The sequence below is a fragment of the Phodopus roborovskii genome, unplaced genomic scaffold, assembly GCF_943737965.1.
Source record: "Phodopus roborovskii unplaced genomic scaffold, PHOROB, whole genome shotgun sequence".
NCBI classification, from domain to species: Eukaryota; Metazoa; Chordata; class Mammalia; order Rodentia; family Cricetidae; genus Phodopus; species Phodopus roborovskii.
In genome coordinates, this window is record NW_026126447.1 from 33711187 (window position 1) to 33855365 (window position 144179).

Sequence of the window (144179 nt, forward strand, 5' to 3'; positions counted from 1 at the left end):
TGATAATGAGATTGATGATTAACACATCTACCATCATGGAGCCCTCATCTAGTAGCTGATGGAAACAGAAGTAGACACCCACAGCTAAACACTGAGTGGAGCTGGAATCCAGATTCAGAGAGGGAGGAGTGATAAGAAAATGGGTACAAGGCCAGGCTACAGAAACCCACAGAGACAGATGACCTGAACAAGGAGGAGCTAATGGGCCTCCAGACTGATAGCTGGGAAACCAGCATTGGACCGACTCAGACCCCCTGAACATGGGTCTCAGTTAGAAGGCCTGGGCAGTCTAAGGGACCTCTGACAGTGGAACCAGGATGTATCCCTGGTGCACAAAAAGACTTTGGGAGCACATTCCCCATGGAGGGATGCTACCTTAACCTAGAGGCAGGAGGGAGGACCTAGTACCTATTCCATATGACTTGACAGATTTTGTTGACTCTTCCTGGAAGGCATCATCCTCCTTGTGGAGTGGGGGTGGGTGGGATGGGAGGGTAGTTGGGGGACATGGGAGAGAGAGAGGAAGGGAAGGAGGGAGAGGGAACTGGAATCAATATGTAAAATAAGAAAAAAAAAAAAAAAACCGTACCCGTTCCTGTCAGGGTGGCAGGTTTGAAAGTTTCTATTGCTTGACCACGTGGTGAGTTAATTCCCTTCTGCAGGTGTCATGTCTGTGATTGGTACACTTTAGAGTGGAGAGGGTGGATCTGCTCTGGTAATTTAACAACCACAGAGGTAGCCAGTCCAGGCTTACCAGCCCCTCCCCTCAACTGTGTTCTGAGGCTGCTTTCACAGTAGTCTTTGGAATGTACCAGGCCTTTTCTTTTGGGGCCACCGACCAGCTCCCAAATCATGACACAATGACACAGAGACTTTTTATTGTTATAAATGCTTGGCTTGGCCTTGTTTAGGCTCATTTCTGGATATATATATTTAACTTAAATTAACCCGTTTCTCTTCATTTACATTTTGCCTCAGAGCTTTTTACCCCCTTCTCTCTCTCTTTCTCTCTCTCTTCCTCCCTCCATTCCTCCTTTCCTCCTTCCCTCCCTCCCTCCCTCTCTCCTTCCTTCCTTTCTGAATAACTGTTTCATGTATGGCTAGCAGCTGCCTGTCCTATGGCCCCAGGTGTTTCTATCTCTCTCTCTCTCTTCTTCTTCTTCTCCTCAAACCTTGATTCCTCTTCCTATTTATTCTCTCTGCCTTCCTCTCCTGTCTAGATATTGGCCATTTGGTGTTTTATTAGACCAGTCAGATGCCTTAGGCAGGCAAGTTGAAATAGAAACACATCTTTTCGTAATTAAATAAATGCAGCATAAACAAATGTAACACATCTTTGTCCAGTTAAAATAATATTCCACAACATCCAGTCCCTGAAAATATGCAATATAGAGAATTTCAGGGGTTGGAAGACTTTGTATCTGTTGGCTATCTTGGTACATAGGTCTGGATGCCTATTTTTAATTCCCTCTAGATTGGACATCGTTGTGATGGTTGACTTCTGAAACAAGCTCTGGGATGGCCATTGATCTGACAAGCTCTGGGATGGCCATTGATCTGACAAGCTCTGGGATGGCCATTGATCTGACAAGCTCTGGGATGGCCATTGATCTGACAAGCTCTGGGATGGCCATTGATCTGACAAGCTCTGGGATGGCCATTGATCTGACAAGCTCTGGGATGGCCATTGATCTGACAAGCTCTGGGATGGCCATTGATCTGACAAGCTCTGGGATGGCCATTGATCTGAGCATTTTAGATGCGAGCACACTTGAGGGCAGGGGAAACCAGTGCTTCTGTTCCTGGTTGTCATGGATTTGTTTGGTCTATGAGACCTGATTCTAGCTGCAGTGTGAGGAGCAGGATTGTATATTTCTGAACAGCCAGTTGGGGATTCTGAACAGTGGGAAATGTGGACTCCATCCATGGTGCCACTCAGAGACACAGTCTCTGAGCCAGACACTTCCAGCCTGGTCTGCTGCTGCTGTCATCAGGAGGGAGCGGTTCCTGCTTTGTTCTGTGGGCTTTTCTGCACCCACTGGTACTTTATGGCCATTTCCTAGTGAACTCACGGTTGGCTCTGCACACTTTTAAGTGTCTTTAAGCCAGATCTCACTTTATTGTTCCAGGCTTTGGTTCCTGCCTGTTTGAATTCATTGACCCTTTGCCTGAACAGTTATTTCAGACACTTCTACCTACAGGATAGGCATCCAGGGGGTAATTTCCCTATTCACTTGTGACCAAGGAAAGCAAAATCAAGACAAAAGCAAAACCCATGAAGCTGGTCCATATGTGTTCATTCACAGCCTACACTGGCAGTGTGAACTGGCCAAGGAAGCTGGCTGTCAAAGTGTGCAGTCCATGGGGCGGTGGTGGGGCATGCTCTGTCCCAGGCATGTGGCAGAAACTTCCAATGTGACTCTGTGAATCTGGGTGGTAAAGAGCTCATGTCTGCTCAACGCTATTTTGCAGAGAATAATGTTTTGGGGAGCTAACTGATGTGTAAGGTTTTTAATGTAAAATAGAGATAAAAATTAAATGCCACTTTTTCAGAGATGATCAATAAAGGAACGTAAAGATTTAAAAAGAAAAGATTGTCGGACGGTGGTGGCACACGCCTTTAATCCTAGCACTTGGGAGGCAGAGGCAGGTGGATCTCTGTGAGTTTGAGACCATCCTGGTCTACAAGAGCAAGTTCTAGAACAGCCTCCAAAGCTGTTTTGATAAACCCCCCCAAAAAGATTTTTGATTGAATTTTATTAAGTCAAAGTTTTACTGTTTGAACAGGTGGTTGTTTTTTTTTTTTTTTGTTTGTTTGTTTGTTTGTTTTTTGAGACAGAGTCTCTCTGTAGCTTTCACATCTGTCTTGGAATTCCATCTGCAGACCAAGCTGGCCTTGAACTCACCAAAATCCACCTGCCTCTGCCTCCTGAGTGCTGGGATTAAAGGTGTGCTCTGCTACCAGCATCCGGTGGCCTTTACTCTTGTAGATGGGTTGTGAAAATAAAAAGATATCTCAAAGCAGTCAACATCATCCTTCCAAGGCATCTAACTGGGATTCCTGGTGGTCTATTGCGAAGGACCTGAGTTCACCTGGTGTGACCTGAGTTTGACCTCAGTTGGGGAACCATGACAAGAGTGGATGACCTAGACTGAGAGATGAGTGAGGCTTCTCCCTTCTAGCTTTGGTTTTTGGCTTTTCCCTTATAACCTCAGGTTTTAAATTAACTTTATCATGACAATGGCTCTAATCCCAACCCACAGAGCCCTCTTCCTGGCTTTCACTGCTTTATGCTGTCCCCTCCATTCAGATATATCTAGGTAAGGCAAACAGGGTGGGGGAGGAGCTTAAGTACATCTGTGTAACCTCTCTCTATGATACTTTTATGGGCTTGTAAGCTTACAACACCTGTGATGATGATGGCTTGCCTTTGACCTGAGACCTATGCTCTGAGTTCAAAACATGCCAAACTACTGGGCAAAACCAATTTTTTTTTTTTTTTTTTTTTTTTTTTTTTTTGTGCAAAGTCAGAAAAGATAATGAGAAGTAGATACTAGACTGGGCTTAGCATCCTGAATGCCCTTTAGAAGAACTGTCTGCTTCCATAGGTAAGTGAGTCCGGTTGTAGCTTCCCTACCATGAGCTTTCATCTCTCCCTAAGGCAGGCAAGGTAGGGAAGAGCTTAGCCATCTGGGACTCTACTTGAATGCACACACTCTTCTTATAATAATGTACTTGGCAGCCTTCATGTGTACGTACAGTATACACTCTCCATCCTCTTCCTAACAATGCACCTAGCAACCTGTTAGCAGTGTAGGAAACCACCTCCCTCCATCAAACTGCATGCATACCCTCTCGTAACAGTGGAATACTTAGTTAAGGTTTCAATTGCTCTGAAGAGACACCATGACCATAGCATTTTTTTTTTTTAAAAGTAAAACATTTCATTGAGGCTAGCTTGCAGCTTCAAAGGTTTAGTCCATTATCACAAGATTGTGGAAGACATCATGTCATGCAGCAGGTCTGGTGCTGGAGAAGGAGTTGACTGCTCTACATTTTCATCCACATGCCCACCGGCACAGTGACACACTTCCTCCAGCAAAGCCACACCTCCTAACAGTGCCACTCCCTTTGGGGGCCATTTTCTTTCAAACCAGCGCAAATAAGTTGCTCTTTCATTTAATGAGCAGGTCTGAACTGATTTTGGGTGCATGCACAACAAAGGTAATTATGTCCTCAAAGTGAACTTTTTGGGAAAAAAAAAAATCTCCTTCCTGTCATCTTACACCTACATATAATTGAGCATGCACATGATTTTAAAAAATCAGATACACTTTGGGAAGGGGCACAAGCTATAGAGAAATAGTTATATAATTTAATCTATCAATCAAAGCAAGAACTTCATTTGCTATTCTGCTTAGCAAGCAAACTTCCCTTTCTCTTGAATCCATAAAGGAAGCCTCAGACACCAGTTCCGTCCTTGAACGCCTTCACTCCTGTGGCCTGCTATTGGTCTTGACAGTGTATTCCTTTCCAATCTGTGCTCTTGCTCCTTTGAATAAAATATTCCTGCTACTCTGCAAACCCACCAGTCTTTATTTCATTCTTGAATAAAAGCCCAGAAACACCTGGTCCAGACTTTTAACACTGGTGACAACCGCACTCAGAGTTTTGGTGTCACTGAAGTCCCCACAGCTCATCAGTTTCTGAGTCCCAAATCAACCCCTCTCCCGTTCTTCTCAGCACCTGCCTCAGCACAGCTGGACATACAGAGGCCTTGCATTTCACCTGGGAAAAGAGCATGCTGCTATTTGTACACACGGAAGAGATTTTTGTCTTTAATCCTGCTCGCTCAGGCATCACCTATTCTAGGTCACTTCTAAAGCTGAAAGCTCATCGGCTTTTCCAGAGCTTATGAAAATGCTTAAGGCCTGGAGAGAAAAAAAATTATATTTGCTTTACACAAATAAAACTGCAAGGCTGAAAAGAACCAATGTGAAATTAAATGTTTCCAAAAGAAAAGTCTTGAATGGTCACTTGACTGAAAAAGTACACATACACTAAATTCAAAAATGGAAGCGTGGGTAGGTTCATTCTGTTCAACACACTGTAGGGTGGAACCTTTCAATGTTAGGGCCCAGGTTAGAAAGCAGTCCCAAGGTTTGCAGAAGTGTTTAGAGCCGGGAATGGGCATAGGTCACACCATGACCATCAGGCTAACTCCTCCATTTTCATCCTCATCTTTCTGGGTATGTGTTTTTCTACTCAAGGAAGTAAGCTGCTTTCAGATGGAGGATGAGGTTCCTGAAGGGTCACCTAACACTCACTCTGTGCATGTCCTTGGTTGATGGTACTTGGCCTTTGTAGTGGGGACTTCTCTCTCGGTCCTTAGTCTGTTGTCACATCTTTGTTTCAATGCACCAGTTCAGGCTGCCCTCAAAATAAGCTTGTATGGGGTTCACACTCTCCATTTCCCACAGAGGTAGAATCCATACTCTGCTGCTTATTTGGCTGCATGTTAAGTCCTTAACTCTTATGAATGGTGGTTATAACTATTGTGACAGCTACTGCAGGTTAGCTGATAAACACATGGGAATCAGCAGCCATCGGTAGTTACATGAAACTACTGGATTCTCCTCAAATCTCCAATACTTCAACCTGAAGTGAAGTATTGTCTTCACTTCAGAGTCAACATGAAAATTTGTGGTGCTAAATGAATCATACATTTAGATTCTGTATATTTCCTTGAACTTGGGGGTATTTTCACTGTGATTGCACTAATTTTCTGTGTCTTCGATTTGTATATCAGCTCTTTCTTCAACATCAAAGATTCACAGGTTTGGTCTTAAATGTGTTTGAGAATTTTTGAAAGCTGTCTTCCTAACTGCTTTTTTCTTTATTGGTATCTTGATACAATAATTTTTGAGATTATCTTGAACTCCAATGTTTTCTCTTTTTTCTTTCTCTCTCTCTCTTTCTCTCTCTCTCTTTCTTTCTTTTTTTCTTTCTGGGTTTTGCTTTGTAGCCAAAGCTAACTCTAGAACCCATAACCACCCTTCCTCTACCTGAGTGTTGGGATTATAGGTATAAACCACAACATCTTACTCAAATATTCTCTCTTTTGGTTGATTTAGTTTATTGGTGATGTATTTAATGAGTTTTTAATTTATTGAATTTCTCATTTTTCCAAAATTTTGTTTTCTCCTTGAATCCCTACCTCTTTGGTGAATTTCTTATCCAATTCTTTAAGTGTCATCTTTAATGTTCTCATATTTTTGTCTTTCATTTGGCATCATTTATAAGTTTTAAAGTTAGAATTGAAATCATTGTTATCAGAGAGCTATGAACTTTTGGAGAAGTCATTATCTATTTTTTCATATTTATTCTACTATGTTACAATTTATGCTTTTGAATGTTTAGAATGCTGGTTCTTCTTTCTGGAACATCACACTTTCCATCTTGTCTGTTAGAGATGATTATCTGATCGTTATACACAGTTCACTTAGACATTTCTAATTTTCAAGGCCCTTTACTGCGTGTACTAGGAGAGCTTTGAAAAGTTATTTACTTATTAAAATTGTGTGTGCATGCGTGTGGGGGGTGGTGTTTGTGCTATGGTTTGCATTTGGATGTCAGAGAACAATTCTGGGGACTTAATTTTTTTTTATTTCCACCTTTATGTGGATTCTGGGGGTTGAACTCAAAACATCAGGTGTACACAGCAAGTATCTTTTCGCCCTTAGTTATTTCTCTGTGTTTATAAAAAGATTCCATTTAAAGTGCACAAAACACACTCATTGAACACTTACCACAGACTAAACAAACAGTGATCTAAGTTTTCTGTACATATTAGCTCATTTACTTTTCCCCACAGCCAAATGAAGGAGAGAACGATATGTTTTCCACCATGAAACACGGTACAGCTGAAGCTCACAAGCTTGCAAAGCTACTGAGTGGTCAGGAGAGAATGTTAGAGACTTGGGTAATTGGTCTCTAGAACAGATGCTGCAATGTTTGATGGGCCTCTGTTTTCTACTAACGCCTTTTACTCACCACAACCTGCCACTGGTTTGTTTTTCTGCTGGTTGCCTCTTCCTGAACCATGATATTGAGAATCTTGCCAGGGACTATGTCCCCTGCAAGAGACATTTGCAGAGACGAACACTTGTTGAATGCATAGATAGTGCTCTGAAGAGTGAAATGTTTTACCGAGGCAGAGAAATGGAAGGCAGGGGATAAGGAGAAATGAGAAAATTAGCAAAAGAAGATTAAAAGAACAGGAAATGGTTATGCAGAACAATGTCTGATGCTTTGGGGACACAGAACTGACAGGACACTCCCACCATTTTGCAGAATCACAGTTCATTTTCAGGAACTTTGAAGAAACAACAGACATTTTTGTTTTTTTGTTTTTTCAATCAAGTGAAGCTTTAAACCAAAGGCTGACAGATAGAGTACAGTAAGATGTGGGTGGGTGCAGTGTTCAGCATGTACTCAGGGAATTCCCACCTTCTCACCTCCATGGCAACCCACGAGATAGCTACCTCTGAGAAACTAGTAAGATTCTGAGAGTCTGGGCAGTGGTAGCCACACCTTTAATCCTGGCACTTGGGAGGCAACAGCAGGTGGATCTCTGAGTTTGAGGCCAGAGTAAACCTACAGCACTAGTTAGTTCTAGGACAGCCAGTGCTACATAGAAAACTCCTGCCTTGAGAAACCAAGAAGGAGTCTGATAATAGTATGAAAGCCACTGGTTTAGTTTGCATTTGGATGTTGGTCACAAGTGTGCCTTTGTGAATAGAAATCTTACACAGGATCAGTGTGAAAAATCTGTGATCCATTGTTTACTTCAAACCACACTAACTCAAAAGTCAATCACTAAAATAAAATAAAACACTTTTGGAAGTGATTGAGAATTTTATAGCTCATACTTCAGATGTCTTTTCTGATAATGTTTAAAGATTTATTTTAGTTTTAATTACACACACATTGTGTGTGTGTGTGTGTGTGTGTGTGTGTGTGTGTGTGTGTAGACCAATGCTATGTACAGTCCTCTTTCTGAAGCATTCATTGCTTTGGGTAAACTCAATTGATACAGTAGATACTGTATATCTGGCCTGATGGTCTGGAAGCCTCTGTCTGCTTGTCCCTGACCCCTCTCTCCACATACACCTGCATTGTCAAACTAGAGCACAGAAGGGCAGACTATGCATTCTCTTCTAGACCACATTATTACAAAGCATGGTTTCTCATTAAAAGGGAACATTTCTGCACTAGCATAAAGAAAGTTTATTTTCTGAGATATTTTTGTACTTGCTCTACAGAAAAGAAATTTTTTTATAATTTTTTAATTTAATTTTATATAACAAAGTCCGATTAAATGAAAACAAACATTTATATACAATATTTGGGAATTTGGGCGTCGTTCTTTCCAAACTACTTCCTGCTGGTAAGGGGCGCTGTCTTGGGGGATTTGAAGAAGATTCAGATATCCTAGCTGTAGTCTGTAGGGCTGTTTTGTCCAGCTGTTTTGAATGTAGGATCAGCTTGTACTCTGCAGAAAAGAAATTTTGATATGTAGCTATGTTCCGAAGGGGAAATGCAAAGTTCTACACTAGGTGTTTCTGTTCACATTTTGCTCAGCATATTTGTCCTATTTTGCTAGCATATCAAGGAAGTGAAAAAAACTAATGATTCATCATTACACTCATAGGTTAATATATCTCTGAACCCACATTAGGAAAACATACATATGCAGAAGATGGAGATTAACTCATAGACCCACAACCAGTAAAGATACAGAGAATCGGAGAATGTTTATCGCTACATGGGATATCTGTATCACACACCCTCTTCCCAAGGCTCAGGGATCCACATAGAAGAAGGGATAAAAAGAGCCCGAGTTGGTGGGTTGACTATAAGCAAACAGTGTTTTCTGGGCACAATGGGGCAGATGCACACGTGAACTCACAGACCTTTAGACAGCACATACAGGACCTGCACAAGCTCATATCAGATGAAGTCCCAGCATGGAGAGTGGAGGGAGGCACAAAATCCCACTGTTAGTTGAGGACCTATTGGCACCTGAGAGCTGCAGGGACAGAGAGGACCCATTTTCTTCAAAATTTTATCTAGTATGACCACCTCCAAGGAGAGGCCACACATCCAAGAGTATTTGGGCAGCACAAACTGGAATCATTTGTTTTTAAAGAAGGGTGAGAGTCTGAAATAGGAGTCCCAAATGGAGACCTAGGGGTAGAACTGCCTGTCTATTGTGAGGGGGACTAGAGTATGGTGGGGTGGAATGATCCATTTATCTCAAGAAGGGAATGCACTCAAGGATGTGACTAGATTTTGGATGTGAGGGAGATCTGGCTGCATCTTCTGTCACCCCATTGATCACCAGGGTTGATTCGGCTGATCTGGCTGGCTAGTCAGGTGTCTCCTTCCTCCCTCATGCTCCATGTGCGTCCCTCGCTGAATAGAGGAGGGCCGGGTCTTCAGTCAAGGGTATTCGAGTAGTTGTGCTCCCCTGCTAGAATCTCCAAATAAGCTCTCAGGGTAACTAGATTTCACATCCATTTTTTTTTTTCATCCTTTGCTGGAACCTCCAGATGTTACTTAAACACCCAAAATCCTAGCTTACTTTCTCCATGAGGCTATACAGAGTTTGAGCTTGCGGGTTTTCTTATAGATTTCCTGGGTTCAAATATCTACTCTTTCAAGGCTTAGGCGCACACTATTTTGGAAGTGTTTATCCTCTTAGTGCTTTGATTTTTCATCTGTAAAGTGGGATAAACAATTAATGAGATTACCTATTGCTGAGATGATTGAATTTCATTCAAAAATTAAAATAGTCCCTGGGATAAGACAACTTTTCAGTGAGTGTTAGTTATTATTAAAATTTGCCAGATGAAGCTAAAGACAATTAGCAGTAAACTACAATGAAATCATGTGGCACACAACAGGTTGTCCATTTATGCAAAAAAAAAGACTGAAAAAAAAAGAGGCCTAGTTTTGCCTTGAAGACAGTTGCAGCTTCAGGGCCAGTGAACTGGCTCAGGGAGGCTGAATGAAGTCTGTTCCATGCCCCGACCCCACATGGAGGGAGGGAGGGAGGAGAGAACTTGTTACTGTGGGCTGGTTGTCCTTTGTGTCCTTTGATCTTTATATGAGTGCTCCCCTCTGACAACAGACCAAAGTCATTAAAAAAAGGAAAACAAAACACTATTCTTAAAAAGAACTTTACAATTTCAATTTGGAAGACATGATTTTAAAAAATTATCTATTTTTATTTCCTGTGTATGAACACTTGGCCTGTCTGCATGTATGTGTACCATGTGCACACCAGGTGCCCACAGAGGCCAGAAGAGAGTGAAAGGTCCTCTGAAACTTGAGTGACTGATGACCTTGAGCCACCATGAAGGTGCTGGGAACATCGCAAGCACAAGTATTCTCTCTCTCTCTCTTTTAAAAGTTATCTTCCTTTTCCATCCCAGGATCCCCTCCTCTCCTCCTGTTCCTCCCACCTTCCCCCCACTCCACTCCTCAGCTGCTCCTCAGAGAGGGTAAGTCCTCCCGTGAGGAGTCAATGAAATCTGTCCCCTCACCACATTGAGGTAGGACCCCCCCACATCTAGGATGTGCAAGGTATCTCTCCATAGGGAATGGGCTCCACAATGCCAGTTCCTGTAATAGGCTTAAAACCTGGTCCCGCTGTCAGTGGCCCCACAGTCTGCCCAAGCCACACCACTGTTATCTGAATTCAGGGGGCCTAGTTCAGTCCTATGCAGGTTCCCCAGTTGTCAGTCTGGAGACAGTAAGCTCCCACTAGCTCAGGTCAGCTATTTCTGTGAGTTTCCCCATCATGGTCTTGACCCCTTTGCTCATATCATTGTTCTTCCTTCTCTTTGACTGGACTTGAGGAGCTTGGCCCAGTGGTTTGTTGGAGATCTCTGCATCTGCTTCCATCAGTTACTGGATGAAGGGTTCTATAGTGACAATTAAGGTAGTCATCAATCTGATTACAGGGCAAGGTCATTTCAGGTATGTTCACCACTATTGCTTAGTGTCTTATCTGGGTTGTCACTTGTGTGTGTTTCTGGGAATTTCCCTAGTGCTGATCTCATAATGGCTCCCTCTATCAAGATATTTCTTGCCTTGCTCTCCCTCTCTGTCCTTTCCCAAACTCAACCATCCCATTTCCTCATTTTCTCCTCCTCACTCCTCTTTCCTCCTCCCCTCTCCCTTTCCATCCTCTGGGCTAACCGGCCCCATGCTCCCAAATTACTCGGGAGATCTTGTCCATTTCTCTTTCCTAGGTGGATCCATGTATGTCTCTCTTAGGATCCTCTTTGTTACCTAGCTTCTTTGGAGTTGTGGTCTGTAGACTTGGTATCCTTAGCACAAGTGTTCTTAACCACCAAGTTATCTCTGAAGCTACAGAGAGATACAATTTTTATCTCCTAAACCAAGTATTACTGTAAAGCAAGGTCCTTAGACATTGCTAATGCTATTATTCTATGTACCAGCAGAGAAGGACATAGAGACACCTCCTCCTTGATGCCCATGAGGAGATCCAGATATGTTTTCACTCACTATATATTTTTGAGTGACTGCAATTAACTTTGGAGTTTGGGAAATCTTAACTCCACTGCTCAGTTATAATCTCTATTAAAGTACTTCAGCTTCTTGTGCTTCAGCATCTTTGGGTATAAAATAGGAAGGAAAAAAATACCTTCTAGAGCATGGTTAAAGATTACAGGAGTTTGGTTGATTTTGATTCATGCAAGTGCATTATTCGTTAAGAAACATCAGAATTTTAGACAACTGTATGCAATATGATAACTGTCACTGTCATGAAAACAGCTATTGTTTCCCTTCTTAAAATTTCAATGAGGAGGTGATGGGAGATGTCATTCTGTATATGTTTCTCATACTGGTTTAATGAATAAAGCACTGTTGACCAATAGGAAAGCAAGAGAGGCGGGACTAGGAGACAAGAAGGAAAGAGGAAATAGTAAGGGGAGTCAGCATGGAGAGCCTGGAGAGAAGAGAACCGCCATTCCTCCGCTCTTGGTAAGACCACGTGGAAATACATAGAAATGGGTTAATAATTAAGACAGAGCTAGCCGATTAGAAACTAGCACCTGGCCAATAGCATTGTATCAAATATAGAGTCTCTGTGTGTTATTTGGGGCTGGCGTGGTGGCGGGACAAGACCAGCGACGGCAGGCAGAAAAAACCATATGCCTTACAAGGAGGGGCTGGAAAGATGCCTTGGTGGTTAGGAGCTGTTCATGCTGGTGCAGAGGACCACAGTTCAGTTTTCAGTGCCCACATGGTTTGAAAACACTGGCAACTCTAGTTCCAGGGTTCTAACACCCTCTTTCAGCCTCCAAGGGTAACACACACACACACACACACACACACACACACACACACACACAGGCAAAACACTTGTACCTATACAATAAAATTTACACATACAATAAATTGTATAATACAATAAATTTCAAGCTGGGTAGTGGTGTCTTATGTTTTTAATCCCAGCACGCAGGAGGTAGAGGCAGGTGGATCTCTGGTCTACACAGCAAGTTCCAGAACAGCCAAGGCTACACAGAGAAACCCTGTCTTAAAAAACCCAAATAAATAAATAGATACTAAAATTTTAGTAAGGAAATACTTTACATGTTCTAGATAAAACTGTTAAAACTCATGCTTCAAGAGTCTCTTTTCAAAAGTTCAAGTAAGCCTTAATTCATACTGTACAACTAAACTACACGACTAGAAGATTCCAGCTTTTCTTTCTGTGTGGATTGAAGCATAGGCAGAAGTGTGCTTCTATTTTCCTGTCACCTCCTCCCAAGTAGGCTTCCTACTGCTTCTGACTCCTGTCACATGGCCTTGTAACCTTGGTGCTGCCTCTCCATTGTCTCCCTGGCAGTGGGCAGCATCTGGGGGACAGCTCACCACCTTCCCACTCACTGCCCGGGGTTCCCAGCTCTCTGTCCAGTAGATTCTCACTCATTGCTGTTCCCACCTCAATAGATGATCTTCTTGTCAGCATGCTCTGAGTTAATATGGCTTTCTTTCCCCTGTGGTTCATGTCAAGACCACAGGGGACAGACACTCGTCCCTTGCCCTGACCAACTCCAGGAGTGCTGGTCCACTACAGTGAGACAACTTTAATTCTTCACTCTATCTTCCTCTCATGAGGATGGCCAGGTTCATTGTCCCCACTCTGGAAAACAACTTAAAGTTTTCAACAAGGCCAAGGGATGACCTGTCTGCAGATTCAAGAGACCAAGGCAATCATCCTGTTGCCGTGGATACCACTGGATGGAATTGAATAGCAAAGCCATTCTCTCACCAGAGAAATCTTTACGAATTCTTGTGTCTCTATCTCTCAACTTTTTATATATTTTGGCTGTAGTTTCATTCTGCTCTGTACCATATTCGTCAAAACAGAGGTGGAAAAGAGAGCTTTTTGGAAAAGAGAGCTTTTTAAGATCATGATTCTTTTTTTTTTTTTTTTTTTTTTTTTTTTTTTTTTAAAGCACAACCGGGAACAATAAGCCCACAGATTCCAATTTCTCTGTTTTGGTTCCCTTCTTTCTATCTTACCCTACCAGCAAAAGAAGAAAAATTTCTGTCAATCTCCCTGCTCAAAATGCTTGGAAGAATGCCAGAGAAGACTCACCTACACAGAAGTAATCAGAAACTATTAAATGATAGCTGGGTCTTGTAACGAGTACGGTTTTTCTGCCTGCCGCATCCCGGTCTTGTCCCGCAGCCGCGCCAGCCCCAAATAACACACAGAGACTCTATATTTGATACAATACTGTTGGCCCGGTTACTTGTTTCTTATCTGCTAGCTCTGCCTTAATTATTAACCCATTTCTGCTGATCTATGTATTTCTCTTACCGGGGAGCCGGCGGCATACTGCTTTCTCCAGACTCTCCATCTTGACTCCTCCTTACTACTTCCTATTTCCTCCTTGTCTCCTAGTCCCTCCTATCTTCCTTTCCTATTGGCCAACAGTGCTTTATTATTAACCAGTATGAGAAACGTATATACATAATGGCATCTCCCATCATCTCCTCTTTTCTGTTTAAATAAAAACATAGCAAAATATATCACATAACAGTTATCAAATAAGAATCACAGTTAACATTATTTAGTCCATTAACATTTAGCAAGATTTAAGAAAACATTCCATCATCTATCCCATCTTTGTGTCTAAAGTCTAACTTATCTTTAATACTAAGAAAACTATAACCTTAACTATCTGTCTTCAACTCCCTCAAAGACCACAGAAGGATAATATTTAAACTCTAGAAATGACAGAGACAACTCACTGCCTGGTCACCCAAAGTTCTTTTGTAATCTTCCATCTTCAGCCCATAGGCCATAGTGTGTCTGGCAGACTCTTCAGCAATGCAGGAAACTTTAAACTGTCTTCTTGTATTGGCAGTTTATCAGTCATTTTTCTCTATATCCTGCAGACTGTCTGGCAGATTCTTCCATGAAGCAGGAACTCTGTAGCAATGTCCATCTTGAGTCAGCAGTCAATTTTCTGTGGGTCCTGCATGTCCAGTTTATACAGCACAAAGTCAAACAGTCCAGACAAGAGCAGTATCTTGTCCACATGGCTAGTCTTGCCATATTGAAACTCCAAAACGAGTTTCTTCAATGTCCATCTTCTTTTCTGGTGCAGGTGGTATTGCCAAGAGCAATTATGTCTCACTGTCACGAAAACCCTAAACCATTTTAAATGCCATATTCTGTAGGTCTTTGAAAGGTTTGAAGAATGCCTATCTATCTCAAATACATCTCTGTGTATCTTGAAAACCTAACTAACTTAACTCTAAGCTTTGACTATCATAGGTAATTATCTATAATCTGTACTACATTATACAATATGTTTCTGAATGAACTATATAAACACAATGCCTAAACAAAAGGAGAAATATACACATCACAAAATTGACCTTAAATTGTATCAATAAATGAAAATCCATTCCAAAACAAAATAATCATATCAATACCATAATTCCCTTTTTACCTTTAAAAATAATCGGCTGTGATCATTACCCATTTATAACCAAGTCCATTTAAATGAAAACAAACATTCATAAACAATATTTGGGAATTTGGGCGTCGTTCTTTCTAAACTACTTCCTGCTGGTAGGGGGCGCTGTCATGGGGGATCCTAAGAAGACGCAGTAATCCTGGCTGTAGTCTGCAAGACTGCCTTGTCCAAGCTGTTTTGAATGTTGGATCATCAGGAACTCTGTTTCAGGGGGTCTGGCTTGCTCAAACCACATAAGTCTGGAAGGAATCCACAGCTTTTTATTTTCTGTGGAAACAAAAATAGAAATCCTTTTCCCCAGTAACTTGTCCTTGAACTTAAATGTTTGAGTCAAAGCATTTTTAAAATATATAAATTGAATTAATCCAGCAGCATTTCCTTTATCAGTTGTTGTTATTTTCTCAGCAGTCAAACAATGTAGAGACAACACAATAGCATACAGTAACCAGATTCTCTCTGAGCTTTTCATCTTTACGTGGCTTTATTATTACTCTGTTTATTTTAATTTTATTTTTTTTATTTTTTGACATAGGGTTTCACTGTGTAACTCTTATCTGTCCTGGAATTTACTCTGCATTCCAGGTTTACTTTGCAAATCACAAGAGATCTGCTTGCCTCTGTCTCCCAATTGCTGGGATTAAAGGCGTGTGCTACAACACCCAGTTCCTCTTTGTCTCTTTAAAACCATTTTTTTTTCATGTCTACGTATATTTTAAAACACACTGTAAACCTTTAGAGGTTTTTCTTAATATGAATCTGTCTTTACTGTAAATCTTTATCTTCGTCTGGCCACAAGTCTTTTATCTGGTAAACAACAACATTGCTAAAATGAAAGTCATAGCTGTGTCAGCCGCGGTTTACCAAAGATGGTGGCGGGTACTTTTAGCGCCAGCACGGAAAGCTGTGCTCACCGCCTTGGTCTGCGCTGCCACCCAGAAAGCATGCTGCCGGCTTGGAGATGTGGTCACTGCCATTGCCATCTCTCATACACACCAATAAATTGTTAGCAGAGTTATTTAAAAGCTGTGCGGTTTTTTGCCACTTAAGCTGAGTCAGGAACCTTCCCTTAAAGGAGCCGCGCGAATATCTGCTTGTCTCTAGCAAGTCAGAGTCCAACCGAGAAAAATGCTGTTACCAAGAAACCCTGCTTATTTCTGTTCTTTTGTTTCTACAACCCTTTTTTAACCTTTTGTTAAATTTTAAGTGGAAGTTCTTACTAGCCACGTGGGCGCCATTTGTAAGAGATCAGAAAACCCTACACAGTTTAAACCTATTTTCTTCGATGATTGTTTCCATTAACTGCTGGGAAAGGCTGCCCACATCTAGCCTTAGAGGCTTGCTTTAAGTTTTTTAAAATGGATAGTTACAGGATCTCAAAACGAACATTTGAAGGTTTAATAGCAGCTTTGCTGAAAGCAAGCAAGTCTTAATACTTTTAAAAAGAAGAGTAATTAAGAGTATGGATGCATATTAACGGGAGCCATAGGTTTGCTGAGGGGCTGTATAATGTCTCCGTCTCCTTCAACAAGAAAGACTCAGTCAGAAGCCCTTGAGATGCACTGGAGTGACTTGGTTTTCCTTCTGCCTCTTCCACCTTTAAAATCAGTGCCAACCACCAGTTAACTTTAAAAGATTCGAAGAAGGATATTTGCATATGTGACTATTTGGTGTTGATGAAGTGTGGGAAAGCAGGTGCTGTCTACAAAATGGAGGTAGATTTGTGATCCTTATATCCCTTCTGAAGAATAGCTCAATGAGATACATCATGGACTTAAATTATATGCTCTTCTGCTCATGCACTGTTTTTCAGAACTCTGCCCTAAGAAACAACCAGCACTCCCGATGTCCCACAATGCAGTCTTAGTTTAGTCATCATTTGCATGTCTGGTAGAACCTCATGAAATTCCTTAAAGTTAGGATATGATTTTACATTTAGTGATATAGAAAGCATCTAAAGGAACACAGGCATGGAAGATGAGGTACAGTTAAATTCCCTGTTGGTTTTAAACTTTATGGAAGAAGGGGGTTTTGAATTTTACTTATTTATTTATTTTCTGTGTGTGAGTGCATGTAGTACATGTGCACATGTGTGTGTGGTGTGGGTGTGGAGCCAAGAGGAGTTTGTTGGGTGACTTGCTCTACCATTCTCAGCCTTATTACTTTCTGACTGGGTTTCTCACTTAACCTGGGGCTAGACTGGTGGCCACTGACCAAGCCTGGCCAATTCCCCGTTTCTGCCCACTGGACAGAACTGTGACAATACTGTGACAATACTATGACAATACTGGAGTCACAGGCACATATGCGACTATGTCAAGGTTTTGCATGGGTTCTGGGGATTTGAAATCATGTCTTCATGCTTATGCAGCAAGCAATCTTACCAGCTGAGCTGTCTCCGCATCCCATTTTAACAGTGATTGATTAATGCTGAGTAGTCAAAGTTTGATTAAGTTATCCAATTCTGCCTTATTTCCTACTTTGACACCATGGATATGAATTCGGAGCATTTGAAAAGAAAATAATAAGTAGGTTTTATGTGATCTAAGGTCAATAAACATCAAAAATAAGAGTGCTACAATCCAACATTAAGTAAGAGAAGTGAAAAAAAAAACCTATAGCTTAGTGTTGGTGAAAAAAGATCTGAAATCCTTTCTTCTGATAATGTCACTGATTGTGTGTTAATTGCATGAACCTACATAGCAGAGAACTTCAGAAGGATAGAAAAGAAAATATACACTCAATAAATGTCTGCCCTTAATAAAATGTTCTCCTACAGTCAACAGAATTTGAATGATAGAACAATTGTCACTGAGTTGGGGGAGTTGGGCAGAGCTGGTTTGTAGTGTTGTTTGTGTTCCTTCCTCCTCAGAAGAGACTGGATGTGTAGAATTAACACAGGGCACAGAATTATTTTTCAGGTTAGATGCTTGTGAGGAAACTATGGGAATGGAAAAGCTTGATATGTACAATTTCTCAGCCAGAGGTGAAAATTACACATTTACAAACAATGCACATGATTGCCTAGGACCCGATGAAATTAATTTGGTTGTGTCGCCCTGGATGGCTGCCAGCAGTTAAACACGATGCCTTTAGCTCTGTTGTCTGTGTCAAAGAGAGAACTATCTTCACACCATCTCTTCACTGACAGACATGGAGAAAGTTTCATAGGGGTAAACAGAAAATAATGGGTCTGTATTAAGAGGGAAAGGGAGAAAGTTAATGCATTGAGGTCAAATTGCCTTCTCAGATTGTGATGATCAAACCTACCATCTTCCTTCCACTGTCTCATTCTCTCTGTGATTTCTTTGCAGTTGACCTGAGGACTTGACCTAAGAGAAAGAACTGAGAGATACGTAACTCTGGAGATAAGTAGCTGAGTCACACAGTGGCTACCATGGCATGTAATTAAGGCAGGGAAGGAAAGGAACATACTCTTTCTGAAGGATTCCATCCAAAGTAGTGAGCTCTGCTTGCAAGCTGAGGAGCCTGACCTAGAATGTACATTGTAAAAACAAACACTAGGAAAGTGGCATTCTAGTACAAGTACATGCAGTTTTGCTAAAAACTTGAGATACATTTAAGTTGGTCAGCACTGCATTTTGCTTCAACATGGGAAGTTAATTATTATAAAGAGGCTAAGCCTATATTGATGTTTTTACTTGATAGAATTTCAACAAAAACCTAACAACAAAATTATTTCAATGTTCACCTAGAGCAGGGGCCTACAAGTTGAAACTCGTGGGTTAAATCTACTTTTTGTCCTGTTTTTATAAAGTTTTATTGACATGCAGTCATTTGTTCATGTGTTGTCAAGAGACACCTTATGCTATACCATGACAACATTCAGTAGTTGAGATACACAAGTCCTGAACTCTCACTATTTATGGAAGATTGTCAGCCACGGGTTTAAAGGGAAGAAGGGGAAACTAGGAACAAGAATATGCCAACGTGGAAAATGAGAGGAGATATATATATATATATCTCCTCTCATATATTTCTACATAGAACTGTTACTAGCAGTTTCCCACCAGCCTGGTCCCAGAGCCGTGTCAGCCCCAAATAACACACAGAGACTCTGTATTAATTATGAAACTGTTGGCCAGTTACTAGCATTTCTTATTGGCTACCTCTGGCTTAAACACTAACCCATTTATATTAATTTAAATATTTCCACGTGGTCTTGGCTTACCAGGGATGCCACACCTGCATCTCCTTTGCCTGCTACATCCTAGCAGAGAAGATAGTGATTTCCTGTTTGTCCTTGATTATATTCTGATTCTGCCCAGCTATGTCACTTCCTGCCTGTTTGTGCAGACCTCCAGACCTCTATGGTTAGCTAGTGCAGTATCTGCCACTCTATATCACTTCCTGCCTGGTCAATCAGTGTTGTATTCATCAAGCATATGCAGCATAAACAGAAAACAATCATATATAGAAGAACATTCCCCATCATAGAACCCCAAGGTCCAAGATTCTCTCTTTCCTTTCTCTCTCCCTCTCTTTCTCTCGTTTGATTTTTTCGAGACAGAGTTTCTCTGTGTAGCTCTGGCTGTCCTGGAACTCCCGCTGTAGACCAGACTTGACTTGAACTCACAGAGATCCACTTGTCTCTGCCTTCAGAGTACTGGAATTAAAGGCATATGTCATCACTGCCTGGCCAAAATGCATTTTTTTTATTCTTTGAATTATTATTTTAGTTATTTATTTTGTGTATGAATATCTTCTCTGTATACATTTTATGCACTATGTACATGCCTGCTGCCTGTGGATAACAGAAGTAGGAATCAGATCCCTTGGAACTGGAGTTATGGGGGTGGTTATGAGCTGCCATGTGGGTGCTGGGAACAGAACTCAGATCTTTTGCAAGAGACACAAGTGCTCTTAACTGATGAGGGATCTTTCCAGTCTTCCCTTTACATTGAAAAAGTATATAAGTTATAATAGATATAAACAGAAACTTACTTTTCACCAGACTGAATTGGTGTTCCCAAGTTGTAATTGCTTATACTTGTACAAATATAACTGTCTATTTAAAATACTTCTCATTTGTGGAATATTAAGGCAAGACCACCCCCCAGGAAGACAGATCTACTACAAGTTGTCATAATTACTACTTTATCACTTTAATGAATTACTTTTCCCTCCCAGGATTCCTGTCTCCTAGTGTCCTTGGCACCGGCCAGCATGAAGTCCTACCAAGTTTCTTAAACTTTCTGAGTCCTAAATTAGAAAGGCATAACTTTCCTGTTGTCTTTCTTTCCTCCCCCCCCACCTTTTTAAAATTTAAATTTGAAACAAGGTTGTTTTACATGTTAATCCCAGTTCCTCTCTCTCCCTTCCTCCCTTGCCACCCCCCAACTCCCTATCCCATCCCCTTTCTGCTACCCAGAGAGAGTGAGGCCTTCCATGGGGGATCTTCAAAGTCTGTCATATCATTTGGACCAGGGCCTAGGCCCTTCCCCATGTGTCTATGTGTCTATATTCCTCTATGTGGAATGGGCTCCCAAAGTTCATTCATATACTAGGGATGAATACTGATTCGCTTCCAGAGGCTGCATAGATTGGCCAGACCTCTTAACTGACACCCACATTCAGGGGGTCTGGGTGGGTCCTATACTGGTTTCCTAGCTATCATTCTGGGGTCCATGAGTTCCTCCTTGTTTCTTTGGGTTTCTCCAATCTGATCTTAACCCATTTGCTCATCACTCCTCCCTCTCTGCAACTGGATTCCAGGAGTTTTGCTCAGTGTTTAGCTATGGGTGTCTGCTTCTGCTTCCATCAGCTACTAGATGAAGGCTCTAGGATGGCATATAAGGTAGTTGTCAATCTCATTGCTGTGGAAAAGCATTAAAGGTAGCCTCTCCACTATTGCTTAGGTTGTTAGTTGGGTTCATCCTTGTAGATCTCTGGGCATTTTCCTAGTGCCAGGTTTCTCCCTAAATCTATAATGGCTCCCTCTATTATGATATCTCTTTTCTTGTTCTTCTCTATTCTGCCCCCCAACTCAATCTTCCTGCTCCCTCATGTCTTCCTTTCCCCTCTTCTTCTCCCCTTCACTTTCTCCTAGTTCCCTCTCATCTCCCCTCATGCTCCCAATTTGCTCAGGAGATCTTGTCCCTTTCCCCTTCTGTGGGGGACCATGTATACCTCTCTTAGGGTCCTCCTTGTTTCCTAGCTTCTCTAGTGGTATGAATTGTAGGATGGTAATCCTTTGCTCTATGTCTAAAATCCATATACAAGTGAGTACATACCATGTTCCTCTTTTTGTGACTGGGGTACCTCACTCAGGATGGTTTCTTCAAGTTCCATCCATTTGACTGCAAATTTCAAGATTCCATTGTTTTTGTTTCTACTGAGTACTACTCCATTCACATTTTATCTATTCATTCTTCAGTTGAGGGGCATCTAGGTTGCTTCCAGGTTCTTGCTGTTACAAACAATGCTGCTATGAACATAGTTGAACAGATGTCCATGTATGAATGTGCATCTTTTGGGTATATGCCTAAGAGTGGAATTGCTGGATCTTGTGGTAGACTGATTCCCATTTTCCTGAGGAACAATCACACTGATTTCCAAAGTGGCTGTACAGTTTGTACTCCCACAAGCAGTGGGGGGGGGTGTTCCCCTTTCTCCACATCCTCTCCAGCATAAACTGTCTTTAGTGTTTTTTATTTTAGCCATTATGATAGTAGTAAGGTGGTATCTTAGAGTTGTTTTGATTTGCATTTCCCTGATGGTTAAGGATGTTGAGTACTTTCTTAAGTGTCTTTCAGCCATTTTAGATCCCTCTATTGAGAATTCTCTATTTAGTTCTGTACCCCACTTTTTAATTGGATTATTTGATGCTTTGGTGACTAGCTTCTTGATTTTTTTTTTGTATATTTTGGAAATCAGCCCTCTGTCACATGTGGGGTTGACTGTAGTGGGATATTCACTTTGTCTCCTTCTGTGGCACTGACCACACCCATTTGGGGGGTGGAGCCAGGGGCAGAAGTGACCTGTGGAACTAGGTCTGAGGAGGAGCCAGGGAATGTGCTCTTGCTTTCTGCATGGGGACAGGAGCACTTCCGGAGGCATCCTTGGGGCCAGGAACCTGCTGGTGTTCATCTGTCTATGTTGTGAGTTATTTCTCCCTGAATAAACATCTATTCGGCCTATTTGTTTCTCCTGATACTTATTAAACATCAATAGTTGACTGTGCTCTTTGCCTTAGAGAAGCTTCTCAGTTTCAGGAGGTCCCATTTATTAATTGTTAATCTCAGTGTCTGTGCTACTGGTGTTATGTTCAGGAAGTGGTCTCCTGTACCAATTTGGTTTGAAAACACTGGCAACTCTAGTTCCAGGGTTCTAACACCCTCTTTCAGCCTCCAAGGGTAACACACACACACACACACACACACACACACACACACACACACACACACACACAGGCAAAACACTTGTACCTATACAATAAAATTTACACATACAATAAATTGTATAATACAATAAATTTCAAGCTGGGTAGTGGTGTCTTATGTTTTTAATCCCAGCACGCAGGAGGTAGAGGCAGGTGGATCTCTGGTCTACACAGCAAGTTCCAGAACAGCCAAGGCTACACAGAGAAACCCTGTCTTAAAAAACCCAAATAAATAAATAGATACTAAAATTTTAGTAAGGAAATACTTTACATGTTCTAGATAAAACTGTTAAAACTCATGCTTCAAGAGTCTCTTTTCAAAAGTTCAAGTAAGCCTTAATTCATACTGTACAACTAAACTACACGACTAGAAGATTCCAGCTTTTCTTTCTGTGTGGATTGAAGCATAGGCAGAAGTGTGCTTCTATTTTCCTGTCACCTCCTCCCAAGTAGGCTTCCTACTGCTTCTGACTCCTGTCACATGGCCTTGTAACCTTGGTGCTGCCTCTCCATTGTCTCCCTGGCAGTGGGCAGCATCTGGGGGACAGCTCACCACCTTCCCACTCACTGCCCGGGGTTCCCAGCTCTCTGTCCAGTAGATTCTCACTCATTGCTGTTCCCACCTCAATAGATGATCTTCTTGTCAGCATGCTCTGAGTTAATATGGCTTTCTTTCCCCTGTGGTTCATGTCAAGACCACAGGGGACAGACACTCGTCCCTTGCCCTGACCAACTCCAGGAGTGCTGGTCCACTACAGTGAGACAACTTTAATTCTTCACTCTATCTTCCTCTCATGAGGATGGCCAGGTTCATTGTCCCCACTCTGGAAAACAACTTAAAGTTTTCAACAAGGCCAAGGGATGACCTGTCTGCAGATTCAAGAGACCAAGGCAAATCATCCTGTTGCCGTGGATACCACTGGATGGAATTGAATAGCAAAGCCATTCTCTCACCAGAGAAATCTTTACGAATTCTTGTGTCTCTATCTCTCAACTTTTTATATATTTTGGCTGTAGTTTCATTCTGCTCTGTACCATATTCGTCAAAACAGAGGTGGAAAAGAGAGCTTTTTGGAAAAGAGAGCTTTTTAAGATCATGATTTTTTTTTTTTTTTTTTTTTTTTTAAAGCACAACCGGGAACAATAAGCCCACAGATTCCAATTTCTCTGTTTTGGTTCCCTTCTTTCTATCTTACCCTACCAGCAAAAGAAGAAAAATTTCTGTCAATCTCCCTGCTCAAAATGCTTGGAAGAATGCCAGAGAAGACTCACCTACACAGAAGTAATCAGAAACTATTAAATGATAGCTGGGTCTGATCTGGGTAAGAAGAGATCAGAAAACCCTACACAGTTTAAACCTATTTTCTTCGATGATTGTTTCCATTAACTGCTGGGAAAGGCTGCCCACATCTAGCCTTAGAGGCTTGCTTTAAGTTTTTTAAAATGGATAGTTACAGGATCTCAAAACGAACATTTGAAGGTTTAATAGCAGCTTTGCTGAAAGCAAGCAAGTCTTAATACTTTTAAAAAGAAGAGTAATTAAGAGTATGGATGCATATTAACGGGAGCCATAGGTTTGCTGAGGGGCTGTATAATGTCTCCGTCTCCTTCAACAAGAAAGACTCAGTCAGAAGCCCTTGAGATGCACTGGAGTGACTTGGTTTTCCTTCTGCCTCTTCCACCTTTAAAATCAGTGCCAACCACCAGTTAACTTTAAAAGATTCGAAGAAGGATATTTGCATATGTGACTATTTGGTGTTGATGAAGTGTGGGAAAGCAGGTGCTGTCTACAAAATGGAGGTAGATTTGTGATCCTTATATCCCTTCTGAAGAATAGCTCAATGAGATACATCATGGACTTAAATTATATGCTCTTCTGCTCATGCACTGTTTTTCAGAACTCTGCCCTAAGAAACAACCAGCACTCCCGATGTCCCACAATGCAGTCTTAGTTTAGTCATCATTTGCATGTCTGGTAGAACCTCATGAAATTCCTTAAAGTTAGGATATGATTTTACATTTAGTGATATAGAAAGCATCTAAAGGAACACAGGCATGGAAGATGAGGTACAGTTAAATTCCCTGTTGGTTTTAAACTTTATGGAAGAAGGGGGTTTTGAATTTTACTTATTTATTTATTTTCTGTGTGTGAGTGCATGTAGTACATGTGCACATGTGTGTGTGGTGTGGGTGTGGAGCCAAGAGGAGTTTGTTGGGTGACTTGCTCTACCATTCTCAGCCTTATTACTTTCTGACTGGGTTTCTCACTTAACCTGGGGCTAGACTGGTGGCCACTGACCAAGCCTGGCCAATTCCCCGTTTCTGCCCACTGGACAGAACTGTGACAATACTGTGACAATACTATGACAATACTGGAGTCACAGGCACATATGCGACTATGTCAAGGTTTTGCATGGGTTCTGGGGATTTGAAATCATGTCTTCATGCTTATGCAGCAAGCAATCTTACCAGCTGAGCTGTCTCCGCATCCCATTTTAACAGTGATTGATTAATGCTGAGTAGTCAAAGTTTGATTAAGTTATCCAATTCTGCCTTATTTCCTACTTTGACACCATGGATATGAATTCGGAGCATTTGAAAAGAAAATAATAAGTAGGTTTTATGTGATCTAAGGTCAATAAACATCAAAAATAAGAGTGCTACAATCCAACATTAAGTAAGAGAAGTGAAAAAAAAAACCTATAGCTTAGTGTTGGTGAAAAAAGATCTGAAATCCTTTCTTCTGATAATGTCACTGATTGTGTGTTAATTGCATGAACCTACATAGCAGAGAACTTCAGAAGGATAGAAAAGAAAATATACACTCAATAAATGTCTGCCCTTAATAAAATGTTCTCCTACAGTCAACAGAATTTGAATGATAGAACAATTGTCACTGAGTTGGGGGAGTTGGGCAGAGCTGGTTTGTAGTGTTGTTTGTGTTCCTTCCTCCTCAGAAGAGACTGGATGTGTAGAATTAACACAGGGCACAGAATTATTTTTCAGGTTAGATGCTTGTGAGGAAACTATGGGAATGGAAAAGCTTGATATGTACAATTTCTCAGCCAGAGGTGAAAATTACACATTTACAAACAATGCACATGATTGCCTAGGACCCGATGAAATTAATTTGGTTGTGTCGCCCTGGATGGCTGCCAGCAGTTAAACACGATGCCTTTAGCTCTGTTGTCTGTGTCAAAGAGAGAACTATCTTCACACCATCTCTTCACTGACAGACATGGAGAAAGTTTCATAGGGGTAAACAGAAAATAATGGGTCTGTATTAAGAGGGAAAGGGAGAAAGTTAATGCATTGAGGTCAAATTGCCTTCTCAGATTGTGATGATCAAACCTACCATCTTCCTTCCACTGTCTCATTCTCTCTGTGATTTCTTTGCAGTTGACCTGAGGACTTGACCTAAGAGAAAGAACTGAGAGATACGTAACTCTGGAGATAAGTAGCTGAGTCACACAGTGGCTACCATGGCATGTAATTAAGGCAGGGAAGGAAAGGAACATACTCTTTCTGAAGGATTCCATCCAAAGTAGTGAGCTCTGCTTGCAAGCTGAGGAGCCTGACCTAGAATGTACATTGTAAAAACAAACACTAGGAAAGTGGCATTCTAGTACAAGTACATGCAGTTTTGCTAAAAACTTGAGATACATTTAAGTTGGTCAGCACTGCATTTTGCTTCAACATGGGAAGTTAATTATTATAAAGAGGCTAAGCCTATATTGATGTTTTTACTTGATAGAATTTCAACAAAAACCTAACAACAAAATTATTTCAATGTTCACCTAGAGCAGGGGCCTACAAGTTGAAACTCGTGGGTTAAATCTACTTTTTGTCCTGTTTTTATAAAGTTTTATTGACATGCAGTCATTTGTTCATGTGTTGTCAAGAGACACCTTATGCTATACCATGACAACATTCAGTAGTTGAGATACACAAGTCCTGAACTCTCACTATTTATGGAAGATTGTCAGCCACGGGTTTAAAGGGAAGAAGGGGAAACTAGGAACAAGAATATGCCAACGTGGAAAATGAGAGGAGATATATATATATATATCTCCTCTCATATATTTCTACATAGAACTGTTACTAGCAGTTTCCCACCAGCCTGGTCCCAGAGCCGTGTCAGCCCCAAATAACACACAGAGACTCTGTATTAATTATGAAACTGTTGGCCAGTTACTAGCATTTCTTATTGGCTACCTCTGGCTTAAACACTAACCCATTTATATTAATTTAAATATTTCCACGTGGTCTTGGCTTACCAGGGATGCCACACCTGCATCTCCTTTGCCTGCTACATCCTAGCAGAGAAGATAGTGATTTCCTGTTTGTCCTTGATTATATTCTGATTCTGCCCAGCTATGTCACTTCCTGCCTGTTTGTGCAGACCTCCAGACCTCTATGGTTAGCTAGTGCAGTATCTGCCACTCTATATCACTTCCTGCCTGGTCAATCAGTGTTGTATTCATCAAGCATATGCAGCATAAACAGAAAACAATCATATATAGAAGAACATTCCCCATCATAGAACCCCAAGGTCCAAGATTCTCTCTTTCCTTTCTCTCTCCCTCTCTTTCTCTCGTTTGATTTTTTCGAGACAGAGTTTCTCTGTGTAGCTCTGGCTGTCCTGGAACTCCCGCTGTAGACCAGACTTGACTTGAACTCACAGAGATCCACTTGTCTCTGCCTTCAGAGTACTGGAATTAAAGGCATATGTCATCACTGCCTGGCCAAAATGCATTTTTTTTATTCTTTGAATTATTATTTTAGTTATTTATTTTGTGTATGAATATCTTCTCTGTATACATTTTATGCACTATGTACATGCCTGCTGCCTGTGGATAACAGAAGTAGGAATCAGATCCCTTGGAACTGGAGTTATGGGGGTGGTTATGAGCTGCCATGTGGGTGCTGGGAACAGAACTCAGATCTTTTGCAAGAGACACAAGTGCTCTTAACTGATGAGGGATCTTTCCAGTCTTCCCTTTACATTGAAAAAGTATATAAGTTATAATAGATATAAACAGAAACTTACTTTTCACCAGACTGAATTGGTGTTCCCAAGTTGTAATTGCTTATACTTGTACAAATATAACTGTCTATTTAAAATACTTCTCATTTGTGGAATATTAAGGCAAGACCACCCCCCAGGAAGACAGATCTACTACAAGTTGTCATAATTACTACTTTATCACTTTAATGAATTACTTTTCCCTCCCAGGATTCCTGTCTCCTAGTGTCCTTGGCACCGGCCAGCATGAAGTCCTACCAAGTTTCTTAAACTTTCTGAGTCCTAAATTAGAAAGGCATAACTTTCCTGTTGTCTTTCTTTCCTCCCCCCCCCCACCTTTTTAAAATTTAAATTTGAAACAAGGTTGTTTTACATGTTAATCCCAGTTCCTCTCTCTCCCTTCCTCCCTTGCCACCCCCCAACTCCCTATCCCATCCCCTTTCTGCTACCCAGAGAGAGTGAGGCCTTCCATGGGGGATCTTCAAAGTCTGTCATATCATTTGGACCAGGGCCTAGGCCCTTCCCCATGTGTCTATGTGTCTATATTCCTCTATGTGGAATGGGCTCCCAAAGTTCATTCATATACTAGGGATGAATACTGATTCGCTTCCAGAGGCTGCATAGATTGGCCAGACCTCTTAACTGACACCCACATTCAGGGGGTCTGGGTGGGTCCTATACTGGTTTCCTAGCTATCATTCTGGGGTCCATGAGTTCCTCCTTGTTTCTTTGGGTTTCTCCAATCTGATCTTAACCCATTTGCTCATCACTCCCTCCCTCTCTGCAACTGGATTCCAGGAGTTTTGCTCAGTGTTTAGCTATGGGTGTCTGCTTCTGCTTCCATCAGCTACTAGATGAAGGCTCTAGGATGGCATATAAGGTAGTTGTCAATCTCATTGCTGTGGAAAAGCATTAAAGGTAGCCTCTCCACTATTGCTTAGGTTGTTAGTTGGGTTCATCCTTGTAGATCTCTGGGCATTTTCCTAGTGCCAGGTTTCTCCCTAAATCTATAATGGCTCCCTCTATTATGATATCTCTTTTCTTGTTCTTCTCTATTCTGCCCCCCAACTCAATCTTCCTGCTCCCTCATGTCTTCCTTTCCCCTCTTCTTCTCCCCTTCACTTTCTCCTAGTTCCCTCTCATCTCCCCTCATGCTCCCAATTTGCTCAGGAGATCTTGTCCCTTTCCCCTTCTGTGGGGGACCATGTATACCTCTCTTAGGGTCCTCCTTGTTTCCTAGCTTCTCTAGTGGTATGAATTGTAGGATGGTAATCCTTTGCTCTATGTCTAAAATCCATATACAAGTGAGTACATACCATGTTCCTCTTTTTGTGACTGGGGTACCTCACTCAGGATGGTTTCTTCAAGTTCCATCCATTTGACTGCAAATTTCAAGATTCCATTGTTTTTGTTTCTACTGAGTACTACTCCATTCACATTTTATCTATTCATTCTTCAGTTGAGGGGCATCTAGGTTGCTTCCAGGTTCTTGCTGTTACAAACAATGCTGCTATGAACATAGTTGAACAGATGTCCATGTATGAATGTGCATCTTTTGGGTATATGCCTAAGAGTGGAATTGCTGGATCTTGTGGTAGACTGATTCCCATTTTCCTGAGGAACAATCACACTGATTTCCAAAGTGGCTGTACAGTTTGTACTCCCACAAGCAGTGGGGGGGGGTGTTCCCCTTTCTCCACATCCTCTCCAGCATAAACTGTCTTTAGTGTTTTTTATTTTAGCCATTATGATAGTAGTAAGGTGGTATCTTAGAGTTGTTTTGATTTGCATTTCCCTGATGGTTAAGGATGTTGAGTACTTTCTTAAGTGTCTTTCAGCCATTTTAGATCCCTCTATTGAGAATTCTCTATTTAGTTCTGTACCCCACTTTTTAATTGGATTATTTGATGCTTTGGTGACTAGCTTCTTGATTTTTTTTTTGTATATTTTGGAAATCAGCCCTCTGTCACATGTGGGGTTGACTGTAGTGGGATATTCACTTTGTCTCCTTCTGTGGCACTGACCACACCCATTTGGGGGGTGGAGCCAGGGGCAGAAGTGACCTGTGGAACTAGGTCTGAGGAGGAGCCAGGGAATGTGCTCTTGCTTTCTGCATGGGGACAGGAGCACTTCCGGAGGCATCCTTGGGGCCAGGAACCTGCTGGTGTTCATCTGTCTATGTTGTGAGTTATTTCTCCCTGAATAAACATCTATTCGGCCTATTTGTTTCTCCTGATACTTATTAAACATCAATAGTTGACTGTGCTCTTTGCCTTAGAGAAGCTTCTCAGTTTCAGGAGGTCCCATTTATTAATTGTTAATCTCAGTGTCTGTGCTACTGGTGTTATGTTCAGGAAGTGGTCTCCTGTACCAATTTGGTTTGAAAACACTGGCAACTCTAGTTCCAGGGTTCTAACACCCTCTTTCAGCCTCCAAGGGTAACACACACACACACACACACACACACACACACACACACACACACACACACAGGCAAAACACTTGTACCTATACAATAAAATTTACACATACAATAAATTGTATAATACAATAAATTTCAAGCTGGGTAGTGGTGTCTTATGTTTTTAATCCCAGCACGCAGGAGGTAGAGGCAGGTGGATCTCTGGTCTACACAGCAAGTTCCAGAACAGCCAAGGCTACACAGAGAAACCCTGTCTTAAAAAACCCAAATAAATAAATAGATACTAAAATTTTAGTAAGGAAATACTTTACATGTTCTAGATAAAACTGTTAAAACTCATGCTTCAAGAGTCTCTTTTCAAAAGTTCAAGTAAGCCTTAATTCATACTGTACAACTAAACTACACGACTAGAAGATTCCAGCTTTTCTTTCTGTGTGGATTGAAGCATAGGCAGAAGTGTGCTTCTATTTTCCTGTCACCTCCTCCCAAGTAGGCTTCCTACTGCTTCTGACTCCTGTCACATGGCCTTGTAACCTTGGTGCTGCCTCTCCATTGTCTCCCTGGCAGTGGGCAGCATCTGGGGGACAGCTCACCACCTTCCCACTCACTGCCCGGGGTTCCCAGCTCTCTGTCCAGTAGATTCTCACTCATTGCTGTTCCCACCTCAATAGATGATCTTCTTGTCAGCATGCTCTGAGTTAATATGGCTTTCTTTCCCCTGTGGTTCATGTCAAGACCACAGGGGACAGACACTCGTCCCTTGCCCTGACCAACTCCAGGAGTGCTGGTCCACTACAGTGAGACAACTTTAATTCTTCACTCTATCTTCCTCTCATGAGGATGGCCAGGTTCATTGTCCCCACTCTGGAAAACAACTTAAAGTTTTCAACAAGGCCAAGGGATGACCTGTCTGCAGATTCAAGAGACCAAGGCAAATCATCCTGTTGCCGTGGATACCACTGGATGGAATTGAATAGCAAAGCCATTCTCTCACCAGAGAAATCTTTACGAATTCTTGTGTCTCTATCTCTCAACTTTTTATATATTTTGGCTGTAGTTTCATTCTGCTCTGTACCATATTCGTCAAAACAGAGGTGGAAAAGAGAGCTTTTTGGAAAAGAGAGCTTTTTAAGATCATGATTCTTTTTTTTTTTTTTTTTTTAAAGCACAACCGGGAACAATAAGCCCACAGATTCCAATTTCTCTGTTTTGGTTCCCTTCTTTCTATCTTACCCTACCAGCAAAAGAAGAAAAATTTCTGTCAATCTCCCTGCTCAAAATGCTTGGAAGAATGCCAGAGAAGACTCACCTACACAGAAGTAATCAGAAACTATTAAATGATAGCTGGGTCTGATCTGGGTAAGAAGAGATCAGAAAACCCTACACAGTTTAAACCTATTTTCTTCGATGATTGTTTCCATTAACTGCTGGGAAAGGCTGCCCACATCTAGCCTTAGAGGCTTGCTTTAAGTTTTTTAAAATGGATAGTTACAGGATCTCAAAACGAACATTTGAAGGTTTAATAGCAGCTTTGCTGAAAGCAAGCAAGTCTTAATACTTTTAAAAAGAAGAGTAATTAAGAGTATGGATGCATATTAACGGGAGCCATAGGTTTGCTGAGGGGCTGTATAATGTCTCCGTCTCCTTCAACAAGAAAGACTCAGTCAGAAGCCCTTGAGATGCACTGGAGTGACTTGGTTTTCCTTCTGCCTCTTCCACCTTTAAAATCAGTGCCAACCACCAGTTAACTTTAAAAGATTCGAAGAAGGATATTTGCATATGTGACTATTTGGTGTTGATGAAGTGTGGGAAAGCAGGTGCTGTCTACAAAATGGAGGTAGATTTGTGATCCTTATATCCCTTCTGAAGAATAGCTCAATGAGATACATCATGGACTTAAATTATATGCTCTTCTGCTCATGCACTGTTTTTCAGAACTCTGCCCTAAGAAACAACCAGCACTCCCGATGTCCCACAATGCAGTCTTAGTTTAGTCATCATTTGCATGTCTGGTAGAACCTCATGAAATTCCTTAAAGTTAGGATATGATTTTACATTTAGTGATATAGAAAGCATCTAAAGGAACACAGGCATGGAAGATGAGGTACAGTTAAATTCCCTGTTGGTTTTAAACTTTATGGAAGAAGGGGGTTTTGAATTTTACTTATTTATTTATTTTCTGTGTGTGAGTGCATGTAGTACATGTGCACATGTGTGTGTGGTGTGGGTGTGGAGCCAAGAGGAGTTTGTTGGGTGACTTGCTCTACCATTCTCAGCCTTATTACTTTCTGACTGGGTTTCTCACTTAACCTGGGGCTAGACTGGTGGCCACTGACCAAGCCTGGCCAATTCCCCGTTTCTGCCCACTGGACAGAACTGTGACAATACTGTGACAATACTATGACAATACTGGAGTCACAGGCACATATGCGACTATGTCAAGGTTTTGCATGGGTTCTGGGGATTTGAAATCATGTCTTCATGCTTATGCAGCAAGCAATCTTACCAGCTGAGCTGTCTCCGCATCCCATTTTAACAGTGATTGATTAATGCTGAGTAGTCAAAGTTTGATTAAGTTATCCAATTCTGCCTTATTTCCTACTTTGACACCATGGATATGAATTCGGAGCATTTGAAAAGAAAATAATAAGTAGGTTTTATGTGATCTAAGGTCAATAAACATCAAAAATAAGAGTGCTACAATCCAACATTAAGTAAGAGAAGTGAAAAAAAAAACCTATAGCTTAGTGTTGGTGAAAAAAGATCTGAAATCCTTTCTTCTGATAATGTCACTGATTGTGTGTTAATTGCATGAACCTACATAGCAGAGAACTTCAGAAGGATAGAAAAGAAAATATACACTCAATAAATGTCTGCCCTTAATAAAATGTTCTCCTACAGTCAACAGAATTTGAATGATAGAACAATTGTCACTGAGTTGGGGGAGTTGGGCAGAGCTGGTTTGTAGTGTTGTTTGTGTTCCTTCCTCCTCAGAAGAGACTGGATGTGTAGAATTAACACAGGGCACAGAATTATTTTTCAGGTTAGATGCTTGTGAGGAAACTATGGGAATGGAAAAGCTTGATATGTACAATTTCTCAGCCAGAGGTGAAAATTACACATTTACAAACAATGCACATGATTGCCTAGGACCCGATGAAATTAATTTGGTTGTGTCGCCCTGGATGGCTGCCAGCAGTTAAACACGATGCCTTTAGCTCTGTTGTCTGTGTCAAAGAGAGAACTATCTTCACACCATCTCTTCACTGACAGACATGGAGAAAGTTTCATAGGGGTAAACAGAAAATAATGGGTCTGTATTAAGAGGGAAAGGGAGAAAGTTAATGCATTGAGGTCAAATTGCCTTCTCAGATTGTGATGATCAAACCTACCATCTTCCTTCCACTGTCTCATTCTCTCTGTGATTTCTTTGCAGTTGACCTGAGGACTTGACCTAAGAGAAAGAACTGAGAGATACGTAACTCTGGAGATAAGTAGCTGAGTCACACAGTGGCTACCATGGCATGTAATTAAGGCAGGGAAGGAAAGGAACATACTCTTTCTGAAGGATTCCATCCAAAGTAGTGAGCTCTGCTTGCAAGCTGAGGAGCCTGACCTAGAATGTACATTGTAAAAACAAACACTAGGAAAGTGGCATTCTAGTACAAGTACATGCAGTTTTGCTAAAAACTTGAGATACATTTAAGTTGGTCAGCACTGCATTTTGCTTCAACATGGGAAGTTAATTATTATAAAGAGGCTAAGCCTATATTGATGTTTTTACTTGATAGAATTTCAACAAAAACCTAACAACAAAATTATTTCAATGTTCACCTAGAGCAGGGGCCTACAAGTTGAAACTCGTGGGTTAAATCTACTTTTTGTCCTGTTTTTATAAAGTTTTATTGACATGCAGTCATTTGTTCATGTGTTGTCAAGAGACACCTTATGCTATACCATGACAACATTCAGTAGTTGAGATACACAAGTCCTGAACTCTCACTATTTATGGAAGATTGTCAGCCACGGGTTTAAAGGGAAGAAGGGGAAACTAGGAACAAGAATATGCCAACGTGGAAAATGAGAGGAGATATATATATATATATCTCCTCTCATATATTTCTACATAGAACTGTTACTAGCAGTTTCCCACCAGCCTGGTCCCAGAGCCGTGTCAGCCCCAAATAACACACAGAGACTCTGTATTAATTATGAAACTGTTGGCCAGTTACTAGCATTTCTTATTGGCTACCTCTGGCTTAAACACTAACCCATTTATATTAATTTAAATATTTCCACGTGGTCTTGGCTTACCAGGGATGCCACACCTGCATCTCCTTTGCCTGCTACATCCTAGCAGAGAAGATAGTGATTTCCTGTTTGTCCTTGATTATATTCTGATTCTGCCCAGCTATGTCACTTCCTGCCTGTTTGTGCAGACCTCCAGACCTCTATGGTTAGCTAGTGCAGTATCTGCCACTCTATATCACTTCCTGCCTGGTCAATCAGTGTTGTATTCATCAAGCATATGCAGCATAAACAGAAAACAATCATATATAGAAGAACATTCCCCATCATAGAACCCCAAGGTCCAAGATTCTCTCTTTCCTTTCTCTCTCCCTCTCTTTCTCTCGTTTGATTTTTTCGAGACAGAGTTTCTCTGTGTAGCTCTGGCTGTCCTGGAACTCCCGCTGTAGACCAGACTTGACTTGAACTCACAGAGATCCACTTGTCTCTGCCTTCAGAGTACTGGAATTAAAGGCATATGTCATCACTGCCTGGCCAAAATGCATTTTTTTTATTCTTTGAATTATTATTTTAGTTATTTATTTTGTGTATGAATATCTTCTCTGTATACATTTTATGCACTATGTACATGCCTGCTGCCTGTGGATAACAGAAGTAGGAATCAGATCCCTTGGAACTGGAGTTATGGGGGTGGTTATGAGCTGCCATGTGGGTGCTGGGAACAGAACTCAGATCTTTTGCAAGAGACACAAGTGCTCTTAACTGATGAGGGATCTTTCCAGTCTTCCCTTTACATTGAAAAAGTATATAAGTTATAATAGATATAAACAGAAACTTACTTTTCACCAGACTGAATTGGTGTTCCCAAGTTGTAATTGCTTATACTTGTACAAATATAACTGTCTATTTAAAATACTTCTCATTTGTGGAATATTAAGGCAAGACCACCCCCCAGGAAGACAGATCTACTACAAGTTGTCATAATTACTACTTTATCACTTTAATGAATTACTTTTCCCTCCCAGGATTCCTGTCTCCTAGTGTCCTTGGCACCGGCCAGCATGAAGTCCTACCAAGTTTCTTAAACTTTCTGAGTCCTAAATTAGAAAGGCATAACTTTCCTGTTGTCTTTCTTTCCCCCCCCCCCCCCACCTTTTTAAAATTTAAATTTGAAACAAGGTTGTTTTACATGTTAATCCCAGTTCCTCTCTCTCCCTTCCTCCCTTGCCACCCCCCAACTCCCTATCCCATCCCCTTTCTGCTACCCAGAGAGAGTGAGGCCTTCCATGGGGGATCTTCAAAGTCTGTCATATCATTTGGACCAGGGCCTAGGCCCTTCCCCATGTGTCTATGTGTCTATATTCCTCTATGTGGAATGGGCTCCCAAAGTTCATTCATATACTAGGGATGAATACTGATTCGCTTCCAGAGGCTGCATAGATTGGCCAGACCTCTTAACTGACACCCACATTCAGGGGGTCTGGGTGGGTCCTATACTGGTTTCCTAGCTATCATTCTGGGGTCCATGAGTTCCTCCTTGTTTCTTTGGGTTTCTCCAATCTGATCTTAACCCATTTGCTCATCACTCCTCCCTCTCTGCAACTGGATTCCAGGAGTTTTGCTCAGTGTTTAGCTATGGGTGTCTGCTTCTGCTTCCATCAGCTACTAGATGAAGGCTCTAGGATGGCATATAAGGTAGTTGTCAATCTCATTGCTGTGGAAAAGCATTAAAGGTAGCCTCTCCACTATTGCTTAGGTTGTTAGTTGGGTTCATCCTTGTAGATCTCTGGGCATTTTCCTAGTGCCAGGTTTCTCCCTAAATCTATAATGGCTCCCTCTATTATGATATCTCTTTTCTTGTTCTTCTCTATTCTGCCCCCAACTCAATCTTCCTGCTCCCTCATGTCTTCCTTTCCCCTCTTCTTCTCCCCTTCACTTTCTCCTAGTTCCCTCTCATCTCCCCTCATGCTCCCAATTTGCTCAGGAGATCTTGTCCCTTTCCCCTTCTGTGGGGGACCATGTATACCTCTCTTAGGGTCCTCCTTGTTTCCTAGCTTCTCTAGTGGTATGAATTGTAGGATGGTAATCCTTTGCTCTATGTCTAAAATCCATATACAAGTGAGTACATACCATGTTCCTCTTTTTGTGACTGGGGTACCTCACTCAGGATGGTTTCTTCAAGTTCCATCCATTTGACTGCAAATTTCAAGATTCCATTGTTTTTGTTTCTACTGAGTACTACTCCATTCACATTTTATCTATTCATTCTTCAGTTGAGGGGCATCTAGGTTGCTTCCAGGTTCTTGCTGTTACAAACAATGCTGCTATGAACATAGTTGAACAGATGTCCATGTATGAATGTGCATCTTTTGGGTATATGCCTAAGAGTGGAATTGCTGGATCTTGTGGTAGACTGATTCCCATTTTCCTGAGGAACAATCACACTGATTTCCAAAGTGGCTGTACAGTTTGTACTCCCACAAGCAGTGGGGGGGGTGTTCCCCTTTCTCCACATCCTCTCCAGCATAAACTGTCTTTAGTGTTTTTTATTTTAGCCATTATGATAGTAGTAAGGTGGTATCTTAGAGTTGTTTTGATTTGCATTTCCCTGATGGTTAAGGATGTTGAGTACTTTCTTAAGTGTCTTTCAGCCATTTTAGATCCCTCTATTGAGAATTCTCTATTTAGTTCTGTACCCCACTTTTTAATTGGATTATTTGATGCTTTGGTGACTAGCTTCTTGATTTTTTTTGTATATTTTGGAAATCAGCCCTCTGTCACATGTGGGGTTGACTGTAGTGGGATATTCACTTTGTCTCCTTCTGTGGCACTGACCACACCCATTTGGGGGGGTGGAGCCAGGGGCAGAAGTGACCTGTGGAACTAGGTCTGAGGAGGAACCAGGGAATGTGCTCTTGCTTTCTGCATGGGGACAGGAGCACTTCCGGAGGCATCCTTGGGGCCAGGAACCTGCTGGTGTTCATCTGTCTATGTTGTGAATTATTTCTCCCTGAATAAACATCTATTCGGCCTATTTGTTTCTCCTGATACTTATTAAACATCAATAGTTGACTGTGCTCTTTGCCTTAGAGAAGCTTCTCAGTTTCAGGAGGTCCCATTTATTAATTGTTAATCTCAGTGTCTGTGCTACTGGTGTTATGTTCAGGAAGTGGTCTCCTGTACCAATTTGTTCAAGGGTACCTCCTACTTTCTTTTCTAAGAGGTTCAGTGTGGCTGGGTTTATGTTGAGGTCTTTGATCCATTTGGACTTAAGTTTTGTCCACGGTGATAGATATGGATCTATCTGTAGTCTTCTACACTCTAGCATCCAATTATGCCAGCACCATTTGTTGAAGATGCTTTCTTTTTCCATTGTATAAATTTAGCTTCTTTGTCAAAAATCAGGTGATCATAAGTGTGTGGGTTAATATCAGAGTTTTTCAATTAAGTTCCATTGGTCTGCTTGTCTATTTTTGTGCCAATACCAAGCTGTTTTCAGGACTATAGCTCTATAATAGAGCTTGAAGTCAGGGATGGTGATGCCTCCAGAAGTCCCTTTGTTGTACAGGGTTGTTTTGGCTATCCTGGGTCTTTTGTTTTTTCATATAAAGTTGAGTATTGTTCTTTCAAGGTCTATGAAGAATTGTTCTGGGATTTTGATGGGGATTGTATTGAATCTGTAGATTGTTTTTTGGCAAGATTGCCATTTTTACTATGTTGATCCTACTTATCCAAGAGCATGAGAGATCTTTCCATTTTCTGTTATCTTCTTTAATATCTTTCTTTAGAGACTCAAAGTTCTAATTATGGAGGTCTTTCACTTGTTTGGTTAGAGTTACCCCAAGATATTTTATGTTGTTTGTAGCTATTGTAAAAAGTGGTGTTTCTCTGACTTCTTTCTCAGCCCTGCATCATCTGTATATAGTAGGGCTAATGATTTATTTTTTTCGAGTTAATCTTGTATCCTGCCACTTTGCTGAAGGTATTTATCAGCTGTAGGAGTTCCCTGGTAGAGTTTTTTCAGGGTCACTTATGTTAACTATCATATTATCTGCAAATAGTGACAGTTTGACTTTTTCCTTTCCAATTTGTATCCTCTTGATCTCCTTTTGTTGTCTTATTGCTCTAGCTAGAACTTCAAGTACAATGTTGAAGAGATATGGAGAGAGTGGACAACCTTATCTTGTTCCCAATTTCATAGGAATCATGTTGAGTTTCTCTCCATTTACTTTGTTGTTGGCTGTTGGTTTACTGTATATTGCTTTTCACATGTTTAGGTATGTTCCTGTTTTTGTCTGACTTTTTCTTTGGATATTGGACAAATTCAACCCGATCCTCTCCTGTCCGAGTCATGCCAGAAAGAGAGCGCCTTTCCTGGCCCCCTCCGACCTCCTTCCACAGGTTACTCTGCCCATGGCTCCACCCCCAATGGGCGTGGTCAGTGCCACAGAACTATCTCACTACACCTAATGGTTTCTTCATTCTTTCTCCAGATACAGAAAATCATTAACCTTCCATTCCCTGCATTATACGAATCAATAACAAAAAATGAATCTTGAATTTAATACAGTCCAGAGTCATGAAGAAGAGTCACTAAAAAATAAAAATTGTTGAGAATGTTTGGGCTGGTGAAATGGCTCACTGCTTAAGAGAACCAGCTGTTCTTGCAGAGGACCCCAATTTGGTGGCTCACAACTCCAGTTGCAGGGGACCTGGTGCCCTCTTTTGACTTCTGTGGGCACCAGGCACACACATGGTACACAGACATACATGCAGGCAAAACACTCAGATGCATAAAATAAAATAAATAAACCTAAAATTATTTATTTATTTATTTATTTATTTATTTATTTTAGTGTTTTTTGGGGGGAAAGGGTTTCTCTGTGGCTTTGGAGGCTGTCCTGGTACTAACTCTTGTAGACCAGGCTGGTCCCAAACTCACAGAGATTTGTTCACCTATGCCTCCAGAGTGCTGGAATTAAAAACGTGTGCCACCACTGCCCAGCCTAAAATGATTTTTATAAAGTTGAGCCTGCTATAAATCAAAGTAATAAATTAACAGACGCATTTGTCTTTGTCGAGGTAGCCAGAGATTTCATAGACTAATCAGTTCATTGCAGAGTACTGACAAGTGCTTTGGAAGAACCTGTGTTAGCATTTATTCTTTGTTTTACAAACTGATTTTAGTTAGACTTTCTAGACTTCTTTTACCACTTACAACTTTTCGTAGAAGAAAGAATGACATGTGAAGCTTGAGAAAAGCCACTAGCAATATTCATGTAAGCTCTCTCTGTTCTAATCCTGAGCAGACCTGCCAGTCTAATGAAAGCCATCTCCTTTCCTCCATGGAATCTCTTCACTAGGAAGGTTGGTAAGCCAGATAAAGTTTAGTAGGGTCAGGGGTGTCTATGAGCTTGGTTGGTTTAGAAGTTAGTTTATTAACAAGCCAGTTGACCATGAATTTAATTCTTTTTTATAAAACAGTTGTAAAAAATGATCTTTCTATCCTCAGTAACTTTAATTCTGTGTCACTTTCTCTCATACCCCAAGAACAAGCACAAGAAGAGAGACATAGATACCCTATGCCACCAGGGCAGTTTTATGATGGCCTGTAGCCGTTCTGCTTTCTACCCCAGTACATCTTTTTCTGTGAACTCATGGAGAGACAGCAATTAGAAGACCATGCAGATATGCCTGTTTATCATATTTCTTATAGAAAAAAGATCAAAGTAATCTGACTGACTACATAGTGTGGCTAAAAGAAAGATGGTATGCTTGGGCATTATCCATAGTTTCTAAAACTGTGCTGTGAAAGAGTATTTTGGGCATGTAAAATTGTTCTTTATGAGTACTTAAGAAAGATTTGAAAAATGGAATATCTCAATTTTATAACATATTCATAAAACATAAACAAAATACTGGCAGAACACATACCAATATTAGTTACTTTCAGAATACAAAAAATATATCATTCATTCATTTTTCCTTTTCCATGTTTTCTGTATTGCACACTAGTGAAGCAATTAGAGAAACATTGTTAAAGTCCAATTGCACAGTAGTTGTAAATTAGCTGCAATTTGTGATTAAATTCTTAGAAGCCTTTCTGTAGAATTCTGGTTAGCTAATAATTATGTTCATTTTAAATAGCACTTATAAATGCAAGGAAGAAAAGCTTCTAATTAAAATGAATGAATGTACCATGAGTGAAAATAATTGAGTGAGTACGGGGTCAGTATGTTGAATTTGTTATTTGTATGAATTGATATGTTCTTCCTCTCAATGGGTTAGAATGCATGCTTTTCAGAACCATGGAGGAGAAAGGCTATTAATAGATCAAGGAGCCTGAGAGAAAATGTGCCCCAAAGTCAAAAGAAACTTCGTGATGAGTGTCATAAGAAGATCAGTTGCAAAAGGGCCAGTTTGTGAACTCTGCAGCTATCTTACATTTCCTAAGAAAAACTCTGAAACAAGAATTAAAAACACAGATCTCATTGAGTGAGCTCCATTTTATAGCCAACATATGCCTGCAAATTTCATAATGCCATTGCTTTTTCACAGCTGAGTAATACTTCACTGTGTAAATATATCACATTTTCTTTATCCATTCTTTGGTTGGGAGGCATCTAGGTTGTTCCCAGATTCTGGCTGTTACAAGTAACTTTATCATGAACATAGTTGAGCAAGTGTCCTATTGGTATGATTGAGCATCCTTTGGATATATGTGCCCAAGATTGGTATAGCTGGGTCTTAAGGTAGGTTGGTTCTCAATTTTCTGAGAAACTACAACATTGATTTCCAAAGTGGCTGCATAAGTTTGCACTCTGGCCAGCAGTAGAGAAGTGTTCCCCTTACTCCACATCTTCTCCAGCATAATATTTTTGGTCTTAGCCAAATGATGGCTAAGAATGTTGAAAATTTCTTTAAGTTTATATCAGCCATTTGATATTCTTCTGTTGAGAATTCCCTGTTTAAATCTGTACCTCATTTTAAAAATTGGATTATTTGGTATTTTGATGTATAGTACCTTAAGTTCTCTATATATTTTGGAGATCAGCCCTCTGTCAGATGTGGGGCTGGTGAAGATTTTTTTCCCATTCTGTGGGCTGCTGTTTTGTCTTATTGACTGTGTCCTTTACCTTACAGAAGTTTCTCAGTTTCAGGAGGTCCTATTTATTAATTGTCAATCTTAGTGCTTGTGTTACTGGTGCTCTATTCAGGAGTTGTCTCCTGTGCCAATGCATTTAAGGCTTCCCACTTTCTCTTCTATCAGCTTCAGTGTAACTGGACTTATGTTGAGGTATTTGATCCACTTGAACTTGAGTTTTGTGCATGGTGGTAGATATGGATCCATCTTCATTTTTCTACATGCCAAGATCCATTTGTACCAGTACCATTTGTTGAAGATGCTTTTTCTTTTCCATTATATAATTTTGGCTTCCTTTTGTCTTTTTTTTTTTTTTTTTTTTTTTTTTTGTTGTTGTTGTTACCTCCTCTTCTCAACTTGTGGTTCCCTAATTCCTAATTTTGCATTAATGAAGTCTTCCTAAAACCAATACTCTCAAGGATTTCTTTATTTTGTTCCCTGAGATTTTAATATGTAGTATAATCACAGTAAGATTCAGGATCAATAAGGACTTTGCACTTAAATACCACTCTCTCCTCCCTTTTTTTTAAAAGGAGAAGTAAGGTTATTATGGAAAGAGAAATGGTAAAAGACACCTATAGAGCAATTGTTCTCAACCTTCCTAATGCTGTGATCTTTTAACAGAGTTCCTTATGTTGTGGTGACCCCAATTATAGAATTATTTTTACTACTACTATTAATCATAATGTAAATATCTATATTTTCCAGTGGTCTTAGGGGACCACTGTGAAAGAGTCATTCAGCCTCTAGGGGTGTCTTGACCCAGAGTTTGAGAACCACTGCTATAAGGTGATAAGAAGAGGTAAATGGAGAAGTTTGGAACTGGAAAACTTAATCTTTTGCAGCTTTCCTTTACCAATGATCACACAGATTAAGTGTTAGGTACTCTTGGGCAGATACATATCCCTGTTTGAATATCAGCTAGAGAAATGGGATAGCTTTGGTCAGTGGTAAAGTTCTGATGGAAGATATGAAAATTAAGTTAATAAGTATTGTAGGTATATAAAAAACTAATTCATATGGTAAATAGATCAAGTAATGTCTTATTAAGTTTAAGAAGTATATAATCATAAATAATAAGAAAACCACTGATCTTTATCACACTACACTGGAGAAGCTAGGACATTGTCATTTACTTAAAGAGAAGTTAAGAGTCTAGTCTTAAATAGTTTTCCTAGAGTAAAACAAAACAAAAAGGATTGGTTCTAGGTTGGAGAGATGGCTCAGCAATTAAAGGCTAGGCTCAAAACCAAAAAGGATTGGTTCAAACTTACATAGAGATAGAATTATCTCTATGGGTAAAAGAGCATGTAGACTATTTTATTTCATGTGTGTGTGTGTGTTTGCCTGCATGTATGCCTTTGTATCACATGTGTTCAGTGCCCACAGAGAGTAGCAGAGGTCTTCGGATTCCCCAGAACTGGAGTTATGGACTGTGTGAGCCACCAAACCCTGGTCCTCTGGGGATTCTGAAGACCTCTGCTACTCTCTGGGCACTGAACCATCTCTCTAAGCCTTGGATTTATATTTTCCTACCACCCAGATTTATTCTGAATCTACTTCAATATTCTAGTTTTAAAATCAGTATTTTTTCAAGGCATGACAGAGTTCAGAAGATAACCTACAATAAAAAAAAAAAAGGCATTACAACAGTTTCAATGACCATGACTTTTTTGTTCCTTTTAGTTTGGGTTCTGAAGCATTAAGGCTGCCATGAGACTCACTGAACTACAGCTGAATACTTCCAGTTAATTAGAAACCAAAACTGCTCCATGACTTTTTAAATTCTTTCTATGTGCTCTTGTTATATGTACTTCTTCTCATTTAGAAATAATGAGACCAGTTGTCTACTGCTAATTGGGGATTTAGCTACTGTTCTGCAAGGAGATAACAAAGCATTTTGAGATTAAAGATATTTTTACAAACATTATTTTGTGAATCATTTTGTATAAGTGCTACCTTGTAAGTGCACTTAAAGTAGAACTCTTAGGAAATGCTTTCTGCTATTTAGTGACTAAGAGAATTATCAGGTAGAAAGAGTCTCCATGATACATCTCTTTGTTGTGGAGCTGTTTGATTGGAGTTGAAACTTTCTCCTTTGAAAGGAGGAGAGAGGCCCTCTTCTCTCCTGAGGAGAGACTCAGGAAGCTCATAAAGCCTAGAAGACTCATGCGGCCCCTCCCCAAGGTGATAGAAATAATAACTACTTGCTGAGAGGAATGAGTCTTTTTATTGGTGTGGCTGCCCAAAAGTTATTCATGTTCTTGTATGTAACTCCAGTAATGTTCATTGGCTCACCAAGACAGCCTTGGGTAGAATCATTTTTGGAGTCTATTATTGTGGGGACATGGGATCTCATTATATTCCATCACAGATTACTGACAGAGGAACTAAAACATGCATTTTGTCTATGGATACTAGCTATCACAAAGAGGATGGGTTTTCACAAAACCTATTGTGATTCAATATGAAATGTTCCTCCTTATGTATCAAAGTGATGGATTAGGAAGATTGTCAATTACCAATGGGTTTTTCTATTATTATTTCATAGTTTGATGATACTACTGGGAGATGGTGAAGACTATGAAGTGAGGCCTTGGTGGAGGAAGTAGGTCTCTGTCTCCTTCTCTCTCATGTTTTCCACTTTTCAAGTCATAGGCCCAGCATCAACAGCACCAAATGAAAATGACCAAATTCTGAAACTGCACTAAAACAAACTGCTCATTCTTGAAACTTTTCTTGGTCTGGTATTTGCCACAGGGATGAGAAGGGACATCTGAAGAAATAATAATAATAATAATAATAACAACAACAACAATAATAATAATATATAAGGAATCACAGTGACTCCCAAAGACACAGGTATCTAAATGGGAAACGTTCATTCATAAAAAGCATACTCTAGAGAGGAAGTAAGAAGGTGGATTACACATGCACACTGGATGTCTACAGCATGACTTCAGGGGGAGGTGGGCACAGAGAAAAAACAGTGACACAGAACAGGTAAAAGAAGCAAAGAGCTCTAATGTCAGACACTTGGCAACAGGGTAGGTATGGTGGTTTGAATGAGATGCCACCTGTAAGTCTTGGGTGCTTGAAAACTTGATCCTCAGTTGGTGGCTGTTTGGGAGGATTAGGAGCTGGAAGTATGACACCAGGGCTTTGAGATTCCAAAAGACTCCCACTATTTTGAATTAGTTTCCTCTCTGCTTCCTTTTTATGGATCAATATGTGAACTCTCTGCTGCTGCTCCGGTGCCGTGTCTGCCTGCTACCATGCTCCCACTGCGATGGTGATGGACTCTCATCTTTCTGGAACCATAAGATCCAAATAAACCCTTCCCTCTATAAATTATCTGGTCATGATGTTTTATCACAGTGATGGAAAAGTAGCTAAGACAGTACAGAAGGAATAAAGTCTCCAAAGGGGATAGAGGAGAGAGATCACCATGGACACAGATTCTAATAATTAGAAATAGCTGTTTAAGGTGAGAGGACTGTACTGTGATCTATGCAGCAAAAACACATTCCGGGAAAGCCTTTCCAGTATGGAACTTCCGTGCTGGTGCTATGGGGCACATACTACTTAAGAATGATCTTTACCATCTGAGACTTATGCATTTTTTAAACTATATATTTCAATATATTTCAAATTCACGATGCCCTTCCCATGGTTAAGCAAGGAACTTAGTCTAAGAGTAAGTGTGGGCCCAGGGAATTAGCTGTGGTTTGGACACTGCTGCATAGACACGGGTCTCCATGATAGGAAGTGTAGACTCTGAAGAAGAGGGAAGTGAAGAGTGCTTTCATTTGAGAATCATGTGGCTTTACCTCTGGGAAGTTGAGGGTGACCACTGGACAGGGATCACAAAGTGCCCATATCTTGCCAAGCCCCCTCAGTGCACCAGCCCCCTCAGTGCACCAGCCCCAGAAACATTTGGTGGGTAAGCATCTTCTGCTTGGGAATTTTGGACACTGATGTGTACACTGACAGGATGTCTCCGATGACAGGGAACATCCAGCCAGGCAGCCCATGGGCTCTATGACAAATTTGTTGATGTCTTCTTCACACTCAGCATTATGGAGGTGAATAGAGATCACTGGCCAGCAGCATTCATGTATTAGTTCACACATACTGTACATCAAGGCAGCGTGGGTGGTACTTGGGCTCTGTATAGCCTGTTCATTGTTCTTTTTTTAATTGGGCTGACTTTTATTCTCCACTTCCCTTCCTTCTCCTCCCATCTCTGCTTTCACATCCCCCCCCCCAATTCACCACTCTGAATTTACTCAGGAGATCTTTCCTTTTTCCTTTTCCTAGGTGGATCTTCTTTGTTACCTAGGTTCTCTGGGGTTGTGCCCTGTAGGCTGGTTGTTCTTTGCTTTATGTCTAATATCAACTTATGAGAGATTATATATTATATTTGTCTTTCTGAATTTGGATTACCTCACTTAGGATGGCTTTTTGTAGTTCCATCCATTTGCCTGCAAATTTCAAGATGTCATTGTTTATTACCACTGAGTAGTACTCCATTATGTAAATGTAGCACATTTTTCTTATCCATTTTTCAGTTGAGGAGTGTCTAGGTTGTTTCCAGGTTTTGCCTAATACAAATAATGCTTCTATGAACATAGTTGAGCATGTGTCCCTGTGGTATGTGTATCCTTTGGGTATATGCCCAAAATTGGTATAGCTGGGTCTTGAGGTACATAGATTGCCTATTTTCTAAGAAACCTTCATACTGATTTTTATATTTCCTAAATATAACACCAGTAGTACAGGCATTGCAAGCAACAATGAATAAATGGGACTTCCTGAAACTGAGAAGCTTCTGTAAAGCAAAGAATATAGTCAACAAAACAAAAAGGCAGCCAAGAAAATAGAAAAAGATCTTACCAACCCCGCATCTGACAGAGGACTGATCTCTAAAATATACAAAGAACTCAAGAAACTCATGAATACATCAAAAGACCAAAAAGTCCAATTAAAAAATGGGGTACAGACCTAAACAGAGAACTCTCAACAGAGGAATCTCAAATGGCCAAAAGACACTTAAGGAAATGCTCAACATTCTTAGTCAGTAGAGAAATGCAAATCAAAACAACTCTGAGATACCATTGTACACCTGTCAGAATGGCCAAGGTCAAAAACTGTGATGACAGTTTATGCTGGTAAGAGGATGTGGAGTAAGGGAACACTTCTTCATTGCTGGTGGGAGCCCTTTCTGTTTTACCTGTCGGAGCCTAAGTAAGAAAATGACTCCACACACTCAACCCCTGCAGCTTTCCTCTAGGGAAGTCCAAAATAAGAGGGAAAGCAAGCATCTCTATTGGCATTAGCAAGTGACTGTTCTTTTTGTGTTTGATGTGTGTTTTAGTTTGGTTTTCCTCGCTGCTACTTTATATCTCCATCCCATGTGCTATCCCTCACCTTATCTTGCTTGCTTCTTCACTCTTTTTTGTTTTCTTGCTAATCCTTTTTATTGCTTTATTACCAGTGTCCCTGTTAATGTTGTCTTAGCTCCTTTCTCTTCTTTTTCATATTTTTATTAATTTATTTTTTACATTTCAATCCCAGTTCTCCCTCCCTCCTCTCCTCCCACTTCTCACATCCTCCTCCTCCCATCTGCTTTATGGAGAAGGTAAGGCCTTCCATAGGAAGTCTATCTACCAAGTCTGTCTCATCATCTAGTTGAGGCAGGACCAAGGCACCTCTCCACCGCCACACCCCTGTGTCTAGGCTGAGTATGGTATCTCTCCATATAGAATGGGCTCCACTAAGTCAGTTTGTGCATTAGAGTTAGAACTTGGACCCACTGCCAATGGGACAATATATTTGTCCCAGTCATATATTAAGGGAGTCTAGTTTGGTCTTATACAGGTTCCCCATTTGTCAGACAGACTCATTTGTCAGACATGATCTCTCACTAGCTCAGGTCAGCTAGTTTCCCCATCATGGTCCTGACTCCTTTGTTCATATTATCGCCCCCCCTCACTTTGATTGTACTCCAGGAGCTTGGCCCATTAGTTAGTTGTGGATTTCTGCATCTGCTTCCATCTGTTTCTGGAAGAAAGTTCAAGCTTCTCTGGGGAGGGAGCTCCTTTCTTTTACATCTTATTACTTGTATAGCTGTTATTCCCAATTGTTTTGCCCCCACTATATTTGAATAGCTGTTTGGTTTTGTATTGATGCCATTGGTGACAGCTTTCTCTTCTCTGAATTGTAGTGGGAATGCATTAAGGAATCACCCATTTAAAGCTGAAGAAAGACACATAGAGCTGTTCACATTTCAATATAGAAACGTATTAGGAAACAGAAAGGTAATGTGACTCCTTTTCAATAACTAGATCCAAAGACATCAAATTGATTGTGATTCCAAATAAAACTCTAATTCAAGAAGTGACCAATGATGTCAATGAAGATACAAATTAACATATGAAAGAAATAAATCTATTCAAGATTTAGATGAAAAAAATTCTGATGAGAAAGTCTGAAGGATTAAAAAAAAAAGAAGAGGAAGAAGAAAGGCTATGTTGGCAAAAGAAAGCTCAATAAGTGAAGCCTAGAAATGCAATATCATTTGCCATGAGGGGAATGCAATTTAAAAGTACACTGAAGTTTCATCTCACTGTAGTTAGAGTGGATATCCTCTAGAAAACAAGAACCAATGTTCAGGAGGCTGGTAAAGACACAAGGACCCTTATATCTTGCTGGTGGGAGTATAAATTGAACTAGCCACAATGGAAATCTGTATGGTAGTCCTTCAAGTAATTTAAAAGAGAGCTCATCCAATATAGCAATGCCACTTCTGGGAATATACCCCAAGGAACTGAAGTCAGCATACCACAAAGCTATTACACGCTTGTGTTAATCACAACACTGTCTGTAATAGCCACATTATGGAATCAGCCCAAGTACCTGTCAACAGGAGAGTGAATAAAGAAAATGTGGTACATATACACAACAGGGTTCTATGCAGCAATAAAAAGAACAAAGTGTAGTTATCTGCATGGAAATGAATGGAACTAAACTGCATCAGATAAAGGGAAGTAAGCCAAAAACAAAAGGATAGAGTATTTCTTTCATGCACAGAATTTGAAGGGAGAGAGAGAGAAAAAAGAGACATAAAGCAAAATGCAAAAGAGTGAGTATAAAGGTAAGATAGAGGGAGAGGAAGGGAAAGAGACTGACAGGGAGAAAATGCACAAAGCATAAAGTATCAGTGAATCAAAATAGTACAAGGAGCTGAACACAATGATGCTCACCTCTGATCCCATCACTTAGGCAGTGAAGGCAGGAGGATTGAAAGTTCTAGGCCAGCCTGCATTCTATAAGAAGATCCTATCTCAAAGACAAAACAAAGACAAAAGATAGTTATCACAATGTAACCCATTGTTTGTATAACCAGTGCATGCTAATAAAAATCTAGGTGGGTTAAATTCTTTCATTCTAAATCATTTTCTTGAGCCTGGAGCATAAGGAGGAGACTGGTGTTGGGTGATCGTATTGAAATAGTGGAAATTTTCTTGTGTTGAGATTGGGTGAGATACAGAATGAGATAACGCCTGAATATTAAGATGCACGGGAAAGGGAGAAAAGTGGAAGACGAGAACAGACTGTTCAAAAAGGTACAGGATGGAAACCACTGTGTTATAAGTGTGAAACAGTGCTTGCACTAAAGTATGACTACTGATGAAAGCGTTTGTGTGAGGTTCTGTGGGGAGGACATCACTAAAGGTTTAGGGTGATGGAGGGACCAGCTGGAGGAGGGCCTGAAGAGAGAAGGAATTAAATGACCAAAAGAAGAGGAAAAAGAGAAAGAGAAAAGGGAAGAGGAAGAGGAAAAGGAAAGGATGCGACTTGCTGGCCTTCGATTACTCAGTGTCGGGTGCTGTTGCTGGGATACTCCACCCAGATCCAGCGCTGACAGATTCACAGGCCCTGTGGCTGGCCCAAGCAAGAGTGAACTCAAGTAGCTGACATCGTTTGTGCATTTGGCTATTGAAACACTGTTAAATGGTGAGGGCATTAAGCAGAGCTGTGGTTATGAGGCTGGGAACTTGCACTGATGGTCTTAAGAGGTTTACCCCATTTCTGCTTTGCTTCCATCTCTGAAGCTGCAGACTCTGATGTGAAGTGTGTAAGGCACAGACACTCTGTGTTACAATGCACAGCAGTGGGAGCCTTCCAAATTCTGTCAAGAATGGCTAACTCACTAGACCATGGACCACTGCTGTGGCCTCTGGAGCGCTTTCTAGGAATGTCACTGTACTTATGCCTTCCTGTAGTATGAAAAATAAAAGACTCAGAGACAGAAATTGGGGTTCAAGCTTCAAGCTGGCCACTATCTCTTACCTCTACCTCAGCTCAGACCAAAGGGGTGAACCTCAGGTTCACTCAGATTGTTATCCTCTCCTCACTGTGGATAGAGATCAACTCTCAGACTGAATGCCTGGGATTAAAGGTGTGAGCTCTGATTCACTCTTCGGTAGTCCAGGGTGATCTTGGACTCAGAGATCCACCTGCCTTTCTCCAGAGCCCTAGAATTATTAAAGGTGTGTTCCTGGCTTCTATGGTTAACTAGTGTGGCTATTTTGTTATTTTGATTTTCAATGGTTTTAATAAATCATAAATAATATATCACCCCACCTTCCTTCATCTCCTATGATTCCTGTTATGTTGCTTATAGTATCTGGCAACAACATAAGCAAATGGATCTTGTTCTATGAATGCATGATTCATTTTTAATGGAATTTTATAGGTTAGGTGTCATTATGTGGAATGTGGACATGGGGTGTTTGCATTTAAATGAAGTGAAGGTATCTAAATATGATGCGAAATGGAGAAAAGGCCTAGCTTTAGGAAATAGGCACCTGTTTTGGTGACTGCTTAGCTTACACTTTTGACTTTTAATTTCATATTTATGTCGTGTATTCATGTATGTATGTATATCTCACAAGTGTGTTCCAACTTCTGTTGCCCAGAGCTCCATGTTTTATAACCAAATCAGACTGCATGGATTGACTGATTTTGGTCCTTTTATCAACTCTATATTCATACTATTTCTCTAATTCCAGTTTCCATTATTCCTATAAAAGAAATATCCTGTTGCAGCCCTGGCTATGTTGACTCTAGGTTCAGACCTCACAAAAGCATTAGGTAGCTGGTATAATTCCAGTTGGGAATAACTCTTCAGGAACCAAGCACTGAATGTGGCCAGCTGTTGTGTTAGGCTGGTTGTATTAAAATGCATTTAAATTAAGATTGAACCATATGTTCCTCTTATGAAGTCTAGGCATAAAGCAGGGGAAAAGTTGGGTTCTCTTTGGAAAGTGAAGATTCATCCTTAGTAGAAGAACATATAGATGCTATATGTAAAGAGTGACAGATGGTTGTACGTCATTTACTTAGGCATTATGGGAATTGAATGGTTTTCCACTCACAGTATTTATACTTGAGCCTGGCTTAGAGAATTCTTAATTTTATGCTGCCTTGCTATCACTTTGAGAACAAATTGAACTTTTTCATGGTAGCAGTGGACTTTGTTACAGCTTCCAGTTGTCTCCCTCTTCCCTGTGTTTCGATGTCTTACACCATCTCTTCTTGGGGAACACCTCCTTACAGGACAGCTGGATACAATCTCCTTTACTCCCCCATTCATCCCCACACATCACATGGACTGCGTAGACACAGTAGTACCACCTCTCACTTATAGGACAGCTTGATTTATGTGTACCATTTACAGTTCTCTACGTGAAAACCCTAGAAAAAGCTCAGGCTTATAGGCATCCCCGACCTGAGGTTCCCTGATCACTGGTTGACCATACATGTCCTAGATGGCTCCCTTTTCCCTCACTGGCCCAGCAAGGAGGGTATCCTCTCTCTGGGACCTGGAGGTAATAAATGGTGCCTTTTATTTGAGGTGTGTGCTTGAGTTTTATCTGACCAACACATCTGAAAATAGTGTCATTCATGGTTAAGGGTCCTCCTAAGACTAGCTTAGTGAGAATAAATGGAGAGAATAGCTTGTTAGTATGAACACATTTCATGGGAGAGATATATTGCAACATAGCCAGACACTCAGGCGTTAGGATATATAGTGGGGTTAAGAAATATCCTATGAGGGACTGAAGAGATGGTTCAGTAATTAAGAGCATATATTACTCTCCCAGAGGACCTGTGTAGCTTTAGGGGATCTGATACCATCTTCTGGCCTATACATAAACACACACACAAAAACGCATTGGACCTCCCCCCATCATGGGGCAGAGTAGGAGTTGAAAAGCAATCTCAAGACCAATCAAGACCAATCCAATATAAATTGCAATCAGTTCTTTGAATCTTGAAGCAAAATGTTGATATTGGATATGGAAATCCCAAATCCCTTCTATTCTGTGTACCTCACCTCTCTTCTGGTTATGTATCTAACAGAGGAAGACATCCCATTTGGCTGGCTTAAAAGATGATAAATCATGCCCTATTTTTCAAGTCCTATCAATATGTACTCCTTCATAGAGAGAAGAATGTGAAGAGAGGCACAGTTGCACCTAATGTGATCACGTGCATATACCTCAGTTAGTCAGTAGAGTTAAAATACCATTAAAAGTGCCAAAGAAAGAGGGGACACAGAGATAAGCCTTGACATAGAGAACTATCTCTTAAAGAGAAGTTTGGAGATCACTGCAGTGTGCTATTGGGTATTAGCAAAAAAAAAAAAAAAAAAAAAAAAAAAAAGTGCAATTGTCCTCAAATATTATCAATAGTGAGAAATTGCTATGCAAAATACTTTTTTTTTTTTTAACATTAAAGTACAGATGCTATATGTCTCTCTGCTCTCTGCCTTACAAACATTCCAGTTTTACAGACCAGCCATGCATGCCCTGCTACATGCTCGGCAGAACTCAATTTGGAAAGTGCGATGTTGCTTGACAACATCTCCAGATCTTCTCACTGGGAATTGAAGAGACTGCCAGTCACATTCATTATTGACAATCCCCTTCACACAAGCAAGACACAAAGCTAATGGTCATGTCACCTTCTCCCACCAATACTTGGAGTAGACAAGGCCTTAGGGGACAATGAGATCATGTCAAATCTGGTTACTACTCCTAAATATTTGCAGGGAATAAAGAAATGTCACTGAGAGATGAGCACCACAGGGATAAACAAGCCACTGATGCTACTGAGTTAAGAAGTTGCATCTCACTGGCTCTCTTCTTTTCTTCCTACCAGAAGCAAGCAGTTGTTTCCAGGGCTTACATCACAATTATTTGTGGTGTTATCTCTACAGCACTTTGAATATAAATAGCTTTTGTATCTGGTAGGGAGACCTTTTTGCATTTGTGAAAGCTTTTGGAAAGGATGAGAGGAAGTTCCAGCCATGGCTTATGAAGTGAATTGACTAGAAAGTTCATGAGTTACTAAAGCATAAAATCAAAAGTGCTGGACTCTGTAGTTGGCAAAGTTTGGAGGAAGAGATCAATCCATTTTACAACATGGAAATCTTTTTCTCCTTTGGCCCAAAGAAGTATGAGTGAAATTCTTGTGACAAACAGGTGTTCAATAAATAGATGTTGCATGTTTAATCAACACAAAAGAAGAACACAAAGAGTATAGGATAGCAAAAATGATGGAGTGAGGTTGGAGCATGGAATTTCTTCCTAATCTTAATTGAATGAGAAAAGACATGCTCATTCATTAAAACAAACCAACAAATGCCATAAAAATCTACTATCAGAAATTGCCCCAGAAATTGGCAATTACTTATAAGACAGAATTTGAAAAAAATATATAATTTTTAAATATATGTGAGTATATATAAACATTTATAATTTAAAAATTTTAAAATATATTACTGGGAATAATGAAAACGTGTTCCTTTTTCTTATTATTGCCTAACTAGGCACTAACTACAAAAAGTCAATTCAATGGAAAGAAAAGGGGTCAGGGAAATTCTGAAAATTTTCATTCTGCATTCAATTCAGAAGAGGACACAGGAAGTCCTCTTCTCTCTTGGCAGAATAGAAGTGGCTTGTAGAAGAGAAGAGCAATGTGGGCAAACTTGAGAACCAATATTGATGGAATCTAATGGAGCCCAGGTACTAAAGCTCAAGGTTAAAGGTCTTCCCTCCTGAACAGGGAATACCTCCCCCAGCTCAAGGAAATGACCAGAGCTAACTAATAGAATTTTAGGAGAACATAGCTGGGGACCTCCCAGATTCATGTAGGAGTGAAGCCAAGCTGAAAGATCATCAAGCACCCTTCCATCTCAAACCATAGTTCAAACGAATCTCAGAGAATAAAACCTACAGAAGACCAGAAAACATGGAACAAATGTTCAGTGTAGCAGTACTAGATACATCTGACATGATTTGTATGGTATCATATGGGAACTGTGCAAAGCATCTAAAGTAAATGAGTATATACGTATTTCCCAAATACGTATATACATATACACATACACATACACACATACATACATACATACATACATACATACATACATGTATATATATGAAGAAAGCACAGAAAGCTTTAAAATGGTGCTAGAATGAGTTAGTACAGTATGAATTAGGGCAAGACGGACATCCTGAGAAGCCAGCAGAATAAGATGGCACAGGGGATAGAGGAGGTAAGAACGAAGCTGTCTCTTGAGTAAAACCACCATGGGATGGAAAAAGTGGCGGGATCCACTGTGAGTGGAGTGCACCAACTCACTCAAATCACTGGTGAGAAAGAGAAAGATGAACTTCTCACACCAAATGGAGACAATGAGGGAAAAGTACAGATGAATTTCGGAGTATATATAAACAAAGAAGAAAATGATATGGAAGACAGAACCAAACTTATGTTTTTGAGGTAGATATTCCAAGAAGACAGAAAAAGTCTCCAAGGATTAATACAAAACCCCTTCCAAATTGAAAAAAAAAAATCTGAAGACTGAAACGGGAGGAAAATCAATTTAGAAATCTCTCAGAAATTAACAGCACAGCAAGGACAAAGTCAATCTGAGGATGAAGCTTGAAATCCATAGAGTCTGACAAGTTCCTGTGGTTCTAGACAACTTAGAACATTGCGTCTAGCATTTAGTTTTTGGCTGAAATGTTGACAGACAAAGGAAGTTTTGCTCTTTTAGTCCATTCCCATTGAGGACATAGAGATATTGACCATCCCATTAATATCAATGGGTAGAAAACTGGGTCAAAGTAGCTGCCTGCTATTATTTGTAATCACGTTATTCCATGTGCTAGAAAAATCAATGTTCTTATTCTAAACACGTCCACAGAATATAAAATAATGTACGCGATATACATAAAGTAATAGCAAGTACTTCCAGTATCTTTGAAGATATCCTAGTTGAAGGAAAAGACTCATTTCCCAGTGTTTGCCTCTGATTACTTTGCACAAATCATCTGTTCAATAACAGAAAATCTCACTTGTTTAAACTTCTCAAATAGGTTGTTATTACTTTTACTTACCCAATCAAAAATGTTGTTATTACTGTTGGGAACCAGCAGTCTGCTGACCCCGCTCCCCTCCACCCCCGACGATGGGCGGGACGCTCATGGCCATGTCATCGCTAAGTCAGGCTTTACCTGGCTGCTCATGCTTTACCTGGCAGGGGACTCAGTTATGCTTGAGCAAGCCCCCCTTTTAAAGCAAGCACTTGTACACCTCCCCCGTCTCTCTCCTGCTTTCGGTTGGCCACCAGTTACCCCCCCTCCCTACCAATAAACTCCATGTGGGCTCTGAGTCTCGTGTTAGTGTTTCATAGGCAGTAGCTGCAGCAAAAGAACAATTACTAATCTCATTTTATAGGAGAATATATTAATTTTCTATAACTATAGCAAAATACCAAATTCTAGGTACTTGATATAGAAAAGGAGTTTATTCAGCTTAAAGCTTTGCATCTTACCTAGGGGTGGAGCATGTGTGTGCTTGGCAGGACAAGAAGAAACCCAGAGATGAGCCAGATTCACTCTTTAGAAAAATCCATTCTGTGAGACTAAATTCACTTACCTGAAATCAGTAAAGACCCCGAAATGGGCACAAATCCACTCATGAAGGTGGAGCCCAGGACACTAATGACCTCCCTTCAGCCTCACCTTTCCAAGGTCCCACAACCTCAGCACTACTAAACTTGGGGTCAAGCCTGATGTCCTCTAGGGTTGTGGTTCTTTTCTTCACCATTTAAGGAATAAGAAGACAGGAAAAGCAATGTGTCAACACTCAGCCAGATTTTATTGAAAAGGAAAACACACACACACACACACACACACACAAAGAGAGAGAGACAGAGACAGAGACAGAGAGACAGAGACAGAGGGCAGAGGAAGACAACAACACAGAGACAGAGAAAGACCCACAGAGGGAGAGAAAAAGGAAGAGAGAGAGAGCTAGAGAGAGAGAGAGAAGGAGGAGGGGGAGGAGGAAGAAGAAGGGAGGGAGGGAGAGAGGGAGGGAGGGAGGGAGGGAGGGAGGGAGGGAGGAAGGGAGGGAGAGAGAAAGCTCCTAAAAAGACATGTCCCCCACATGGGATGTCATGGTCTGCTCTGAGGGTAGAGGTTTTTTGTTTGTTTTTGTTTTATGTTTAGGGAAAGGCTTTGTTTCTTTTCTCCCCCCTGGAATTGGGCTGCCACAGGAGATTGGAAAATTCAGACAATGACAGAAAAACTGATTGGCTCCCACCCTAGGAGCTCTCCAGTGGGAGATTTAAAAATCACTACTCTCAACAGTTCTCTCTGTGGAGAGGAAAGGGAGACCAAGGAGTCTTTGTCTTAGAGAAGACGAACTAGAAGTTGGCCATCTTAAATGTTCTGGTGAACAGCACACCAGTCTGTCTTAGAGTCTCTTTCCTCTGTCTGTGTGCCGGCCAGGGATCTGTCTGACTCCTGCCCTTACCATTTCCTAACCATAGGTAAGAGTTGTGCAAAGCAAGTGGCTTGTCGCAATCTTTTGGCTCATGGCACTCCCTCCCTCCATTGCCCCAGGTGCTGAGACAATTTATGAATGGAAAGCGTTGCCCATGGATAACTGGCTGAGTGGTCTTCAGTACTCCCTTAGGCAGGAGTCCCAGGCAATGGAATTTAGAAGCAACTTCATACTATTTCTGTAATTCCGTTTTTTTTGTGTTTTTGTTTTTGTTTTTTAAAGTGAGGCCAAGAGGTACACTTAAAAAGGGAATATTTTTATTTCGGTTCATTGTTTTGTATTCTAACAGAGAATTCTTTGGGCAGAATGTTAGTACAAATCATAGCACAAAGATGACCCCTCTTACCTGTTTCAAAGTAGAAAATGAAGAAGCAGGTTTTTTGTTTGTTTTTGTTTTTCTGTTAGACTCATTGTCATTGACCCAGTGAGATCGGGATTCATTAAGGCCTTGTGGAAATAAGAGGAGACTGACCTCACAGTAGCAGAATCTCTCTTTAATCAGAGCAAAAGAGGGCAGGGGCCTCTCTGCAGGGGTGGAGACTGCTCCATGGGGCAGAGCCTTGGGGTTTAAGGGCAGACAAGGAAGTTCTGGTTGGAAGAGTCCGTCTACAGGGCTGTTTGTTTCCCTGAGGCCTCAAATTATAGATACTGTTCATCTCACCAGATGCTTCCCGGAGCTGACATCCTGCAGAATCTGTTAGCATCTTTCCTGTGTGGAAGTCTCTCAGTCCACCGGAGGCATTTAGGTCACTAACCCTTCAGGCCACCTTCCCCTTCCACTTGCTTTTAATTATAAAGGGGGCACTAATATTATCTCCCTCTTATGATTGCATAGACTTTAAAAAAAATTGGACACATAGAGCAAAGAAGATACATTTACAGGCCTAAGGGAGATGATGACTCCTCTCTCCCTCCTTCCCTCTTTTATTTTATTTTATTTTGTTTTAAACTTCCCAGTGATGGTCCACAGTAGCTGAATCACCGGACAGGAAGAAGAGCAAATGGAGTTTACTAACACATCAGTACAGGAAGAGGGAGAAAAACACAGGAACAGGAACATGGCTTTCAGAAGACATATTATGATAGGGTGCTTATTAAATAAGCCTGACTTCAAACATATCTCATCCTGGAAAATTAAGTTACAGTGTGCAGCCGTGATGCACTTGCTGTTTCCAAACCAGTTCCTGTCTAGCTCCCTGAAGCTTTCCAGATAGTGTCATGTAGTTATTTCCACTGCTGCAGAAATCCAAGCCCCATGTTTCCTGTGTATAGTTCAAAACCTTTACTGTTTAGCAAATATTTGTTATGTTCCTACCATGTGGGAGATACTAAATTAAGTCTGGAAATGTTAATGCATTCCACCAGTGATTCAGCCAGTTCAATCTGGATAGCCAGATATATCTGATATTGATTAATTAGGGCTGTGTGAACAACAGGAGGCCAGGCTGGCCTGATCTCAGAGATGGTCAGCTGCAGGGCTAGGTTACTGTATTCTCTTTCTTCCTTCTTGTCCTTTTGGCTCTCATTCTTGTTTTTCTTTTGCGGAGTATCTTCTTCCTTTCCTATGGTTAGATTGACATTATTTTTAAAGCTACAGTTTCCTCAAGTACATAACTCCAGCCACAAGGACCTTATTTCCTACGGGTGTGCTTGGGGGGAACCAGGAAGCTTCAGCTATTCAGAAAGATCCTGCTTGGCCTCTGGATGTGCCTGATGAAGGTCTGGAGATTGGTTACATCTATCAGCTAGTTTATGGTCCTCTGCTACCCTGCTAGAGTTGGCTGCAAAACCATGTAAGAAGGGCAGAAAGGGATACAATATTATGGATAGAAAAGCACTGTTGTTGCATAGTATTCATTCATATGTCACTACAAGCCACTGAGATCTGTTTAAATGTACGTTGTCATTTGTAAACATGTGAAATTGCAATTAAAAGAAAAAATCTGAGGATGGTGAAATAAAGTAGTCATGGTGTTTAGAAATAAAGTAGAAATAGTGTTTCTTTCAGTGGGCTAAATGGCTTTCACCATTCATTAGGGTGTGGCCGAAATGTTGGTTTCTGGTGCACATTTCTCTGCCCCCAAACACTGCTCTCACTTGCTTCCCTGTATTCTTTATACCAATACTACTCTCACAGATGCCACAAGAGCAATGAACTCTTATCTGATTAACAAACCTCTCTTATTCTGGTGATGTTGTACTCCTTATGAGGCAGAGTCTAGAGTCTAACATGTCTGATATACAGTAAGCACTCAGTAGATGTTGATAAATAAAAGGAACTAAAACCAATGCATTTAGGTAGCCTGTTTCCAGCTGGGTGTGCCCTTGTGTGTCTGCCTTCAGCAGGCTCCCATGTGTTCCATTGTTTTGCCTCTGGTGCCCCGAGAGTGGAGTATGCAACCAGGAAAATCCTCTACCTATCTGTATTTTCCTCAGTGGAGTTTGTCTTCTTTGGATAGTTTTCCTAATATATACTTCATTGTTCTGTACCTAACTTTATAGCCGTCCTCCTACAATGGCACAGCAATTCCTTATGGAAAGGGGATGTGGGAAGACTGTAAGAGCCAGAAGACAGGGAGAAGGGCAGTGAAAGGCTATTCGTTGGGCATTGTACAGATAATACAATCATAGTACCACAGTAGCAGCAGCAGCTCTTTGCAATGGGTGTGAATAAGACTGGATCTGTCAACAATCAATAATTGATGGAATGGGACCAACAGAACACTACCATTCCCTGCTGAACTATTGGCTACTATTGGACTCATGGTGTGGTAGTTTAGAAGAAAATGGCCCTCAAAGGGAGTGACGCTATTAGGAGGTGTGGCCTTGTTGGAGTAGGTGTGGTCTTGTTGGAAGAGGTGTATCACTGTGAAGGTGGACTTTGAGGTCTCATATATGTTCAAGCCACGCCCAGTGAGGCAGACCACTTCCTGTTGCCTATGAGTCAAGATTAGAACTTTCAGCTACTTCTTTAGCACCATGTCTGCCTAAAGAGTTCTACATCTTGATCTGCAGGCAATAGAGGAAAGTCCATATTACTAATTTCTGCTGCAGCAGCAGCCTGACTCTGTGGCCAAAGCAGTTACATCATCACCTGTTACCAGGTGCCTTCTCACTACCAGCTATGCAACATGTGCACCCTTTTGTAAGGAGTAAGGTTTTTCCGTTTGCCGTTGGGCTGGTCCCGCTGCCGTGCCAGCCCCAATTAACACACAGAGACTCTGTATTTGATATAATGCTGTTGGCCCATTACTAGTTTCTTATTAGCTAGCTCTGTCTTAAGTATTAACCCATTTCTATGTATTTCCATGTGGTCTTACTGAGAGCGGAGGAATGATAGTTCTGTTCTCTCCAGACTCTCCATCTTGACTCCTCCTTATTACTTCTTCTTTCCTCCTTGTCTCCTAGTCCCTCCTATCTTCCTTTCCTATTGGCCAACAGTGCTTTATTCATTAACCAGTATGAGAACCATATATACATAATGGCATCTCCTATCACCCTTTAAAAGTGTCCCCAAGGCACAGCTCGCTTTCTTTGTCTCCTCTTTTCCCTCTTATCTCTTGTTTCTTTTTTCCTTTCCCCTCTTGTTTCTTGCCCCCTCTCTCACCTCTTGTCTCTTGCCTCTCCTTTTCTCTCTTTTCTCTTGCTCCTCTCTTGCCCTTCTGGCTCCTCTCTTCTTCCTCTCTGTCTACCTGCTTCTCTTATGTCCCAACTTCAACAGGGCCTTTCACTCCCCCCCCCCCAATAAACTTCTTGCACTAACTTTTTTGCTTGTGGTGTGTTTGCTTAATGACATACCTTAGTAGGACCCCTGAAAGGTACCCACTTTACTCTTTCTTTCTTTTTTTGAATAATTGTACATACCATGAAGATCACAGAAAACATAGCTGCACTAACGAGTTAATGTAGAGCATGTTCTATATGTCAAGCATGTGCTGATGTTTGTGGAATGTGTTCTAGTCAAGCATGCATTGACATTTGTGGACATGGAATGTGTTCTGCATCTCAAAAATATTAATATCTGTAGAGTGTGTTCTTTGTATCAAGTCTGTTTTAGTGCTTGCAGGATGTATTCATTAAGTTCATTGTTGTATAAATATTTTTGAATGTCTGTTACAAACAAGCTAATTCATTGCTCCATAGCCCAAAGACACAGCGGTGAGTGTCGATGGTGCCTTGGACCAGGAAATTGTAGTGGCAACAGTGGGGGAAGCAATGTGTTTTTTACCTAAAAATCTGTTTATTGATCCTACCTGCTTCCTTCCTTCCTTCTTTCCTTTTTTCAAGACAGGGCTTCTCTGTATAGCTTTGGAGTCTGTCCTGGAACTCACTCTATAGACCAGGCTGGCCTCGAGCTCATAGACATTTACCTGCTTCTGCCTCCTGAGGGCTAGGATCAGAGGCATCTGCCATCACCGCCCAGCCCTACTTCATTTCTTAAGGATAATCAGACTCCAGTTACATTTTGAAGGTAAAGTTCTACCTTCAAGTTAGCATTCTAATTTTTCAGATAGTTCATGAAACTGGGACCTGAGTACAAGTCAGATTGTGAAGCCCAAGTATTAGAAATCGCATTGGTGAATCACTGTGTTCGGTTTAAAGGAGACAAGTGAATCCTTTTTAGGAAATGCCTTCTTGTTTCCTTGGCCAACTAAGAACACTGCAAAAAACTACAGTACTCCTAAAGTATAACCAGCAGCTCTTTAGCTGAGCTCTGTGGTTTTTGCCAGGGATATGTGTGACCCTGAATTGATCCAACCCCTTTGAACAGACACCCTCACAAAGGAGCCAGCACAAATCTTTAGCACAGTGTAGTGAGATAGTCCTTCTATGGCACTGACCACGCCCATTTGGGGGTGGAGCCATGGGCAGAAGTGACCTGTGGAAGGAGGTCAGAGAGTGAGCCGGGAAAAGCTCTAGGGTGGAATTTCCTGGTGTTCATCTGTCTAGGTTGTAAGTTATTTCCCCCTGAATAAACATCTATTTGGCCTATTTGTTTATCCTGATCCTTATTTAACCGCAATAGTACAGTTTCCAAATATACAACTAGCAGATGCCTTAACTGATGCATGGAAAGAACCCCTGCTGATAACCTGGGACACTAATAGGTTCTTTTTCAAACATCCTGGGAACAGTTCAGCAGCTATAACAACACTGAGAAGCTATGGTCACTTGAGCTCTTGGAGAGATCTGTTCTGCTCTGTGACCCTCTGAGGGTGCTCCTATATGCAATTTCTTACAAATGCTAAGTAGAAAGAACACTATCCCAGGAGTTCTCACTCCTGAGCCTTGAAAACAAGTAGATAGGAAATAAGTTACTCTCCAGGAAAAAAGAAAAATCAAAAAACAAACAAAAACAAAAACAAACAAACAAAAAAAAAAACCTAAGCAAAGAGGTATTCTATGAATGGCCTAAAGAGATCCTTTAAAGATAGTAGCCATGTCCTTACATTTCTACTCCTGAGGTTTCTGCCCTTTCCCACTCTGACTTTTGAATATTACAGCCTGGGTATCAATGTAGTTATTGTTTTTTGTTGTTGTTGGTTTTTGCTGTTGTTGTTGAATTTGTTGGGTTTTTGGCCCATATAGGAAATAACTCTGCCATAACCAATGCCTCTCATAGAAAACATTTACTCTTTTAGAGGGAAGCATGTCATCACCTGGGAAAATACAAAGAAAGGGTTGGACCAAAGAAGTACATTACCTTTAATTTCCTTTATTCTTTATGCTCAGAAACTATAATCTTCAGGGTGAGTGCCATTGTGCCATCTTCTGCCTTGTCAAGCTCCCACTTAGGCTGCTCTCTCTCTTGTTGCACACAGTGATCCCCAGGAAGGCATGCTGAGAATTAGTCTGCAGCCCTGCTGTGAAAGCAAACTCACCCCTTTTGGAAAAAAAAAAAATGGAGACACTGATACATTACCATCAAGAGATTCTGCAAAAGGTTGAGAAATATGCAGATAAATCATCCTGGCATTCATGAGGATTTAACTGCTTCCAAATACCAGGAACAGTCAATAAACAGTTGATAAAAAATTAAAAGGTACCTTAGCAGAGGCAAATCACCAAAAAGAGAGGAGTCTTACTGTGTAGTTTAGTCTTCTGTAACATCACTAATGAGCTGTTTGCTTCTCTGTAAGCCTTCAATGCAAGGAAGCAACACGTGTGTGTGTGGAGTGTGCGTGTATGTATGTGTGAGTGTGTGTATGTTGGGGGGGCAATTGTGTGAGTGTATGTGAGTAGGAATTTTTAAAAGTAATTCCTGGAAGGGCTCACTTAAGTACCATGCTCTATCCACTGAGAAACCTAAAACATTTTAATGAAAACTTCAAATAAAAATTTCCAGTGTCTTCTTCTGAAAGCAATACTATAACCCTCAATTTCTAAATCTCCAAGTCATCATTAAACTTTCTTTATTGACCTGTGTAGGTTTGTAGAGCTGCTTAAATCTCCACTTCTTTGCAAGTTTGCAATTGCCTTTACATGTTATTGATACAGTCCTTAAGTCCTACAAGTCATTCTCTTGTTTTATAGCCACTGTCCCGGTAGGCTCCCACTTCTGAAAACTATTTCTAAGGTCATTATTTATAGCTGACCTTGGAGAAAGTTCACAGACAAGCTCCTTCTCCCATAAGTTGTGTAGACAGCACTGAATATTAAAACTACCAACAGGAGTCCCAAATCAAGTGTGCTAAAATACAGTAAATCAGCTAGGGCAATAAAACTGAGGAAGCAAATTACATTTGTAATATATTTTTCATGTCAATAATTTATAAACTGGTACAGTAGTTTCAAGGAATTAAAAAAAATATGTGATATCTGTGAAGTCATATCCTGAAGATTCGTTACTAGAAAGTTTTAACCTGACAGAGGGATTTCATTGAACTTGTCCTTTTTGCCTTTCTCTTGCTGATGTAAACACCATGACTAAAAGAAATTTAAGGAGAAAAGATTATTTTAGTTTACAGATTGTAGTCCTTTATTGAGGGAAGCTGGCGTGACACTGCCTGCAGTGGACCGGGCCATTCCATACCCATTATCAGTCAAGAAAATGGTCTACAGGCTTGCCCACAGGCCAATCTGATGGAGGTAATTCTTCAACGGAGCTTCCCTTTTCAAAGGTCACTCTAGTTTGTGACAAGTTGACAAAAGCTAAGCAGTGCATCATTATTTTGTAGAATAATTAAGACATGGGCAGCTACTTACCAGCCATTTTCAATAGTGTTCCTCATTAGCTCTGAATACCTGGAGCACCAGTAAACTTAAGATTAAATGGCTACACTGTTTCCTTATGTGAATAATAAACATAAGTTCTTTAAAGACAACTTAAGTGTTTCCCAAAGGAACAGCAGCATGTGGCGCGTTGAGTGTGAACTGGGGAAAAGTTAAGGAAGTATCAAACAGGTGCACAGACTATGCCTCCCTTCATCTCTGCATGGGACCCTCTTTTTGTTAAGTTTTGAAATCATGAAGAGCTAAAAAAAAAAAAAAAAAAAAAAAAAAAAAAAACCAAAACAAAAAAACAAAACAAAACAAAAAAAAAACCCTTGTCTTTTCTGCAGCCCTCCTGTGTGTGATCGCTCTCCTTTTTGCTGTATTATTGCTGCATTTATTGAACACAGAATCTCCTCCACATTCAGCTTTCTACCAAGTAGCAGTCTCCACTAACTACCCATTGCAGCTTTCCAGCTACACTCAGATCAGAGGAGGAAAATACATCTAGAACATCCATTCTCAACCTGTGGGTCATGACCCCTTTGCAGTCACAGATATTTACATTATGATTCATACCAGTAGCAATGAGATAATTTTATGGTTAGGAGTCACAACATGAGGAAGTATATTAAAGGGGTACAGCATCTGGAGGGTTGAGAACCACTGCCCCATAATATCTCCTCCGTAGATGACTCAAATCTGGGGCCTGACTTGGCCATGCCGGGTAGACCCATGAAGTTTTGTATTACTGTGTGAATTGTTTTGCTATGTGGTTGAATATCCATGTGGCTGTGATTAGAGAAGCCCTTACCCTAACTCTGTGAAACCTTACCCTATCTCTGAGCAGTGTGGATATGTTAGATTTTCTCTCTCTTTCTAAAAAGAGGACTCAAATTCAATTCCCAGCACCCATATGGCAGCTAACAACTGTCTGTAATTCCAGTTCCAGGGCATCTGACATGTTAGATTATTATGTTCCCTAAGTTACCAAAACTTTGCTCTGATTGGCCCAATGGGATAAATAAATGGCTATTTAAGCATAAGGCTTATTAAATTCACAAAATAAACACACAACATAAATTGTTTTAAGCATGCTATATTTTTCAGAAAAGATCTTATATCAGTTAATATCTTAAAGCCATATATATTATAATTGAATCTAAATTTCTAAATTATGATCAGTATCTGAACAAATTTACTGGTTTAATGATTTTTTTTTTTATTTTAAACCTCAGTACTAGATTTTCTCTTTCCTTTCAGTTGTTCATTATGGAATGTGAAGTTGGAGTACAAAATTATTCATGCTTATTTTCTCATGAGATGAGTGGTTAAACTTGTTAAATTGATTTCCTGGTCAAATAAACTGACATTACTCCCACCTACTGTTTAAGATTATGAAGGATGCAATTTGTGTTCATCTCAATTAAATTATAATTCCAACAAACATCTTTGCATCACCAATCATGTTTTATAGTGAGCCACTTTAAACACAATTTTCAAAATCATTAGGCGATTTGGGTACTTGTGCTAATGTTAGCTGTTTTTTTCAAATCAGGCAGAGGATGAATTCAAGACTAACAAACATAGACTCAAAGCCAGCTAGCCTTAACACACACCACAAAGAACATGGTTTTCACAAGTACATTTGAGCTAGTGTCCCAAGATACATGGCTAGGACACAAAACACTCCTTAACAATCTAAAAGGATTTAGATCACACAGGAATGTTTGTCATCCATAACTATATTTATTGTTCATAATGGAATGAAATTCAAGCAACAGGAAAATTTATGAGGAAATTAAAATAGCCTTTAGTCAGCAGCCTCCAGAATAAACCACAATGTTCCATTAGAAAAGTCAAGTGATATATGAAAGTTGAACAAAAGCATCTGGACTCTCATGAGACAGTGGAGGCAGAATTTCAAGGAAATTTGATAACTGTAAATGCCTGTGAAGGAGAAGACTTCAAAGCTGTGAACATTACAGTAGTTTTTATATCAGCTTAGAATTAGAATCACTTAAGTAGGGATGACCTGGCCTGCAACATCCCTACTTAAGTTGTGAGTGGCACCTTAGAAAAATTTACCAAAGTGACAAGTCTACTACACCTAGAAAATAAGAAATAATTCAAATTACTAAAACTAGTATCATAAAAACAAACTAACTAAAATCCCCAAAGACACCACAGCCTACCTTGAATAACTTAAAACAGGATTATAAAGAAATAAAAAATTTTGCTTGGCCAAAAAACTAGATAATTCATTCTAGATGGAATGGGCAACTTTTAAAGAAAGAATTCCTGGAATAATAAAAATAATTAAATTCCTAAAAAGAGAAAAGAATAGAAAATCAGGATAGTCTGATAGTTGGAAGTTTTATTAAAGATAATTTAAAAAATATAGAAAATCTCAGTTCTCAAATTGCTTTTCTGACTAATTCTCAAAGATTTTAAGCAGAGCTGGAATATAATTAGCAACTTTTAAGAAACACTCGAGGAGGGAACACTTAGTACATTTTTCTCTGAAGCGAGAGTCACCTGATACCATACAATGACAAGAAATGGAAGCTACAGGAAAACTACAGATAAGTGTCCCTTATGAGATTCAAAAACATCTTCAATCAATTCCTAACTAGTCACATGTACCAACATATAAAAGACTACTTGGAATTACCAAGTGGGATTGATCCTAGGAATGCAAGCCTGATTTGACACATGCCATTCAATCAAGACAGTCCACCATTTTAATAGAATTAAGAGGAGTTTATTTGAGCTTACATTTCCAGAGTGATAGAGTTCAACGTAGCAGCAGGCAGCAAGCAGCAAGCATGAACAGGGAGCCAAGAGAAAAATCTGGCTAGCACCCAGCTAGAAGCTTCATTCCTACTGGCTAATGCTCATGGTGTTGGAAGGCACCATACAAATAACTGGAGGAGAAAAACCATCACCAGCTCAAAGCTATGAAACCTGTGAGTTAAAATAATAATGTCTTGCAAGACAGGCCCATGATGTTCCTACCACCATTGTATCAGTGAGCAGATCTTGCCAGACAGGTTGTTTTCTGAACTGTTTGGTATGGTGACATATTGTTTATGACTTGCTAAAGCGGCTGGAGATCAAAATAGGAAAGCAGCCATACTAGTTAGCCAGAGAAGCCAGGCATACACCTTTAATCCCAGGATTCAGGATTAAGAGGTAGAGGGATCTCTGTTAGTTCAAGGCTACACTGACTACATGAAATTGATCCAGTCCTAAAAGAAACAGCACATACAAAAGTCACCTCAGCACCTGCAATCACACGCCTTTAATCCCAGCACTGGGAGGTGGAGGCAGGATATGGCTGGGCAGAGGAAAGAAAATAAGGAAGAGGAGACAGGAATTCAGAGCCTTTTGCCTCTGAGGATTTGTAGAGACAGGATTGCCATTTCAGCTTGGCTTGGCGTGTTGCTTCTCTGATCTTCAGCTTGGACTCCAATATCTGTCTCTGGGGTTTTAATTATTCGTGCTACAGATTGGATTTAAGTCCCACCTCGGGAGATGAAATTCATATTTGATACTGCCAATAAAACCAGGAACCTGAACCTAAACATGTCATGGGCCTTAGGAAAAAACATAATATTTTTATTGGGCTAAATGGACATAAGCAATAAAAGGATTCCTTATGTTGTATTGCTGTACCCATGAATGGTGGTTTGAATGATATTTCCCTCATAAGTCTCAGTCATTTGAACACTTAGTCCTCAGTTGCTGGTAGTTTGGGTTGGATTAGGGGGCGTGGCTTTGCTGGGTGAAGTCTGTCTCTGGGGGCAGGCTTTCGAGGTCTCAAAAGACTCATGCCATTTTGAGTTAGCCCACATGTTTTCTGCTTGTGGTTTGAGATGGGACTGTCAGCTGATGTGCTGATCATCTGTTGTCTGCTATCTCTGCCCTCCCCTCATGGATGCTAACCTTTTAGAAACATAAACCCCAAACAAACTCTTTTGTTTTATTTTTTAGGTTGGTCATGGTGTTTTATTGCAATAGAAAAGTACTGAACATTCCGTAGATCAAGGCACCACTCTACCCTCAGCAGAGGATCTTTCAGTAGATGACATTTAACACAGAAGACCACAACTGATGGGCATGCAGAAAAGATAAGACTTTGGGATGCTATCCCTAACTGGGATGTCTCTATCAAACCCCTCCCATAAGGGCTCAGGCATCAACGAGGAAAAGGGGTAAGAAAAGTTGAAACATTTCAAGCTAGTGGATGACTTCAAGAAAACAGCCTTTTCCAGACTTCAAAGGACAGACACTTCTATGAACTCACAGAGACGGGGACAGCATACACAAGACCTGCACACTTTCGGGGACAGCATACACAAGACCTGCACAATCTCAAGTCAGACAGAAATACCAAAACAGAGGCAGGGAGTTACACAGGCAGTCCCATTCCTAGCTAAATAGCTCTAAATAGCTGTTGACATTTGATTGCTGTTGGGAGAGCAAAAGTCAGTTTTTTTTTTTTTCCCCCAGTGGAATGATTGACCACACTCCATGACAGGCTGGTTGCTCAGAAGTAATCAGTCAACACAAATTGAACTTAATGATTTTTATGAGAGAAAGGGAGAGGAAGATAGATAGGTGGATAGATAGATAGATAGATGATAGATAGACAGAGAAAGAGAGAGAATATGATCAAAATATGTTGTATGAAATTATCAAATAATACTTGCAAACTTAAAAAAAACTATAATGTTGTTTGGAATCCAATCAAAGAAGATACGATAAACAGAAAGACATATCTCATTTGTCCTTTGGAAAATACTTTTATTAAAGATGTCAATACTTCTCAAACTGACTAATACACTTCACTATAGAAATTCTAAATGTCTTTTGTTGTTTCTGTAGCTGTAAAGATGATTCAGACATTAATGAAAATGCAAGGGGGTACAGAGAAGAATTTTTTTTTAAACAATGCCACACATTTCTTATCACAAAACATAATGATGACAGTGTGGTACTTATATATGGTATAAATATGGTTCCGTGGAATAGATTTAGTATTCCAGAAATAATTTCTTACATTTATAGTTAAATTGCTATTGACAAGGATGATAATAAAATTAAGCTAGGGGAAAATACTTCTTTTAACAAATAATGATCAGACAACTGTGCATTCACAGTTGATAAAGCTGGACCCTGTCTCACACTTAGTACAGAAGTTAACCCAAAATGTGTCATAAGCACAAATGGAAGCAAGTAGCTAAAATTATAAAACTGTTAGAGGAAAGTAGGGGAGTAACTCCTTGTTGAAGGTTAAAGGATAGTTTCTTGCATCATACGTAAAATAACACAAGGATGAGATGAAAAAATTGGATTTTCATTACAACTAAGGGTTTTCTATACTCTTGGGCCAGATGCTTGGTAGGCGCTCCCTCAGTGTGATTTAGTGAAGGAGAAGATACAGAATGAGAAAAAAAATAGGCCGTGTGTTTCTAAGAGAGAAGTAGAGCTTGAGAAATCCACAAGCGCAGTGAGTGACAGGGCAACAGATATGCAGAGGATGGCAGGGAGAAGAGTAAGCCAGGCAAGCCCAGGATGGCTTCATCGTGCAGCTCTGGGAAGGGGACGGGAAAGCAGAACAAGTGGACTCCATCACTTATGAAGAGAGACTGGCAGTCCCAGCTTCATGAAAGCCACATTCCTCTCAAGCTCCGCAACAGTTGTGGGGTTCGAGGAGGCACTCTTTCCTCCAGGAGATGGGTAGCAGTGGAAAGGAATCCAGTCTGACAAAGACAAATCTGGTCATCATGTGAAGGAGAACCTGCCATTTGAATCTGAGATACCCTGGGAGGCCTGCAGGGATAATAACCCCAGAACCTGGAGCCTGACTTTAACCTGTCAGAGCCCCAGAGTTAAGGGTAGCCCTGGGAACCAGTTGTACAGGGGAGGGGTAGATAATGGACAGGCAGCAGAAGGCTCAGCTTGGGCTGGGAAGTGCACAGAGGCAGGGAATTCACTCTTGGTCCCTGGAAGCAGATCTTTAGTAAGAATAACCTTGGAATTTGATAGTCTTAACTCTGTGGTCAGTGAATGAATGCATGAACCACAGCAGCTTCTTTTTCCAACACCCATTGCTGTAAATGCCTTCTAAAATCTGATGCCCGGGGTCTATTTGAGGCCCGTTTCTCCAGTCTAATATGAAGACAAGACCGCTACTTGTACAGATTTCAGTGCTGTGGTTGCCTCCAACACTTCCAATGTACCACCCCACCCCCACTGTAGCTAGAATTGCTGTTTCCCCAGGGTGTAAGCTGGGCAGTCTTGGGAGGGTAAGATGATTGCCAAGCCCATAAACTGCCAAGTTAAATGTAGCCAGTAGAGGTCCCTGGTACACTAAGAAGGGATATTACTAAGCTGAAGACAGCTCTGGAAGACACTGGATGCTTGACCAGTACATGGGTGCAAAGTCTGCATAAGCCATAGAAAGGACAAGAGCCTACATATCCAGCTGCCTTGGCCCCATGTGTATAAGCAGAAGTCCCCTGTACTTGAGGGCCCAGGAAAAAGCTACTTCAACACTTTCTTATTTTGTCAGTTCTGCTATAGTCCCCTTTTTATTATACCTGGCGTAATAGTTTTATTATAGTTATTTAATTTTTGTTTCCTTTACTTTTATGCATTTTAAGATTGCTGGGCAATCTCTCTTTTTCCCTTTCTTTCCGCTTCCCCCTTTGTTTTCTCCAACTTGTTCTCCTCTTCATCCTACTTTTAGTACTATTTTAGTTTTATTTTGTTGGATTGGGGGTATTTTGGGTGGGTGGGGGATGTCCTGTTTTGTTTTTCTAGAATACCATTTTTCAGTCCCATTCTCGCATTTATCTAATTTTGTTTTTGAAGTTTCTCATTATTGGAAATGATGTTTTTATTTCTTCCTTTTCATTGTCATTTGTATTCTGTTACTCCCTTCATTTCCTCTCCACAACATTCTTTTGTGCTCTTCTTCGTTTCATGCGTTTGGCATTCCTTCTCCTGATGTGCTCCAGCAGATCATCGATGGGGTGGATGTTGGGTGGGCCAAGTCGTAACCCTGGTTCTGGGCACAGTTGGTCAGCCTGCCAGCTTTCCCCCATCCTCAGGACCAGGGTGAGTGTCCCAGCATTGCTCTAACTAGTTCACCTCTTACAGTGATGAGCAAGGGGAGGGGCCATTTCTTCAGCTTTCACATCCTGAGGGGCAGTTCTCCCGTACCTATGAGGGCCAGCTCTACTGTATTGCCCAGGCAAGGTGGAGGGGCCACTCTCCCGAGTGATGCAGCTGGTGAGGGGCAGGGCCAGCCTCCTGCTCTTATGACCTTAAGGCCAGCTCTCTCACCTACCACAGGCAGTGGAGGGGGCATCTCTTCTCTGCCCATACCATCATATGAAAGATGAGGGGTGAGGCCAGATCTTCCACGCGCATGTCTTTGAGCGGTTCACCCACACCATTGTCAATAGGGTCAGCTCTATCATGCTGCCCAGCCAAGGTGCAGGGTCCACTTTCCTGAGTGCTGCCAACAAATCCAAATAAACAGAAAAAGTGTGAGAGCTGCAGGACATTGTCAAGGAAATAATACAACCAAATATCAGTATGGAAAAAATGAGAATAATCCAACATCCAAGAACTTTGGAATACAATCAAAGGACCAAACTTAAGAATTTACAGGACAAAAGAAACTGAGCTTAGCAGGAGCTGATGGAAAAATTGGATAACTACCTGTAGATGAATGAAACTGAATCTACATCTCTCACTTGTAGAAAAAAATCCACGGGGAAAAAAAAAAAAGAAAGAAAGAAAGAAAAAAGAAAGGTCAAGGCAGGCTGAGAAAACAGCTTAGTGAGTGTCTTAGGGTTTCCACTGTGATCATAGCAACTCTATATAGGAAAACATTTAACGGGGTAGCTTATAGTTTCAGTGTTTCAATTCGTTATCATCATGATGGGCCCTGGCAACATGCAAGCAGACATGGTGCTGGAGATGTAGCTGAGACTACTACATCTCGCAGTCTACAGGAAATGAACTGTCTCACAGGGAGTAGCTTAAGCATAGGAGACCTCAAAGCCCACCCCCACAGGGATATTCTTCCTCTTACAAGGCCACACCTACTCCAAAAGGCCACACCTCCTAATAGCGCCACTCCCTTTGGGGGCCATTTTGTTTATGATAAGTTTCTTACCTTACCATAATGAGTCCCTGAGTTGACACCCCAGAATCCACATTAAAAACAAACAAACAAACAAACAAACCAAAAAAAAAAAAAAAAAAACCAAGCATGGTGGTGTGTGACTTTGATACCAGCACTGGGAGGTGGAGGCAACAGATATCTAGGCTCTGCCCATTAATTAGCCTTGTCTCTTTGGTGAACTCCAGGCTAGTAAGAAATATTTTCACAAATAAAAATAGGAATAGTGTTTGAAGGGTGACACCTGAGGTTTTCTTCTGGCCTCGACATGCACATATGCACACACATCCACATGCACAAGTATGTATACACACACAAATACACACACACACACACACACACACACACACACACACACTGCATCCAGGAGCTAAATGTAAGACCTGAAACTTTAAAACTGCTTGAGGAAAAAAAATAGAGAAAATACTTAAAATATAAGCATAAGAAAGACTTCCTACAAAAGATTCTAATATGGGAAATAACTAAAAATATGGATAGAAGAGATCACATGATAAACAAGACAGCTTATAAACAGCAAATAAAATGTGAATAAAGAAACAGCCTAAAAAGGTGGGGGGGGGGTGAACCTGCCAACTACACATCAGACATGGGATTGATATAGACTATATAAAGTTAAACAACTCTCCCAATCACCAAATCAATAAATGGACTAATGAACTCAATAGAAAATTCTCAAAAGAAAACAATAGAAATGGCCAAACATTAGAAAAACTATTCACCTTGTGTTGGCAGCAAGGAATGAAAAATTAAATTTCCTTAGGATTCCTTCTCATGTTAGTCTAAATGGTGTCCACCAAGAACACAAATAACAACACATACTATTGTGGAGAGGATGAGTGGAAAGTGGAGGTTTTATTTTCCACTAGTGGGAAATGATGGAAATTTCTACTGAGAGTCTTCAAAAAACTGAAAATATGTCAACCATATAACCCAGCTCTACCCTTCCTGGGTAGATACCCATAGGTCTCAAAGTCAACATACCACAGGGATACTCACACATCTTTGGTCACTGATGAATGATTCACAGTAACTATGCTATTGAATACTGTTGGTATCTACCAGCAGATGAGTAGATAAAGAAAATGTGGCACATGTACACAGTGGAATTTTATTCAGCTGTAAAGAAATCAGGAACTTTGGAGGAATATTTTCAGCAAATAAAATAGAGTATCAAATTTTCTCTGAAATACAAACTATATACTTGTATAAGTTTTTGTTTTTCTGTGAAGAGGCATAGTGACTAACACAACTTACATAGGAAACATTTCATTTAAGAGGGTGAGTCCATGCCCATCATGGTGTGGAGCAAGACAGCAGGCAGGTATAGAGCTGGAGCTAACATCTTATTCAAAAGTAAGGCAGAGAGCATGAGACTGGGTCTGACATGGGCTTTTGAAATCTCGAAGCCCATCCCCAGAGACACACCTTCTCCAACAAGGCCACACTCCTAATCCTTCCCTAGATAGTTCCACCAATTAGGAACCAAACATTTAAATATGTGAGTCTATGGGGGTTATCATTTAAACCACAGTCCCAAAGTAGAAAAGGGACTTAGTTTTTCAGATTTTACAACCAGTACCTTCGGCCTTCTGAACCATCTTGTTGGCTCTGCTACACGAATTCTTCCAGACTTCTAGTAGGAATGTAAAAATGACACAGCTGCTCTGGAAAATAATCTAGTGGCTAAATGTGAACCTAACATATAACCCAGCAATTCTACTGCAAAACTTATACTCAAGCAAATTAAAAATATGTTTATACTGTCTTTACAAGAATGTACAAAGTTACTTTTTTTTATTATTATAACAAAACAGTAGTGACAACACAGTATTTTTCATTGCATAAAGCCGGGAACACTCACAGAATGGAGTATTATTCAGACATAAGAACAGGAAATTCTGATATATGCTACAGACAAATTAACCCTCAAAACATAAGCAAAAGGATCCAGATACCAAATTATGCGTTGTATGGTTTCATTTTGAAGGTATGTCCAGAGTTGCAAATCCAGAGACATGTAGTAAAATAGTTGTTGCTTGCATGAGTCAAGGGAATGATAGATTTCACTATGGGTATGGATTCCTTTTAGAAGTGATAAAAGGATTTTGGAATTATGTTGTGACAATTGGTACTCAACCTTGGGTCTATACTGGAGCTCACTGAATTTTATAGTTTGAAAAGGAAACAATTCTCTCTGTGTTAATTACAATAGCAATTAAAATCCCTAAGTAGTCTGTAGTAGAATTAGCCCAAGTGAGTTTATGAAAACTTTAAAAATCATCAATTGCATCCAGTTGTTTTGCTAATTTATATTTGCCTAGTCCTTATTTCAGTTTTAGCATGGCAAGTCATATTTCCTTTCCAGGATTCAGTTTGCTGCTGTGAGCTGCCTTTGTGATGTGTTATTTCTTAGATCCTTCATGTCAATCATCTCCCTTTGTCAAATTGGATCTCCAGGTCTGAATCCCAGGCTTACCTGTCAACTTTCTATTGACCTAACAGAACAGTACTGATTTAATGCAACATTGTTTCCTCTGTGCTATCACCTGAGTAGCTGAGTGTAGCTGAAGAAAAACTCACCAAAAGGCTGATGGTCTTAGACCCAACCCATGATCACTCACTTCAGCTCCATCCAACACAAGTCTATCCCTAATTCATTCTCTCTACAGTCTCAAAATGATAGAAAGGTAAAAGATGAAAACAAAAGAAAAGTCACTTTATTCTCTCTCTTTTGTCAATCTTCTGATTGTATCCACTCTCCTCTTCCCTATGGATCCTTCACCCATCCTTTTCATTGTAAAAAATGGGCATATTATGTAACATTACATTTTCCCAGCTTCCTGCATCTTCTGCGCAGACCTCAAATCCACTCCTAGTTCTATCAGCTGTTCATATTTCTGAGGACTCCTCCATCAGTCTTTAGGAGCCTGTGGAAGTTTTAAGTGAGGACTGTTCCCCACAGGCCCAGGTACAGGAACCTTTGTTCCCATAGGTGGTACTACTTGGGGGAGGTTGTGCAATCTTGTCTGAGGAAGCACATCACCAGGGAAGCTGTGAGTTTATAAGCTTGCCCCATTTCCATCAGCCTCCAACCTCATCCCCACCCCTGGCCCAATGCTTCATGCTTGTGGTTGGAGATGTATTCTCTCAGCTTTCTGTTCTGGTTACTGACTGTGTATTCCCTTGCCATTATGGACTCTTTCATTCTGGAACTATAAGTTGAAATAAACTCTTTTTTGCTCTCATCTATTCTTCCCCTGACTCCATAATAGAGGGAGCCATTATAGGTTTGAAGAGAAAACTGACTAGAGAAATGTCCAGAGCTATAAGGATGACCCCAACTAACAATCTGAGCAACAGTGGAGAGGCTACTGTAAATGTTCTTTCCTGATAAAGAGATTTATAACTAACTTATATGCCATTCTAGAACCTTCATGTAGTAGCTGTTGGAAACTGAAGCAGACACCCACAGCTAAACACTGAACTCCTGGAATCCAGTTGCAAAGAGGGATGAGTAAGAAAAGACCAGGCTTCAGAAAACCACAGAGACAGCTGACCTGAACAAGGGGAACTCATGGACTTCCCCTCCCCCAGACTATAGCTGGGAATATAGCATTGGACTGACTCAGACCTCCTGAACATGGGTCTCAGTTAGAAGGCCTGGGAAGTCTAAGGGACCTCTGACAGTGGAACCAGGATGTATTCCTGGTTCTCAAAAGGACTTTGGGAGCACATTCCCCATGGAGGAATACTCCCTTAGCCTAGAGACAGGAGGGAGAGCCTAGACCCTACTCCAAATGACTTGACAAATTTTAATGATCCCTCCTGGAAAGCATCATCCTCCATGTGGAGTGGGTGGTCAATGGGATGGGAGGGAGAGAGAGGGAACTGGGATCGATATGTAAAATAAGAAAAAATAAAAAGAAATAAACTCTTTCATAATTTGATTTTGGTCATGCTGTTTTAAAATGCTCTAACATCCACCTTTTACACCAGAATTTTCCCTTCAGCTTCTGACCCACTCTCTTCCAAATTATAGAGAATGTTCAGAAGATTGCTTAATGAATCACCCATTTCTTGAGAGCTTGTTTGGAGGTTCTAGCTACTTGTATACCCTTGACTGAAGCCCGGTCCTCCTGTATTTGGGGAAGGTCGTCCTCTTTGACCGAGCACGCAGCTTCAGGAGGGACACATGGAGCGGTGAGGGAGGAAGGGGACACCCTCCTAGCCAGCCAGATCGGCTGAATCAACCCTGAAAATCAATGGGGTGACAGATGTTGCAGCCAGATCACTCTCACATCCAAGGAGCACCCATTTCTTACAACTCTCTCTTTCTCTCTCCTCTGTGTGTGTGTGTGCGCGGGCACACACATGGGGGTACATGCACACACATGTGTGCACAGATGTGTTTAGACAGGCCCTCTTACTGGCCTAAAATTTCCCCAATAGGTTAAGCCAGCTGGTTGGCCAGGAAATCCCAAAGATCTATTTCAGTATTTCAGGATCTCCAGGGCAAGGCTCCTAGCTTTTTTCTGTTTTGACTGACTAAGGTATCTCTTCAGCTCCCACCCTTCTTTTAAAATCTACTTTAGGGTTAGACAGCTTGGCCCAGCATTTAAAACTGAGTCCCACTCTTTCAGAGAACCTGCATTTGGTACCCAGGGGATTGTGGGGGTGTGTGTGAAGCCTCTGATTTCTGCAGCCATTGCATTCATATGCAATACCAACTCCCCACAACATATGTATATTTAAAAATATACTTCATTCAAACTCTCTCCCCTTCACTTGGCTCTTGTCAATGTCATTGGTGATGCTATATTAATAAGAAGCATGTGAGTTCTTTTTATTTGTCATTTTTGGAAAATTTTCTTCTTTAGAGATATTACTTATTTGCTTTGGGATTGCCATTTATGTCCCTGTTCGCCTGACTTTAGTCTTCATTGCTGGCTCCCCTTGTCTCATAATCCCTAGATGTGCTTGAGATTACAGCCCTTTCCCTATCTAAACCCACTGAGCAGGTTAAGTTATCTAGACCTAAGACTGCATGTCAAGACTGTATTACCAAACTCCTAACTTACAGAGCAACACTAAGTGCGGTCAGGGAGTGTTAGTGTCCATGGGTAATTGCAGGCCAAATCTTTTCCTGCTGCTTCAAGTCACTGCATTGCTTCTTGTCATTGGTCCTTTCCCAGCTGTGGATAACCAGGACCATGTGACCTGAAAGATGGGCTCCATTTGCCATAGTTTACTGAATTTACTTGGGCATTTCTATCTTAACTCTTGAAATTTTGTACGGTAAGCTACTATGGCTGAGTCACTGCAATGAAGAAGAATACAGATATTGAGTAAAATTCACTTGAAATATTGAGTTTTTTGTTAGGCAGAACAAGGTTTGACCTTGGTAGTCATTGGCAGGCCAAAACTTCCCCTAGACAACACCACATTCTATGCAATTAAGATCATTTATGGTCTATTGAGGTGTTGTGTATGTGTTACATGTTTGACGGATGCCAAATGGATGAATAAACACAGAACAACGTCTTCATTATGGTACTGAATAGTAAATAAAAATTTTTTTGTTTCTCAGGTTCACTTTTTGATGAACCATCACAAATGAGGATGGTTTTTTGCCCTTTCTTACCTACAAATCAATGAGCTCTTTGAAAATAAATAATCTATATTCAAATCCATGATGTTTCACACTGCTTTGCCATTTGTAGCATTAACAGTGTTTGCAAAGAGATGATTCATTAGGTAAATTTGCATTGGGGTAATTTCTAAGGATCATGATTCAGACAATTTAAGTTTTCAGACAGTATAGGAACTGATTAATAGATCATGTTTGAAATTCTGCCGATCCTTAGATAATGATTTATTGATATGAAAATTCATGGAAATTTGGTTGCTTTTATTGTGGCCAAGTAAATTAAGTCTGTTCACTAGTGAGAAAATAAGTTAATGACTCAAATTCATGCCAAGAACTCTGCATACATTTTCCTCTCCAACCTTTCAGCAGCTCCAGGGAGTACATATTATTGTGTGCATAACAAGTTATCACATATTGCAGATAGTCAAGGCTATCCAAGAAACCTGACAACTCCTGCCAGGAGGCTACTGTAATCCCAGCAAAAAGAAGGCCATTGATTTTATTAACCATGCTAGTTTTCAGTATAAATGAAATCAATGGAGATTCTTTTTTCTTTTCTTTCTTTCTTTGAGACAGGATTTCTCTATGTAGCTCTGAATGTCCTGAAACTCTCTCTGTCCACCAGGCTGGCCTCAACCTCACAGAGAGATCCACTTGTCTCTGTCTCCCAAGTGCTGGCTTTAATGGAGTTCCTAATATCTCATATTGTAACCCATATTTATACTTTAGAAACCTAGGAGAAATTGAAGTTGCTTTGTAAAGTAGATTGTAGAGGGCAGAACCAGGGATTTTGAGTTGCCTTGGAACAGAGTTTTCACTTCGAAAGAGGCCATCTCTCAAAAGCTACTCAAGGTGGCAAATCTAAGGCACCATCTATAGTCTCCTACATGTGTACATCTCTGTTGAACAAGTTCTGCTAGTGGCCCTTACTTTGACCTTTTGCTAGTGGCTCTGTGTCATAAGAGCTGTGCATTGTCATGAGGCCTTATCAGAGCAATACTTGTTCTCATTTAAGGGATGATGTCTGAGAAGAGCAGAGGTGTATTTGTAGTTCATTACAAGTTCACTAAGTCACAAGGATCAACTTCATGCTTTGACGTCAGCCCATCTTGGTCTGAAGTCTAATATAAAAAAAGCTTTCAAATAGGGTTATGGGTAACTTTAGAGGCTGTCATTTCTTTTGACAGTTGAGTATATAATTAATTAACTAAAAAGGAAGGTTATGCACCTGAAATAGCCATGTGAATCATGCCTGCTAACATGATTATACCTTTCATGTGAAAATTAGTTTGACCTTTTCATGGAAAGAAATCACTTTCAGCACTAGTATTGTTCTGTGGCACGTCAAATTTTCCCTTAAGATCAAAGGGAGTCCATGAGATCAGAACATATAATTCACATTACCTCTAATGACTTTTAAATGCATTTTCCTTAACACTTCACTAGATAAAAATTATCATGTTTCTCAAGTCAAACAATATAACGCATCACGTGCTCCCAGGCCCCATCGCATTTCTGTAGGACACCACTTCATTTGTGTGCTGAGTAGTCATTGAGGAATTTTTGAAATTCATATTCAGTTAAGACTATTACATATTTTAATGCTAATTCCTTTGCGACCCAAAGGTAACCAACTGCTAGTTGAAGGTAATAATACATTTTGGAAATTTTATCTATCTATTCATAGCAAGCCTTCACTTAATTTTTAATGGGTATGTAGTAATATTCTATTCTATGACTGTAGTTTAGTTTTAAAAATATTAGGCCAATTCCAAGCCTTTGCTGTTTCTAAAATACCACAAAAATGGATTTGTATATGCATTATTTCAAATGTGGGTTGATTGTGATAACTATCACTGTATTCAGTTCATCTTAGCATACTTAACCTCTGAAATGTGTTAAAAATGGAATTTCTGGGTCAGTTTGTAAAAGAATTTTCAATGTAAATCTACATGACTAAATTGTTACCATAGAAGTTGTTTAACTTGTATTCCCCCAGCATTGAATGGGAGGGTCTTTATCACAGTCATCCTTTGACTTTGACTGTACCTATAGTTCTTGTTTTCTTTTTTGTTTTGTTTTGTTTTTTTAATTTCCACTTTTATGTTTTGGTGTATAAAAATTTCTTTGTTTAGCTGGGGAGTGGTGGCACATGCCTCTAATCCCAACATTCAGGAGGCAGAAACAGGCAGATGTCTGTCAGTTTGAGGTCAGGCTGGTTTACTGAGTGAGTTCCAAGATACCCTCCAAAGCTACAGAGAATCCCATCTTGAAAAACCAAAACAATGTTTTTTCTTTTTTTAAGATATCCTAATTTTTCAGTCTACTTTTTTTTTAATATAGCTTTTGTGTTTAGCTTTTTGCTAATTTTCTCTAAGATTTCTTTCAGGTTTATTCCTCTATATGGAATTTAGAATTCATGTTTCTAAAATAAGCATTCTTTGTTGTTATTGAACTAAATTAGAACACTAATTCAGAGTTCCTGATTCTATGGTTTACTCAAAACACGGTTGTTTTCCCATGTACTCATGCTTTATTCTGTGTCTGCAAGTAACTTTCCAGGGTTTTCTTTATAAAAACCTTATGCATTTTCTGATTAACTTACTGTTAGATATTACAGCTATTTGTTGCCAGAGTGAACTATTTTCTTTTCTGTATAACCTTACTTGTTTCTGTGCAAATTACATATGTTGGTGTATCAGTTATTTTCCATGATTTTCAGTTGACTTCCTTGTATTAGATAATCAATAAATCAAATTTATTTTATAAATGACAATTTTACCTGTATATTTGTTGGGGTTCTCCAGAGAAACAGAATGAATATGTACTCACTTAATATTGTTGCACACTTCTAACTACTTCTTAAGAGAAAACAGTGCCCTTGACAATGCTGCCTGAGAATCCCTAGGACCTGCTGTTTGCAAACTGGAACATCAGGGAAACTGGTGGTGTTTCAGGTCAGATGGAGGACTGAGACAGAGAGCCAAGAACTGATGGTGTATGTTCTAACCCAGACAGAAGTCTTGAGAACCAGAAAGCCAGAGAACTGTGTTCCTGCTCAGACAGTGATGGAGAGGGAATGCTTCCTTTGACTGGTGCTCTCTTTAGGTCCTAGATGGATTGGGTGATGCCAACCAGCAGCTGAGAAGGGCACAGCCCGTGGGTTCTAATTCAAATTTCAGAAACATCTTGGGTATATATCTGTTTATTTAGTAATCGGTTTTCTAAACTTTTCAATATGCTTAACCTATTAAGTAAGCTAATATGGTACCACACATTTCTGATAGTGTTTTCACATATCATGATTTCTTGAAGTTGCTAATTGTGTTCTTAGCAATCAGTAAATAGTTTTTGTTTTTAATGTCCAAGCGGAGGTACTTCTGCTGGTTTGATTTTCTATTCATGTTTAGGTTTATGTAATGATGATTGCAGAACATTGTACATGACTCCTGTTTCATTACAGCTTATCTTTCTGTCTTGATGTATGGATGTTGGGACATACCTGAGCAAGCAACTTCGAGGAGGGAAGCTCTTACCTGTGATTTCCAAAGTTATAATCCTCAGAGGGAGACGCAGAAAGGGCCTGGATAAAATGCAATCCACATGACTCAAGTGACTTATTTCCTCCAGCCAGGTCCTTCTACACAGTATCCAGCACCTTCCCAAATAGTACCCTGAGGTAGTGACTAGGTCTTCAATACATGAGATTTATTGAGCCATCCTTCATGTTCAAACCACAACAATAATCTTTTTTTCTCTCAATTTTATATTCATAAAAATGGTGTAAATTAGGTATCAAAAAAGAACAGGTAACTTCTACTTGGGAGACATTGGATGTGATTATACCCAGATTTAGGCTGGAGACATGAAAATGTCTTTCCTGGCTTTGTTTCTACTTTCCAGCCCATCATTCTGTCCCCTGTAACACCTGCTTTGTATGTGTTGTTCCTGTGTGTGTGGTTCATAGATATTTAGAACTTTCACATCTTCGCTATTATTTTTCTCACACAGTATTTGTTTTGAATCTGACCTGTCTTTCACAGCTTCTGCCTCACTCTTGTTATTTCTTTTTTTCCCACCCTGTACATGTAGCATTGCCATTTGCGTGTGAAACTTTACTTTTCTACAATTTGAATCTTCCATGTAGCTCTTATATGGAGCATTGGCATTTTTTAAATGCAGTTTAATTATCCTTTAAAAATGTCTTAAAACAAGTTGGGTGTTGGTGGTGCACACCTTTAATCCCAGCACCTGGGAGACAGAGGCAGGAGGATCTCTGTGAGTTTGAGACCAGCCTGGTCTACAAGAGCTAGTTCCATGACAGCCTCCAAAGCCACAGAGAAACCCTGCCTCGAAAACCAACCAAACAAACAAACAAAAAAACCAAAAAAGTCTTAAAACAAAAAAACTTAAAACTAATTACCAGTTGAGAGATATTTGGCTCAATATTTGAATATATGTGAGGAAGTGTGTATATATGGACACAATAGTGTATATATATGGACACAAATATATTTAGAAAAATATGCTTTGAGGTATAGATTTGCCTTCTAGTGGGTACTTTTATATTTTTATATAATAGTCAAGTGCTTTTATTTTACACACAACCATTAGTTATAAACAATGATAACTGATGCACATTCTCTACTCTGCATTTTATCCACATAGTGTTTTGTTTAAAAGTTAAACTTCTTAGGATTTATCTTTATATTGTTACAGAAGCTTAGTCTACCACTTATATGTCAGCCCTAAATGGCACTGTCAATCTCAGCAGCTCTAGATGAGTCAGCCAGTGAGCTAACTGTAAGTATACTCACCTTCCTCATTTCTTTCTGAGCTTTGTAACTCCTGTCAGTTCCATGCTCCAAAAGCCTATGCATGATGTCATTCATATTTTTACATTCTTGGTCTTGGAGTAAGATGTGTGTTCATGGCTCACCAGCAGTTCTTCAGAGAAGGTTTTTCCAGGTTTATTCTTTCATATGCAAGGACTATTCCTTGACTTCTAATGTTTTAAACTAGCACATTCTGTCTGATGAACAGCTTGGCCTGGATGGCTCCTTTGAGTTCTGTGGTCTTTTCTTGAGACGGTCTTACATTGTCTCATTGGCATCAGGATCTGGATGGTGCTTAGAAGAAAACTGGATTGATGTATTTTCCCTTACAATTCAACTTTTCTCTTTTTAGCTTTAGGATGTTTTCTTTATGCTCAAAATTTAGTAACAACATGATAAAAATGAGCGGGGTCTGAAGAAATTCAGTGATTTGTCAGTATATATCTTGGCTCAACCCTTATGAATCAGTGCTTTCTACTATGTGGGATCTGTTTTCATCATGTGGGCTCAAGTCTTTTTCCTGCAGTTCCAAGAATGGAATCTCTTTTTTATTGGTTTACCAGTAAGGTTCGTTTTCACTGATGCTAACCATGTGCGCTGTTTAGTTCTGTGCTGCATTTCAACAGAAGACAACCCTTCCATATCATTTAGAAACCTTTTCTGTTTATTTTCATTTTTATTTAGCGACTTTCCTATCTGTTTTGCTGTCCCATACTTTTTGTGTTGTTTCTAATGCTATTTTCACTTCTGTGACAGTTTCTTTCTTTTTCTTATTCTTCTCTATATTATCTCATTTCATCTTTCCCATTTCTCGCCTGAGTTTTTATTTGGGGAAGCAGGTAACCATGTCTATGTCTCTTACACACTACCTAAACATCTATATTGCAAGGAGTTTCATTCACAAACATTATAGCCTGATTTAAAAAACAAAACAAAACAAAACTTCCCACACACTACTGGAAGTACACTTGTAAACGGACATCGTTCGCTGAAGATCTTTATGATGTCTTCACTATTTTTCTCTTCAGTGCTTTGGTACACACACACACACACACACACACACACACACACACACACACACACACACACACAGAGAGAGAGAGAGAGAGAGAGAGAGAGAGAGAGAGAGGAGATAGATAGATAGATAGATAGATAGATGGATAGATAGATAGGGAAAATACTTCTGGGCATGGGGCTTATACTGGAGTATGGTTGACATACCATTCCATTGGAGAAAGCTGATATTTCCTTCCCTAACAGATATTATTTGCAAATATCTTATTTGTTGGGTTGACAAAAACTTTGTGTTCACTTCACCTTCTCAGTGCTGGTTCTTTGCTTATTTGAATCCTGTACAGGTCTTGTACATGTTGTCACAGTCTTTGTGAATTCATTCATATGTGCATCAGTCTTCTTGTGTCTGTAAGACACTATTCACTTAGTCATCCACCCCCTCTGGCTTTTAACAATCTTTTTTGCCTCCTCTACTGCATAAATCCCTGAGCTGTGAGGAGAAACATTTGGTAAAGACATCACATTAGTGGTGAATGGTCCAAACTCTATCACTGTACATTGTCCAGCTGTAAGTCTCTTAGTTAGCATTTCCTGCAAGAAACTTTGGTGAGGGCTGAACAATGCTTTGTTCAGTGGCTCTGGCAATTATGTCATTACGAGTCATTATATCGCTATGTTCTTTTAGCAGAATAACAGCATTAGGTTCTTGATGGGAGATGCCATTCTATAAATATGTTTCTCATACTGGTTAATGAATAAAGCACTGTTGGCCAATAGGAAAGCAAGACTAGGAGACTAGGAGGAAAGAGGAAGGAATAGGGAGTAGATCAAAGATGGAGGACAGAGAGAAGAGCGCCAGCCCCTCCCTCCGGTAAGATAAGACCACGTGGCAGTACTTAGATTAATAGAAATGGGTTAATATTTAAGACAGAGCTAGCCTATAAGAAACTAATAACTGGCCTACAGCATTTATATCAAATACAAAGTCTCCGTGAGTTATTTGGGGCTGGTGTGGCAGTGGGGCCAGACTAGCTGCAGAAAAAACTACTCCTAACATAATGGCATCTAATGTGGACTGAAGAACTTCCACTTAAAACTTAACAAAAGCTTAAGAAAGGGTTTTAGAAACAAAAGAACAGAGACAAGCAAGGCTAGCATTTTTTCTCGGTTGTACTCTGCTTTGTTAGAGACAAACAGAGATTTGCGCGGTTCCTTTAAGGGAGGTTTCCTGACTCTATGTTGAGCAGTAAAAAAATCTCATGGCTTTTAAAGAGCTCTGCTAGCAACTGAATCGTGTGTATGAGAGCTGGCAATGGCAGTGACCACATCTCCAAGCTGGCAACATGCTGGTGGATGGCAGTGTAGACCAAGGTAGTGAGCACAGCTCTCAGTTCTGGCGGTAAAAGTACCCGCAGCCATCTTTGATAAACCATGGCTAAACAGCGGTGGCTTTCATTTTAGCAATGTTGTTGTTTATCAGATAAAAGACTCACAGCCAGAAAAAGATAAAGATTTACAGTAAAGACAGATTCAGATTAAGAACAACCTCTAAAGTTTTACAATGTGTTTTAAAATATACGTAAGCTTGGGAGAGAAAAAGAATAAAAATGGTTTTAAAAAGACAGAAAGTAGCTGAGTGTGGTGGTACACACCTTTAATTCCAGGACTCAGGAGGCAGAGGCAAGCAGATCTCTGTGATTTCAAAGTAAACCTGGTATACAGAGTTAATTCCAGGACAGATAAAAATTACACAGCGAAACCCTGTCTCAAAAAAAAAAAAAAAAAAAAAAAAAAAAAAGGTAGACTAGAGTAATAAAAAAGCCACATAAAGATGGGGGAGAATCTGGATACTGTATGGTATTATATTGTCTTTGTATCACTTGACTCCTGAGAAAATGACAATTGTTAAAACAAACGCTGCTGGATCAATCCAGTTTATATATTTAAAAAATGCTTTGACTCCTAAATTTAAGCCTAAAGTCAGGTTACTGGGGAAAAGGATTTCTATTTTTGTTTCCACAGAAATGAAAAGCTGTGGATTCCTTCCAGCCTAACATGGTTTGATCAAGCAAGACCCCCTGAATCAGCGTCCCAGGTGATCCAACATTCAAAACAGTTGGGACAAAGCAGCCTTGCACACTACAGCCAAGATTTCTACATCTTCTTAGGATCCCCCATAACAGCACCCCTTGTCAGCAGGAAACAGTTTGGAAAGAATGATGCCCAAATTCCCAAATACTGTTTATAAATGTTTGTTTTCATTTAAACGGGGTGGTTATAAATGGTTAATGACCACAACCAATCTTTTTAAAGGTAAAAAGGGGATTATGGTATAGATATGAATACTTTGTTTTGGAATGGGTTTTCGTTTATTGATACAATTTAAGGTCAATTTTGTGATATGTATATTTCTCTTGTTTAGGTATTATGTTTATATAGCTGTTTAGGTATTGTGTTTATATACGTTTAGAAATGTAATGTATAATTTAACACAGATTATAGATAATTACCTATGATAGTTAAAACTTATAGTTAAGATTTCTAGATATACAGAGATGTATTTGAGATGAATAGGCATTCTTCAAACCTTTCAAAGACCTACAGAATATGGCATTTAAAATGGTTTAGGGTTTTTCATAACAGTGAGGTACAACTGCTCCTGGAAATACCACCTGTGTCAGAAAGGATGATAGACATTGAAGAAACATGTTATGGAGTTTACTTTCAATATGGCAAGACTAGCAATTTGGGCAAGATACTGCTCTTATCTGGATTGTTTGACTTTATGGTGTATAAACTGAACATGCAGGACCCACAGGAAAGTGACTGCTGATACATGGTGAATATTGCTACAGGGCTCCTGCTTCATGGAAGAGCCTGCCAGACAGTCTGCAGAACACAGAGAAAAGTGACTGACAAACTGCCAATACAGATGGACATTTTAAAGTTTCCTGATTTGCTAAGGAGTCTGACAGAGACACTATGGCCTATGGGCTGAAGATGGAACATTACAGAAGAACTTCAGGTGCCTGACCAGGTAGCGAGATGTCTCTGTCATTCCTAGAGTTTATATATTATCCTTCTGAGGTATTGAAGGAATTGAAGACAGTTATGGTTATAGTTTTCCTTAGTTAGGGTTAACAATAAGTTACATATAAGACTTTAAACTCACAAAGATAAGATAGATGATAGAATATTTTCTTTAAGTCTTGCTAATTGTTAATGGACTAAATATTGTTAACTGTGATTCTTATTTGATAACTGTTGTGTGATATATTTTGCTATGTTAAGGTTAAAACCCTTCTTTTTATTTAGACAAAAGAGGAGATGATGGGAGATGTCATCCTGTATGTATGTTTCTTGTATTGGTTAATGAATAAAGCACTGTTGGCCAATAGGAAAGCAAGATAGGCGGGACTAGGAGACAAGGAGGAGAGAGGAAGTAGTAGTGGGGAGATCCAAGATGGAGGATGGAGAGAAGAATGACAGCCCCTCTCTCCAGTAAGATAAGACCACGTGGAAATACTTAGATTAATAGAAATGGGTTAATAATTAAAACAGAGCTAGCTGATCAGAAATTAGTAACTGGCCAACAGAATTATATCTAATACAGTGTCTCTGTGTGTTACTTGTGGCTGGTGCAGCTCCGGGACCAGACCAGCCAGCAGGGAAAACCTACTCCTAATAGGTGCTCATATAGGCCCATGACTTATTTAGTCTCAGGTTCTTGACTACTTTAACATTGTTAGGTATGGGTTCTATCTCACAGAGTGGGCCTTAAGTTCTATCAAAAAGTGTTTGGTTATTCCCATAACATTTTTGCCACTGCTGCCTGGGCACATCTTGCAGGCAGACCACCATTGTAGGTTGCAGGATTTGTAGTTGGTTAAAAATAACAGTTCCTTTTTTCCTTCAGTGGTATATGAAGTACCTTCTAGCACCATGAACACTAGTCAGAAGGAGTGAAGCTTCTCGTTTGTCATCGTGTCAATTTCTCTATTTTTGTGACATAAGTAAGTTGTGTCTTTACCAATAGGGCCTAATCATCAGGTTACAGAGAGTAATCATATGGAGAGTAATAACCTGTGGCTTTTGGTGGGGTGGGTAGGCAACAATGGGACCTCTTTGGCTAGTAATTCAACAAGATGTAATCAATTCTTGGAACTGGAGGTTTTGCTTCTTGTCATAAAACCAATAGGGTGTTCTTGAGGAATTGTCTACTACATTATATGGTTAACTCCATTTAAATTACACACACACACACACACACACACACACACACACACACACACCTCCCCACATTTTCTTCTTTACCTTGCTTTCCCATCCTGTTCTCCATTATTCCTCCTATTCCTCTAAAAATCAGAATTGTACTGTCTCTGTGGAGCATTCCTAGTTACCCATTGGTAACTGTTGAAGTTTCTTTTGGAACTTTGATACTGTATCTTGATGTCTGTCTTGGGTCCATCTCTTTTTCTTTTAGTATCAGTTTCTTCTATATTAATACTCATTATTGAGTGGATTATTACTTTTTGTGAGTAATGTATTTGGAAAAAGTTCTTGAAGTTAAGCTTTAACTTCAGTATTCTCAGTATTCACGAACCCCAAATGCCCAACTTTGAAGCCAATGGTTAAATTAAGCAGGACCCAGAGCCTCCGTATTTCACACTGACTTCAGCCTCTTTGAGAATGGTAGTTCTGCTTGCTCAGGTTTGCTGTGTTCCTTGAAAACCAAGCACCCCTGTTCCCATTGCTCTCTATCTCTGTCTCTCAGTTTCTCTCTCAGCTTCTTTCTCAGTCTCTCTCTCAATCTCTCCCTCCCTCCCCCCCTCTCTCTCTGTGTATATGTGTGTGTGTATTTTTATGCCTCACTCCTGATTCTATTGTGTCTAATCTAGCTTTTGACAGACAGTTTTTGCATTTTATCATAGGTTCTTCATTTCTTGGCACTATGTTTTGTTTTGTTTGCTTGCATCTTCTATTGTCTCATTGGTTCATTCTAACTGCTTATCCTAAGAACTTTCCATACAACTTCTGGCTGAATGCAACTGCTCTTGGCAACCTTTGAAAGTACTTTAGAGTTTATGCGTAAAATATGGATAAATTTGAAGAAAACTCTATTTAAATCTTTACCCATTCTCTTTGTTAAATTTCATGAATTCCTGTAAGAGGCAGGAAAAGATGTTTAAATAACTGATGCCATGTTAGGTCTACTTTATTATTATTATTATTATTATTATTATTATTATTATTATCATTATTATTTTGTAACAAGAGTGGTTTGAACTGATTATTTTCTAAAGAAAATGGAATAACCTCAAGAGACTTAGAAGATATTAATGTTTTTCAGTTTTAATATCCAGAGAAAGGGAACATGGCACTCAACTTTGTTCTGTTTTACTTAGATTAAGTCACATTCTAGGCTCCCATCCACTGTGTCTTTGGACAATGATGTCTTCATACTTAATAAGTCTAGCTAATTAATTCTCTCACTGTAGTTCAGAAAAAGAGGCTGTGTCACAACCATGACATTGAAGGGATTTTTGGCTTCTCTCCAGAGGCTCATTGCCTTTATGTTATTAACTTTGGGCTCAATTTCAAGGTAATGGATGCAATGGATGGCATCTAATACAAAGCAAAAAGCCGGAAAAGCAGAGTGGCCACTGGGTAGTTGGCAGCATGGCAACCGGAGATCTGGATGTTCCCTGGCAGACAGTGTCAGAGGAAACAGTACACAACAGGAGTCGGTAAAGTTCCATCACCCATATGGTGTAAGGTATCCCCTGTCATGTGTGGTTTGGGTCAATGGGAAAAAAGGGAACATTACTGCCATTTTCTTGGTGAGCCTTTATATGTCCTTAAGTATGGGTAGTTCAGAAATACTCTAAATTCCTGACCCTATCTCCTTCCCACACAAAGAAAATTGCCTCCATGTTGGCATTTGTGACATGTTTCATAGTGGGATGTTTATACGGACCATTTTGGGATTTATGGTTGTTTCTCCCATTAGATGACAAGCTGCTTGGATGCAGATTAGTATCCGAACCATCCTCATACCGCCAGCCTGATACCATGTCCTTTGCTCCATGCAAAATGTCCATTAGGTTATAGGGATGAGTTGAGAGACAGTCTACAGTATTCATGAAAGTCTTCTCTCTATTTAGTTTGGTTATCTGATTTCCTCGTTTCCTTGCCAACTTCCTTCACTTACATTCCCACTAAACACACACACACACACACACACACACACACACACACACACACACACACACACACACACACACAGGCAAGATTCCACCCATCTGTTTTCTTTGAGCAGGACCAGTAAGTAGTTCAGGTCCAGGTGCCTAAGCCTGTTGCTGTGTCACATGAATCCCTAAGTTATGGGACCCTCTCTCAGGTTGTTGCTGGACCACATCCTCAGCAGTGATATGACCCTTTGGTTCAGGAACACAGAGCTGATCCCTCCGGGAGTCCTTTGTGCAACAGCAGTGCAGTGGGCTCCTGCGCTCAGCTCCCACCAGCTCTTTGAGTGATAAGCCAGGCTCTCCTCACCCTCCCACCCCCGGAGGGGGGGCATCCCCCTTTCTTGCAGCCAGGAAGGTGCAGGAGCCTTTGGTACTATCTGGGTGGCGGATGAACAGCTAGCCACTGACACATTGCAGGGCCAGCGAGCGGGAACGAGCGCGGGGGCGGGGGCGGCGTGTAGTGGCAGACGGCCGCGGGGATTATGAATGGGGGCGGGGGCCGGTGAGTTGAGGTTCCACCCGGGATCGTCCGCACCGGCTGATGGGCACGCAGAGCTGCGCGTAATCCTTCAGCCACGGTGGAAGGAGGCTGAGGCGAGCGCCGGCTGGCAGTGAGGGAGCTTCTGCAAAAGTCCCCTGCGGTCGCGCGCGCGTGGAGTGCCAGGGAGCTCAACCAGGTAGGAGGGAGAGGAAAGGAGCCAAGAGCGACCGTCCAGAGGCCCCTGCTGCGGCGGCTCACAGGTGGTGGCCGCAGCATCCAGTCAGGGCGACCGGGTCTCGGGTACCGCGTAGCGCTGGAGGAAGAGGCGTGGGGGAGCAGTGGCTATGGGCTCAGTCGGTGTCGGTCCGGGGTCCGGTGGTGCAGGAGAGGCACCCGAGCTTTTCAGCGCGGGCTGGTGGCCCCGTCTGGGTGGCCGCGGTATCTCGAGATGAGGTTGCGGGTCGCTTTCTCCTCGATCTCCAGGGTTCGCCCACGGGGCAGCCTGGCGCGGGAACGCAGCCTGAGATTGAGGATGACTCGCCTCCTGCCGCACAGCACCACACTGCACTGCACCGCACCGCGGCCGCACCGACTGGGGGGTCTGGAGCCTCGAGGCCGGTATGGCAGCTTCGACGCATCCCGGTCGCCCCCCCTCCCGGTAACCAGTCCTCCCACGGGCCCCTTGCCTTTGGCACGCTCAGTTTCTGCTGCTGAGCCCTTGGACCCCTTGGGAAGCAGAGCGAGCCAAGGGACGTGGCCAGGGAGAAGGATTCCCTGAGCAGAGCTCAGAGTGGGCGGTGATGAGCTGGTGGTGCCTGGGAGCCAACTGACCAGAGTTTGTCCGGTTGCTGCAGCAGAATGCTCCTGTACACCTAGGTAGCTGGGTCCCCAAGCCAGGTATACCCAAGCCTCTGCAGAAGCAAAGCTCTGCCCAGAACTTTTGGCAAGCTCTGGTGCCTGGACTGCCTTTAGAAGCTCCGAGACCAGGAAGCAGGAGGCCTGCTGTCCCTCAGCTCACTTTCCTTCTGCTCTTTCTCCTCTCCCTGTTCTGTTGTCCCCCCCTTTTCACACACCGCCTTCCATGTGTTACCCTCAACACAAAAGTCGAGCCTACAGAAGCATCAGTGTTGACCAAGTATGAAGAGGAAGGTGGGGAGGACTAGTTCTTAATCAGGTGTTCATCATCCTCATGACACAGCATGGCTGGGGTGATTTTAAAGCAAAACTGATTTTAAAAAAAATTTACATTGCAGGTATCTTAGGTTTACATCACAAGTGTGTGATGTTGCCAAACAGAAATGCATTCTGCCTACCCCTATGTTAGATCTTTATGGCATATGGCTGTTGTGTAGATCGCATGTGTCTTTTAGACCTAGCACATTCCGGCTATTGCAAGTTTCTGGCTACACTGTGTGAAAGACAAATTAAGTTAAAATGTATAATTAAAATAATAAAAGTCTATCCAATTTTAGTAGATCAAAATTTTCTTTTCTTTTGCTAGTCCCACTTATTATGCCATGATTTTTCAGCTCCCACCCCCCAATTTGAGAATCCCAGTGTTTTTGTGTATGACCGGAGGAGGAAGGACCTAGAAATTTTGTAACATGTATTGTCAAGAAGGTGGAGAAGGCCAATGATTTCATTTCAGTTAAAGCAAATGTAGTTATGGTTTCTTCTCAGTGTACTTCATTTATCTTCTGACATCCTAGGAAAGAGAAATCTTTCTAAATATAAACACATGTTTTCAGCGTAAAAGTGGCCTATTCAGATCTTCAAATTAATACTTGTAGGACTTAGCAAGGAGCATATTTACTATAGTCCCCATTACTTTTGATTTTTATAAACAGAATAATCCAGTTTGTAAATTTACCAAAAAACAAGTAAGTGTTAAAAGGAATAGAATAGTTAACATGACATGATTTATACATTTGGGATGTCTAGAAACAGATTCATTATCTTTCTATTTTCCTGATGTATTTGTGAGCTAAACAATTTTGCAATGTGTCTATTTGTATTTCCTCATTTGATTGGCTTCTTAGTTTATTTCTAGCTTCACATATTTTGCCAAGATGGATTATCTTACATTTCTCTAGAGGGTACCTGCTTGGATATGCATGTTTACTTTTCTAACATCATTGGTTTTGATTGAGGAGCAAGGAGTAAATAATGCATAGTCTTGTGTTCTTGGAGTCATTTGTTCAGATGAGGTGATATTTAATAATGATTGGTGCAGTGTAAGTGCATTTGGAAAAGATTTCTTTTTGTGTGTTGGCTTATGGTCCATTGAAAATGGGGAGGACTAAAGAGTTTGTCTGTTTCAGTTTGCTGTAAGTACTTTATGTTACCTGTTTTGACTTGAGAGAAACAGACCAGGTCTTGAGTTAGAAAGACTTGGATATTGGTAAAAAAAAAAAAAAAAAAACATGAAACTTAACTTACTGTTCTTCCTAAGAAACTCAGGCAGCATAATTTAGAAAAAGCTTCAGGTGTTTTGTGTGTTATCAGACACGTGGATTTCTTTGAGCAATAATTGTAAGCACCTTGCAGTGGTCTGGCAGACAATGAGACTTGTTAAGTTCTTTTCCTGGGAAGGACTTGCTGTCTCAGCCTCTGAGAAGGTTCCTCATAGATTGCCTTCAGCGGCTGCAAACCGCGGAGCGATGGGGACAGCCACACATATTCTCTTTTATAGTAGTAATATCCAGTGTCTAGTGGATGTGGGAATATGAAGATGAACATGTCAGCACAAGGAATCTTTGTAACTTTGGAGCACCTGGGATGACTCACATTGTGTTTACTTTTTTTACACCATCTTTTCACAGCCGCTTTAATCTGAGTTCTTCCTCATATGTTTATAATAAAGCAGTATTTCAGGAAAGTGCACACTAATTTAATGTCAGAGGTGACTTTCTAGAGAAACTAATCTGTGACAATGTTCCCTGCTGGCTTTCCCAGTTTTAATTCATTTACATTTTGAGATGTAGTGTCAGTTAGCATTGAAGGACACTTCTTTTTCCTTCCATCCCTCCGCGATTTGTCCTTCCTTCCTAACTTTTGTTTACAGTTTCTGTATCCTCTTTTCTATCTATTGATTTGAATATTATATATCCCATTTTTATTTTTCATGACTTTAAAAATGTTTTTTAAGATACTTCATCATTTTATTTTGTCTTTTTTTTTTCTTTTTGAGAAAGGGTCTCATCTAACTTAGGTTGACTTTGAACTTACTCTGTAGCTGAAGGAGACCATAGACTCTGGATCCTCCTACTTCTACTTCAGAGTTCTGAGATGATAGGTATGAGCTACCACACTTTGCTTCATATTTTGTTTTATTAGATACAGTGGATGAAAATGTCTATTTTCTAGAACTGAACATGGACATCATAATTTTATAATCTTGATACTCCACATATTTCAAAATTCTTTAGCAAAGTAGTTCTATCATATTTTTATACTACTACATGTCATTTTTACATAATTCTCTCTCTCTCTTTTTGATATAGGATTTCTCTGTATTGCTTTGGAGCTTGTCCTGTGACTTGCTCTGTAGATCAGGTTGGCTTCGAACTCACAGAGATCTGCCTGCCTCTGCCTCCTGAGTGCTGGGATTAAAGGCGTGCACCACCAATGCCCGACTACAATTGGCTCTTTTGATTGATTTTACAGTCAGTACTTACTTAACTTGAGTCATATCCTCTGTGTTTCCTGTATTTCTTGTCTTCCTTTGGATGTTTGTCCTTCAAGTTCACAGGAATCTCCAAGTCTCTTTTGCTTGTTTGAAACTGTGTCTGATTCCAGTACTTAAATAATATAGCATCTGGGAGGAGAACCCCAAATTGACAATTGTTTCCCTCATTACTTTGAAGACAGTTTCCCAGACACTATTGTTGATAATTTGGGTCCTGGGATGTGCTTTGTCTCTGATGTTTTCCTGTCTCACTATATTATGTTCAATTGTGGGTTGGCTTTGAGTGTGTCTTCTTGGGCTTTGGGTGCTTACTTAATCAGAGGATTCCTGTGTTTCTTAATAAGAATTTATAGCATATCTGAGCCTATTTTATTTCTAGCCTCCATTCTATTACTATTACTGCCTGTGAAAGTCCTACTAAAGATTCATCTTGGACCTCCTCTTTTCATCTGTGGTATCTGTCACCTTTGTATTACTTTCCAATTACAGATGATTTGAAAGATGTTTGGGTGGTTGTCCAGAGGCATCCCATAAGTGTTCCTGTTCTTATTGATATCTTATCTATTGATTAAGTTGTTCCTTGAATTGATTGCTTTTCTTGTGGTTACAAATGCTATTTGATCTTTTCGGTTCTGCTTTGCTTCTCCCTAGATTTTCTATCTTCTTTTTATGGATTCTGGTCCTACTTTTTTTTCCCTAAAATTATACTGTAATAATGCATAAGCCCCTTCAGATTGTTCTCTTACTTGAAATTTTTCTGGGATTGCTCACCCAACAGTGGCATCTGCTAGAACTTTTATAGTTGCATAGCCTTTCTCCATGGAAGGCCTACGTAGAGCTGGTGACAGTTAATTTCTCCAGTTCAAGTTGTGACTACACACTAGCCCTTTTCTTCTTTTTTTTACTATTATGTTGGGAGGCTCTGAGTCCTTCTTAAACATTGCATTACAGCAAGTAGTTATGCTCTTTGTATTTAGCAGACCTGGACCCACTGTTGTGGGGCAATAGTTTTAGTGACAGTTTAATCCCTAGTGGTTTGTGGTGTGCCTTGTACATCTATCTGGACTTTCCTTTGAATTCTGCGGCTGCTACATGATGAGGTAGAGGGAGCCTCCCCAGAACAGGTTGCTTATTTCCTGAGGATGAAGAAAGATACTGGTTTTAGGATGTAGGAATAAGGAGAGTTCCCTGCCCTGTATTCCTATGACTAGCTTTAAGATTACCTGTTGTTTTTAGCTCAACCCTAGCTAGACATAGGAAGAATGAATCTCCCTTGCCATCTATGGCTAGGTTAGGGCTAGGAGACTTTGCATCTGTGAAAGCTATTGTTGTATTATTCCTATGGCCAGAGGCCGCCAACCAGTGCACCAACAGTCTCTTCCTACTGTTCCAAGTCTCTGTTGAATGGCTGTGGAATCATTTCCAGGATTTACAGTCGTGCCTAGTGGGGGAGGCAGAGGGAGGTGAGTGTGCACTGTCATGTCTCCACTGGGGTATGTGCTTTTTCAAACAGCTTAAATCCTTAGCCACATTATCCATTAATGTAATTGAAAATACTAGGCTGTATTTCCCCATGGCATGCGTTTGTTGTAGAGAAATTATCGAAACCTCAGTTTAGAGTCCTTATTTAATTCATATTGTTGCAGTTGGAGATCGAATTATCAAGCCATATCTTCTTATCACTGAAATCCTAGACCAAAAAAAAAAAATCTGTGCATGATATTTTCTCTGAAATGTTTTTCTCCAAGTTATGTTTAAGCATTTGAAAAATATTAGTGCTTTTAATCTTTTGCCACCTCTGTGGGAAGTGCTAGAAGGGTGCTTTATCAATAGACATTGTAAGTCTTAGAAGAAAATATGATTATTTGCAGAAGTACTTGCCAGTGTCCAAGGGATTAAAGAAAAGATTCCAGGTTCTCAGCCATTGGTTTCCTGGTTTATATCACAGGGCTGGCTCACAGATTCAGGGTATTTCTCAGAGCTGAAAGTGATCTCAGAAGTCAGCTATTGTTTTACACCTTAGAAAATGGAGAGCTTGAGCTGCTGTAAGGGAATCGAGTGGCCTTAGTTCACTAGCAACTGGGCTTATTTACTCTGAGGTTTTACTTGTTTCTTATGCTACATTTCCTTAATCAGCATGGACTTCTTCGGAGGAGACACTGAATGTTTACAGGGAGGTATGATTTCTTAGTACCCCTTTCCAATTAGAAAACACACTCCAAAAAGTGATATTTCTTTTTACTAATAGGCATATTTTAAAATATGCAAAATGTATAGGCCTATTACCTGGAAAAATGAATATATAGCCCAGACTTATATCTAATACGAGGACTGATGAATTCCTAGGGTAGATTTCTAGATATGGACTTTCGTTATCCTCATGTGTTAACTCTGGGTGTCTTTGCTGGGAAGAATGACTTAGGCTTAATGGCTGATTTTTATTATCACAGTCACTCCTGCGAGCCTGAGGACAGTGGCAATTGTCCTGAGCATGGTGCATTACTACACTGGCCAACACTGAAGGATATGTTTTCCTGACAGGTTCTTGAGAGACAGTAGGTGAGAAGATGTTACAGGACTAACAGGTGTTCGAACAGACTGGCAGTGGGAAACACAAACAGGTGATTCAACCCACAGTGCTTGTTTTCTCTTCCCCCATATGCACGGGAACACACACACACACACACACACACACACACACACACACACACACACACACACACACACACACGATAGATTCTTCGTCTGCTCTGGTTTGCTTTGCTGCCTCTCTCTTACTGCACAGAGTGCCCCTCTGAGACTGTTCTCTAGTACATCAAATGTTAGGAACTAAAAAAGCTCACAGTGATGCTGCTGTCTTAACTGGGAGAGTTTCTGAGGGAGAAAAGAAAACCTATCTGTGTTCCGTTGTGCATCCTCATTATTATAACCACAGAACCATAATTGTTTCTGAATTCAGAGGTTAAGATGTAAGAGCAGTAATAAAGTATTTCCGATTACTTCTTAAGAGGCTGTCTGCCTATGCCTAAAGGATGCGCCTGTTGACTTGCCTGTAACTACTAAAACTCCTCCACAAAAGACAGCTTTTGCAGAGTCACGATGTGAACCATATTAAAAAATTCAATGCCAAAACAGGAAAGAGTGTCTGAAAAAAATTGTAAAATGAGGCCTTCCCAATATAGTCCTTAAATTTTCCCAATACTTTAAAGATTGAAGTTTCCAAGGTGACCATGAATGAGGACCAGGAATTGGAAGTCCTAAGTTCATTATTGAGATGATAGTGATCAGCAGTCCATGTGAGCCCAGGCACATAGCATGACTTCAGAGCATACTAATCTCTGAGGTTCTTTTTTTGTGTTATTTGACAATTAAGGGGATCTTGAAGTAGCCCTATGTAATTAAACATTATTCATGAGAAAATGCAAAATTATTTTAAATTGAGATTGGCACAGTATTTTGATGTGATACAAAATTTTCAATAATAAGAGATGTGTGAACCTGTCTACCCAGCAACATTTTGGACCATTTGTGGGAACATATTTAGTGCTGACCATGATAACGACAATGGTAGTAATACTTAAGTAGATGGCACTTGATTTGGAAGTGTGGCAGTTGCTGTAGATGGACTCATTTCACATTCATTCACTCAATTTCTCTTCCATCTTATCTTCTTTTGCTGCAAAAGTCAGAACGATACCTTCATTCATCTTCCCAGCCTGCCTTGAAGTAGGGAGTGACTTCAGTGACTAAGATTAGATGGTCTGAACAAAAGGCAGGCATCTCAAGCAGCTAGAGGTCCTAGAATTTTATTATTTTCTATTAGGCATTGATGATTTATATGACTGATGAGCAGCCATCTTGCAACCAATAGATGTAGATCCATATGCTTAGAATGATGGAGAAAATAAAACTCGGATCTTATGTGAGATGGATTCATTAGAGATAACATGTCAGCCCAGTCTTGTCTGCCTGTAAGCATAACTTTCCAGGAAAAAATTAACCTATTAATGGTTTAATCTACTATTTGTTAAGCTTTCTATTTCTCCCAGGGGAAAAAACATATTCCCAGCTAGATATATAAATTGCTAAGATTTTACATTTTATATTTCTGAGGAATAAAACTAACGTCTACAGACATTTGTAATTACCAATCTTAGGTTGTAGAATTTAGCTAATTTATATAAACATTTTCATCCCGAAGATGTTTAGGTGTGAACATTTTGGATAATTTGTAAGATTTACATTCCATTGCTTATTGCATGAAAAATAACATGAGAATCTAAGAGTTTCTGTTTTGTATTACCAAGAAGAGATTTCACATTTTAGTCAATGGAGAAACTTTAAGAGGGAAACTCTATTTCTGTAAGTCACACCTCCTACTTAGCTTTAACTTTGGTAAGATGCAGAGAGACAGCTGGAGAATACCAATGAGCCTTGAAAAAAAAAATGTGTTCCCCCATTTGGCTTAAGAAAAATGTCTGGCAAGGTTGGTTGCCCTCTTTATCAGTTAATGAAGGCTCCAGTCTGACTTTACACCTTTATAAAACAAAAATTATTGGATGGTCATTAAAAGTTAAGGAGGGATATCCATTTGTAGTCAGTGGCAAAGGAAGGCAAATCAATTTTTTTCCTGTAATTGGTGGCACAATTATATTTTTCCCCGAAATTGTATGCTGTTCCAAGGAATAAGACACTGGCCTTATTCCTACATGCTAAATACTATATACTTAGGGAACACTGGCCTTTTGTTGTTCATATTTATATCTATGGATTTTGATTTATTTTTTAATATGTATGATTAGTACCTAAGAGCAGATGCTTACCTTAAAAAGGAATAAAATTCATGTGATTTTTACTTTGCTATTCACATGTAGGGTATTGGTGAAAATACTCAAATAATTGAGGGTTTATTTTCCAATTAATGTAGGCAATCTACTTAGGAGCTGTTTATTCACACAAAGAAGTATAATAGAGGTTTTTGGTTAAATTCTTTTCCCATTAAAATGGGATGAGACAACAATTCTCACCACAGTTCAGAGGGCTATTACAAGAGAGATGAAATAATGGATGTGAAGTGCATTAGTTTTCTCTGCAGGATGTTACATAAATCCTAAAAATAGCATTATACATGTGTAAACAAGAAGATGGGTGATAATTTCAAAATGTGAGTTTCATAACTCAGGATTCTGAGTGGGGTTTTCAAAGGTGAGTTACACAGCAATGCAATGTTACCTTTGTGCATTGGATTCTCAAAGGTAAGGTTCATTGTGAGGGAAAGTGTAGTGTGATATATTATTTATGATTTATTAAAGCTTGCTTGAGGATTCAGAAAGCAAAGTCAACCACAAGTCATAGAAGCCAGGCACACACCTTTAATCCCAGCAGCCAGAAGCTAGGAGGTGGTGGCACACACCTTTAATGCAAAGACTCAGCATTAAGAGTTAGACTTATCTCTTTGAGTTCACCCAGGGATACACAAGATTGCATCAGTCTAGAAGAATAACAGATCACATGCCTTTAATTGCAGCACCAGAGGGGTATAAAAGATTGAAGCAGGATCTTCAACAGTCAGGAGATGAGGCATCCATTCTCCAGCCACACTGAAAATAGGAGCATTCATTCTTCAGCCACACTGAGGAGAGGTTACAGTCTGAGGCTTGGTGAGAGCTCCTGGAGTCAGGATCAGCCCATTTAGCCTGAGGGAGAGGTAAGAGGTAGTGGCCAGCTGCTTTCCTTTTCTGATATTCAGCTTGAAGTTTGAACCCCAATATCAGTCTCTGGGTCTTTTATTTTTTGTGCAACAGGACAGATAATGGTGATTTATTGAATGATGCAATATAGCAATAACTTTACCCAGATATTGGAAACAGTGTTGGTTTCCTAAATAGTTACTAATGAGGAAACTCTTCTCCAAATAACAATCACAGTGCCCGATATTGAATAGTAAACTTAGAAAAGAGCTTCCAATAGTCACATCAATTACTTGGTGTGATGGGGTATCTTTAAAGGGAAAAATCTATTTTTAATTATGTGTATGTATGTGTATCTGTGCATGAGTTTGTAGACATACATATAGATGCCCACAGAGGGCATTGTATCCCCTGCAGCCAGACTTGCAGGTAGTTGTGTGTTCCTTGTAGTGGATGCTGGGAACTGAACTTGGATCTCCTGCAAGAACAGTACATGCTGTTAATTACTGAGACAACTCTTCAGCCCTTAATAAAACATCCTTTAAATTCATGAGATTTCCAAGACTTAAAGTGCTTAAGGTACCCGACCAGCAAGGTCATGGTAAAAGTTGTTCCTTTGTGGAACAATAGTATCTCTTCCTCATGTCAGGTTTTAGATGATGAAGAGCTAGCCATGAAGTTGATGTATGAAAGTGGTCAGGGAATAGGACTATGGAAGGGACACTGCTTTTCTCTGAGTCTTATTGCCTTGAGCAATTTATTGAAAATAAATGTTTGGGTGTGGTTTTCGTAAGTGGTAGATGTTAAAAACTGTAGCTAAAATAGAACAAAGTTGGTCAGTTAATGAGGCAAGCTTGTACTTTGTAAGTTTGTTCATCTCGTGTGTGGGTGTGTGTGTGTTTCTGTGTGTGTGTACGTGTGTGTGTGCACACATGTGCACAGTATGTACGTGTGTGTGTTTGTGTCTGTATAAAAATGTACGTGTATGCGTGTATATGGAGGTCAGAGGACAACTTCAAGGGTTGGAACTTGTCTTCCACATTGAGACATGGTTGATTTGCAAGGCCTTTCCTGTTTCTGCTTCCCATCTGGCCTGAGGGGCACCAGGATTCTAGGTGTGTACTACTGTGCAAGATTTATGTGAATTCTGAGATCAAATCCATTCCTCATGCATATGTGGCAAGCACATTACACACAGACAAATGATCTGCATTTGCGTTACTTTTGATTTTTGTGATGTACTGCATACTTTTCTTGACTGCCTTTTTAAAAATTAAGACAAAAGTCAAATTCAGTGAGATGATTTGAATAGGAAGAAATGTATTGTAGCCTAGTCCCATTATGAGTAGAGAAGGAAGAACTCTTAGCAGAAGATATGACAGATAAAGGTGAGTGGTAGGCAGTTGGGTCTGACAGATTGCACTGGAAGCCTAGCTGTTATTTTGCACATGGGGTCTTTACATCCACTATGCACTATGTACCATAGCACATAGCAATCTTTTTTTTTTTTTTTTTTTTAGTCATGGAACAGTATGGATGGAACAGTTCACAGTGAGGGCCCAGAGATGCCATTTTTGCCTCAGTGCGGCTAATGTGCTTTGTTTCTTGCAGCCATACAGGGGCCTGGATTAGTGCAAAGACAGTTCTAGTTTCAGTCCACATTCTAAAATTATCATGCTTGACTATAGTCAGGGCATGAAAGATGAGAAGATGTGATAGCCTACTCCTGAGAGAGGCATAATCCCTACCCCTTAAATCTCATTGGCTCATTGCTTGGATCTCTTAGTCTTAATGATGAAACTCCAATTGAAAGAGTGGCTAGGGGTTTTTATTCGGCTATGTCCAGAGAAGATGAAAGGTTTGTTGGGCTATGGATTTAATAACCTCTTTCTTATGTCATTTCCTTTCTGTCATGATTTCTGTAGCTTCTCCTTTCTTTGTTTAATCTTCTCTTTTGCTACATGGTGAATAATCCAAATCTTTGTAAGAAAGAATGTGTTCAGGGTAGACCTTTTGAAATGTTTTACATCTAAAAGTCAACTCTGATGACAGTTTTAAAGGAGTCCACAATACCCACATAAAGAATGAACAGGCATTTATTGGGGGAACCCTCACACAATGATGGTAAATAACCGCCATGGTCTTCCTCCTCCTGGGGATGCAGCCTCTGCCTTTCAGGGTACTCGACCATAACCCAAGAGAGCTGGAGCCAGCCCCTTCTCTTCCTTATAAGGGGTCGCATCTGGAACCATGCCCTAAGGTGTAGCCACCACCCCAAATCCACTGGCAGAACAAGATACTACTACAATCCTCCTTTGGTTTTATGTCTGATGGATAGCTTTTCTGGATATAGAATTTTAGCGAGTCATTTCCTTCTGAATTTTGAAGGCACATTTGTCTTCACTAATAATTTTCTACTATTTAAAATGTCCATCTTTTAAATGTAATGTTTTTAATTTGAAATGCTTAGTATTTTCATATTACCAGAAACTTGAAATTTTAAGTCAGTGTGCTTTGTAACAAGTCATTTCTTGGTGGGTGTATGGATCTATGATTGTCTTCAGAACTGGGGAATTTTTTGTGTACTGGCTATTATGTCAGTTCTCAAGTGAATTCTCCCTGCAACTTAGCATTTCAAATCAGAAAAACAGGATATGACCTAATTCCATTGTGTCTCCAATGGACAAATAGCAGTCATGACTTGTTTATAAAATGAAGGTGTCTGATAGGATTAAAAAAAAAGTACCAACAATAAAAAGTCTTAGAGTCAATGTAATGTGAAATGTTCTTTTTGTTTTTGTCTTCCTAGAGCTCCAGTGACTAAATTCCATCTGATCTAATGTTCTTTAATTCTAAGATACACCATTACTTTATGTATTATTAAGGCATTACTGATGAACTGTAATATTTTCATGCCATTTAGGAAATGAATTTTATTTTTATTGACAAAATTTGTTCAAACCTAAGTAAATATGAACTGTCTTGTACATCTGTCTCCTGTGAATGTATAAAGAAAGGACACAGTAAAGTAAATCAGATGAGTTATTCTTCAAATGTATTCATTATTCAGAGTTTTAAAATTCACATTCAGAATCCCTCATCTCAATCTCAAGCCATTCATACATGAGCTTATTCATGCAGAGCCACTGTGTGTGCCAGCAAGAGTTCCAGTCCTGAAAAGACCCTTAGCCGTTAATGTTGATCAGGCTTGCTTTGTGATTTCTCCTTGGTGGGTGTTGTTAAACACGTCTGCTTCCCCTCTGCTCCTGTTCCTTCTGACAAGTATATGACTTCTAGGTGTAAACATGCTCCATTATTATCTTTTGCATTTTCTTCCAGCCAAACCAGCACCCATTCTGCAAGTTCTGATGAATGTGCAGACCGGACCACCCACCATGCCTCTGCTGTCTCTCTAGTGGCAAGTGTGACATGCTATTTCCAGACGTGCCCCCGTTTTAGAGCTGTAATAATACAGGAATTATACATGTATTTAGGACCAAAATTAATCATCTTTTAAAATGAATGTTCTTACTCCTTTATTGTAGACCTAATGGCAAGGGAAAGAAACATTTGAATTTTCTCAATGTGAAATGTAAATGGCCAGGGTCCCTGAGATCCCTGTAAAGCCAGGAAATGCACTCCTGTTGAAAGCTTGAACCAGAGAACCATAGCTTTGACTGAGGCTTCCCTTGTACCTCAGCAAACTGTGCCTGCAAACAGAAGGAATACTTTTGTAGCTGTCCCTTTACACAGACTCACAGTGATGCCATGCATGCAGCTTTGGTGATGATCACTCCAATTGTTTTTATTTCTCTACTGTTGTAGCAAGCATCCTAATGCCAATTCTTAAACTTGCAGCATTAAGGGCTACACACCAAATTCCATTACAGAAAATTTGTACCAGTGTGTATTGTCATCAAGTCTCCACCAGATTGACCACTCCCTTTCTTCCTGCTAATCCTAGATGACATTGGTCAATTTGAGGAGACAGAAATAATCTCTAAGCTGTTTTCAGTTTATTCCTGTAGGGATCAAAGGAGTCTGAAACTTTTCTTAATTTGATGTAAGGACCTATGTTATCCCTGGAGTGTGAACAGTGTGGTTTGGAATGGCAGTGGCCAGCATCTGGCTGGCAGAGGGATGGACAGTTACTGCTTAGAAATCTAAGAAGGGCTGGCAAACTCTGTGGCTTATGCACCTCAGCCCCACCAATTCCCTTTTCATTGCCTGACCTAAGTGTTGAATTTCTTCCAGGCACTACACTATTGTTACACTGACCACGGTATCGGTGCCAAGATGGAGGCATAGCTTCCAAGAAATAGGATGCTCACCTGATTCATAGACTCTGTGGCCTAAGGGCAACAAGCAGAGGGTTGTGTTGTGTCAGTAGAGGTCAGAGGGAGGACCTTCTATACCAGAAGAAGAGTGTAGATATTTCAAGGGTGTGAGGCACAGAGAAGAAACAGGAATGCTATATATTTGGAAGGTCCAGAGAAACACACTGGCAAAGTGGAGTGAGGCCCCACTTTGAATTCTGGGTGTGCTTAGAATGTGAGATAGAGGGTGTGTTCTTTACTTACCTTAACAGTGGTTGGGAACCTCTAGAATCTTTGGGATCTTGGCTTGGTGAGGTGGGATAGATGCCATGTTTTGGGGAAATTATCCAAAAGAGGTGGGGACAATGTGGAAGGTTTTATTGTTGGCTTCTGTCTGGACTTGATGTGTTGATGCTACATGTGGCTGATAAAAACTAGAACCTTTTCTCCTGTGGCTGATTTGAGTTTAGGAGGTTCATGGAATCAATTGAATGTTTCTATGCATTTATTATTTTATAGAAAGAGACAACTTAAAGAACAGCATTTTTGACAGGTCAGGCCTTTAGAACATGTATAAGTCATGGCAGAAAGGATTTTTTTTGGATTATGCTGTGTTATATTTGGAGAGGTATTTGACATATAGACATGCAAAATGAACTCAGAAAGTGCAATAGATAGGTTTATCCTAAGATCATCTACTGTGACATATGACAAAGATATGTCATGGAGTAGAGAAATATGTGAACTTATTAAGCCATTTTGAGTAGTAAAGTCACCTGTGACAGACTTTAAATCAATGCACAAGCAAATCCAAATCCTGCATATAGCCTATGAGAAGGATTTTATACACAAAACAAGGGATCTCAACATTAGTAACTTGGGGTAGGATGGTTTCTAATTATGTTTATTGAAATTTAAACAGCATTTTCTGAAGCACAATTAATTATATCCTTAGGTGTAATCTGTCTTGTGCAGGAAGTCATTTTCTAAATGAGTAACTGCTTTGCTATTCCTGCCTGGTGAACCATCCCTTTTCAGAGATGGTCATAAAATCATCATTAACAATCATTCTCCCAGGTAGAATGGTAAATGCCTTCTGATAAACCATGGTTTGTTCTCTATTCATTTATGGATAGTTACTGCTGTGGAACATTTTTGTGTTCATAAAATGCGTTTAAAATTGCAGCTCAAGAATTCAATTTTTATTCTTTCAATAACCGAAGCCAAGGGCTGTACTCTCATTCAGTCTAGATAAGTCATCGTGACATTCCGAGCCAGCAGAGGATGCTTGTTGAAAGCTGGAAATGGGTGGGAAGGAAGTGATGTGGATGGCCTCCTTTACAAATGCAGTGGCAGGGCTTCACCAAAGTGTATTCATAAGTTTTGGAGTATTCAAGAACACACAAGTCCACACTTTCTGCTCTGCTCTAATAAAGGCAACCTTCAGTGCTTGTTTTTAACCATAATTCCTTTATAAAGACTCAGCATTTTTTTTAAACTTCTGGATATATTTTGTAAATAATATTTATTGGGAACCCACTATGTGCCAGCCAAGCTACTAATGATTTAAAATGCTTTCATGCATACCTTTTACTATAATCCTGCAATAAAAACATTATTTCATTCCAGCACCTGACTGCTGCAACCTTAGAATCATGAACTGTAGTCACTGAGATGGGGAGGCAGCCGTCAACCTGACCTGTGGCTGGTCAGGACCCCTCCCACCTCCTCTAAGCCCACCCATCCATCTGTCAAACCTTGACACACAATGCTTGTATCATGAAATATTTAAAGCAGTGTAGGAAAAAAAGAACACCCACATTATTGTATTCATTTTGAAGATATTGGGGGATAGTCAAGTGATTTGCATGAGCTTATAATACTTTTCCAGTCTGGGCTTAAGACTCTCTCTCTCTCTCTCTCTCTCTCTCTATATATATATATATATATATATATTTTAATTATTGCATTTACATGTTCCAGACATATAAATAACTCCATACAATCTTGACCATGAATAGATATGTTAATTTTATTTAAAGGTGAGTGGTTCACTGAGTCAAAGAAAATAGGTTGGCCTCTCATGGACCTGGATCAAGATCTAGGACCATTTCTCTTCAAAGCCTGCATTTTAAAACACCACTGGCTTATAAAACTTCTTAGAATATTACATTTTAAATAATTAGTTTTGCAAATGTTTTCTAGTTAATTGTTTTGACACTTAAGTACACAGGATGTACCAGCTTCCTGGTACGTAATACTTTAACAGGGAAAGCCCACTAAATGTCTTTTAGCACCCTGCTAAATGCATTTCACCCTTGGTGCCATTGACATATTAAGGACAACTTCTACTTGGACAGAGAAGCAGTCATGTGTCCTCTACCAAGTGGATGCCAGTAGCACTTTTCCTACCTTGTTCGTGTTGTGATAACAAAGGTACCTCCAGACTTTGCCAAATATGCTTCCTTGGGGTGGGGGATAGTCACCTGAAGCTGTAAATGTTCTACATTACCTCATGCTATGAGCTTATACTATGAGCTCATATGGTTATTGTGCCAATTTTGTGTTCTGAGAATGACTTGCCGAAAGTCACATTTCTGGGGAGTTGTGTCTCTAGGACTCCCAAGTCGTGGGCCTGACTTTGGATAGTTATTGTCTCCTATGGACTATGTCTTGTCTTCAAACAGAGCTTGAGCATAATGGAGCACTTGGCATGTGTGACATTCTCCTTTTCTTTTCCTTCCAAGGGTAACTAGACAAGTGTATAAGACCCGCAGCGTTTTAACAGACATTCATTAGACAGATGACATACTTCATGTAGGTCATGTTTAAGACTCTTTTATATAAAGTGTAGCTTAGTACAGTGATTAAGAGGCAGGCTTTGGGATTAGATGTATCATAGGGTTCCATCTCATCCTAGCCATTTATTACTACTTTCTGTAGGGTCTTGGGAAAGTTTTTGATCTCTTTCAGCATTGCTTTTCTCATCTGTTTGATCCCTCTTATGGATTTTTGTCAGGAATTCACAAGTGAATACTCATTAAACCTTGCATAGTGTGCAGCACTTGACTAAAACATTAAGAAGGTAGAGATCCTAAAAATGCAAATTATATTTATATTAACAGCAATATGATTGTTTAGATTTCTCCTTATATGCTGTTGTATACACTGATCACAGTCAAGCTGGCCAAAAAAATTTTTGACTACCTGATGTAACTTAAAAACTGCCAATTTAAAGATTAATCTTCAAAACTGCATACAACTGGCAGGAGTGAGGAAGGGAAGAAGAAAAGCAAAACTGAATGGATAACAAGGACCTCCATCCTGAATGAGAAGCTGCTGGAGTCACTTGGGGTTTGGTGGGGAATTAAGTCAGGAATTTTATTCTAAAGTGATTGTTAGTGCTTTGGATGGCTCTGGGGAGAGCCCCTGTTGGCCGCTGTAGCAGGGGAGTTGCCTCCTCCCTGGTCTCAGCTCTCAGCCTTCTGCTGGCTTGGCATCATCTGCTTCCTTCCCCAGGTTTGACCTTTTGCTGCAGTTCCTCTGACTCATTTTTGGGTTTTGCTCTCAGCTTTCAGCTTCTGTTTGGAGGTTTCTTTTCTAGGTTCCTGCATGTCTTTCTAACAGTTACTGTCTTGATTTGATTCCCCCCACCACCACTGAACTTCTTCCTTCAGGGATGACACTGTATCCTGCCACACCTGAATTGAATTAATTGCTAGGAGGTGACATTTATCACTTTCTGCTGCTTCCCCTGGTCTTGGGCCAAGTAGAACAGATCTCTTCTAAGCCTATGTGGCTGTAGTCATGAAGATTTTAACCATGTGTTGGTGGTGCTGAATGCCTAGGATAGTAAAATGCCAGGGTAACTTTGAGGACCTTTCTAAGTGTCTCAAAAAATTTCCACATTTTAGGGCATGCTTGGATTTCTTAATGTCTGGTGAAACACTGCCTGCATGGAGAGACATACTGGCTAGCAAGCTCTACTCTAAAATCCCTTATGGAAACACACCAGCAGTTAGTTACTCTCTGTCACTACTCACTTCCATTTGACTATAGGATATTTTCTGAAGGTCTCAACCAATCCTAGTTGACCCAGAAACAAGAAACCATTTGGACAAGGATAAGGATGCTCATGTTTCTGTTGAGACTGGACAGATGGTGCCTAAGTACATTTAGAGAGACAACAGGGATATAAGAACTACAAAGACATTAGGAAATGGGAGAGAGAAGACTACGGAGGAAGTTCAGGAGTGATGTGCTGAATGTTTGGGGTGCTGGTTACTGCGGTAGTTTCACATTGCTGTGATGAATTATCTGACATGGTTAACTTACTAAGGGAAAAATCTTACTCAGCTCAAGGCTCTGGAGATCCAGGATTGGGTTTTAGGTCTCTAGTGAAGGTATCAGATAACAAGGACAGCAAGGCTGTTTTTAGAGCAAAACACTCATATCACAAGCCAGCCAGCAGACAGACAGAGAGAGAGAGAGAGAGAGAGAGAGAGAGAGAGAGACTGGGTCCCACAGTCCCACTTGAGGTTAATGTCCTCAGTTATCTAAGGACCTCCTCCCTTAAGCGTTGCTCCACAGAGGTTCTTCTACCTTCTAATGGCAGGCTATGAAGACCACATCTTTAATGCATGGACCATTGGGACAGATTCATTCAAATCATAGTCAGCACCAATTAAAAGGGAGGAGGATGCTCATTTTGCATGCTGAAAGGTATGTGGTGTGTCAAGCAGTAGCTACACATTTGAAATCTTACATGACAAATGAAGTCATATTTATACAACAATCAAATAACATCAGACCATTGTGATTTTCATTTAGATGCAAGGTGTGTAGGGAGAAGTCAATACTTTAAATTCTCAAGTTCTTGTTTTAATTACTTTGGGGGTTTTGTTAGTCTTGACAGAGGAAAAAGGAACAGTGGAGAGGTATAATTTTGGGTAAATAGGTGACATTTTGTGTTTTAACAAGCAAAATTTGAGATGTTTTTGAAACAGAAAAATGGACAGCTATCTGTAAAGTACTTGGGGTATGATTGTTTCCACGAAGATTCTCCAAAGCTTAAAAGAATTGTTCCTGTACACATTAACATCAAGACATTAAAGATACATTTGCATATTTGCGGGAATTATAGGGTTTAAAGCAACAAGAGGAAAATTAAGAAAACTAGTTTTTTTTTTTTTTAAAGAAAATTACAAATATTTGAGAATAGTGAAGAAGCATGACAGATTTTTTTTTTTTTTTTTGGAACATACATGCTCAGAAGTTCTACAGTTGTGTTGGGACAGAGCTTTGAAAAATGATGTCACACTTCACAGTGCTGGCTGGCTGGTCTTTACTACAGCGATGGTAGAGCAAGCACTGAGTGTTTTGGGAACGTTGAGCAGAGGGTTAATCCAGGGAGGAAACCCTGAAGGAAGCCAAGGTTTGAGCTCTGGGCATATTCAGAGAACAGAGCCAAGTAGACAGAAGGACTGGGGCATGCCCTGGGCTCTGGACAGAAAATTCAGTCAGAAACTGCCTAGGCTACATCCCACGCCAGAACTTTGCTTGGGGCAACTGCAGCTTGATAGACATGATGAAAATGGATGGCAGTATTCTCTCTTGTTTGCTAGATTGTTGTTCTTCAAATCCTTTTGCCCCCTCACCCCTCTAGCTGAATTTATTTTCTTAAATGTCATATTATAGATGTGTGCCCAGTTACTGTCAAGAATAAATGAAAACAGAAATTCTTAAAGATGAAAGGAATTGATGAAAGGATAAAATCTGTGTTTCTGGAACCCAAGAGTATCTACAACTTTAGCAAGCTCCTGATTGGCTTGTTTGTGAGTACAATAAATGATACTCAAAGTCCAAAGTGATGAATTGCACCAAAGGGTATTCAGTCATGAACACAATGGCAAGGCATTTCCATCACCCTTAAGCTTTACCTCCAGCAGCCTTGCCATCTATTCCTCCCTCTAGCCCAGCCTGGGACAGTCACCGATCAGCCTTCTTGCATGCGCATCAGTTTGTAGCTTTTAGTATTTTGTACAAATCAAATTATGCAATGCTTATATATGCAGTCTATTTTTCAACTATTTTTCTCCTTAATGCTGTATTGATACATTTCTAGTTGTTTAGTCACTTACTGTGGAATAGCCTTTAGGCTATTCTAGGATGTTGCCAGTCCATATTTCATGGACATGTTTTCTATGGCTTGACTAATACCTAGCTAGAGAATAGTGTGATTTTTTTTTTTTTTTTTTTTTTTTTTTTAGCTAATCAGAAAGTACATGGCTACGTGAAGGATGTTGAATTTCCCATAATCAATATATTCATTTATTCTTCAGTTGACATACACTTTTCAGCAAACACACATACTATGAGAGCCAAAATTAAATATTGTATGTCTGCTTTTGTAGAAATTTAATTTTTAAGAAGTATCAATTTGGAAGCCATTTATGCTATTAAATTGGAATTTCAAGTCACGGGGGTGGACATGGCTATTTACTAAATATTTGGTCAATTTGGATAAGAAAATGAATGCTGTTGGCTCTGTAAATCAGAAATAAGTACAAACAAAATTAAAAATCAAGCTGAAATTAAATACAATACAATAGCCTGCTCTGGCTGTGTGATAACATTAGTGGGATGATGGTTTTGTTTTTGGGGAGACCCGGTATTATCTTCTTAGCTTGCTTACCAATCTGAAATGACTAAAAAAGAAAAGTGTGTTTGTTTGTTTTTTGTTTTTAAATTTTTTGAGATTGTATCATACCATAGCGTAGAACTCATGTGTGGTGAGGCTGGCCTCAGATTCCCAGCAATCTTTTGCTTCAACCTCCCAAGTGTTGTGGTTACATTAAGAGTTGCGGCTGAGCAAAAGCTAAAACTAATCACAGAAGAGTGGTTGCTGTACTTGCTTATTAAGGGAAAGTATTTACAAGCCAACGATCACAATGCTGACCCTTGGGAAGAAACTCGGGTCAAGGGCACAAAAGCAAAATAATGTGTACAGGTGCTTCATAATGTGCACGCATGGTTTATAGTGTGTGCACATGCTTTATAATGTGTACACATGCCTTATAAGAAATAAGCATTCTTAGCAGCCTGTGTTTCACCATAGGAATAGCTCAGCTATCCCCTTGTTTTCCCATTTAGCAGTGTCCTAGGTCTAGAGGACTCTCTCTCTCTCTCTCTCCCTTTCTCTCTCTCTCTCTCTCTCTCTCTCTCTCTCTCTCATACACACACACACACACACACACACACACACACACACACACACACACACAGTCATTGTAGGAAGTCTGGAGCAGACTTCACTGTAGGCTCAGCTCCTTCCCTGAGGCTGTTCTTTTGGACAGCCTCTGCTGCTTGTGTTCTGTTTATACAAGAGTCTCAGGAGGTCCACTTGTGATCAAAATGCCAGCACTCTTTTGTGTTCAGCCTCACACTCAGAGCAGCATGATTCCTGTTCTCTTTTTAGTGATTATTAATGCACTATATGTGGGGCAGCATGTGTGTGAGCCCAGTTAGAATAGGGAGAGAGAGACAGACACAGAGAGAGAGGGAGAGACAGAGAGAGACACAGAGAGACAGAGACAGAGAGACAGAGAAAGGTATATTTGAAAGTAAGGGTGGAAAGTACAATGAATTATCCCAAACCTGATGGCTTTTTAATATTAAACAGTTGAAAATACATTAATTCTTTATAGTGATTAAGGGAGTATAGCTTGAAGCAAAAAGATCCTGCATTTCTGCTACTCAATTGCTTGAGCCAGGATGGGAGGAAAGGAGAGCCAGAAATGAAAATTGTAGTAAAAAGGCCTTTTAAACTGTGAGTAGAAATAGATAGTCTCACAATTTTCTCAAAAGGCAAATTATTAATTTGTATCAATAGTAATGAAATGGTTCATACTCCATTTAAATATAAGATAAAGTAGTGATCCAAGACGTCTCACAATGGATTTTTACTAAGAATGTCAAGTGCAGCACTATTTATAATGGGGAGGATGAGAAATAGCCTTATTGTCTAATGTGAGAAAATTGTGCTATTATGATCAAATCTATGAAAATGCATTTTTGTGGAGTATTTTTGAATTGGAGAAACGGATATGATACTATATAAATTAGATAAAAGCAAGGTGCAATCTTGCGTGTGATTTAATCCATTTCACAAGTAGCCTCTTGACAAAGTACATTTTCTGAAAGGAACCTTTCTAAAATTATAATTTCAAAAATAACTTTGCATCTGAATAAAAATGAGACATATTCTTTAAATATACTGGCAAAACAGAGCATTGGGTCGGATTCTTTTTGAGTTGTGGACGTGCAGCTGACGGCCAAGTTTGAGGTGTACCCTGTGGAAATGGGTATCTTCTGGGGAGTGCCCAACCCCAGCGCTGTTACCCTGATGCCTGCCACACAGAAGGCATCTAAATCGAGCAGGTCCTTGATAATTGGAGGAAGCACAGCCAAGAAAATAATTAGGGAGAGGCCAAGAGTGTCTCACTCTCATCTCCTGCTTTGGAGGAGTTAGCCTTTAAGAGGAAGGAGGCTATGCCTATGGATGCCTCTCCAATAGCAACAACTTTAGAAAGTTTTTTTTTTTTTAATTGTTATCTGTTTATTTTTGTGTCTTTTGACAGGTTTTCACTCCATAGCACAGGCTCACCTGAAGCTCACTATCTGACTTAGCACGGGGGAGACTCAAAGCCATCCTTTGCCCCAGCCTCTTGAGTGCTGACCTTATAGGTCTGAGTCACTGTGGCCACCCCAAGTCACTTATGGCCTCACAAAAGAGATAAGTCACAGTTTATTCTGGAGCTGTTTTGAGATCGTGGTCCAGGAATACAGATTTAGGTTACCTCAAATTCCATTTTTGAGAGTGAACAACGGTCCAATATTTATTGGTAGCAACAGAGGCTTTAAATTTGACTTAAAGTGACAGGCACGATGGTGCACACCTTTAACCCCACTTCGAGGGAGGCAGTGAATTTGAGGCCAACATGGTCTACAAAGTGAGTTCCAGGCATAGTCAAGGCCATTACACAGAGAAACCCTGTCTTAAGAAACAAACAAACAAACCAAATAACTAACTAACTAACTAAATAAATAAATAAATAAAAAGCTTAAGTGACTGAGCATCGTCTGTCACAGAGCCCTAATTCACAGGAGTATGTTTATTATGTTTTCCCTACCATGACACACCACCCTCTAGCTCCCTGTGCAGACTATCCTAACTTTTATTGTCATGATGACTCAATTCTATATTCATATTTGTTTAGTACAACTTTGTACTTTACACAATATGAGTGAGTGGGAAAGGTTGGAAAGGTAGGCAATAAGAATATTGATCAGTGTTCTAGAGACTGGATCAGTTATTGCTTAATTCATTCACATCTTTATTCATGTACTTACAATAACACATGTCTATTTTGTAATATCACAAAATGTATTATAAAAATCTCTTTTATGAAACTGTCCCTGCAGTTGACACCCACTGTGCTGACTGATTTATATTCTATAAGGCTATCCACACTACAGTCAGGCTTGAGAAAAGTGCTCGTCTAGATAAGGCAGTGAGATTTCTCCTATCAGATAGGAGTGCAGAACATCCTTGGCATTCAGAGAACAAGACTAGATCCTTTCAGCCATGTCTTCCCCTAGTTGGTCTTCTGCTCCTGATATCTCAGTAAGAATGCTTTAGCAGTCTTCTACTTCCTCCCTCATGAACCTTTTCCACCCTCAGCACAGCAAGGAATGGATGCTTTTGGAATGAAAACTCGACTGCTGTATTTCCCTGTATAACATTCCCTAGGGGTGTCCTGTGCCATAGAGCCGACCTCCCACCTGGGCACACAGGACACTTCCCTCTCAAGATTCTGCTTGGTGTCTCTCCTGGTATCTTGCTCTTTTACGATGGTGTCCTAACCACAGTCTTATGAACCACTTGGAAGTTTCCCAGGATGATACCTTTTTTGTGCGTGTGTGTGCTAGATTTTGCTCTCTTATGTTCTTTGTCTTCCTGTCCTTGTTTTATGCTACCAGCTCAGTTCACTGTGCTAGAGTGACCCATTGCTTTCTGGTAATCTCAGCACCACAAAACTGTAGTGTTTGCTTATTTCATGGGAGATCCTTAATGGCCAGAAAGAACCATGGCTTTCTTAACCAGCTGAGGGCATGTTATACTGTAGATGTTTAATATTTACTTGAATAAAATCTTTATGTGTATCACCTTTTAAAGTCACTGCAATGAACTATGTGCTTCATGTTGGTACACAGATAAATATGTGGAATGTTAGAGATGTTATTTTTCTTTTGCTATTATTTACCTAATGCCTGCCTATCCCTTCCATTGAACTAGTCAAATAGACAAGAGTATGTTGCAGCGATAAAACATGTCAATATTTCAGAGGCTTCCACATGTCAATGTCTTACTCTCAGTGCTCTATTAATAAGTGGTCAATGTTCAGATTTGGGGTCAGTGTGACAGAGCATCCTCCATCTGTAACACTGCCATTTGTCACAGCAAAAGCAAGAGACTTGGTATACACACAGAATTTGGAATTCTCCCAGCTTCCACTGGCAAAAAAAGGCACATGGCCAGTCCTAGTACAGCAGGGATATGTGGGGATGGTATTGGCAAAGGACAAAGTGGCAAGAACAAGTATGAGAACACGAGAAAGGAAAAGAACCCTTTACCTGAAAGTCTACTTAAAGAAGAAAGAACCCCAGGCAACCTTTGCTGTGAAGACCACTAACTCTGAATTATATTCATTTTTGTGTATATCTTATGTTAGTATAGCAAGAACTAGGCTTAAGGCCTAAGCATACTTGAGGTTGTACAGGACCTCATTGGTTTCCCAGATGTAATGTGTGTATCTCTAACAAGGCTGTTTGCAATAAAGACATCTTACCCTCTTCCATCTCAATTGATTGTAATCCCATCAGGTACCTATCAGGAGCTACCCTGTGATTTCAGTGAGATTCCTCAACAAACTTCTATAGGTAATAACTTCAAAACCCACATGATGGATACCTGTGGGGACAATAATGGCAATGAAGTGAGACTCTTCTTTGAGAAGGCCACTCCTGTGATCTGGGGTACTTTTTTTTTTTTTTTTTGAGTGTCTCTCTGTCCCTTAACCCTCATGCTAATTAAAATATTTCACTCCAACTCAGCGTCATACTGGCTAGTCCTGAAATTTTCTTCTATATCAAATTTGTGAAACCAGAGTATTTTTCAAAGCTGAGGCTCTTAAAACATTATGGGAATTCCTTGGGCTACTGAGGATGACAGTAGGGAATGAGGATCATGGAAAAAATGAATTTAGCGAACAATACAATTGACCTCAGGGATCCTGATGATTCTTGACTACTGTCCATTCATTACCCTATGTCTGGTCCATTGCAGGTCTCAGAACTTGATGAGTGAAGGACTGAGGGTCATACATCTAGTATTGTGTGTGATTGGGACTAGTTGGTTGCTCTAATATCTTTTCTATTTTTGTTATGCAGTCCAAGGTATTCTATACTTTCTCTGTACCTTCTCTTTTGGTTTTATTTGTAAATGTTTTATAAGCAGCAGGAGCAAATTATTATGACTACAAGAGAAATTGGAAGAAATGTGACCAAAAGGAAGAAACCAGAAAAATATAGTTTCAGAGAAATTATGGCAAGAAAAAAAATCGCAATGAAAAGAATAAGAGACATTTTCAAAAGAAAGAAAAAATACTGTAATATTTGGTTAGAAAAAATCCTTAGTGACATTTCAGTAGCACCATGACTGCAAATAGGGAAAGGCCTTGGACTACGATCTATTGCAGAATGTAGATAATGACAGCATTTGTCTCTTGGGGTCCACTGAAGGAGTGGAGATATAGTCAAGATTTGTGTTGGATGTACAAAGAGCCTTCCTTCCTCCCTCCCTTCCCCATCCTTTTCTCCCTCCCTCACTTTCTGTCTCTCTTTCTTCTTCTTCTTCTTCTTCTTCTTCTTCTTCTTCTTCTTCTTCTTCTTCTTCTTCTTCTTCTTCTTCTTCTTCTTCTTCTGTTGAGACAGGGTCTCTCTACATATTCCTGACTCACTATATGGGCTCACTATATATCCCTGGAACTCACTGTATAGACTGGGCTGGTCTCAAACTCACAAAGGTCCATCTGCCTCTGCCTCTGCCTCTGCCTCTGGAGTACCGGAGTTAAAAGGTGGTGCCACCATTCACAGCTTTCTTCTTTCTGTTGATTTGGCAGAATACTGGTTCTCCATTTTCTCAGGCATAGGAAAATATCTTTAAAAGTAGAGAATAGGTTCTGCCTCTGAACAGTCATTAAGCTCCTTAGATGGAAGGAACATTTTCAACAATTCACTACAGAAAAACATGGAACTTCAAATGCTGTAAACTCAAGTACTTCTTGGGATTCCAGCAGTCTTCATTTATGGATGAAATAAATATGATGTAATGTTTTTTTTTTGCCTGTGAGATTACATGCTATATAGTTAGAAATGCCTTTCAGTACATGATGTTCAGGATTGGTGTGAATTTCCTTAAAAGGCTATTCACGTCACATAGGAGCACAGGTTTTGAGTAAGTCAGGTCCAGGTTGTTTTTTAAAATGGCTCCCATTCCTTGGATTTGTTTTAGCCTGGTGTAAGCACATGAGAAGATTAACTCCTTTGCTTTTTTCTTACTTCATTAACAGAGGGAAGATAGAATATTTACCTTAACGTTTGCTTTGACAACTAATAGTATGTATGTAGTGTGGCTAAAGGTTGTTCTCCTGATGTACCATCAGAAATATTTATAGTGACGACTGATTTAATACTAATGGTGTGTACAGAGTATGGACTAGAGTGACTCATGTGATATACTGTGAGAAATACTTATAGTGACCATTGCTCACCCAGTTACTTTTAGCTTTTAGGAAAGAGTAAGAATAGTAGAGAGGAAGAATGGAATAGGTGGGTCTTGATATCTTACAAGCTTATCTTGAGTAAGCCGTTCTTGGTAGACTTTCATGCTAATCATGGTTAATGCAATTTTGTTGCTACTTCTTCAGTATTCTGGCTTTGCTGGGTGTAGGCCATGAGTAGGACCAGTTTTGTAAGATCAAATCCTATCATCTTTCTTAGTGATGCCTCAAATCTTCAGAACTCTTGGCCTGGGTCCATCAACCTCAATCTTTCTCTCATAGTGATGGCAGAATGCTTTCTCACACCCACTTTTAACAAAAGCTTAAAAGACAGATGCTTGTACATGACTTGTACATGCTCCTTTCCTAACTAGAGGGACTTAAGGAAAATATGATATAGGACATCTGAGAAAAAAAAATACTTGCTTCTTAGTGATGGGGCTAGACAAACAGAGGGGTCATGGGCATGTCATTCTCCATCTTCCTTGGAACACTGGTGAGAAGGTACTGTGTTAAGAACTGTAGTTGTCAACCTGTGACTTCCAGTGCAAAGCTGACCACTGAGGTGGCAGAACAAAGAGGAAAGAGACTGGTTTATGCTGAACCTGGAGGACAATGTGATGAGCTCTGGGGAGGTTTCTTGCCATTCTTGTGTACAGATAAACAAGAAACACTTTTATTTTCTGCCCATAGAATCTCCTGCTACTCAAAGATGAATGTATTCCAAGTGATGGTCACGTGATGAAAGAATCATCTGCTCATCATTCCCTCAATAATCTGCTTGACACATCTATCTGACTTCTCAGTCTTTTTTTATATTTTCATCCACACAATCTATTGATCTGACATTTCAACATGATCTAGGTCAGTTTTTGCTTATCTGTCCTGAAATAGCTTTGAATCTTCTTCTTTTTTTCCTGAGATTTTAAAACAGCTATTTATATTCTTTTATATCCTTCTGGCATATCTGTGACTACTTTGCAGTGATAGTGTCATCATCTTTATGGCAGTCTGAGTCATATTCAAATTTTGTCACAGTTTGCATCTGGACTGGCATCCGTTTTTCAATACTCATAGACATGTTGACTGAGAGACTTCTGATTCCCCTCCTGAGGATTTTAACAAACTTTTCCACAACACAACAACTTTTCTTCATAAAGTCTATGTTTCATAGATTCCACAAGATGCCTTACTGTGGAAAAGTTGTCTTACAGGGGCTGAATAGATGTTTCTTAACATTTTTCAATGCTTCCTTGAAAAATGACTTTAATAGGCTGTTACTTTGCTTTGTCCATGTCACACTCAGGTTCTTAAGCAACCTTGCAATGTAACATACAATCGACATGGACTTTTTATTATAGAGCCAGAGCAACAGACTTTCTCTGTAAAGGGGCAGATAGTAAATAATAATGTTTTATGAGTTGTTTGGTCACTATGTCATATTTTACTTTCTTTTGTTTTAAATAACTGCTTCATAATAGTATAGCCCATTCTTAGGCTGAGGCTGCATGAAAACAAGGTACAGGATGGTTTTGGTTCTAAGGGCTACAATTTGCCACTCCCCTCTCCCATAAGGGGTTAATCGAGAAGTTTTAATACTTCAAACATAGAGAGAAATTAGCTTGGAGCACTTGTCAGATACATCATGATAGAGAGCTATGAGTTCTCAAAGAGAAGGCATAGTCAATATAGCATGATGACTAGATTTATACGATGGTCTAGAAGCATGTACTACTGTAAGACATGAAATGCCAAGAAACAATTTAATGGAAGACAAGCTGAGAAATGTTTCCTGAGTAAAATAATGATGTGGTATGGCCCCAGTTACATTGAAATATATCCAAGAATATTAAAAGAAATATATCTAAGAATATTACTTATGCTAATAGAATATTAAAAATAAATAGATTAGAATAGGTTGGGGGCTGGAGAAACAGCTCAGTGGTTAAGGGCAGTTGCTGCTCTTACAGAGGACCTGAGTTTGCTTCCCAGAAGCTAAACTGAGTAGTTTGCAACCACCAACAACTACAGCTTCAGGGTATCCAATGCCCTCTTCCGGGATGACACTCATATACATATACCCACACACATAAAATGATTAAAATAGAAAATAATATTTAAAAAGGAATACATTGAAGAAATCAAGTCATTGTTGTGGAAATACTTTCCATGGACTACCATATGTTTTCTTCTCCAGTATGTCAAGTTTAATTCTCTTTGCCTTGAGTGTGAACTACATTTAATTGACAAAATAATTTAATATGAAAAAAAGACAGTTAATTTGCAATGGAGAACTATGGAGGACATAATCTTGCCTAGGTAAAATTTGACGCTTATCATGAAAAAATAAGGATCAGGTAAAACAGACAGGCTAAATAGATGTTCATTCAGGGAGAAATAACTTGCAACAAAGACAGATGATTGACAGTAGGTCCAGTCCCAGGGATGCCTCCGGATGCCCTCTGTCTCTGTCTCTGTCCAGGAAGCAAGAGAGAGCTCCGGGGTCCCCTACCCCAGACCTAGTTCTCCCAGGTCATGTTTGCACCTGTCCCTACCCCAATGCATGGTCAGTGCTGCAGGTGCGGAGTGAATGTCTCACTACAGACACTACCACTGATGGTCTGTGTAGAGAGCATGCATCTGGTGCTCAGACAAGTTGAAATTACCTATCCTTCAATTTTCCAAATCCATCTCAATAATGAAAAAAACATCAGAGACATCCAAGTCATCTGGAAAATACCTGGAAAGCACCCCTCATATCCACAGAATCCATCAAATTCAAGGAGACTAACACAACACAGAATGGTAAAGAGCATGATATAGTATTCTAGAAGGGACCTTGGAATGGAAAAAAGACAATTGTAGAAAATGATTGAAATATTAATAATATTTCAGGCTTCGTTGTTGCTAATAATTCATGAATATTGGCTCCCAAGTTTTGAAAATGTAAAAAATATACTGGGGCTATGTAACTTGTTAATATTAGAGGAAACTGGATTCCAAGAGATACACTGAAACTCTCTATATTGGTTTGCACCTGGTTTTAAGTCTGAAATGGCTCCATAAACTAACAAAGGGTTCATTGAAATCATTTAGAAATTCAGCAATTAAAACTCTGGAGAAGCTACTAGATTGGTTGTCTTTAGTATTATGCCTCTATTGAAAAGAAGGGAGGACTGGATCGTGGCTCATTGGAGAACACTCACCCACTGTGCATGAAGCCTTAGATTCAATCCCCAGTCCCAGTTGAAAATAACAATAAGAAGAATAATGTGTTAAAATTTCTAACCTAGGCAAATACATTCTAAGTTAGAGGACCTGGGTGTGAGGATACACACTTGAAATTCCCACACACATGAAGTGGATCATACTGAAAGCCAGTATGGATTACTTAAGGAGTTCCAGGCCAGCTTAGGCTGTGTAATCACACAGCAAAACCATATCCTAATAAAGAAAGGAATAAATATAAGAGCAGAGATTAATTAATAAAATGAAGACCAGAGAAATATATATTTAATGAAACCAAAGGCAAAGTATGTTCCATTTAATTGATAATTCTCCTTTCTGGCTGACCAAGAGCTATAAAGAACTCACAGAAAATTAATGTTAGGAATAAATAACGTTTGTCATTATTGAGTCCACAAACACTGATAGAATAGTAAGGGGATAGTACCTGTATCATCAACAACTTTAAAGAGATAACTCATTGAAAAAAGTTTAGAAAAACTGGATTCTATTATATAAATGAGTTAGTTCAAAATATTTAATAAAAGGAATCTGGTAAAACCTACAAAACATATAAGGATGAAACAGTCTTTCTACTTCTTAACAATGTCTTCCTTAAAATCTTAAAATAGAAGATGACAGGACACTTTCTAACTCATTTTATGAAACTAAAATTTGATGCCAAAGCCAGGAAAAAGCTTCCTAAGAACATTCTAGAAAGATATTATGTAGAAAAAATAAACAAATAAACTATTAGAAAGTTAGCAAATCACATGTATGAGATTCAAGTCTTGACAACATTTAGAATGCACTGAAAGTAGAAGTCTCCCATTAACCCATTGATTGTTACATCATTGGTGCATGCCTTTTGCAGAATAGAGAAATAAGTTTATGCAGGGATCCCTCTTAAGTTGTCAGGACACTACTACCAGCTTGCTCTTTACTTTTAATGATATTAATCAAAATAGGGAGATTTTCATAGAGGTGAGACATACACATCTGGGAATAGCTGGGCTCCCGGTGTCTCCACCGGGTAAATCAAGGGTAAATCAAGCAGAGAAGAGGTGACCTGGAAAATAAACAGCAGTTCCTTATGAACTTGAATAATAACTGAAACAGATGTTTGACTGGTGATAAAGAAAATATGACCTACGGTCAATAAGGGTATCTAACTGACATCTGGCTGACTTGGTCATGAGTGCTTTGTTGATTGGGGACATAAAAGGAGATTTGATCCAACAAACAAGCAGAAGAAGCTTTTGTGTGTTAAACACATAGGGACAAGGCAAGACTAAGAGTACCAGTGGTCCCCAGGGTCTCATAGGATAAAACAACAACAGTGACAGCACTCCCTCAGATGAGAGTCCACAGGTCACAGGAAATATGTAGAGTATATTGTAGCTGTCACTTGAGGAAGATGAGTTGATCTTGTACATATCACTGCTTGCTTTTCACAGTGTGATCTTATTCCTGCTGTTATATCTGTCACTTCTACACCATGGTGGACTCTTATCAACCTGGGCTTATAAGCCTAAATAACCTTTTTTCTTTTTATAGACTGCTTGGATTATGGTGTTCGTTATAGTAATAGAAAAGTAACTAGTCAAGTGAGTACTGGAAAAGTTTTTCTAACTGAAATAATTAGTTTTCAGTAGAGAATAAAGAAAAGAGTAGTAGTATCAGAATGTCATCTAGAGCTTTTAAAGATATGATTGTACATATTCTTGATAAAGGAATTAGGTGGGTATGTATGGTTTGCCAGATGATTAGGAGGGTGTAATGAGGATTAAGTATTTTCATGTGTCCTCAGAACAGGGAGTTTTGCCCTTCCTTGAAGTTAATGCAACCATGTGACCGTGCAATCATTGTTATATGAACTCGAAGCACATTTTTCAGTAATGCAAAATAAACTTTGGTATGTTAAATCATTTAACTTTCAAGGATTTTGGTTCCAACTTTGGCATAGCCTATTTTCACTTGATCAAATGTTTTTGCAAATTTCATAGACTGGTGGAGAAAATTATATAATTATGGAAATATATTTAAGTCAGATTTTAACTTTAAAAATGTTTGTTCAAATTAAAACTTTCCATATATAATGAGACAGATTTTATACAGCAGCTGCGGCGGAGACAGCTGAACAGCTTCACTGTCCCCTGCTCCTCCCCCCATTTATGCCTCTGTGGTTCTTGAGTCTCATTTATAAAACTCCTAAAACTTAATGAGGACAACAGAAAACAATAGCTGTGGAGCACAGAGAACATACTTGGGCTCAGTACAAATAAGTACTTTATCAGTATGAGAAATGCTCAAAGATAGCATTTCTGTTTCTACAGTAAGACTGCTGCCCCAGTGGCATGGATTGGCTGTTCTAGGTGGGTATGGTGGTTGAGAGTGTTCCTACTTTCGCTGACCATTTCTAGGCTTTGTCCTTCTTCTTCTTTTTTTTTTTTTTTAATGTAATCAGTGCTTCATTTTTCTTCATTGAATTTTTTACTTCATGTCATTTAAAAACCTCATTTATTATATTTATCTGTTTACCTAGTAGCATGCTGGGCCAATTTAAAATTTTTTCTGGTATTTTAGGCAGTTTTAAAGCATGGGTATCACTGAAAATTGAATTATGACATAATGTGAACTTACAATTATGATTTATATAATAGATAATAATTCTCAGAACTCATCCTTTCCTGTTTCCTTTGGTCTTAAGCATAGTCTCACCTACTCTATTTGGATAAGTGAAACATGCAATTATTTCTACTGAGTGTCTCTCCCAAGTTTGCATTTGTGGTATCACATTGGTAGCTTGATATAAGACACAATAGATGTTCATTCTTCAGAAATTATCAAATTCGACCACTCAGAGCCTCACCCTAGGCACATGCTTGTTAAACACTTAATAATACCTGTTGGAAACAGAAACAAACACCCACACCTAAACACTGAGTTGAACTAGAATTCAGATGCAGATGGAGAGGACAAGACCAGTTTGCAGAAACACATAGAGACAGCTGACCTGAATGAGGAGGAGCTAACGGGCCCCCAGACTGATAGCTGGGAATCCAGCATGGGACTGACTCAGGCCCCCCTGAATATGGGTCTCAGCCAGAAGGACTGAGCAGTCTAAGGGACCTCAGACAGTGGAACCAGGATATATCCCTGGTGCACAAAAGGACCTTGCAAGCACATCCCCCATGGAGGGATACTATCTTAACCTAGAGATAGGAGAGAAGTCCTAGTCCCTACTTCAAATGACCTGATAGACCTACATTACCCCACCTGGATGGCATTGCCCTACATGTGGAATTGGGGTGGGGGGATGGGAGGGGAGGATGGTCAGGGTGCATGTTAGGGGGCAGAGAGGGTAAAAGGGAGGGAGGGAGAGGGGACTGGGACAACATGTAAAATAATAAATTAAATTTAAAAAATTAAAAATTAAAAAAAGAAAAAGAAATGGAATAAAACCAAACCAAAAATTTCAAGAGACAATTTAAAAAACAAACAAACATAAAACCAGTGTGTTGATGTTTGTCTCTCTGCCTTAGAATTTAAGCTCCATAAGGATATAGACTTTGTTATATTTATTGTTGTCAGTATTCAAAAATATGTACTTATTAAATTAATGGCTAGTTTACAACAGGCCCAACAGAAACATTAAAATAAAATGAGAAACCCAGGAATATGAGGTATAGGTGAGTTTGCAGTAGATTTCTGTGCTTTCCAGTGTACCTACCTTGGCTGTTTTATTGATATGGTAGATGGACAGGAAACCATGTCTATTTTGTTTGTTAATAGAAATTATTCCTCCTAGTTTTCCAAAGAGATTCCCAGAGCAATTCCTGGGCTGTTTACAAGTTCATGAAGCATTGATACTGTCTTCCTTTGTGTTCAGCACAAGCACAGTTGAAACTTTTATAAACAAAGAAACATGCTACTGACTCAGAAAAATGTTAATCCCCCATTTTAGTTAGAGTTTTTATTGCTGTGAAGAGACACCATGACCACAGCAACTATTATAAAGAAAAACATTTAATTGTGGTGGCTTACAATTCAGAGGTTCAGTCCATTATCATCAGGGTGGGGCATGCAGGCAGATATGGAAAGGGAGAGGTAGCTGAGAGTTCTACATCTTGCACAGGCAACAGGAAGTGGTCTGAGACACTGGGTGTGGGTTGAGCATATGTGAGACCTCAAAGCCCACCTACACAATGAAACACTTCCTCCAACAAGGCCACACCCACTCCAATAAAGCCACACCCTGTGCCACTCCCTGTGAGCTTATGGGGGTCAATTACATTCAAACTACCACACCTCCTATAGAAGATCTCTGAAAGCCTGAAGAATACAATGAGACAGAAAAATGACCTGTCCATCAGTCCTGACAAACCAGCCTGTTAATGACCCACATTAAGGATGAGCAAGCAACAGTGAAAACAAGCACCTATCCTCTCAGAGATTTTACCTGAAAGTTCTCTGCCTTAATGAAGCCTCTACCCCTAGAGGAACTGCCTTTTGCCTACTTTTGCCACATTTAAAATATATTTTCTGAGAACTTTGTGTTACAATAGAGATCTGTAGTCTGTGGTTGGGCCAATGGTGCATTGGTTTGCACAGCAGTTCAAGAAACAGACAATTTGGCTTCTGACTTCCCTAAACACAGTATATTCACTAACACCAGACTTGAGTAACAAGGTGAAAATTCAACTGAGCTGAGCTGTTTGCTAGCTGGATCATACACTTTACAGCCCATGTTCATATACACTGTATCCAGCCTCTTTACTCTGTTGGATTATCTGACTGTCCCCTAGAGTCCTTTGATGGCAATGCATACCTACTTTTCTCACATAACATTGACCACGATGGGCAACATTTAACCAAGGTTGCATTCTGTTCTTTAGCAGCCAGTAATAATTTCTACTGGGCCGATTGCCTCCTTGGGTCCAATTTTCTTCAGGCATAAGTGAAATGGCTGAACCAGTGGCCGCTAAGGTTTCTTGTTGCCCTGGCATTCTGTGCTTACACCAAATAAGCTTAACACCTACACTATCCTCTTACAGCTCTTGTTTCCAAGACTTTCATTTGTCTATCTCTATTTCGTTCCTTTCACCATTTCCATCTCTATCATCTTCTAAAGATTATTATCTTCCGGGTGTGCAGAGAATGGTGTGTACATGCTTGATCCACACAGAAAGGAAAAAAATCTATGAGATTTTGCTTCTTTTATGTGTTGCTTTCATGTAGCCAGAATGAGTAAAATGTGTTATTAGGATTTCAGAGTTCACAGGACTATTTCCTTTTATAGCACCATCATAGTTTTTGTGTATGATTTGCTCTTAATATAAAGAACTCAACTGCTGGAGGCATTCACTGTATACTTCTAAATTTTCAATAGACCAACAGGCAACAATTACCATCAAGCTCCTATGTTGAGGATAGTCTAGGTACAGGTTAATACTACCCAAGACACTCATTAATTTAAAAGACAAAATGCTTATCTGAATTAGTGTTTTTCAAACCTTCTTTACAAGAACACAGACATTTTCCGAAAATGATATATGCTCCAGAAACCAGAGAACAAGGCACTGGATAGCCCTGAAGAGATGTGATGTTATTTGGAGCATACCTAATATAACATACCTTTGTAGTGTCTTTTTTACTCTTTGGGTATAAGACATTGTATTAAAAATAAGCTACATTTTATTTGTTATATATATAAATTAGTTTTACGAAAATATTTTTTTCTTCTCAATTCATTTTTATTTTTATTTAGGAGATTTTACCTTTTTTTTTTTTTTTTGAAGCAGGGTTTCACTGTGTAGGATTGCCTGTCCTGGGACTCAGACTGGGCTAGCTTAGAAATCAGAGAGATCTGCATGACCCTGCATCCTGAGTACTGGGATTAAAGACATGTGCCACCATGCCCAGCTATTTTTATTTTTTTTTTAAATTATGTGTCTGTGTATGAGTTTGGTTCTTGCTAAAGAGGGATGATAGTGCCTGTGGAGGCCAGAAGAGGGCATCAAATTCCCTGGTACAGAAGTTGTGAGCTCACTCCTGGACACAGATGGGTATTAGGAACCTACCCTAGTTCCTTTGTAAGCACCGTATAGGCTTTTGACCAATATGCAGTCTCTCCAGTCCCTCAATTTCTTCTTCCAATCTGTAGACAGTGAAGCCTTTATGTAATGTAATCTGGAGAGAGCCTAGTAATAGACATTAATTTTTAAAAAACAGGTGAGATATTTTGCTAATTGTGTTGTATGTGCTATAGCACATCAAAATGCACAGTGACAAGATATTTAATTGCCTCTTGGTTGTGGAAGATGACATTAGAGATCATGCAAAAATCTACAGAGATGTATGATTTCAAGGTGGAAATAATTTGGGTTAGAACAGTTTATATGTTGGTTCCATTGGTTCATCTATCCTTTAGGCCATTGAAAATATGTGTATTTGTATGGATGCATGTTCATATGTGTTTGTGATGTATATTTGTATGTGTTGTGTGTATGTATTTGTGTGTATGCATGTGCATACCTATTTGTAATATATATTTGTATATGTTGTATGTATGTATTGGTGTGCATTTATATGTATATCTATTTGTGGTATATATTTGTGTGTTGTGGTATGTATTTGTGTGTATGTATGTGCATAATATATATATATATATATATATATATATATATATATATATATATATATATGCTTGTATGTGTGTACATAGGTATTTTTGTGTATGTGTGTTTCTCTTTATTGCAAGAACAGATTCTGCCAGGGGTCAGCACAGCTCCAGCCGATGGCTTAACATCATCAGTTAACATACTTGTACTCCCTTGCTTTCTTTGTCCTTTGAAGAAAAATGGGAAAAAGTTCCCAAGTCCCTCTAGAAAGGCTCCTCTAACATGAATCATTCTTGTAGATTCAGAACATCTCAGATTTTTGTTGCTTGAAAATGATAAGTTCAAAAAAGGGGTTTTACAGAACAAAAAGAGCACCTTGGAAGCTAATGAATGCTTTTTTTTTTTTTTATAATTTCATTGTGTTGTTGATGAAGTTTCTAAAGAAAATACCATTTCTAAAAACTAGTTGTAAGTAGTAGCAATGCCAAGGCCATAATTAAGGTAGGAAATTGCATTTTGTCCTTTAAACATTGGAAGTTACAACAGCAGCTGAAATAAAAATCTTTATGTTATTTACATGCAGCTTTTCCAAGGTTAGATTTGATTCTTTGTCAGATATTTAAGTTACTATGATTTTAAACACAGAAAAAAAAAGCACTTTTAAAGATTTGTCTTAGCTATTTTCGTTTCCCCCTTTGAGAACCTTCTGTCCAGATCCATAGCTCATCTGTCAACAGGGTAACATTTTCCTGATGCTTTTGTTGTTGTTGTTGTTCTGAATGCTTTTTATGTTCTGACTATTAATCCTTTGTCAGAGGTATAACTGGCAAAATTCTCTCCCACTTGGTGGGCTTCCTCATCATTCCATTGTTTCCTTCCCTGAACAGAGGCATTTCACTTTTATCAAGTCCCATTTGTCAATTATTGCCTTTAACTCCTGAGCAAATGGAGTCCTATTAAGAAAATCATTTTCTATACCTATATTTTGTAGAGAACTGTGTGGGTTTTTTTTTTCCTGGCAGTTTCAGTATCCCATGCTAAGATATATCTTAAAAAGTGTTAAGCATGCTTAGCAATTATGGAAATACAAATTAAAACTTCATTGAAATTTCATGTTATCCTAGTCAGCATGGCCAAGATCAAGAAAACAACTAAACGCGGAGGCAGATGAAGATATGGGGAAAGGCAAGCCCTTATTCCCTTGTGCAGACTTGTGCAGCCACTCTAGAATCAGAGTTGAGAAATCTCAAAAGGCTAAAAGTAGATGTACCATATGACCCAGTTATCCCACTCCTTGGCATATGCCCAAAGGATTCAATATCCTACTACAGAGATATTTGCTCAGCTATGCTCATTGTTGCTCTTTTCACAGTACCTAGGAAATGAAAACAAATTAAATATCCTTTAACTGAGGAAGGGGCGGTGAAAATGCCCAATATACATTAGAGCTCTATTGATATATCAAGAAAAAAAGGAAATCATGAAATTTGCAGGAAGATGGATGCAACTAAAAAGCGCTATCATGAGTGAGATAAGTGGAGCCTAGTTTTGAACCTTTGGAGTTGAGTATATAACCTGAAGTTCCTGCAGAAGCTGAGAAAGTAGAAAGGGACCCTGGGGTAGGGGAAGAAACTTAGAGAAACGGATGCGTTGGAGGTTGTAGGAGCTACAAAAGGACGAAAGGGGAAAAGCTAATTGTGAACTTTAAGTAGGGAAGGAGGAAGGAGGGTCATACAGAGAGACATAGGAAGGAGAGATACATAATGGTAAGGATAGTTGAAAAGTCATAGGGAAGCATATTATTTTATAAACTTGTTTAAGGATATGTACGTACACACACACACACACACACACACACACACACGAATTTAAATGGAGTTATGCTACACTGGGTCATAATGCTCCCCACAAGAGCCACAGATTCTCTAACAAAACTCCCAGTGCTGTGACTTATCTAACACATTTTCAACACTATGCAAATTATTAACAATGCTAAAGAAAACTAAAAATGGAGGAATGATGTTTCAGTCTTAGAAAAAAATAACAGAAAAAACGCTGACAAGAGATATGAGCTATTTATAATTGAGCCACCTCTTTAGTTGTGTTAATGCAGGAATACCTAATGAGTGCTCATTAGCTAGCAGGCCCAGTGCTGGGTATGGATGGGTTAAAGATTCTCTCTGTACCCAAGGACAGACAAAGTGGCTTGCCCTGTATCTTATATGTGTATTTTTTCATCTCTGAACTTTCAGCATCTAGCACAGAGCTGAACACATAAAAGGCAATCAATATCTACTTGTATTGAACCAAGTATCTCCTGTCAAAGAAAACAGATGAGATTTGGAATCACTATGGTGATTCGTGTTTTGAACTTTTCAAAAACACTAAATGAAAGGGACCATGGATCTGGGACTTCTTGAAATTGCTAACATACAGGTAGAATACAGAATTATATAATAATGGTGATTATATATTCATGGTTATAGTATACGGAGCTAAACATTTCAATCTCTGTATACACTTAATATAATGGAAATGTCAGGATTCAGGTTAAAATACCATACCATCTTGGGCACACAGTTTATCATCCTTGTGCCTGAGATTCCTCCATTTTTGAAATAAAGGCTAACAATTCCTCACCTGAAATCATGGGTGATATTAATGGAGACCTTGAGTGGCTGAGATTAGCTGTAAAATTAAATGAGAATTTTTGAGAATATACTTTACTTAGAGATGGTGTAGATGACAATAGATTTTATAGAAGCCAATGACACCACCAATTAAATTTCATTTCTGGTTTAAATTCCCCAAGAGTTTATTTTTCTTTAAAAATCATCTTTAGAGTAATTGGCAGCATATACAACAAGTTAAAATTAGAAATTAAAGCTTTCTACATATTATATAGAAAACAATGCATTTTGGGTTGCTTTTTGTTTACTCCCAAAGTAGCTAATGAATATTGGTTGATAACCATTATATCCTCTGAACTGATAAAACAAAGGAACACAGTGAAAGATACACCAATATCTTTCTCCAAAGAATCTGAGAGTATGCAGTCTTCTCTTTCTCTAAAAGAGGTCCTTATTTTATGTGCATGGGTGTTTTGCCTATATGTGTGTATACCATGTACATTCATGGTGGCCACAGAGGCCAGAAGAGGGCATTGGATCCCCTGGAACTGGAGTTACAGGTAGTTGTGAGCCAATATGTAGATGCTAGGAATCAAGTCTGTGTCCTCTGGAAGAGCAGCCAATGCTCCTAATCTCTGAGCCACCTGTTCTCCAGCTCCTATTCTTCCTTTTCAGTATAGTAGTAGAGGGGAGCTTTTAAAGACTACTCAATAGTAAAAGATACTATAAGCATAGAAATAGTTAAAGCTGCAATGTATCATTTTGGTTCAGATATGAAAAGGTTTCATGGGAATATAAAAAGCCATTCCAAGATCACCTGTTTTGTTCTTTCATCACTCTCAAGTCTAATTGGTACCTAAAACATACAGACTCCTGTAGGAGTTTCCGTCCTGACCACCATCAGCTCTGTCCCCACCAGCCATTCCCCAAATAACCAAGATGGAGACTTATTATAAATGCTCAGCTGATATTTAGGCTTGTCTTCAGACAACTCCTACAACTTAAATTAACCCATTTATATTAATCTTTGTGCTGCCTTGAGGCTCATTTACCTCACTTATGAAGTTCCCATGTTGCTTCCTCCATGTCTGGCTCTCCACTCCTCTGACTACACCCTTCTTTTTCCCAGCATCGTCTCTGCCCTGAAAATCCTGCCTAGCTGTCAGCCAATCAGCTTTTTATTAACAATGAGAGCTATACATTTTCACAGTGTACAGAAGGACTATTCCACAGCATATTACTAAGACATGAGCAAAACAGGTTACATCATAGTAATTAATTACTATGTTCCTTGCTGCTTTTGGAGTAGGAGTGTTCTCCATGTAGGTAATGGAATAAAGCTTTGAGAAAGATGTTGGAAACAAGTGCAAAGAAGAACCAGACTGTGGGAGGAAGGCTTGGCTGAGGTTGTACTTGAGAAGATGAAGCAGAACATCTTCTGGTTTATCGGAAACATATTGTGCAGACCAAAGGGCAGTGGGATCACAGTTAGAAAATTAGAACAGGGTCAATGGAGAGCTTGGATATTATCCTTTAGATACTAGGAGGCATTGTGGATTTATGCAGAAGGGGGAAATGCACAGGACTGTGCATTCTGGATCTGTTCCCAGAACAAGCTGAACTGGGAAGGTCAGAGAAAGATCTTGGATAGTGACAGACTCTTGAGGACAAATGGAACAGAGAAGAGGAAGCAGGTTCTGTGGGTTCTGTGTGTATTGCAGATGCTCTGTGGCAGGATTTGACAGTGGATACAGTGTGGGGATGAACAAGGCAACAGAAAAGGGTTAGGGTTATTGGGAGGGTGGTGTTTTTAGTAATAGAAATGAGAAAGTCAGAGGGTGAAATGGTTGTGGTAAAATCCATGGTAGCGAGTTTAGTTATCATTGAGGGCAGTGTGGATGGGGAAAGTAAGGGCAAGTGAGAGAAGATGGATAGCAGGTGTTGAAGGGCAAACAATTCAGGTGAATCTAGGCTCAAGGAACAGCATGCATTGGTACTCCTGGGTGAGAATAGTTAAACAAATGTAATAATGGATATTTTAAAATTTAGCATATATGTGTTGACTGACACCAGATGCTAAGTTCCCTAAAGTACTAAGAAGTTCATCTTACTTTTTATTTGAAACTTGAGATGGTTCTTAGTACATGGTATGATGGTATGTGTTCAACACGTACTTGCTGAACAGAAAAACAAAGACTATGCCAAGAACTGTGCAGATAAAAACAAATTTCTGGCCAAAGGGTTAACATACAAAGGAGTGTATTATGTTAGCACAGAGCTGTCTACAAGTCCAGGAAGTCTATCCAAATATTTTTCTCAGGAATGCCATTGATATTCTCAGAACTTGAGTGGCATGGAGTGGCATAGGACAAAGGTAGAAGATGAAAATAGAGGCATACATGAACAGAATTATAGGGTGGATGCACTGTATAAAGGACTTAGGAATTATGCTCAAGGTCTGGGGCACACTGAGAGGCCTAAAGAGGTAATGCAGTATTACACTCTGAGGCATAATGTCTGCAAGTCGGGGTGAGTCCAGCTTCCTGTAGGCAAGAAGAACTCTTGTATCACATAGGAAGGTCACAGAAACCATTTCAAAAGGTGTGTTCTGGTGTCTCTTTGATCCTTTCCTGTGTGACTCTTATTTTTGTATGGGAATCTGCTCTTCTCTTTCCTAAAAGGAAACATATACATGCTCTCTCTCTCTCTCTCTCTCTCTCTCTCTCTCTCTCTCTCTCTCTCTCTCTCTCTCTCTCTCTCCTGTCTATCTACTCTTTCCTTACATTTTCAAATAAGAAGTTCTGTACCCAAACATATCATTCTTGCAACTTTTAAAAATAAAGCTGTAACTTGAAATTTCCTTTTGGTTAAATTTAATTACTCTAAAACCAGCATATCTGTACATATGCTTCCTTGGTGAGATTAAATATTACTTGCCTCTTTTCAGGATATGACATAAGTGGGAATAAGACAGTTATAGACTATTCTGCTAATAAAGTTACCATATAAGGCATGTATATGAATGGATGCTTAGATTTGTTTTGAAAGTTCCACATCCTTGAGTTTCCTTCTTCACCCAGGGTTTTACTTTGTATTTGGCCTAAGGAAAACTGGCTTTATTTATCTCTAACATTTCTTATCCACATGTCTTCAATATATAATCATAATACTTGATACATCTGAAGGGCCTAGTGTCTGGGGCTCATAAATTGCTTTAAAAAAAACATAGACTGAAGCCTGTGGGCAAGACAGCAAAAACAGTCTACAGTGTAAGAACATTTATTGGCCACTAATGAGGTACTGGGTGCTGTAGGGGATAACAAAATTGAGAAAGAAATGTTTTCTTTGGTTTGGCTGGGCTGTAATTTAGCAGGTCCATCCAAGCACAAATCCTTGTTTGAAGGGGAATAAAAGTAGCACACATGTGAGTGCTTGACAGCTTTGATAACATCACCCACAAATGTGTCCTCAGAGCTGGACTCTTAGAGACCATTGTGTTTCCTTAGACAAATGGAGGCCTTATAAGAAGTCTGGTGTATTCATTACTACTAACTAGGCTGACAACTCATTTGTGTTGGATTTGAAATAATTGAAATGAAAAAAAAAAGAATTGGAGGTTCTTAATGATTTCTCATACTATTGGCAGATTTGTCAGCTGTTATTGCAGAATTATGGAGGAATTCTGAAGTGCAGATGATTTCTAAGGAATCCCCACTAAGGAAGAGTTCTGTTGAGGTTTGATCATGCAGAGTGATAACTCCAGCGTAAACAGTTCCACTGTTGAAAACTGCAATAATAGTGGAGTGTTTTGCCCCATTAGATAGACATACCTTCAACTATGATTTCTATATTAGGCCTCCTATGGTTCGATAACATTTTTAATTAGCAATGCAAAAAACTTTCTTGCTCTCTGTAATATTTCAGCATCCAACCTAACAATTTTGGCAGCTTGGAAGTTAGCCTTTACAGTATGCTTATGTCAACCGGCATGAGCAATTATAAGTGACTTGTTGAGGAATATACATTCCTCAACTTGTGTTTTCCCTGTTTAAGTTTTCAACTGCTTCCTGAGTCCCTTTTTAGTATCCTTTAACAATACCTGGGGTAGATTCTGTAGCTTCCTAGTCATGTTTTTGTTGTTATAACTTAGTTTAACCCAGTTTGAAACTATATATGTAATTCAAAGCTTCCTTCCCCCGTAGTGTGAGCAACAGTGGCGGCCCCTGCTCTGCCATGGATAGTAGGTGGTTGAGCACAGTTTGGCTCTTAGATATTGATTAAGCTCCATTCGCTTAGAGAAAGATGGGCTGCAGTGGTGGGGGAAGCTATTTAGTGTAATTGGTCTCAGTTTGGTGATGTTGGAAAGTCCCTTTTTGTCATTGTAGCTTATGCTGGTACTGGTCAATCCTGTGCTCTCTGTCAGTAGGGATTGGTGTCCATATCAGAGCTTAGTCTTCTTTGAGTAGTGATTGATCTTACTTTTGTGCTGTCTAGGTTGTCAAGGGAACTGTTTAACCAATTTAAACATAAAGAAGCATTCTAGAGAGGTCCAGGCAAGCTGAGAATAAAGGGGCGTTCCATTGACTTTGAAGCATCCTGAAGAGATGCTGAAGGAAGCTGGTTGAGTGGAAGTCCTTCCAGTGACACTTCTCTTTGGCCTGCAAATGCATAACAAAATGTGCATAGCAGGTGGCATTTGTGGGAACCAAATCTGTGGTCCCCAGAGCAAGCTGTTCACATAGACGCTCCCTGACGGTGTGGCTGCACCACAATGCTGTCCTAGGGAAAATCTCTGAGGAAAGTGCTATATGTTTTGGCCCCTGGGTGACACAAAAGCAAAGCAGAAAAAGGACACACAACCCTGTATGCCTTGTAAGAGTCTTATGTGAGGAACATGCCAGAACCAGAGGGAAACCTCTGTTATTGTATTATCTTGCTAGAACCCTCTCTTACGAGGCCTTACCTTGTGGCATCTGGCAAATGAAGCATTAACAGGATAAAGGCATATTATTACAGAGTCAGTGGAAAGTGGGTGTAAATCCAGGACACACTTGGTAGATACATGGCAGTGGAACTATATGAAATTGTCTACCTGTTTCCCAAACCATTTGGTTCCTCACCAGTGGCGCCTGGTGACACTTCGGGGTGTCACTCAATTTCATCAGTACTCTCAAAATCCTGCATTTATTTACATTTTCTTCTCTTTATCACCTTTTATTTCATTATTTTCTATTTTTAATCTTTATGTGTTTAAACCTACTTGAGGTTTAATTTTTCACAAGCCTCAGTGAAATCTTAGTATATTGACTCGTAGGTCATTTCTCTATTTTAGCTTTTATTGTATGACTTACTCCATCTCCGCTACTTTCAATACTGCTTTAACTATACACCACTCTTTATTTTCCCTCTTACTTTAATATATAAAAATGATTTTTATACTCTATATTTACGTGAGAATTTCTATCCAGTATGCTTCTCTATTTCTTGGTCATTGAGGTCATGCAACGTGCTCTGAATTACTATAATCCTTTTCAAGGAATTACTAGTTTCATGGCCAGTAGTGTATCTTGCTATCATTCAGGTATACCCAAATCTGCATGCTATTATCCCAGGTTTTATTTTTTACAAATGCAACTTCTGAATATATACTGATAATGTTCAAGATTTATTTATTTATTTCAGTTTCTCTGGTTATTCTTTCAACTAAGAGATGGTTGTTGAACAGTCTCATTTCTCCTTTAGTTTTTTATTAGTGTACTTTGGAGTCTGCTACTTCATGCTTGCATGTGGACAATTGCTACAGATTCTTGATCAGCTGAGTCCTTCATCACAGTATGTTTTTTCTTGCTGTTATACTAGGTTTTTCTTTGAAGCCCCACATATGACAATATTGTATTAGAAGTACCATCTGATTGCAACTTTTATGGCTCATTTTTCCAAACCATTTCCCCTGAAATTAATCTGTGTATTTATATATTAAGTTGGAGGTGAGTAAAACTCATGTAGTTGGATCTTGTTCTCCAGTGAAATTTAATAACCTATATTCTAATTGGAAGGTTAAAATTCTATTTAAAGCAATTATTGGGATTACTTGGGTTTAAATCTACCATCTTTCTGTTTTTATATTTCTCCCATCTGTTCTTACTCCCTGTGCCTTGTGCCATGCTTTGTTTTGAGTATTTAAGAATATTTAAGAGCCCTCATTATTAGCTCTTTAGCTCTAACCTTTATTTTTAGATAGCCTGTTCTGGGGCAGATTTTCGAAAGAATTAAAGGGTAGAGAGTTAGTCTGTAACCTTCTATGTCATCTGCTATATCCAATAAACCAACTTCTTTCTTATTTGTCTGACATGGAATCATCAGTTGCCTGTCACCCTTGGGAGATGAACAAGATGAACATTCAAATGGGTTGCTGAGCTCTGTTTCAAATGAGAACCCTGGGCTGATTATAGATGCTCTGTAGATCTTCTGTGGTAGTAGATCTTCTTTTGTAGCATTGACTGCTTATTTCAGGCTTTCTGTTAGATCAGAGGTGGCTTAATTTATTGGGTAAGACTCAGCTTGCAGCGTCTCTTCATTATAATACACACACACACACACACACACACACACACACACACACAGTGAGTCTCCCATTGTGTACAGCTTTATTTCTCTCCCCCTTCCTATACCTTCCTTCTAGTTGTTGCCTACATTTCTTGTAGATTATCCCAATGCTTTCCACTTAGCTTTGAACGAATGAGTCTGGAGGAGCCCTTGTTCTGGAGGCATGTTAGCCGAACAGAACTTGTCTTTGTCCCCACTGCTCTGAGCAGCCACTAAAGACACTCCATCCTTAAGTTAGAACTTACACTTTTCCCAACTGTGGAATCTCTAGGACCTGTTAGCTTCTAAAGCCTTGGTTATTCTGGCCTTGGGTTGAGAAATTTCAACATGTATGGAAATCGCAGAATTCAGAGGAGTCCAGGAATCTGCTGTGTGCATTTCTGGAGCCCATATACACATTGCTTCTTGCCTCTGTATCCCCATTTCCCAGCATCTTGCCTCGGAAGCCTGTGTAGAACATGACATTTGGGCCTGCAGCTTCCTGTAGCTTTGTGTTCTCCTCAGCTACCGAGTGCAGGGCGTGTCTCCATGCTGAAGGTATTTTGTACTTTCCTTTCTGTGAGTTCAGTTTGGTACCTTTTCTGTGTCAGAAAGAAGTTTTTTTTTTTTTTTTTTTTTTTAACCTGTTTCTCCAATTTTTCTCTTGTTTACAGTGATAGAGATAGAGTATGATTGAACTTGTTTTTATGAATAAGTGGAGAATTTTTCCCATTCATTAAATGTTGACAGAAGATAAACCTCTAGTAATTAAAACACATGCATTTGTTTGCTGGGTGCTCTCTGCAATGGCAATATGTAGATATTAATAGTAATTGAACCTTTTCCTTGTGCTCATCAAATCAACGTACAAGACGATAAACATTCCTAAAATTTTACTTGCCTCAACCACATAAAAATCTGTTAACACTATCTATCATGAACAAATGCTGTCCCAGTGTGTAACAAACCAAGTTAAGTGTATTTCTGTCTGGGCTAGCAGATCATGGCAAATATTTGTAGTCACCCTTGATGAATAACCTTCTCTTTCATACAACTTGGTGGTACCTTGGGAAATCCTGTCAGTTCCTGTCCAAGTTGTCTTGCATCTTGCCCACATTTCCAGTGACTGTGAGCTGGCTCTGTCACCATTATTTTATGCCTGAAATGCTGCAGTTCCCTAACTCCCTTGTAACCAGCACCCAGTCTCCTGCCCACTTGAGTGCTGATAAAATGGGTGAACCAAACCTCTAAAATGTGAGTCAGATTGCCCATCTGGCCTGGAATAAAAGCCTCAGCTATTCCTGTTCCCATGATATGCTGGGTCTGGATGAAGTGATGTGTTTACTGTTTCTCTATCACACTAAGGGTATATTTACCCATCCTAATGGCTTTGTCATTTCCATTCTCTTCACTTATGCTCTCCTCTCCATTTTTTTTCCTTTTATTTTCCCAGTGGGATCTGCATCATATTTCTCAGCATCAGCAAACTTGTGTCTAGTCTTCTTTGTCATATCTTTTCTGAACAACCTATTGAAAGTGCCATCCTTTCTCCTTGCTGATCATCTTTTTTCAATTTTATTCAGTAGTGTTTACCACCATTCAACAATACATCTCTTATTTTATTCACATTTGTTATTTTTCCTTTATCCTTTCTAGAATGTGGAATTGCTGGCGTAGGTTCATAGTCTAACTAACCATTAAGCACACATAATAAATATTCTGGAGAGAAATAGCAATAAATGCCTATTTGGAGTCAACTTTCTGAGCAACCAGAGTGACATGTGCCTTCCAGGTGCAGTATTTCTTTTGTAAAAACTGCCAGGGTATTTACTTGTGGTACTCTTTCTCTAGACTTCCTACAAGCTTCTTTGTTATTAGCCTTGGCTGCAGTCAGGTTACATAATGTACATGGCTTACCCAGGGCTTTCTTTTGTATTCTGTCATACATTCCTGGTCTTGAAGACTGAGTATCTGGCTTGGAGCTGGAAGTCTTCAAATAGATACAGCTAACTATTTTGTTGTGGTGAGTTATTTCTATGGAGAACTAATTTTGTCATCAATGGTTGTTTTCAAAAGATTTCATTCTTAGATGGTAACATTAATTTAAGCACCAAGGTAACTCATTGTGTTCCCCAGGAAGCACTTTGAAAGTGTTAAAAACAAGTTTATTCCAGCAGCAAACATTTGAATTCAGATCATCAATGTCGAATGATTAGCACTGCCTTACAGATGCTGGTTATGTGCGCAGGTCAACCCACAGAATCCCATTTTATCCACACAGGGCTGAACTGCAGCTCTAGTAACACTGCATTATGTCATTTATGAGAGCGCACAGTGAAGGCTATCCAGCTGCAAGTTTCAATTAACTGAATACGTATTTGCAAGAGTTCTAGAGATTGAACTCAGGCCACCAAGCTTAACAGTAAGTGCCTTTACCCCCTGATCCATCGCAGCAGCGCCTACAGATAGTTTTGAAACACAGCATGTGGCAAGTTAAGCTCACATTTAGTTGGAAACATTTCATTATCTTGGATAAAATGTGGTAAGCAACATTGATTAATAATGTGTACAGGAATTGAAACTTTTAAAAGTAGCTAACTTGTTCTTGGTGCTGCTTTCTCTGCCTTTTAAGTGCTGAAATTTTTGATAAGCCATCTCACCTATGCAGCAGTTAAGTGGGTTTCAGGCATATGAACTCAAATCTTCATTTAGGCTTTCCCATTATCTACTGACCCATCTCTTCAGTCCATGTTTTAATGATTTTTGAAACTGAATGATGGAAAAACCTACAATGGCCTCTCTCATGTCTAATGTGTTCCAAGTTTCATAACAAAATTTTTAAACGTACTTTGAGCACAAAAGGATGCATTAATAAGACTATAAGGACCACATGAGATAAAATGTGTTTTCTGGTTATGAGGGAAAGTGTTTTCATAGTATGAAGCAAAGGAATACTAGATCTGATAGTGAAATCCTTGGTATCTAGCAAAAGTCATTCTAATTCTGTTTAAGTATTTGGAATCTTTGCCAACCTATGGCAATAGGCAAGTCCAAAGTCGTTCCTTTTCCACTTTGGAATCTATTTTGACTCTCGTAGTTGTAAAGGTCTGTCTCATAGATCAGAGCTCCTGCACCAGACCCTAATTAATAGATAGTACATCACATCCTACCCTGTTCTGAATGTGACTGCTTTTTGCCTTTGACACAGTTGGAGCATCTGAACTTCCAAGTGAAGGCATACCATCTTCAGCAGTTTGCAACTTTGACTTTTTGTTCTAATGCCATATATTGACGCTGCTAGGATTTTATTATATGTCACACCATAAAAGTGCTTCAGATAAACTAGACTGTACAATAACACTGACCAGCAATTCACTTTTGTTAAAAAACAAAACAAAACATTTTTTTTTTGTCATTTATAAGTATCTGGTGACAAGTACACTTACCCACTGAGCCCTTTAATTGTTTGGAATAGTCAGTCACTTGCTTTGCTTAGACAGAGTCCTATACCTTAGAGAAAGGCAGATATGCAAAACTGCCAAGCAACATGCACCTATTAGTTTCCTAGGCATTGTGTGCGTGTGTGCGTGTGTGTGCGCGCACGTGTGTGTGTCTGTCAGTCTGTCTGTCTGTGTGTGTTTATATTCTTTGTTTTGTTATCTGTTCTCTGTAAAAAAAATCTTCTTGTTTCTTTATTGACTCTGATATTGAAAATTCCACTGTGTTTTGTGTTACAGTAATAGGACAGGTATTTGATGGTCATTTAGCAAACACTTAAAAAGTAGATACCAAATGTGTGAATCAAATTGGGTCCCATGGCTAAGGAAGCAAATATATGAGACATGGTTCTTCCTCCTGTTTTTGTTTTGTTTTGCATTATATGTTTATTTGTTTAGGTTTTTCACTTCTCATTTTTTTTCTCAGTTCCAAACTTACCATTAGTGACCTCTGCCTAGTAGAGGTGGTAATTCTTAAAATTTCAGATAGCTTCTTGGACTTTCTTTGGCTTAAGCTCATTTGTTTTTCTCTAAAAATCTGATGTGACCTCCCATGAAATGCAGACATCCCCATTTCCCATTCATTATATTGACTGAGAATCCTACTGTGCTCCAGCAAGACTGAGACTGTGAAACAGTACAGAAGGGCAAGACTGAACATGAGATACAGAGTTGTGTTACTGTTTGACAGAGACTGTGAGAATTAGTTTTGGTTTCAGAGCATGGCCGACCGGTGGGTTAGCATTTAATGCCAGCACTCAGAAGACAGAGGCTGGTGGATCTCTGAGTTGGAGGCCAACCTGATCTACAGAGCAAGTTCCAGAATGGATAAGCTTAGGCAATGAAGGAAACCATCCAAAACAGAAAGCTAGTGAAGATGGAATTGAATGAGGGGGCCATGATCTAGCCCCAAAAAGCAGCAGAACTTAGCAGCTTTGGTCACATGATTCCAGCTTTAGAGCAGGGATACAAGAAAGGGCTTATGAAATCCCTCTCTTCCGTTAAAGAAAGCCCTTGAGGTCAGGGTTGTGGCAGGGGTTTCACTGCAGAGAGCCTAGAGAAGTCAGTGTGTGGAGCTGTGAAAGTGAAGCTTGGATTGCCTTGGAGACCCCAAGACATTTGAGATGCCATGGGATACCTGCTAAGGAGAGCTGCTAACGGAGTGAAACCAGCCCAAGAGAGAGGTGTGTCCCAGTCAACAAATCTGAAAAGAGTTGGAAATCTGAAGAGCACCTGGTCATCAGAGGTGGAGATGCAGAGTTTGGAGTTTGCCCAGCTGGTTTTCTGTCTTGCTTTGGTCCAGTGTTTCCTCACTATGCTCCCTTTCCTCCATTTTTGAATGGTAATGTGTATGTTGTATCATTATATGTGATTTTCTTTTTCATTTTGTTTTTTACGGAGGATTACTTTTAAGGAGTTGCATGAGTGTCAGAAAAGACTTTGGACTTTTAAATCGTGTTGATACTGTGGTAGACTATGGAGACTCTTGTAATTGGACTAAATGCATTTTGCATAGGATATGGCTACACGCCTTTGGGGGCCAGGAAGTGGGATGTGGTGGGTTGAATGAAAATAGCCCCCATAGGTTCACATGGTGTGGCACTATTACACATGTGGCCTTATTGATGTTTAATAAGGATCAGGAGAAACAAATGGGCCGAATAGATGTTTATTCAGGGAGAAATAACTTACAACATAGACGTTTGAGCACCAGCAGGTTCCTGGTCGCAAGGATGCCTCCGGATGTACTCCTGTCCCCATGCTGCAAGCAAGAGAGGTCTCCGAACTCCCTCCTCAGACTTAGTTCCCCTAGGTAATGTCCGGCCCTGTCTCCACCCCTAATGGGTGTGGTCTATGCCACAGGTGCGGACAAAGTGAGTATCTCACTACAAGGCCTTGTTGGAATAGGTGTGGCTTTGTTGGAGGAAGTAGGTCACTGGGGGTGGCCTTTGAGTTCTCAGATGCTCAAGCTAGCCCTGGTGTCTGACTCTTCCTGCTGCTTGATGATCCAGATGTACTCTCAGCTACCTCTCAAACACCATGTTTGCTTGTGTGCTGCCATGCTTCTTGCCATGGTGATATTGAACTAAAACTCTGACCTGTAATCCAGCCCAATTAAATGCTTTCCTTTATAAGAGTTGCCATTGTCATGGTGTCTCTTCACAGCAACAGAAACCCTAATTATGATAGTCATTTCCAGCTGAGGAAAGTCTATAAGGAAAGTTTGTACCTCAAGAGTGTTGTCTTGGGTAAAGTTATATATCATGTTCTTGGTTTTGTATTGATAAATGTGAAAGGGAGACTCTTAATGCAAGTGTTTTGTTACCTGTTGTTCAAGAAATATGTTTAAAATTCAGGGATTTTGAACTAATATCTGTTGCAGAACTGTCAAAAAGGTGAAAGAGATAGGTGTGTATGCTTGTGCATGTACCATGTAAATTTGAAAAGTCCAGAACTGAACAGAGAATACAATAAACAACTAATTTGTGAACTTTTGATGAACCAGTCCTTACTTCAGTATCTTTTACTGAACTGTACCCACCATTTTCCTGGGAAGCTTCATATTATGTGTGCATGCTTATTGATAGCTGACTAAAAAGTCCATACTTACAGTTTCTGAGATGGCATTTTTGCTAGTTTATTTTAAATATTAGTCACAAGAATACTGGATCACTTGCACTTATGGTTTGTCTTTATCAGATTTTAAATGATGTGGATTTTGTAGCATATGTCTAAACAATGTAGATTTTGTATTATCACATGTCTGGTATGTTAAATGTACTAGTGAATTTTTTCCCCATCAACACCTCATGGAATGCTCCCATAAAAGCAGTCACAGCTGTTAGTGGTTTTCACCATAAGTACACACCTGCTTGCATCACAGGTGTTGGGAACAAGAGCATGGTCGTGGGAAGGAAGGGTTTGATAAATAATTAGACACCTTACATATGTCACAAACTGATTTTAGACCAGATATTTTCACATTCAATGTGCATTCCTCAGGTTTTACAGTGTTTTTCTATGTTTAAAATAACCAAGAAATGTTCTATGAAAAAGGGACAGGATTGTTTCCCAAGACAGGACTCATTATGCATATACATTCTCCTTGAAGCTGAATAAATTGCATGCTGAGGCCAGGAGATGTATAAAATGTTTGCATATCTAAACCATTTCTCCATTGCTATTATATTAATCCTCTTAGATGCTATTTTTTTCTTCAAATCATATCCTGAATAGTCATAGCAGCACCTTATGTTGCTGATTGAACACAAAATAGGTCATATGTCAAGTCTACCATTAAACCTCCACTTCCTTAATAGTATTTTCTCAACAAAAATAAAAGCACTTAAATGTAAGGAATAAAAATGGTTAAAAATACTTAATATATATATATATATATATATATATATATATATATTACTCAGAGATTATTTGCATTTTAATTCTTAAAAGTGAAACAAAAATGAACAAACTGGTATATTTTCATCTGGCTATTATGACAGATAGTCCTAGTAAAGACTGACAATAAAATAAGCAAATATTTCAAGTGTTTATACCATATTAACCCATCTTTCAGATCATCAACACATAAGATTCATTGTGAGAGGAGACTATAGCTTTATCATGAGTATTAAATGAAATAAATATATTATTAGCAATAAGACAAGTTCTTATCACTATGCTGGTATGACTAAGGCTTTCCTTGTTTAATCAACATGTTATGACATAGGCATACCTGCCTATAAGGAATTGTAACGGTCTAAAAGCCAGATAGGTAAATAGAGTAGATGGAAGAAGACAGTGGGGCATCAAATTAGAGATGCTGACATTAGAGGAGGAACCACGCTAAGACTGGTCTCCAACAGCGTCAAGGTTCCCCAGGTGTGATCAATACTGGGCACTTGGAGAGAATATTTCAACCCAAGAATAGGGAATGATGACTGTGGACTAGACAGAAGAACTGTTGTTCAAGGTAGAGATTTGCCTCAGAGAACAAGATGGAAGCTTGGCTATTAGCATGAGTTCTGAAGCCAGAATATTTAGCAACTAAGCTCAGAATTGGTCCTGGACCTGAAGTTCTGGGCCATAACTTGTAAGAATTAAAATAGAGACTTCCTAGTCACCATCTTGTAACAAAAGACCTGTCTTCCTCTCATACTGAATGGCATGTTCATTTGAGTGTCACTGTGCAGCTTGGTAGATAGGGATGGATGCTCCAGCTAGTTAGCATTTGATTCATGCCTTACTTGCTTGCTTGAAATCTTTGTGAAGTTGCTTAATATCAAAGATTTTGTTCCCTTATTTATGAGATACAAATAAGGAGTTTGAGCTAGGCATGGTGGCTCATGTCTGTAATCCTAGCATTTGGAGGTAGAGGCAGGAACACTGGGAGCTCAAGATCAGCCTCAGTTGCACAATGAGTTGGAAGCCAGCTAAGACTACAGGAAACTATGTATCAAAAACATGAAACAGAACATAAAAGAAAAAAAGAAAAGAAAATCATCTCACCAAGTTATTGTTAAGATAAATGTGTAATACTTGGCACAGTTCCTGGCACCAAGTTCATTAGAATTTCTATTTCATTTTTATTTCTGAGTAGTTACCAGGTAGAAAAGGAAGGCTTTAAATTTGCATAAAGGATTGATTGTCCAGCCCTTGGTGGCTTATACTTCTCATCTGACTATGCCTTCAGCAGACTGTTCTTTTGGCTTCTTCCATTGTGTGTCACATTAACTGAACTGGGTGACAATCCTATTACAAGTATTAATAGAAACCCTGTAATAATGCCTGCCAAGAAATATAACCTCTGAAGTCCTACCTCTAGTGGTCTGTTTAATATACTAATCAATTTGCCTAGCTGGGAATGTGGCTTTCTACTCCTGAATACAATAGGCTTTTTTTTTTTTCCCTATTCAGATCTGAGTCTTGTAAAAATGTGAGCATTATACAGAAAGCAAGATAAGAACAAGCGTTTAAAATAAAGTAGTTAAAGCAAAAAAAAAAAAACGTTCTCTTAATGACTACTGTTTTGGATTCACATGTAATTTTGTGGTTAAAAAATCATGTATACACAAGCTGCTAATTTCTTTCTTTGT